General features: G+C 46.6%; 1 protein-coding gene across 2 annotated transcripts; it reads left to right on the top strand.

Annotated features, from left to right (window-relative positions):
* Positions 1-30449: 30449 nt before the first annotated feature.
* On the top strand, positions 30450-104771 carry LOC135908920 (polycystin-1-like). Of its 2 annotated transcripts, XM_065440771.2 has the most exons (13): positions 30450-30555; positions 49285-49453; positions 54607-54629; positions 68561-68867; positions 78341-78509; positions 82082-82276; positions 86924-87183; positions 92552-92730; positions 94619-94743; positions 96169-96300; positions 96793-97034; positions 98778-99735; positions 102204-104771. In XM_065440771.2, exons 2-13 carry the CDS (start codon positions 49446-49448, stop codon positions 104385-104387), a joined length of 4782 nt encoding a protein of 1593 aa, XP_065296843.1. In that variant the 5' UTR covers positions 30450-30555; positions 49285-49445; the 3' UTR covers positions 104388-104771. The 2 variants fall into 2 exon arrangements, with proteins under 2 accessions (XP_065296843.1, XP_065296844.1); XM_065440772.2 differs by lacking the exons at positions 30450-30555; positions 49285-49453; positions 54607-54629; positions 68561-68867 and adding an exon at positions 72378-72959.
* Positions 104772-144179: the final 39408 nt, after the last annotated feature.

Here is a 144179-nt window from a genome sequence, read left to right as displayed (position 1 = left end):
TCACGAAAGCGCGAGAAAAAAGGAGTAGTGCCGATCAAGACGGGCTCGGCAGCGACGACCGCTACGAGGTCGCTCTAAAATAGCGCGCTATCGCCTGTTTACCGATCGCGTGCGGAGACCGCGTACACCGATACCATATATGGAAACAATGCGCTGCTTCAGCGGAGGTCCGCATGCGGCGGCTGCTGTGAATCGCGCCTGGGCGACACCCACGCGCTGCCTCTCGCAATCTCCCGATTAGCGAGGCTGTCCCGCAACACTTCGCTCCGTTTGTAATTTCTCGTGCGAGATAGATTGTCTGCGCTAGCGAAGATACTGCGAAGTGAAAACACGCATATAGTTCGCACTAGAGAATACCGTAATCGTCGGTGTATTTTCTGCCCCAGAGAAATGGTACAACCTGGACCGAACCAGAAGGCGGTTAACTGTCTCGCTGCAGCTTCGTCGCATTCTGCTACGAGCAAATGACTGAGCAATGATCGCTGGCTGCAACTGCAACCCTAAATGCGGCGTTGCAGTTTAACACAGCGCCCTATACCATTAGCTGCCACGAGTTGAGAGTGGGACAAACTTATAGCTCCCACTCGTCACGCAAGGAAGAAAATAATTCATTCTAGAGGCTGAAAGGAAGCTACAGCGCACACAACTGCACCAGCTCGCGCTATGTGGGACGTCACGTATACCTGCCAGTCGTGTCAGAGAACTGTAATGCAGTTGCACGCATTCAAATTGGAGTGCTTGGATCTTCCGGAATCCTTCGTTATGCTGGTCACTAAATTGTAAAGTTTACAGTAAATACAGGGACAAAATTATCCCTTCGTTATACAAGTCAACCGGTTCTAGAGACGTTCGTTATAGAGGTGCTAGAGTGCAGTTGGCGTAGGCAAGAGAGATGCATGCCTACGGTTTGAACATCGCGTTCGCATGCCTGCGGCAACAGCGGTTCAATCCAACCATCTTTGCGAAGGTACGAGATATGAATTCTACTGATATTGGAGCCGAATATTAGACGCAAAATCCTACGTGTTATCGCTCATACCCAATGGATCCACCTTGGTAACATTTGTAGTCTTCTGACAAATACTTTGTTATCGCCTCATTACCGATGAAATCGGAACAGTCTTTTTGAACAGCCTCGGTAGCAGCGAAAGGTTCTTTATATCTCTTACGCAAAGTCTGTGAAGATCACAAATGTGATGTTGAATGTCACAGTTATCGAAAACGCGCTTTATCAGAGCTGAAAAAAAAAATAACCGTAGACGGCGACATTCATCTGCAAGAAAAATCGCTTTACATGAATGTCACCGGGTAGGTGTGATGTGATACTTGCAGTGACCCAAGTTGATGTCAAATAAAGTTTCCTGAAGAGCGGAAGATTCCCTGTTTGTGCCTGGGGCACATAACCATTGGCCTCATGGCTACATAACCAGTGAAATGTAAGTTATACATTTTCGATACATCGTGGGCGAATTCTATTGTGCCCTTTTCCTATTTGCGTGATTGGGTACGTGACAATGTTATTGTGCACAACAAAATAAGACGTGCAATAGAAATTTTGGTGCTCCATACCTGAGCTTGCCGCGTTTAGCTCTGTCGGCGGGGTGCATTTGCATCGCTATTTGCAATAATGTGTTATATATCACGTGATACCAGGAATCTGTCCTCCCCTCATACAAGTGGGGACTTTCTCAGAAGTGGACACACGAAAATGCGTTTTCCGTAACGTAAGGCCGTAAACCCCGCAGTGCGAAATCACTGAAAGCACCGTGAGCGCAAGGGACTGCTGGCGACCAGTCCTTCACAGTGGAGTTCTTTTAAATCAAGTGCAGGCCGCCCAGAGGGCCCAAGATATGGTGCTAACGTTAAACCTAACTCTCCCGACATGGCCGCCGCCTGCGTCAACCTTAGGGTTGATCTTCAGGACGTGAATAGATTTCATCATAACATAGCATACATTGAGCGCTGTCGTCACGTCGTCTGCTTCACATACCTGTGCTCCGACTTCTGCCGTTCGCCAGCGCGTCGCTGGCGTGTTTCAAAGGCCGCCCGGTGCCCATAAGCTCCCACTGAAAGTCATACGGGCGAAAGCACTCATTCGAGAGTACATTTCCTATTCGGTAAACTTTAAAACATGGTGCCACACGAGACAAACCTAGCTTTCAACCAAGTGCACTACAGCTAGCAGTAAATGGACCGACCTATTGTCGATGGAGCCAGCCCTTTATGATATTCGCGCTCTTGCTACGTTACACAAACTCCCTTCATGGCCTGGAATCTTTTCATAACTTTATCTTTATTTCTGAGAAAGTGCTGTACATGTGCAAACGTTCATAAAATAAAATGCATGTAAAATATCTGCAGCGTAAATTTTTATATGGACAGTCTCTTCTTGCGAATGAAAAATGCTAGTTTCCTCCTTTTTTTACTTGAAAAGTATGCTTCGCTATCGACTACGTTGCTTGAATACGCAACAAAGTTCAACCACACGTTATTCCTACAACAGTAGGAACATCCCCCCTATCTATTATACTGATATTAACATATTTGCTTGGAACATATTGTAATGCTACAGATCTGGGGTTCCCAAGCTTTCTGGTCTTTAGCAACCTCTCCTGCCTTCTCAAAGTGCCGCGGAACCCTCCTCTTGGCATGGGTTTAGGCTATTTGTTGACTTGTACGTGCTTGCCTAAATGCTAGCTTTAGCATAATGTTTTTGCGTACTTTCAGTATGACAAAAATTGGAGGCAGCGGATCGGCGGACCCTTTGCGGTTGCAACTTTTTCATTCGCGACGATTTACTGTGATAAGTTTAGCAGTAATATCATGGTGATGCCGCACCTTAGTGTGCCATGAAGATACGCAGCGGATAGCGAAACATTACTTTAAACAAAAAACGTAACAGTAGTATTTTTCATTTGCGAAAAACAAAACGTCAACGTAAAGACATACGTTGCGGATATTTTATGCAAAAATCATTTAATTAGCATTTGCACTTGTACAGTACCCTTTGGGAAATAAACAGAAAGTTAGGCAAAGAAGCGAGGCCCAGAATGGTTGTCGCGTAACGTAGCATGATCAGGTTTTTCATTAGGCTGATAGCTCCATTGGCAGTACTCTTTCGCATCCTAGAGGCATACTGTTGAAAACCATGTTTCTCTGACTTCACGACATGTATTAAAGCTTAACGAACCTGAAGTGTAGTCTCAGACGATCGATGTCGGCCGTATAACTTTCCCTGCGAGCTCGTCGTAAACCGCGGTAAGAGCGCCGCGAGCGGCAGAAGTCACGGCACTGACATGTGAAGCCGACGACGGGACGAAGGCACTCACGTTGCTTTCAGTGATTTCGCACTGATGGTTTTGAGGGCTTACGTACCGGAAAACGCAGTCTCGTGTCTGCGCTTCTGAGGAAGGCCGTCACGTGTACGAGGGAGGCCGCATTCACGGCACCAGGTAAAATATAAAGTCCAAAATTAGTGCAAATTGCGATGCAGATGGACCCCACCATCAGAGCTCACCGTGGTAAGCTAAGACATGGAGCCCCAGCATTTATATTCCACATGGTATGTTGCTGCGCATGATAACGTTGTCGCGTACTTAATCATGTAAATAGGGGAAGGGCACAAAAAATTCGCCGACGACGTATGAAAAATGTATAACATACATTCCCCTGATTATGCAGCCATGAGGCTCCTGTGTATGTGCTCCACGGACCAACGGGCGTCTGCCGCTATTCCGCAAACCTTTTTTAAGTCAACTTGGGTCACAAAGCATCACAACATCACAACTACGCGGTGGCATTCACGTAACGCGATTTTCCTTCCAAATGAGGGTCGAAATTAACAGTAATTTTTTTCTTTCGGCTCTGAAGACGTGCGCTCTTACCAAATAGCACCTTTACCATCCCGTTTCCGATATTTAAGGGCTTTGCGTAAGATATATTGAGCGAAGAAGCTTTCGCTGCTACCAAAGTGGTTCAAGAAGACAGTTCTAATTTTCTCGTTATTCATACCATAACGAAGAATTGGTCACAAGCCTGCAAACGTTACCAGAGTGGTTGCATGAGCATGAGCGATAACATGTAGGATTGTGCGTCTAATATTTTGCTTCAATAGCATTGGAATGCACATCTCGTACCTTCGCATAGATGGTCGTATCGAACTGCGTATAACGCAGGCATAGCAGCTCTTTGCTCTTTACTTCTCTCCTTGCGGCGCCATCTACAGCCTATCACCTCTATAACAACTGTCTCTAGAATTGAATGATTTGTATAATGAACTTGTACAACTTGTATAACTTGTATTTGTATAACTCCGTCCCTGCTCTCGTGTGAGCTGTGCACTGCTCGACCTTTACAATGAAGCGACAGGTATAACTAATTATTCCGGAGGCCCCAAGCACTCCGTTATAAAGGCGTTAGACTGCATTACACTTCTTTGACATGAGTGGCACGTCTACGTCACGTGTCACATAGCACGAGCTGGAGCACTTGTGTGTGCTCTAGCTTCTGTTCGGCCGCTACAATTAATGACGTTATTCCTTGCGTGGCGAGCGTCCAGCGTCTAAGTTTGTCCCATACTCACCTCTTGACAGCTAACGCATCGGGTCGCGGTGTTAAACTGCAATCCCGCCCTTCGGACTCGGCGCTCATTACCCAGTCATTACCTCGTAGGAGAACGCTACGAAGGCGCTGCGAGACATCGCACCGCCTTCTGGTTCGGTACCGGTTGTACCGTTTCCTTGTGCAGTAAATAATTCACCGACGGTTACGGTACTCCTCAATGTGAAATCTATGCTTATTTGCACTTTTCAGTGTATGGGCTGATGCGGACAATGTCTCGTGCGGCAAATTAGAAACGGAGGGAGCCGTAGGGCGACTATCTCGCTAATCAGAAGATAGCAAAAGGTAGCGCGTGGGTGACGCTTAGGCGCGATTCACAGCATCCGCAGATGTAGACTTCCTCTCATGCAGCGCGTTGTTTTCAAGTATTGTATCGGTGGACGCGGTCTCCGCATGCCATGGGTGATCAGACGACAGTGGGCTATATCGTATTCATGTCGCAGCGGTCGTCGCTGCCGAGCCCGTCTTGCGCGGCACTACGATTTTCTTCTCACACTTTCGCCATACTCTCCTCCTCCGTTTTCAGGCTCATGGTTGCCATTGCATTCTTGGCCTCATCCCTGTCTTCGCTATCGCCGTCTTTCATGCCATGCTGCGCTTAGCGTTAAGTCTTTTATCCTTCGCTGTGCTCGTTCCCTCAGTTACGCCGACGCCGCCACTGACGCTGAACGCAGGAACGGGCACCAAAGAGCTGCGCACTACAGTTAGGGACAAAGAAACGAAAGGTACGTCCTCCTTTTTTGTTTCATGAGCTGCTTCGCCGGTCGCACATTTGTCGGAAAGTCCCATTCACCGTTCGTTGTAATTATGTTTATCTTTGTAGTGTTTTACAATTCTTAATATCCTAGAAACTAGCCCCAATTTTCAGTCATGATCCATTTCACAAATCTTAGCACGACGATAGCCGTCGTAGGCGGCAAGTGCTAACAGGCATCTGCATTTGCATTTGCTGTGGATGCAAAGCAAACCGTTTGTGCCGGACGCAACTTGCATCGTAACCATTACAGACGCATAGGCGAAAACAGCTAATTCCGATAGGACACGAAGCTCTTCCGCATGAACGGCTCCTTTAGTAATGTCAGAAGTTCTATACTGACACGTGTACTTATCTTCATCGGGCGACCACGTTTCGCCGCTTAACTGTAATCGCACAGAGAGGGACGCGCCTGCATGTATCCGATGTTTCTGGAAAGTTGTCGATGCTTCTACCGCTGTGTGTTGTCGCCGAACCTTATGTTATCTAATTTCCTCGCCTGACGCGAATGGTGTAGAAATTTGTGGAAGGCACGCGGGTCCGAACGATTAGTCTCGAGCATTCGACGACTCCCCTATAAAAGCCGACGCGCTTGACCCGCAGATCAGATTTTCGACGATCGCCGACTGTGTTCGCCGCTATCGTTGTCCTTTTAGTGTAGCCTGTTTTGTGGACACAGGTTCACCCAATAAAAGCTAGTTTTTTTCTTTCACAGTACTGCTACTGTGTTCTTTCTTCACCGTCACTACCACGTGACAATAGCATAGCAAATCAGCATCAGAGAGATTGAAACGCAAACTCGGAGCGCATGAATGCCGCCGTCTATTCCTTTCTTAGCTTTTTTTTTCCGCCACAGGAGATCTCTACGTGATGCGTGGGACCAAATGCAGTCACAATCCGCCACAAAGGTTCTCGCTTTCAGTGTATATCACGATGCGTCCGCTCGGTGACCACAGCACTTACAATCGGTGCAAAACGTGCCGGCGAGCATGCCCTTCGAGAATCGCGTTTCAGTTGCTGAGAACTGTGCGTACTGTTACCTACAGAAGTCGTATAAGCAGTCTTTTCTTCGTTAGATCTGGCAAGGTTGCAATGAAAAACGACGATTAAACGAATGGCTAAGCAGGTACAGTCGTGCTTCAGAAACAGTTCGTGTACCAAAAAATGCAACATGTTCGATCAGATTGTGTTTCACGCGGCAAATAGCAAAGCAAACAGAAAGAAACGACGTATCAGATTAAATCAACATAGCTGGTGTCAGAGCCTGCGGACCCTGGCCCAGCCGTGACATTCCATTGCAGTCGTGACACATGAACGTCGGCCGCATGAACACGCCACCGGTTCAAATTAATCCCGCTCCCAGTGCCTATTACATGGTTGATAACTGCGCCCACGAAGACCATAATAACGCTGAAAGTGATTGTCTGACAATACGTCCCGTGTACAGGAGACCAGATGCTTCTGTTTATGCTATTTGACTAGCACTATCTACAAAAGCAAATAATTCGGTTACGAAGTGACTGCTGCAAACATATATATAGCTGAGAAGGACCATGAACAATCTATGCTAGAGTTCTTACCAAGAGCCGAACGCTGCCTTTTTTGTAGTTTTTGCCTTTAGAAGGAAAAAGTATTAGGGCACACAGCGGAATATTCATGCGAAAGCATTATATGCCCCATAAGGCGAAATTCCGTCGTAGTCGGCGCGTGACGTAATCATCGTAAAAAAATGGCAGATGGCCCAAAGAGTAAAACACGCAGAAAATGCTTAGGTTGACTTCCTTCCTCAGGGCGGTTCCTGTAAACTAAGTACATTACTGCCTTTGAAAAGAAAATTCTGTAAATGTTGGTCTAGATGAGAATCGAACTAGGGCCTCCATCATGGGACACGAGCATGCTTCTCCGACCCCACGGCGGCATCACGGTTCTGGTTTACAAAGGGTGTTCCTAGTGCGTCCGTCATTACGCACGTCACTACGCAGCCATCTTGCTGACCAAACGTGACGCCTAGTGGGCTCGTCATTTGGCACGCGACGGCGCAGCCATTGAGCAGGTGGTGGCGCCAAGTCATGAGTGCATAAAATGCAAAGTATCTTTCCAACTGAGCGCCGCTGAACGGTCCTTCGAGTGATGAACTCCTCGCGGGCAAGCGAGAGAGTTGAGACACTCGGCGCGTTTGATGTAGCCTTACGGAGACGCAGAACGCAGGCGAAAGCTTGCGCGGACAAGAAACGCCCCAGACACAGACATCTCGCCAATTAAGCTACAGTGCTTTTGCATTCCCACCCGTAAGGCCACTGTCCGCGATACACCCCAGAGAGACAAGAACTTGCCATAGCTTTCCAAAAACTGGACAATCGGCCGCTTTCTGTGCAGGTGCTGCTGGAACACCGCCCCCATCGCCCCTCCACCCAGAAAGCGGTGAAGGCGCTTTTGTGCTTCTTAAGGACGACGGGCTTGTGCGACCATCTGTGATTATTCATGCAATTTCTGTAAGACAACAAGCATCAGCGAACTCACCGCAATTTCCTTCTTTCCTTCCCTCCTCTCTCTCCCTGTTGTCTTTGTTCTCCCCTTTCCCATTCCCCTGGTTTAGGGTAGCCAACCGGACGTTATTCTGGTTAACCTCCCTGCCTTCCACTTATCTCTCTCCCTCCCACCACCCGTAAGAAATATTTAATGTCTCTGCCGATTTTTTTTCGCTTGAGCGTAGATGCCCCGCCTGTCAAATATGCGAAATTATTTTTGTCGCCGCGAAGGAAGCGAGCGCCGGAGGATGAAGGCACCTGGAGGTTGAGAAGATAATGCCCGCGTTCATGCCCTTTCAGTTTGCGCTTTCCCGCCACAGTGCTCCCTGTGCATGTGCGCGGTGCTTGGTTTCTTCTTGACTATCTATATGCGCTTGCTTTGTAGCACAGCGCGCTTTGCACCATCGAGATCAATGTAGCGTCCGCGACTGCGTTGGAGCTCTTTCCCTTTATGCTTCAACGCCGCGGTGCTTGCTCCGCATATTTGCTGGGTATTCATACGCTTGCGCCTCAGTCGCGTTCTGAAAGTTAAACATCTGTGTAACTTCTTCGCTTCGGTGGCCTTTCGCCCAATTCAGTCTAGTCTAGTGTTGCAGTATATCCACCGTAGGCCCGCTCAATAAACTGCTAAGGAAATGTTCATTCATTCGTCGCTCGTGACAGCTAGAGAGTTGAGATCCTGTCGATGACAATCTGCGCTTCTGGTCGGCGCCATTGCCAGAGCATAGTTGTCCAATCCCACTTCCTTGATCATGTACATGCGGTTCCCTGCCGTCACTTGCCTTCTGCTGGCCGTGTTGCTCGACACCGTCTTAACCCTAGGCACTCCATGGCCTCCAGTCAAGTTTTCTTGCAACGCCACCGACTTGTATCCACCTTTCTACAGTGCCACCAGCCTCTGCATACCCAGTGCACTCGACCCGCTGGACCCTGGACCCGGATACGGAAGTTCCATCGACAACATCATTCACCCAGCTACCTAGAAACAACCAGCAATCACCTACTGCAATCTTTTGGCTCGGGGGCTGTGCCACGGCACACTTATAAAATCCGGCTTTCTTCATCACCCCACTTTGTCAGCCGCACAAACTTTTTACTAAGAAATCCTGCAACAACTTCCTGATATAACTGACAAGCCCTTCATGTTTGATTCCTGCTGCTACCGAATGCTGTCACAGTGTACAGTCATCGTTACTACTTGCTCGGGACATCGAAATAAACCCTGAACCTGACAAGTTGGATAATGCTCTTGATGAATAGAAAAAGCTGTCTGCTGGCCAAAGAACACCAATCAAGGAATTGCAAGAAATCAAGGAACGCGCGGTTTCCGTACAGAGAGCAATATCAGACTTCAACACTCGCCTCACCAATCTGTAAGAACATTGCCAAGCTCTGCCCATAATTCAGACCGAGATCAAGACATTTCAGTCTATCGCTAAGCACACAGAGTGTTTGGCTCAATACCTAGAGCTTCGACTTGACGACGCTGAAAATGGCTCAGACAGAAATGACCTAATTTTCATGGTCCCCTTGATTAATACCCTTTCGAGCATTTGCCAAATCTGAAAAGGTTATCCTCGATAACTGTCTTCAGCACATCCAACTAACTTTGTATCCTAAGGGTATCGAACACCCTCACAAACTCGGTCGTCATACCCCTGACCACCAACATCCTGTCATTGCCAAATACACATTATTCAATACCAAGGACGCTGTTCTTTCCAACGAGAAAACATTTAAAAAAAGCAACCCACTTTGCCATTGGCAAAGATTATTCTCGCAGCGTTCAAGACATTCATGAGCAATTCCTTGCCTTTGCGATAGAAAACTCCAAGATTTTTGCTCTGGTATACGACGCTGCGTATTGCTCCCAAGCGCTTTTTCTATGACGAGGCGTCTGAATCAGTTAAGCAAATCACATAGCATACATCAGTTCGTCGTCAGTCTCCAGAGTACCCACGTCCCTATTGCCGTCCAAGAACCACCCCCCAAACTGGTCTTGGTTTTTGCTAATTTTTGCAAACACACGGAGCTGCCTTCGAAAACGAAAGCTTACACCCTATCTCGTATCATCATCTAACAGTAACATACTGTCCCAGTACGACAAAACAGGCGTCAAAGGCAGAAACATTCCGTTTTTTGGAACCTTTGCAGATATGATATTTATTGAAAATGCTAGGCAGTTAAAAACATGAATGGCACGGCATTAAAAATGGGTATTTGGAGTTGACAAAGTATTCGCCAATTTATTCGTGTCCCAGGCATTGTGCAGTTATGTGCAATGTGCACCGAATAAAAATCGCCAATACGCAAAGGTTGCACAAGTCGGACCAAATAATGAAAAACCTCACATAGCGTAGTCTGTTTTAAACACATTACTTCACATGGTTCCTGAAAGTGTATCAATGTGTTAAGAGAGAAGAGGAGCAACAAATTTTAAAAAAATATGTATGGTCAAAGTAATTCTAATGGTTGGTCCCCAGATTGTCGCACAAGCAGAGCAGCCACGCACTGGGCTGCTCCATTCCTGAAAAGAATTTCGGATTCGTCATCAAGGACACGACTCTGCAAGTTGCGCGCGAGTATGTTGGGACAAGAGATACGGCATAGAAGGCAATCGACGGGAACGAAATATGTATCGTAAGAAAAGGAGCTAGCGTGGGCAGAGCCCCACTCACCATGGAATGGCGGGCTGTGCCGCAATTTTGGCCATCATTCAATAACAGGGGCCGTCTTCCCTCGTCTGGGAATTTAAAAAAAAACTGGCTGTGGCTTAGCTAAGGTTAAGCCCAGGATGCGAAGCACACTAGCCTTTATTTTAATGCGACAGCGTTAAGGAGCTCGTGTCGCAGAAAAGCCGGTGTCGTCGGCGTCGGCTCAGGCGTGCGGCGCTTGCTCAGGCGCACATTTCGTCGTCGCGCCGAACGCTGCGTTGCTCGGCGCTCACAGCGTCCGATTCGGGGCGCGTAGTCGCTGCGCCGTAGCAAAGCCACCTAGAAACAGTCTCTGTAGCAGGCCGAAACCTTCGCTTCTCATCCCAACGAGCAGCTCTGTCTCCAGGAGGCATCTCACCTCGTGAGTGTCTAGCAGAGGCAAGCGCAGCTGCTTATATACCGCCGCGACGCCGCGAGCGACGGCGCGAGTTGGAGCCCCGTTTCTCCTCTGTCGTGACGTCACGGTGTCACGTGGTATTGAAGGCGGCACCACCGCGCCTGAGGAGCTGGGTTGAGCTCTAGTAATATGCTTCGCATAAAATGTCAGTGTAGCAACAGCCAAGCCTTCTCGCCGTGGCATCCGAACACACCGCATCAAAGGAGGCCTAATGAACGCCGCACTTCGTGGTTGGGCATATCACAACGCCAAAGTGAAGAGACGCAGGGTAGAACGCCTGGTGCGCCATTAAGTGTGCACCAGCCACCTGAAAAGATCTTTCAGACCCCGCCAGCACACGACGCGAGGAGGCGCGCTTGACATTTCGTGGGTCGGGCGCTGCAAGAACTACGTCGTTCCATTACGTGCTCATCACTGGGCGTTGCTTGCAAGCAGTGCCGGCGGAACGGCTGGACCTTCAAGCGCCGGAGACAGGCCGGTGTTTCCAACGTGTAAGACAGCGACCGGTGTGGTCGTATACATCATGCGAACTACACCAGGATCACTGAAAAATTGGTTCCTTGTACAGTTCAGCGCGTTTCACGTGGCTCGCATCGGCGTGGCAATGAGCTGCTGCCTCAGCGCATGCGCACACGGACGCGGCTACCCAGCGCTTTTATTATTATTATTTTTTTTGCAAGAGCGCTAACTCAGTGCAACCTCTTCATTGTATCCGTACTTTAGGCCGGCCAGTAAAGCTAGCGCGCGATGAACACTGGTCAAGCTACTCGAGCGCGAGATGGAACATGCGTTCCGGCGCTGGCCATGCCAGAGCAAGCGAAATGTCTCCACTCATGCAGACTGCATGGTGGCGCTACCCAACAAACAGCGTCCGCTTTGCGCAATCGTAGCGCAACTACACCGCGCGTGGCGCACGCTCGCGTTACGCGGGACTGTATCTGCGCCCGAGTGCTTGCAGCGCACACACATTACCTTATCTGAAAGCTCCTCATTCGTTAGTGCTGTGCCGGGGGGACCAGCGAAATGCTCGCATTTGAAATATACGGTAGAAACGATGGCAGCAGAAAGAAGAGGCCTCGTGACGAGGTTGTGTGCCCTGTGTTCTCCGTCTTGTGGTCGTTTTAGCGCTGACCCCAAACAGGCGTGCTTCACTAGCGAAACCTTGCCGCCTTAGTAATATGATAGAGACCAGGATGTAGAGTAGCTATCGCCCAAGGAAGACGACGAGTGGGCAAGCGTGGCGTAAATGCTTGTATTGCTGAATTCATCTGCTGTTCGCGACCTGTCATTTCAATGGTGAATTCAGTCTAGCGCAATAAAGACGGACGGACAGAGACTACATACTGCAGGTGCCTAAAACCGGCCACAAGTCGTGCAATGAGATGAAATTTCTAGAAGCATGGGAAGTCCTGATGGAGCGAGGTGGCCTTCTATTGTTAAATGTTGCCACCTTCGCTGCTTACAATAAATATCTTCTTGTGGTGTTTCTTTCGTTCTATTCACCTAAATATTACCGTTGCTGCAGTTCGAATGATGACAACGCTGGGGCAGCTCTTACAGTACTACTGTTAACTTGACATCCCTTACAAAACTATTGGCGTCAAATCTGTAATTGCGCTGCGTGCTCATCATTGGAGATGATGATATCCGCTGTGAAGCCAAATGCAGTCGCGCCATTTCAACAAATTCGACGTTCTTGCTACTTCCTCTCCCACCGCAATAACATTAAAATATTATTATTTAGCGACATGCATTTTGAATTTAACGTTTTCTTTTCATTACCTGCAGTGTGAAACGAAGAAACAACTCAGAATGTCAGGCCACTCATTTTCAAAGGAGGAAACAAGAGAGCAGACTTCCATGATTCCTTCGGCTGTGTACGCATTTTGTGCGGAAGCAGCATTATCCTGCAGTAAAGGCCACCATTTTATTTTCCGTTGCCTCCTTCTTCATCAAGTAATTTGGTTCAGACCCTACGGGACAAGAACACAGCGACTATAAGGCATTTTGTAGGGGTAGGGGTGTAGTCGCATAAATACCTATTGTTTTAATGTCGCAAGTTGAAGAAACAAAGAAATGTATATTATAATATTGAAACCAATGCATAAAGATACCGGTAGCTCCTAATAGGCCCTTATGGATAGCATTTGGAAATATGTAGGAACCTTAAGAAAACGTAGACTGCGAATTGCTATTGGATAGCCTAAAGCACGATGCCAAAGAAGACAAGTTGGCAGATATGTTGAGGGAGGTGTATTGAAAAACATTGTACAAATTGTATGGCGTAGCCGGAAATGCAATGAACTAGTATACATTTACCTAGGGCTGAATGAAGGATGACATCGGTTTCCATTGTTATTGACGCTTTAAGCTAAGGGCATAGAAAGCCTACTGGAAAGCATTGATATAGGTGTCGATTTCTCTTGCATCCGTAATGAGCCAAAAGTACAACAGAAGGTCTCTGGGCTGATGTTTGCTGACGACATGACGCTACTCGCGAACAATGCAAGAAATTTACAGATTCACGAATATAGGCTACAATGCAACGGCTCATCTAGGCATTAACGTTATCACAGACAAATCGAAAATTTTTATCCTTGTTGATGTTGTAAGTAATTGCGTGGTATCAATTCAAGAGGAAGTCGTACCCTAAGTCAAAGAATATTAAAAAAAATCTGAGGACACATAAGCACTTGTCCAAGCAAACACCAATGATTCAATTCAACACCGCTGAGCAGTTCTTAAAATTCTGAACTCCTCGCGGGGATGCCAGCTCGTTAAGACGCTGCGATTGTTTTGATTCAGCCTTAGAGGGGCGCAGTCAGAACACAGGCGACATTTTATCGGAATCATGCGGAGAGCAAACAATATTTAGGCTACAACAGTCATCACCCGTGACACTGGAAGGAAGAAAATTTTGACGGACAAAGAAAACAAATGATAAGAATCTGAAGCGAAGAGAAACATTATATCCCCACCAAATGAGGTTAAAGCAACGCTAGCAGAAATTAACATTCCACAAGTTCTACTCGACAGAGCTTATGACGTCATAACAAGATTGTTGAGGCAATCGGAATAAGATAACAGCCTGCACCAGAATCTGGCAGGCCACCAGCCTTTATAACAAAATGCTGTAATGTCCTCTCAGAAAAACGACGAAGATATCCTACAAAGATACCAACCAATATTATGAAGTAAAGAACGTCTGAAAAAATTGTTCCCGGTTGTACCAAGGGTGACCTATTGCCCCAACAGAAATTTTAAGGACATGTCAGTGCACGCAAAAGTCATTCAACATCATTCCCCTGTAATAAAAACAGGTGGCCCATGGTGAAAAACCTGCAGGCACCTTCAAAGTGACATTAAAATTTAAAGCACTGCAAATATAGTTATACACACGAAGTGAAAACTGGCTTTACTTGTACTAGTTCCGATGTCATTGATATGCTTGAATGTTGCTTCCGTAAGAAACAATATATCGGTGAAACGATACACTCAGTGAACGTCAGAATAAACGGTTATCGCGCGGACACAGCTAAAAAGCTCAGTAACCCAACTCCCTAGCCAGAAATCTACTGCGTTGGTTATCACACTAGGAAGTCTGAAACCTTTAGCCACAGAGTTAATATAATCAACTCCAGAAAAAAAAAAGCTCCGCATGCCGCCCATGAATTTGCATCGACAACTATAAGGGCGCCGCCATGTTGCTACCTTGCAAACGCGAACAGGCGCAGATGATGGAATGCGATTCAAAGGAGACTCGCAATCGACGCCCCACCAAGCCTCGCTCAGTATGGTGGCAGCAAAGTTTTGTGGTGTCAGCTAACGAATCATTTAACGCATAGTTAATGAATAAAGGCAGAGGAGGACGTGGAATGGAACACAAGCAAGTCTTGAACGTTTAGCCATAGAGTTAATATAATCAACTCCTGAGGAAATGCTCCTTATGGCGCCCATATATTGAAATGGACAGCTACAAGGGCGCCACCATGATGCTACTCTGCAAAGACGCACATGTGCAGATGATAAAACCTCATTCAAAGGAGACGCGAAAACAACGCGTTACCGAGCCTCCCTCAGTATCGTGGTGCTAGATTGTTCAGGCATCTGAAAACGTATTATTACGCGAAGCATATTAGCCGCGCAACTACGCTCTTCCTTGCTGCGTCGCGCGCGGCCGCGTAGCTACCACATGACGTCATAACAGCTGCAAAAGCGGAGGCTCAATTCGTGGGCTCGCTTGCGGCTGCGTAGCTACATAGCCGGGTCTCAGCTCGTGCGCTCGCCTGCATGAGTTGTTTCTTCGTCTAGCCGAACCAAATATATACAAGCAACAGCAGTTCACCAGGCTAAACAGCGGTACAACAACTAAAATAAAGGCTAGTATGCTTCGCATCATGGGCTTAACCTAAGCTAAGCCTCAGCCATTTTTTTTACCACACCGCAAATGAATCGAGCCCGAAGAGCACGTGGAATGGCACTAGCAAGACTTAAACATTAAACCATTGAGTTAATATAATGAATTCCAGAGGAAAAACTCCTCATCGTGCCGATGAGTTGAAATGGACAACTACAAGGGCGCCGCCATGTTGCTACTCTGCGTAGACGCACAAGCGCAACGCGCAGACGATGCGATGATTCAAACTAGACGCGCAATCAACGCCCTACCCAGCCTCCCTAAGTATGCTGGCGCAAAATTGTTCAGGCGTCTGCAAACGCATCCTTCAACGCACCTTAAACGAATCGAGGCAGAAGAGGACGTGGAATGGCACACTAGCAAATCTGAAACGTTTAGCCATAGAGATAATATCAACTCCCGAACAAATGCTCCTCATGGTGCCCATGCATTGAAATGGACAACTAGAAGGGCGCCGCCATGTTGCTTCTCTGCACAGACGCACACAAGCCGACGATCAGATGTGATTCAGAGGAGACGCGAAATCTACGCCCCACCGAGTTTCCCTCAGTATGGTGGCGGTAAATTGTGCAGGCGTCTTAAAACGTATCATTTAACCCACAGTAAACGAATCGAGGCTGAAGAGCACGTGGAATAGCCAGCGACTGTTATCTAGATTGCCTGGCGCGAACCTGCATCTGCCAGAGCTGAACAACCTCCTTCGGCCTTCAGATGTAAACAAGGTTATGAAACTCAGACCAATCTTCACAAAAAACAAAGGCGCAAGCAGGACACAATCACCAACAGAAAGACTTAGAATTACAGACGCACGAGGACATCTTCAAGGAACCAAATCGCGCACTGACGCTGTCTAACAATACGACTCAGGTTCCCGTCAAATGTATGCCGCTACCGCTTATTGCACAGAAAACGGACAAGCACACGTCATGAGCCACAGCGTCCCTGTTCACTGGACCGCCACTATGCTTGAACTACAAGCCATTGAAGAAGGAATTCAAATCTTTTATGAGCGCGAAGATGCCATCGTTCACATCTCTATTGACAGTCAAGAGGCCCTAAAGCAAGTGAACACCCGATCCCACGTGACTTCCATCGCGCATCGCTTAAAACAAGCTTGCTGCCACACGCCGGATAACAAATGCCTATGCTTTATCGTACATTGCACGCCAGGCATCAGCCTGAACAAAGCGAGGAACTTGGCGGCGCATGAGGCTTCCAGCGAGAAAATTAGAGGGGATTGCCATCGCAGCATTGACGTGAGCCCATCACTGCTGGAACGCACCCACACCTCCCCGTCGTCTATCACTGTGCCATACCACCGATTGCATCACTGAACCACGAGAGTAAGCTCTACTACGGGCGTCCACTCCTAGAATCCTTCCTCCCATTCGCACTCGTCATGGCAGAGGAGCCCGGGTTGTCTTACTCAAGGCGAGAGCTACAACCCCTATTCGACCGCATATTCTGAACAAGTCGGCAGGAACACAAGTTGAATGGCCCAACAGCCTTGTAACCAACATCGACACGAAACAACTGATCTTGTGCTGTCCTGCCACAGCCCGCCTCAGGGAGAAGCACACCCAACCTGAAAAGGTGGCGTCGTACGACGACTGGCTCGCAACGCAAGGAGACGCCACCAGAAGAATTCACGCTGTGCTGTACAAGGCTAAGGAGGCGGACGTCCTTCCTTTTATCTGATCCTTCCCTAGATGCTACGCCACTGGCCATCCTTTCTAATATAAGTTTCAATCAATCAACGAGTCAATAAATAAATTGTAAATATTACATCACTTATTCATAAATGGCCTTCCGATAATTGCGACACCATAACTACATTTTCCACGATTTCTTCACACGTAATTGCTGCCTGTAAATCTTTGTTATTGAATAATATTTTTTTTCTAATTCTCGGCGTTAGAAAATTGAGTCAGTGAAACATAGTGGTGTTTTCACTGTGGTCACGTTTTTTATGCGAAGCATATTACGAGGGCTCAACCCAGCTCCTCAGGCGCGGCGGTGACCATGAAATCACGTGACACCGTGACGTCACGACAGAGGAGAAGTGGCTTTGGCTCAACTCTTGCAAGACGGGCTGGGTGGGAATCGAACCAGGGTGTCCGGAGTGTGGGACGGAGACGCTACCACTGAGCCACGAGTACAACGCTTCAAAGCGGTACAAAAGCGCCTCTAGTGAATGCGGTGTTGCCTTAGAAACGCGCTGTTTCTAAGGCGTGCGTCTCTTGCTCAGGCGCACATTTCGTTGCCGCGCCGAACGCTGCTTTGCTCGACGCTCACCGCGTCCAATGCGGGACGCGTAGTCGCTGCCCTGTAGCCCATTGTCTTACACCCCTTGGCGGGTCGACGGGAACGCTGTCGCGTTCCACTCTTGAAGGCGAAGAAGTAATGCATGAGTTGTTTCTTCGTCTAGCCGAACCAAATATAGCCAAGCAACAGCAGTTCACCAGGCTAAACAGTGGTTCAACAACTAAAATAAAGGCTAGTATGCTTCGCATCCTGGGCTTAACCTTACCTAAGCCACAGCCATTTTTAGGAAGACTTTTCCTTTAATGCGCTTAGCGGTAACGCTATTACAACGTAATACATTCGTGCTCTATTTAGAGACGTAGCGGACGAGGAAATACACTTCGCAAAAAAGAAAATGACTGGAATTTTGATTGACAAAAAAAGAACATTTCGGAATAAAGACATTAGCTGCGGATATTTTCCGTTTGTTTTATCACAACGCCCTTAGCATATGCAAATTACCCTTTTAAGATTAAAGAGAAAGTTACGTAAGGATGCCAGCGTCCCATCAGAAGTCTTTTGACATAGCATGAGTGCAGTTTTCATTAGAACCTTAGCTCCATTCGCAGTCCTGAAACCAGTGCCTTTAAAAACCCTGGTTGCTTCACGTGTAGACATGTATATGAATTTACGAAACAACGGACTTCAATGCACAAAAGCAAAGCATTCCATTACAGATATGAACCTGGGCCGCAGTCCTGAAACCAGTGCCACTGTACAAACCGTGCTTGTTGACGTGTAGAAATGTACATGAATTTATGAACAATGCAGTGCAATGCACAAAGGCAAAGCATTTCATTACAGATATGAACCTGGGTCGTCCACAGTAGATGCCTTCTTTGCTTCACATGAAGACATGTATATAAATTTACGAAAACATGCACTGCTTCCAAACGGAAACCATTCCAGTACAGATGGGCACCGCAAAGCTGAAGGGCGCCAACTATCCGTGCTATGACTGTATCCTAGAACTTTTCCCAGCCTTATTCTTTGTTTGTTTCGCATGAAGAAAACCGTTAGGGCCCACATGACAATACTTTCTTTCGACACATCGTGTGTGAAAGGAACATTTCCGTAAGCATATGTATGTTGTGCACCCCATATAATTTTCCTATACCCGTGTTGACAAATCGACCATATGTTAACGCTAAAAGGCGCCATTTTATAACGGTAAGGAAAGTATAAGGTTCAGAAAGAGCAAGGCGTGATACAGAAACGTGCCTATTTGCATGAAAAGGCAGCTTTACGAAAAGCGGCCTTATCGTCGTAAGAAATGAGCATGGGAGCGAGGCTAGGAACTTTTCATAGCCTTAAATCGCTCACTATTAAACAAATCACGTCTTGTTCCTTAAAACAATAGATATATAAAAAGAATACGCATTTTTCCACGCCGTAAGCAATGCAGTCTGAGTATTTCGAGTGGTAGCTCTCGTGCATCTCTCATCTTATAACACGTGGCTGCTTTTTTTTTCATTTTCTTCTTTGGCTGATGCAACGCGGTTTGTCTACTTTTTCTCTTGCGGGATTCTTGGAATTTAGCATCTCATGATTTTGTGTGTTGTAAGCATTGCGCGTGCTTGTTCACGTAAGTGTTCACTTAGTTATTCGATGATTTGTTGTGGATATGTTTCAGGAAACAATAGTCAACAATACGGAGGAAGAGCGGCGAATACCGATTCCCCTCATGACGAGACACAGCAACGTGGTAGAAAATAAGCATACCGATGAGGTTTGCCTAAATGAGATGAAAAATAAATGGAGGGAGATAGAACGAGAATAGCAGCCACGAGCAGTAGCTATGCAAGTGTTGGGGACTTGGAAATAGAAGTGTGATAAAGCCACAGGCACAAAAGAGCTTATGTTAACCAGCGAGTTGTATTCGTTTTCATATCTCGCTTCTAAAAAAAAACGGTAAAGAGCAAACCGCCGGGCGTCATCGCATAATCCGTGAGCACCGCGTGCATTCAGAGTAAATGACTCACGTGGCTCACAAAACAAACGTACGGATCGTTCCGCCGCGGCTGCGGTATCGCCCGTCTCCGGCTGGCAGGACCGTGCTGGAAAGTTGACACTGTTGTCTCGATCCAGAACGAACAAGGCTGGGGAGCGCTTATCGGGATGAGAAAGAAAAGTGAGAGTGCCGCCTGCTTTTCTCACTCCCTTTACACAGGAGCGATATATTTTTAATTTTATTTCACTTACTCTCAGAGACGTAGAGGCACTGCCGAGAGGAGTGGCAGTAAGGAAAAAACGGGGGCTGATGAGGCAGCATGTGCTCACAGAGAGCTGACACGAACACGTAGCGATCAATGATGGCGACTGTAGGTGTTGGAAGGCGATTCTTGGCTTGTTTTTTTTGAAGCAATGCTTCCAAGTGAGCGTTGGTCTTGCAGTCAAGTATACCCAAACTTTCATACGATGAACAAGCAACGATGTCATATGCCTGGAGGAGAAAAAGTATCATTTTTCAGGTTATTATTATGTTAATGCATTTAATGAAACAGGCATACGTGGGAAACACGATGTCAGGTGGAAAGGAGCGCTAGGGAGACCACAACACAACAACGCATCACGTGACTCGGGGCGCGCCTGGCTAAGAGCAGTGGCGCTGTTGCGCTGTCAGCTCTATTGTTCCTCTATATGTTCCCGCAGGAAGCAGAGTTGTGCATAACTCTACCGGCACCACTCGCAACGCTATTCGCCGAGCGCTATCACGTGGTACAAAAATGACGTCAAATGTTCATCTGCACCGTAGCGAAGGCAACTTCACGGACGCGACGCCGACTCCACTTCTTTCTGTCAGTGCCATCGAAATTCCAACCAGCGGAACGTCGATCGTGCGTTGCACTGATCGGCTCCGGGTTGCAGCTGCGGTATTCGACGGTATTAAGTTAATAACTTTGTAGAACTGGTACGAAACACATAATTTGACACAATTCCAACCAGCGGAACGTCGATCGTGCGTTGCACTGATCGGCTCCGGGTTGCAGCTGCGGTATTCGACGGTATTAAGTTAATAACTTTGTAAAACTGGTACGAAACACATAATTTTACACAATTCCAACCAGCGGAACGTCGATCGTGCGTTGCACTGATCGGGTCCGGGTTGCAGCTGCGGTATTCGACGGTGTTAAGTTAATAACTTTGTAGAACAGGTACGAAACACATAATTTGACACTTGTATTCCGATATGATGGGATGCGGTGCAGCAAACTGCACAAATCGCACGAAAGGTGGGAAAGCTTTTTACGCGGTGCCGTGCGGACGGACGAGACCGGCTGGCTCCGGAAGGGACCAGGATATGCGAGGTGCGTTCGCCTTGTCTACACTAAAGCAGCATTTACATCGAGTATCATTCCTGTACACGCTGAAATGCGTACGCCTGGCATGAGACGTTGTTCACTTGTGCAATTTTTTGTGCATGTGTGCAGAGCGACGCAGATGCTGGACAAAAAATGCACGACACGTCTGTGTTGCGCTGTGCATATACGCAAGCGTGTTAACTCACCAACTCGCCGAATTCGCTGTGAAGCTTCTATGATTGCTCTTTCTATGCAGCTCTATAACAGTGTGTTCAAAACAGAGTAAATACTAGCAGATACAATTTTCCCGCTGCATCCCGGCATTTCTCTACTGTGTTTTTTTTTTCGGCGTTCTGACCTTTCATGTGAGGTCGATTAATGCACACGTGTTCATTGTTTTGTAGTATGCGAAAACATCGTGCGCTCTCGTTGATGAGACAGCTGTGATAGCTTGAGCAGTTACTGCCCGCAGCATGTTGCTTGGTCGATCAGCCTTAATGGACGTGAGGAATGGGAAATTATTTTTGTTCGTTTAGTAAGCGATGTGTCAAAGTAAATTAACCTGAGCAGTATGAAGAGATAAACAGGAATGCGTTGTCATATTGCCGTCAGCAATGTGTGAATAATTACTTTGCATGTTAGTCATCTTATGTGATTAGTGCAATAAAAATAACCTGTTCTTATTCTTAATAACTTGTTGCCTTTCTACTGGCTTTCAATTCTGCCCGCAAGCCTTCGAGAACCAGCACTCATCCCTGCTTCCACCACGCATTGCTCATCCACTCCCTTGTACGAAATAAGTTTGATCGTGAAGCTAGTGTACCTCGGATTTTTTTCCACATGCAGATTTGCTGCTACGAAGCAGCTGTTAAGTTTGCGGCATAAATCGTAAAAATAAGCTTTGTACAAAATGGGTGTATGTGAACATTTGAAATGCGTTTATATCTACGTATCTGCACCACGTATATCTAAAACGTGCAGCGGGTGTGAATGACGGTTAGTGATGAATTATGGTTACGGTTCACGGTCGCTGACACAGCTGCCGGAACGATAGTTTTCTCGACCACGATTATTCGTCCGATTTCGGCATCCAAAAAGTGCTCACCTAATTTCCACCACGCGTGTGCGAAGTTTTCTTTAAACACCCTTTAAAACATTTTTAGCCTTGCGGCCTGCTCGAGCGAACTTCATATGCAAGCTGAAAAACAATGCACCGCTTTTTGTTGCAAGGTAATGCGGGTCTATACGCGAATTTTCGAGCTGTTCGAGCCACGTGTGCAGCCAGGATCTTATTTAGAGCAATCGATGGCGATACTACTCCACATGTACGTTCGTGCGTATGTTTGTATATGTGCGTGTATATATGTGCATACAAACAAGAAATTCGAGGTGTTCGCACCCCTCCAGCTGCACCAATCCTTCGAGGGAAGCCTACATTAAAAAGTGCCATCTTGCTCCATGGTTGTTAAGTGTGGCTAGATTGCTTCAGCTATTTGATGTCAGTGGTGGTAAACATTCGGCATACACAATTGTTTTTTATAATTCTTTATTTCACTGGGATGACTGCGCGCTGCATGTTGTTTGAGTGTTGGGATAGTACATTTTACAACCTATATATCATAAACATAAACAGGGACTGAAGCATACCCACAGGCCTACAAAACAACAGGGAATGAAACCTACATTGAACTTCATTCGTAAGTTCAGTGACATGGAAACCCAAGCAAATATAAAATAAGAATGCATCTTGTCTGCTGAAAGCATCTTGAGTTATGAGGTCACATGACCTTTAAAGAAAACACTTTGCATTCTCAGACCGCCAGCAGTTAACACGCAACAGCCCTCTGACTGAGATCACCTGCTGCCAACACAAAGCGCCTTGAGTTCTGAAATCGCCAGCACTTGAAAGAAAACACTGCATTGTCAGATCACCAGCAGTTAACACGAAAACTCCTTTACAACATAGATAGCTTGCTCCTTTATAACTTTATAAAAAAACGATACTCCATTATAACTGTATAACTTGCTCTCAACACAAAGCGCCTTGAGTTCTGATATCTGCACGAAGCACAAAACACCGCAAGAGCTCCAACCAGCTGCAATGAAGTGTCATTGACATAGTTTTATTCAGGACACTGCATCTTTCGCAGGGAATGCTGCCTCAACTTAGAGGCTATGAATTTGCAGCTTAACCTCCTCCTTCTTTCGATCATAGTGTTTACCGAGAAGATCCTTTAAACTCATTAGGAAGTGTCTATTGACTACTACAGACACCGCAGCGGCCGTTAATTCATTCAGCCGCTGCTGATTTGTACTAAGTGTAGACATCGTCAAGTCATCAAGGTCATTATTTTTCCTATTTGTGAGCTTACTTACAATTTCTTGATTTCGAAGAAACTTCTGCAGAGCAAGTTGAGCGATGTGGTGAACCTGCGACATACAAAGAAATTTGTTCCAAGCTCGTTGCCGTCTTTGGTGTTTTTGCGACACACAGTGTATCTGCCACAATACTAGGTGCAGAGGAAGCTGCTACACTTGGACAAACTTTGCGACAGGGGAGTTCTTGCAGTAAGTCGTAAGACAGTGACGTCCGCTGGATATTGTTTACATAAAATGTCCGACACAAATTTTGTATTGATGACGCTGCGTCAGTGACAGACTGAGGTGACTAAGCATGGGACACCTCGAATTCTCTCTCATCTTTTGCCATCAGCGTGCAGAGGGTACTGTGGAGAAAAAGAAAACACATTTTATTCTCATATTCAGCCACATTCCATGTGGCTTTACTTGGCACAAGACATGAACTTTACTAAGAAAACAGCTGATTGTAGTTGTGCCACATGGGACTGTTTAGGAACTTCCAGTTTGTACTGAAAATACAATGACGGCTCACTGTACACGCTGTAGGCTACGAAATGTTTTCCTATGTTCCTTAATTTTGGTTGTCCTCTGTCACAGTAAAAATTTACCGCAATATCAAACTTGTGCTTTGTAATGTTAGGTCGACAGGGAAAAGAGTGAGAAAAATTGTCATAGACTCATAAGACGGCTTGTGCGTAGAAATGCAAAACCTTATTGGTCACTTTGGTGAAACGTTTTCGATTTATGGTTTCGGTATGCGTTGACGTTCTTTCTTCATTGGCCTCATACCCATTGTGGCGCGACAGACATTGTAGGTGCAATCAGTAGCAAACAAGCTAGCAATGAGCTTTTACCTTCGGCGTTGTATTGCATCGGCCACAAACATGGGGCGCGGCATGAGAACCCCCGACTTCTCAACGGCCGCTGCACCGGTGTCAGACTTGAGGCAGACATTTCCCAGCCGAAGAAACTTCTACCGAAGGCAACTCCAAATATGCTGCAGTTCGGCCACTGCATTGCACATAGTAAAGAAAACGTTTACATATAATAAAGCAGGTTGAACACGTTCGTCTACATATACTCCACTTGTGCCATTTACGCTCCTTTCATTTTTAGTTCCCCAGCATTAGCTTTACGATATACATCGGCGCTGAGTCTACTTGAAGCAACTACTTAAGAAGAAGCTTCAGCTCGGGCCCAACTCCGACGCGGCCTATTCAAACACACGTAAAACGCAGAAACGCTTCTGTGATATAACCCCTGCACCGATTTCAATGAAATTTGTTGCATTTCAAAGATAAAGGTAAATTTTAGTGACTGCTGGTCACGGATTTTTGATTTAGGGCATGAATATTGTTAAAGCAATTTTCAAAAATTCGAAAGTAAGGCATAAATAGCAGGACGTTTGCAAATTAATAGCTCTGCATCAAGAACAAATATCGCGGTTCTGCCAACGGCATCTATTATAGCATTCAAAGCGGACAAATGCTCTGTCAATTGATGTCTTACAAGGATTCGTTACGTTGTGTACAAGGGTTCTATAAAGGCTGTATTTACATATTACTAAATTTCTTGAGATTCATGTATAACATACCAATTTTGTCTGCTTTAGATGCACTATTAGACGCAATTCACATAATTGTGATATCTTTTTCTTTGCTCAGTTACGGAGTTGTAAACTTGATAGTTTCGTTTTCTGAAAATGTTTGATTTTTGTGAATAATTAATAAAACGTTGTGACCAAGATCGAAAATTTCAAACCAACTGTCACTGGATTTTAAGTGTTTCTTTTAAATGCAACAAACCTAGTCAAATTTGGTGCATTGCTGGATGAGAAAAACAAATGATCCTTTTACATGTGTCCTATCTGAACGCATGTAAAATAGGAGCACCAGATAGGAGCACCCGAGCTCACGTACGCGGCAGAAAACTGGAGGTTTGCGACAAGGTTGCTACTTAAATTGAGGACGACGCAACGAACTATAGAAAGAATGATGGGTGTAAAGTTAAGGTATAATAAAAGAGCAGATTGGGTGAGGGAACAAACGCGAGTCAATGATATCTTAGTTGAAATCAAGAAAAACAAACGGGCATGGGCAAGACATGTAATGAGCTGGGAAGAAAACCGATGGTCATTAGGGGTGAAGGACTGGATTCCAAGGGAAGGGTAGCGTAGCAGGGGGTGGCAGAAATTGAGGTGGGCGGATCAGATTAAGAAGTTTGCAGGGACAACATGGCCACAACCAGTAGTTGACCGGGGTAGTGGAGAAGTATGGCAGAGGCCTTTGCCCTGCACTGGGCGTAACCAGGCTAATGATGATGATGATGATGATGACCCGAGCTAAAGCTTCCTCTTAACACGGGAACACACACATAGCAACTGTACATCTACAGGTCTCACTGAAGCAGCAAACACCTAGTCGAAAAATTATGCCAGTATACCACGGAAGTAAAAGCACCGACAGTGAACTGCCCAACTAGAAGGAAATTCAACTACCAAACGTGAATTTTTCCAACAGTATGAATGGCTTAGAACCGCCAAAATATCATATAAAACACAATACATGTTGCACCAAACGTTGCACCACTAGCAGTATTGGAAGCGAAGCCACGAAGCTGAACCGTCGTAAAAGAAGTTGCCTGGACTTTTCTATGACTACGTGTAAATGAACTACTAATGACATTATATTATATATAAGCTAATAGATGGCCCTTAATGTGCATTTTCTGTTTTAGCATTGAAAAGGAAACGTTAAATCATGCAATTAGCCGTGCAACAATATGTCAAGTTGCTTGCAGGCACGCCAAACTCTGCGGTTTAATTTCGAATTATAACTGCTGGTCACTGTAGAAGTGACGAGCCCTTAACCTTTTTTAGGGTTTCCCGGCTCCGAGTTTGACAGCGGAAAGACAACGGAGGCGCCATTAAAGGCACTATACTAGAGGGTACGCCGACGTAATGGCGGGGCTGCGAGAACCAGCCGTGGAACACCGAAAACATTTTCAAAGGTTGCTCGGAGCGGAAATTGCACTTCGCTAGACAAACGCAGCCTTTGACTGATGCACCTATCGACGCATACGTCCAAAAAAAGAAAGCAAATAACACTTACCACATTGTTTCAATTTATTCGCTACATCAAGCCAGGTATCGTTCTGGAGGCTGTTGTCAGGATACGTTTTGAGGTGCTGGTGGTAAAGTAGTGGCCTTTGTCGCACTTCTTCGATCAGCAGCTCATCGCTGCAGAGCGAAGACTCTTCCACACTGCACATCATTTCACAAGGCACACGTAGCAAGAGACACACGTGCACATGCACAAAATCCCAGGCCACCACGCAGCAGCGTCCGATGGCATCGCCAGCTCGCCGGTTTTCTAATAGAGGAATCTGTGGAGGCCGAAAGCCCCGTGACCGGAAGGTGTTAACCGAAACTGCTTCGCGCATTGGCGGCGTCGGAACAATCGTATCTGTGCTTGTTGTCAAAGTAGCGGGTATTCCAACATTAACGCCCAGTCCTGGTTACAAATTTTGCCTACTTTCAGCTCAAGAGGACCGTAGTGTAAACAAACTACTTGCGCTTTGTGTGTTTACGCTTACAATCCCTGTGTACAATCCGCACATTGCGCCCGTAGTCTGAACGCGGCTTTTTTTGCCCTATCAAGCTGCATAATAGATAAGCAGATATATTGCAGTGAAAAAAAAGTAATGCAAGCATTCTCCAATAGCAAATTGCAACATGTAAAAATGAAAACGTGTGTTGCCAATATTTTTCTCAGTAATAGTCCATCGGCTTCTGCATATGCCCGTTATTCTTTGGGAAATCAAGAGAAAGTTTTACAAAGATGCTTGAGCTGCAACGGTGGTTTTTTTACATAGCAAGAGTGCAGTTTTTGTTAGGCGGTGGCTCCATTGGCAGTATCTCACGGTAGACCACGGTCAAACATTTTCTAAACAGTGTGACCTTTGTTTAACGCGAGAACATGTATACGCATTTATTTAGGAGTACGGCAGGTTAGACAGTTTTACAAAGATCCCTGAGCCGCAACGATGGTTTTTTTTTTTTTTACAAAGCAAGAGTGCAATTTTTGATAGGCGGTGGCTCCCCATTGGCAGTTGCCTGCTTAAGAGCGCCATCAAACTTGTTCTAAACAGTGTGACCTTTGTTCAACGCGTGAACATGTATACGCACTTATTCAGGAGTACGGCAGGTTAGATACGGCAGCTTATAGCACTTGATTGGCACTACAGTCAGAAGTAAACGATTATATTACAGAATGGTGTCGCAAAGTTATCCACTAATGAACGGGATGTCAACTAGCAATGCTACGGCTGCCTCTTAAAACCAAACCCTGCCTACTTTTTAGTGTTTTTCTTATTAAGAAAAGGTCTTGGGATGCAAAGGGCAGTATTTTTTCGACGCTTAGTGGACGAAAGGAAAGCTTGCGCAAACCTATGATATTTAGCAAATAATTTCCTAACAGAAAGTAATCAGGTTTATTCTTTCGCGCTCGCCAAAGAACACGGTAGATGAAATTGGCGAAGTATTCAATATACTGTTACTACTGCAATTCAAAAAGGTAGGTGTATAAAATTGGTGTTATTTGGCGCCGTTATATCAGAGCTACGTCCGCCAATATTCCACATGTTTCAAGCGGAAAGAACGAATTTTTCCTGAGACAACGCAGTGGAGATTATAACATATTTTCTTGCGGAAACGTGCAATCAGTAACTTGAAATTATCTGGAGAAATAGAATATCTGTAGCAATTGCTCCTTATCTATGCTTTTGTGGGCTCAACCCTCTATTGCGAAAATTCGAAAGGTCAGTGTCAGTGCTGGTGTGCTTAGTAGAAATTGCGAGACTAGAGCACTACTTTCTGTGTATTCGTCCTCGTAATATGTCACTAAGAACAAAGGTGTTCCGCTTGACTTTGTCTTGCATTACTCGATGCAGCCTTCTCAGAGCACAATTAGGTGAAACTCAGAATAATTGAATGGAATGTTTCATGTGGGGCACCACGTAAGTAGGGCTGGTTACCGCTTCAATTTCGCTGCCAAGACAAGGGCTCTGATTGTTTGATGAAGTTATCTGATATGTATAGCTAATAAATACTTCAGTATTTAACAGGCAGTTATTCATAATTAACTGTGCAAGGCACCAGCGTTTTCTTAAGTACATTTGTTAGAAAATAATATGCTACTTTATAGGCTGTTTTCCTTTACAAAAAGCGAACTGTGTGCCTTCTGTATATTGAGACAATTTGTATAGCTGATGCAAGGAGTTAACGACGAAAAAGAAAAAAACTAATTTTAAATATACAATACCTATTATGTCCTATAGATACCAGCACTGCTGAATAGTGAACTTCATTCATCCTACTAGACTTAATCCTTTACCTTTCTCGAGTTCAGCAGATGTCAGTGAAATTCGCTAGAGACGTTCCTCTTCATATGCACGTCGGTCAAATGCTAAGAAACCGCGTAGCTTAGACATGCACCGTTTTTTTTTTCAACTAAATTCATCAATTGCCTGAAACCACATACATTGTTGTCTCATTGTTTATTGGCCACATTATGTTATGACCTAAATAACGGTATAAGCAGGGCATGCTGGAAATTGTGGTCCCAGTGCACGGCACCCGGCAGCCATTGATACTTCTACTTGTAACGGATGGGTGCATATGTTCACGTTCCGTGAAGAGGGGGCCTATTGCGTGATCTAGTTTATCATGAACCTGCATAATATTAAACCCTACAAAATTCCCTGTACGTTGCAATCGCAAAAATAGGCGTATGTGCGTCTGGTGTACATAAGACATATATAAAGACACGTTCAAAGGCAGGACATCTCTCAGCATCAAGTTGTCACAAAATGCATTAAGTGGTGAATAAATAAGGAGTAGTAGCTCTTACCATCAATAAAGGCCACTTGGGAACGCTTCCGAGAAAGACAGTGAGATATTTACTGTGTGCGGAAAGCCGGTGTCGGGCTTCCAAGAGGGCTTAGCAAATTTGCAACGCTACCAAACTCCGCTCATCTCATCGTATCCGAGAGACAGAGAGATAAAATGAATGGAAAGCTGCAGGATGCTCGTTCTGGAAATGGGGTAACTTATGCACGTGTTTTCACCAACGAACTTTCCTTTACCTTCCTTTATTTGCACAATTTCGTGAACTAATTCCCGCTAAATTTAAGCACTCAAAGCTACGTCGGACATTAAGTTTGTTTTGTCAGAAAATTTACCTTGGTACATGTAATTGATGGTTGAAGAAAAGCAACTTAATTACCGTGAGCGTTACCTAGTAAACAAAACAATTATTAAAATTACGAAAAAACCAAGAAAAACGTAATTCACTACAAGTAATTCATTTCAACTGATTCACGAAGTAAAAGTCTAGTTGATACGGCCCGATATCGGGGAACGGGCTACGAAAGAGGTTAGAAACACACATAGCCCACACGGAAATGGGGGGGGGGGGGGGGCAAGTCACAGGAAAGCCTTCGTCTTTAAAAAGAAAAAAGAATAGCCAAAACGTCAAATAATAACTGTATTATTATCCGAAATCTAATCGAGTTTGCATTTTGGCATGCCTTGTATGTGTTGCGGTGCGTAACGATAAACATTTCATTGCGTTCTGACATGAACTTTGATAATCAAGTAAAAAACGAATTGGACATTTGGGATTTAGTTACAGTGCATTTACCTAAGTATATCACAAATATTCTACGTCGTGCGTCGGAACTTTAAAATTTTCGCGGTTTCGTATGCCTTTTATTTCTGCAAGAATGCGTTATTTATTCCCAATTCATGAGTGCTTCGCGCAGTGAAACTCCGATAGAAACGAACTCAACTGCGCAGTCTGCTGTTGAATGCGAGGGCTGACGGATCCGCCATCTATCGGAAGTGCCTTGCTTGCGTGGTATGACTGATAACGCCGGGCGCTCTTCATAGGCTTGGCTGGCAGCGAAAACACCACGTGGGAGCCCTTCTGGAGCCCCTCTGCAATGTTTTCTAAACGAGCGAAATATTTTACTGTCAAAATATTAGTGTAGGGCAAACACAAAGCACGAAACGGTTTGCGGTCGCTGTCTCTTTGCAGAATGCGTACAGAGCAAGCATCGTCGCCATGGAATCCCCCGAACCAGCTTCTTGCGTGAAAGGTAGGCTCTCGCTGAGACCGAACTACGCGAAGTAAGATTTTATAGCTGCCTGCCTGTATATCCAAGTGGAGCATAACATTATGAAGCCTCAATGCAGCGAGCGCACGGGTCCGCTGCGACCAACTGCGCGTCTGCGTCCATTTAGGCGCCTAAGATTTCGCTTACGCTGCGAGCGCGTTTTCGCGCAGTGCCATGAGCTGCAGGCCACTGCATGTGAGCATTTAACAGTACGCAACCAACCATTGTTGCGGGGATGCTATCAGAGCTATTCTAAAAATAATTTGATATAACTAGGGACTTCTACGCCTACCGTGACTTGTGATGTGCGGTCACGACGATGCGATCTTTTTTTGTTTTCTTTTCTTCTATATTCTTGGATATTGCAACATCATAATTTCTCAGGTTGCGTCGTAGTTTATGTTTATCCGTCTTCTCAGCGAGCAATTTCCTGCTGCGTCTTTTTCTTAATAGAGCACATTCATTGTGTGGTGTTAACACAAACATGACCAACTGCCATGACTTTTTGGGTGCTGCAGTGAATGTAGCAGTGCACTTGAGTGCAGCAGTGAATGAAAGAAGGCGACAGCGAAGAGAGCGTGAGGATGAAAGCGGGAGAGGAGGCTACAGTAGAAGCATGTGGCGGAAAGCGGAGTAGCAGAGTATAGCGAAAGGGTGAGGAGAAAAGCAGAAGGCAGCGATAGACTTGTGATTTTGTAGCCAGCGATTTTGTAGCCAAATAACACTAGTCGAATCCTTAACGTGGCGTGGCCCTCTGCACTGGTAGTCGGACTCTTGTTCGTAGCCTTGCTTTGAAATCGCGATCGCCTTACAATTACGTCGGGCCCACCACGTTATAGGGACTGAGATTAGTTACACGAAAACATTGTGCGAGTCAAAGAGCGAGAGACGTCAGAAATGTTCAGTTGACAGGAGCCGTAAATCTTGTCTTGTCTTGTCTTGTGTCCCAGACAGTGACGCATACCCACTATGGGGGATTGGCCAAGAAGCAGGCGGGTTTTCGTATGCTTAGAAGTAAAGCCAAACTAGATTTACATGTGTGAGCGTGAGACTAGAACTGTAATTTAGACGTGTGATGAAAATATTGCGAAGAATTTTGATAAAATAAGTTAACGTAAATAAATGAAATAATAGAAAATATTGATAATTTTAGAATGTCAGCAAGGTACTCTTTTTGTATCTCTAATAAAATTATAAATTGCAAGAAAAGCATCGCTGTGACTTGATCCCAGTGAGGTCGCACCAAAAGAAAGAATACCTTTTTTCATTCTGCTTCGTCTTCTAATCGAGCAGGGCCAGGCACGAGGCTGCTTCTTGGCAAATCCCCCATAGTGAGTATGCGTCACGGTCTGGGACACAAGACAAGACAAGACACATGCGCCCGCCCCGTACATGAAAGCCGGCAGAGGAAGAACACGGCGGCTGCCAGGCGAAAGCTGTATTATTAATAGTTTTCTCACGACCGATCCACCAGAGTGTTTATTTCACTTGGGAAAAAGAACAAGAATGAAAACTAGTAGGTACCAGAAAGGAGCACGATATCCCATGCTAAAAAATGCACACAGCAGAACTATCACAGAATGACTGCAAATGTTTGTTTAAATAAAGCACCAGCCATTTACACTTTGCCAAAAAAGGGTGAGGCATTGAGCATCAAGATGAACCGACTCGCTTACGTGCAGTTGCAGTAACTCTAGCATGCTCTATTTAACATTCACGGTGTTTGACGTATGGCTCCCTTTCTTCCGGCATGGCACCTAGTGCCTGTATACCACAATCAAAGAAACTATTAACTTGTGGATAAAGTTCCGGGTCACGGGACCAAGGTAAATTCATTCACAGTGAGAGACTTCTTTTTTTTTCAAATTATCTGTTAGCGCAAACACCCATGGCCACCAGGCACATGGGTTTCTCCATCCTTAAACGAAGCATAGTAGCCATATCTTTGTTGATTTATGCTTGCATAGTCAAACTATAGCTACCTATAGGTTCTACAAACGTTTATATTGATTTCGGGAATGTACTTGACGTTAATATTATACTTCAGAGACACTTAGGAGCAAAAAAACACACTGCAATGGGTTCAATAGAAGACGGTTTTGGGCAACCAGAGATCACTTGTAATCCTCTGCATGGTGCCCCCGCTCTTTCTTCAATGCCTTGCAAGGCTACAGGGGAGGGACAGACAGACAGACAAAGAACTTTATTAATGGTCCTGAGGAACCGGCGTTAGGGTACCTCCCTTTTCAGGGAGTCCCCGTAGCCGTCGCGGGCCGCACCCACGTCGGGGTCGGAAGATCGTGGTCCTCCGCCCTGTCGCAGGCCCTCTGGACAGCCCGTAGTTGCTCTGAGAGGTCGCCGCTTTTAAGGGCTGCCTCCCAGTCGGTTAGAGCGGTTAGCGATGAGCTGCGTAACGCAGGGCATTGCCAGAGCATATGGGACAAGGAGCAGTACGCCTCCCCACAGTCTGGACAGTGGGGTTCTACATTAGGCGCGAAGTGACTGAATCTGCCCCTGGAGGGAAATGACGCCGTTTGAAGCATGCGAAACGCCGATGATTGTGGTCCATTAAGGTTAGGGTGTGGTAGCGGAAAGGCCCGCCGAGCAAGTTGATAATGTGTCAAGATTTCATGGAAGGTGAGAAGCGAATCTCTGTACAGCCCTAAGTCGCCGCCCGTGAGTCCACCTGAACCGCCGCGGTGTGTAAGACCTCGCGCACAGTCATGGGCCAACTCATTGGCGTTAACAAGCTCAGAGTGTACATTGATTCCCATATGGGCCGGGAACCATTTGATGCTATGAAAACCAGCAGCCCCCTCGCTGCCGAGGATGGCCGCCGCCTCCTTTGAGATTGACCCGGAGGCGAAAGCTCGGGCTGCCGATCTGGAGTCTGTAAATATATTGGAACGTAGAGGGTCCTTCAGTGCTATAGCTATAGCAACCTGCTCGGCTACTGTTGAAGAAACCTTCCGCACGGATGCTGAATTAATAAGAGTGCCATTAGAGTCAACCGAAACTACGGCATAGTGATCAGAGCACTCGTACTGGGCGGCATCAACGAAACATGCTAGATTCGGAGTGGCAGCAGCGGCTTTTAACAGGGAACGAGCCCTGGCTATCCGGCGCCCTACATTGTATTGAGGGTGGACGTTACGTGGCATGGGATCTACCTTGAACGTATCTCGGACCATGGGTGATAGGGTCACGTTGCGCTCCGTGATTTCCTGGTGACCGCATCCAACGGATTCGAGGATGCGTCTCCCCGCTCGCGATGATGATAGTCGAAATATTTGAACCACTCGTTGGGCCTCGATCACCTCTGATAGGGTGTTGTGCATGCCTAGTTGCATGAGACGCGCGGTGCTGGTAGTGAGTGGTAAACCCAGCACGAGCTTGATGTTTTTGCGCATGAGGGTTTCGATTTTGGCCTCATCCCCTTTAGACCAGCGCAACGCGGAGGCTACATAGTTAACGTGGCTCATCAGAAACGCGTGGTAGAGTCTGAGTAGATTGCTCTCGCTTAAACCTCCTCTGCGGTTCGAGACCCTGGGGAGGGAGGGAGGGAGGGAGGGAGGGAGGGAGGGAGGGAGGGAGGGAGGGAGGGAGGGAGGGAGGGAGGGAGGGAGGGAGGAAGGGAGGGAGATACTGCCCACGACGTCCCATCGTGTGAACGTGAATCGTGGCGCGCAGATTAAGCTTGATTTTTGATGTTCACGCAGATGCCGCTACTTTTGATTTTGACACCTGTGACGGGCAAAATTCCGAAGCTGTCCCTAATTCCATGATTGTGGTCACGGTATCTCATTTGTTTCCTGTGCTTCAGTGTGCCCGACAGCTACACGAGCCTGCTTTATCGCAGAAATTGGCACGAGTAACCCATTTCCTTCATCACTAATCACTACGGCCAGTGTGCAACTGCCGAGGGTCGAACGTAGTGTAGTCGTTATGCTCGCCTGTGTGAGTACGTTGGCAGCACGCGCAACGGCTTAGCCATAGATGCCGCACTACGGACTCGCCTTGAAAGGGCTCCTAAGGTAACGAGATTCGAACATGATGGCATCGCACATGGAAGGTGTGCAACTCGGCAACCATACAACCGGTTCTATTGAGATGTTGGCGCTCGGTCAAGTTTCCAGCACGCTTTTCATATATATCCTAGTCTAGACGCTAGTCTGGCCGTGCTACACGGTGCGAACAGGCTTTGACATGCACCAGCTTGACGGACAGATAGTAGCCACGTCTAAAGTGCGCAGTTTCAGGGCCAAACAATGAAATCTTTGCTTACCTCAGTAAAGAAGCCTTCATTGCGGTGAGGCTACCTTATGTCACTCTGAAAGCTTTCTTACTGAGGGGCCCTCGGTGAAAGCTTCCTTAGTGCTTCCTCAGCATAACGTAGCTCCAAAGCTACTTTCATTCGTCCTTACGCCGCTCCTGGCCCTGAATGAGCACTTCATCTAACTGCTTAACCACGTGACGTTTGCTTGCGCATTCGCTCTGTCGTCCACCTGCGGAGAAGCGCGAGCACGGTACGTCTTGCCAGGCATGTTCGTTTCCGTCACGCGTGAGGCATGAAAACGTTGCTAGGCGTTGCACGACGCCGGCGTGCCAGCGTTGATGGAGCACATCAAGTTTTGCACTGTAATGCGCAGCTTTTTTTAAAGTTTAGTAAACAAAACTAGAAGGAAGCGTCCACGCTTCTCTATATTATCTCTTGAATTTAACGATTGTGTTACGATACAACATTTTTTATTGAATAATGGTGTTCGCGTAAAGCTTTTAAGAGATCATCTCGAACCGAGGCATGCGGCAACCGCTCCTTACGTGAGGACGGGTGAAGGGAGCTTTCAGAGTACGATTCCTTTCTCCATCGGTCCTTCGCTGTAAGGAGGCCTCACGTAAGGTTAGGAAGCGCTCGAAGGAAATGAACGTTTCACTGTTTGGGCCTCAGGCGCTAGCAATACGAAGCGGTTTCTGCCAAGGCTTTGAGTAAGGAGCACCCAGGAGAGAGCACGTGCTGGCAAGCGCACGAGAAGTCTTAGCTTAAGTTTCGCGTTGTTCGAGACTAGCTGAGTGTTCAGAATTATCTGAAATTAGCGAGACGTGAAGTCTATGACTCTAATAAGCAATGTGCCCAAAGTGTCATTCTTACGGTGGTCGGGTGCCGCCGAGCGTGATCAGATGGCTTCTTTCGTAAATACGTTAGTGCTATCGAAATTCGGAACGCATACTTTCGCTTACTTCGTCCTGATTAGTAAACTGCGTGAACAAATATACTCAATATTTTATTGTGAAAAAAGCTGTCTCTTTCGCTCTAGTGTTAGATGCGCTGCGGTGTGATGTGTAGCGATGTAGAAATCGCGAACGTATGTTTAAATAAATTATTTTTAAAAAAAGTAGTTATTGGTCGGCATGGAATGAAGGTGCAGTTACCGCCCCGTAGTAGAAAGGGCCGCCTTAGCATTTATGAAAATTAGGTAGACACTCAAGCTTCGCCTTTAAGAGTGGCACGGGATAGCATAAAAACATCGCTGAATGCTTCTTACGCTTCCTGTTAACCGCAGCTTATGTGACCGCAATGTTGAGCAGGAAACGCTGGCGGCGTGCTATACGCTAAGGCAAGTGCAGTGTAGGTGTTTTTTATTATTTTTTGATGGTGTGCGAGGAACCAAAGGGACCGCGCCAGTCCTAGTATACTTGCGGGCAACTTTCTGTTCCTATGAACGTAGAGCTATGGAGGGAAAGCGTGAGCAAGTGAGAGGGCTTCCGAGTAGAGTCCCGCGTTGTAATACACGTACGTTTCGGCTAAGGAAGAGAAAACATAGAGACCTTAGTAGCGACAGTTAAATAATACGGAACACACCACTGAGCGTAAAGGCTTACTTATACTGCGGATTTTTCCTTCCGCATCAGGGAAAACGTGAAACCGTACTACGTGGAAGCTCCGTCGATTTTAGCATCTCCTCCCAGCAAACTAAAACACTGTCGAACACTGCCGCGTTGCTTAGTGCCAACACGCATGTGCAGCAGCCGCGCGCCCATAGCTTTCCCTTCATTGCCACAAAAAGTTGCCCGCGAGTAGAAGACCAACATCGAACGGCAGCTGGAAAACGCTATCAGGTGAAAGGGGGTTAGTGTTTGAGTTTGCGGGTAACAGTGTTATGTTTTCTCTAGTATTCAAGAAAAGAATCCGACGCCATCATGTCTGTAGATTGAGTGTAAGTGGCCCTTTAAGATTTTGGGGGCATTTTACCTTGACTATTAAATTAGATTATAAACTTGTTAGCTCTACACGGAGGGCCTGCGTTGTTGGGTTTGGGTAGTTAAGTATGAGAGATTCGGAATGGTTGTTCCAGAAACGGCCGTCGACACTGGACGCGGGCCGCGAAGCGTCAAACGCCGACGCTAGATTTTCTGCGACACGGGGTCCTTAACGCTATGACAATAAAAAATTAACCTAGTTTCCTCGAGCGTAATGTAATGGTGTAGATCAGTAGTTTGCAAGCGTTCTGGTCTTTGGAAACCCCACCTGCTTTCTCGCAGTGCAACGGAACCCTCCCGTTGGCTTGGGTTTAGGCACATTGCCCATTCGGACGTGCTTGTGTAAATGCTAGTTTTCGCGTATTGTTTTCGTCTTTTTTAGCTTGACAAAATACCGGAGGTAGAAATTTGACGGCGCCTTTGTGGTTGCCCCTTTTCTTTCGCCCAGGTTTACTATAATGTGTTTAACTGTAAAATGGTTATGATGTCCCATCTTAGTGTGCGATAAAACTCCGTGGTGGATTCCGATATATACTTTGCAAATTAAAAAAGACAAGACTCTCAATATTCAACAGGGAAAATGAAGATATCCATACAAAGGCATACGCTGCGAACGTTTTACGTAAATATTATTTGATCACCTTTTGTATTTTCTCAGTGACCATTGGGATGAAAGGAGAAATTTACGTAGGGATCCCAGGGCATCATTGGAGGTTATGTAACGTAGCATGAGTGCGGTTGCCGTAAAGCTGCGGCTCCACTGACAGTGCGTGCCGTCGGACCTCGCTTACATCTGTTCCATACATAGCCGTGAATGCTGTGCTTTCGTTCACACTCGTATATACCTCGATGCCGTTCAGTTGGACTTCCTTCTTTGCCATCCGTGCCATACACAACGCAGCTCGGTATTTTTCGACCGCAATTATGCGCAACACTTTTATTATATCGGCTTAGTCTTCAATAAAACAAGTTTTAACCCTTAGAAACAAACACACTGTGTTATATGGCTGCTAATGCGTAGTTTATGAAAATTTTTACTTTTTCTGTTATTTTCGGTTTTTCTTATGTGCAAGCCCTTACCAGGAGCCTCTCGTACGTGCTTCGCTGCGCGCAAATCACGTTCGCTCGAGCGAGCATGTAGTACGTGAGGCTCCTGCCAACAAATTGCAAAGAGATTCGCACCTCAGTGGCCGAATGAGTCTCACCCGTGCGTTCCTTGTACGCACTCTTGGTAGTCGTATTTCCTTTGTTTTTCTGAACAACTTTCTGCCAGCTTGATGTAATATATTCAAGCAAAATGTTCCCGGCAGACTTTTAGTGCTTCAAGATGATAATTCCACGGGCCATACTAAGCGTTGAAGGTAGTCATTGGTCAGTTTAGGTACCACCAACTATTTATCCTTGCATATAGCTATATTTTATCATGAGTTCCTGTTTTACGTTTATCTGCCTTATTGCTTATGTACGTCACAAGGGACAGTATGAGCTAGAGGATTAGCGCCTGACTATACCGGGTTTGCAGCGAATGCTTCAGCCTATTTTTAAAGATCACCTGTTGGAGCTAGCACATTTCTAGTCTTTGAGCAGGATTTCACAAACAGGCGGGCATTATCTGCACGAGAAAACTACATGTATATTAGACTAATTAACGTTGTAGTTGCAGACTAACTACAAATACTTACGTGTTACTTTGACTTACATTTTCTCGTGGAACATGCACATTAATTATATTTGTTCTGCTTTCCGCAGACTGTATCTTGAAACACAAACTGAAAAATGCCCCTTTTAGTGTAAAATTACTATGTTACTTTTCATTTACTACAGCAAAGGTAGAGTATGCATGTGTATAATTGGATCCTTATACTAAGTGAAATATCACACATCTTGAAGAAATATAAAGGCAGTTAGGTTTATATTTCATAAATTCGCAAGGCCGGACTCTCCCTCTGAAATTAGGTTAAAAAGTTCTATACCTACTCCAAATAATTCCTTTCCTTCCTTCTGAGCAAGAAGCCTGAAATAAAATCACTCATTTACATAAGGCCTGCACTAACACGGCGCACAAGACAGTATCATCCTGACTCACAACTCCCTATTATGCTCGAAGTGATACGTCGAAATTTTGTTTTTTCCCGAAAGATATCGGACTGGAACGATGGTTTACAAACACACTGACACAAATATATATGTTACCCTGCTTTTTCTTCATTTGTTCGCAATTTTTTGTATGCATTCTATTGCCCCTCTACTTCGACCAAAGGGTATCCAGTATGTACTAATCAATAGCTAAGAAAAAAAGAAATTACTAATGGAACTTGTCCTTAATTACTTTATGGCACATATCATCATCATCATCATCATCATCATTTATTGACCCTTAAAGGCCCCTGTTGGGGTATTACATAAGGGGGGAGCATACATAGAAAAAGAAAGATGCAAACAGTCATGACTGACATATTGCTATTTAGTAACTGCAGCTGGTGATTTTGCAAGCTGTAACAGTTTAACAAAGAACGACGGTCTTGAATCCCAGCAGTCTCATAATATACCTTGGCGACAAAAGCCATGGAGGCCCCAATCACCTTTGCGTTTCTATGCATAATATGACGGTTTCATAAAAAAATAACTGTGGCAAGAGTGCATTTTTACCTCAAGTTCAACTGCACATATCTGGACAACGGCGCCATCCTTGGTATTTGCTCCAAGCGCATATGCCTTTCAAGCTCACTGGATGCAATTCGCAATTGGAAAATATACCACCAATATAAATGTATATATATTTAGTGATATTTGGTTATTTACTAGATTAGGCATTTCGATTTCTTGGGCGAGTAATTTTCACCACTTCTAGTAGACAAGCTAACGGATTCTAATCGCTCCATCAGCCAAGGTGATTTTTTAAGTATTGTTTAACGTCTTCGCACGAAAACCTGGTATATATACGCTGTAAGATATTAGCCTTAATGACTACAAACTACACGTAGTCGTTTCACTAGCAATCGCTCTAGGGTGGTGCCGCACTTTTGTCCAGACTCGAGACAAACTTAATTAGGCTGTTCGCTACGGGTTCTGTCGTGCGGCTCTAAGAGTGGTCACCCTTCAATTCCTTTTTGCTTGCATTTGTGTCCCTACATAGATCACTGAACAACGCAGTCCAGGCTTTTCTAAAAGAAGATACCAACATTATCTGGATGGTTCATTGCTCTTGTTTCACAGATGCTGTTTGATTAGCGAAAATCACAATAAAAAACGAAGAAACTCGGACAGCCAAATCCACAGAATGTAACGTTAACTCATGATGCGTAGTTTTTTTTTTTCAATTCTCTGCTTTGTTTTTGTGTGTTTCCTTGGTCCCTGGTACTAAACCCATCATTAAATTTGACACAATTTGGTTTTTGTTTTATTTTTTTTACTTCAGTGTTACACCTCTGAGTGAATAAAAGTGTTCGGTGGTCGTTCTGGAAACGCATTAGGCAACGCGTGCGCCAAATTTACAAATAAACGTAAGGAATAAAACAGTAGAAATAGCCAGAGTTTTCAGTCTGAACCATGTACTTTCTGGTGCTTTCAATGGCTTCAGACGGCATCAATCACTTCATGCAGTAGGCAAAGACAGAACGTTTGAAATTTATGGCAATATCCACAAAAAAAGAGGCTATAATCCGGCTTCTCCTGTGAAAGCAATTGGCTGTTAGACGGCAGTCCTTCCCTGGAAATCTGAATTTATTTTTACATAGTCACTCTTGCTAGAGTTGCTTATAGCACAGCCATCGCTTGTACTGAAATTTCGCAAAGGAAACAAAATTCCCCGAAATGTGGTCTTTATCGCTAAACACACTTCACCGCGAAGAGCTTGAGAAGCAAACCTTTGATGGCTTCAAAGGGGAAGTACCAGATAATTTTTTCGCTTATTCGTTAAGCTTGGAAGAAGAAGAAGAAGCCGACTAGTGCGGTCGTGCAAACATCGGCTCCCGCTTCGATCAATGTTCTTGCGCCGAATTTTTGTGCCACCCCTGAGAACCTGGTGGCGATCGACGCGTCGTATCGCAAGGATTACGTGGATGCCCATTTTTTGCCGGTGGGTCCATTTTTCGCTTCGTTGGAAACTGTTTTCTGCGTGCCACGTAGAAAAGGTGCCAGCCCCTGGCTCGCGCTGTAGGCCTAGGCCTCACGCGCACGACGGAGTGTAGGCATGGCCTCCGGCTCAGCTGTTGAAGGCATGGAGATCACCCCGGAGGAAGATATCGGATGGACGACAGCCATCACTCGCCGAAGGAGACGCGCATTAGCCGCTGGCGGGAAATCCGTGGCTATAAAGGATACCAACCATGGCGGGAAAGGTAGTCGCCGCACGGCCACCTCGCAGAACGTGCTTAAGCGCGTCGCTACCGCCTCTAGGATCCCGATGCTACCGAGGGATCACATCAAGATAATTGTCCGCCCCCGTGGCGGCCTCGACGTTAAAAAGTTCAGCCTGGTGCATCTCTCCAGAGCGCTGGCCATGGCAGCAGCCTTAGCGCCGGAAGACACGACGGAGGACACGTACTGTCCGAACGGCTGTCAGAACATCTTGGTGGTATCGACTCCGCGGGAAGAAAACGCAAGAGCTTACGCCAAGGTACGCAAGATCCATACGAGGGATGGACCCTTCGAAGTGGCGGCCTACACCGCAGCAGGAGAAGATACATGTAAGGGTGTTGTTCGCGGTATCGACCTGGACATTAGCGACGCGGAACTGAAAACCCTTTTCGTCAATCACCGAAATCCGGGCCTCGTCGAGGTACGTCGGATCAAGCAGACTACAACGGTGGTGGTACTTTTTGAAGGACAAAGAGTGCCAAACCACGTCATTTGTGGTAACGTACTCATGCCCTGTTATCTCTACCGACGACAGATAGATGTGTGCTACGGCTGTGGTGAAATCGGACATAGATCCGACGTGTGTCCCAATCCGGCAAGTGTTAGAAAGTGTAGGGGCTGTGGAATCACTTCCCCACCTGAAGATCATCATTGCGATCCCAAGTGCGCTATTTGCGGTGGCGCACACCCAACTGGGGACCGAAAATGCAGTCGAAGATTACAGATGCCTTACATTGTGAGGCAAAGGCGTCGTAGGCGCCAACGACAGCAAGCACGCTGTACACAGGTGGCCGAAGACATTGAAGACAGCAACAATTCCCAGCGCAAAGGGGACATGCTAGAAAATGACGCCAACTTGCGCTCTCGCACGAGAGGACGCTCCAGCTCACGAGGGCGCTCCCGCTCCAGGGGGCGTTCTCGATCCAGAGGACAACCCAGCTCTGGAGAATCTTCTGGTATTGACCCGCAACCCCGAGGACCTGGGTCAAGATCGAGGTCCCGTTCACAGTCGACCCCAAGAGCAACCTGGGCCGATCGAGTCAAGAACGGAGGCCTTGGGAAAGCAGGACAACCGACAAGGGCAAGGTCCAGGAGTACTAATGGTAGGGCACAGCCGGAACGTGAGTCAAATCCCCGAATATTGGCATTAGAATCAGAAAATCAGAAATTAAGGCAAGAACTGTCTGAGCTCAGGGAGGCTTTCAAATCCTTTAAAGAAAGGTCCGAAACACCCCGTAGTCAGATGGACACAACGGCTCCAAAACCCTTGGCCGGCAAACCTAAACGTAAAGCCCCCCACCCCGTTCCAATTAGCGAAACAGAGGAAGAAGATTTAGAAACCTCTGAGGCAGAGGAGATGGGAGAGAGTGAGGCACCCCCCAAGAACAAAAAAGTCAGAATAGCCGCAAGGTTAGCCACAATAGACAGGACTCTGGCGAAAATCATGGAGCTCATCACTAATCTAGATGCTCGAGTGGGTCAACTAGAAAGGCCCAAAGTTAAGGCAAAGGCAAGCGCAGCGGCTGCATCGGCAGTCCACGGAGGCACAAACGGCAGCCCGAGCGCGGACTCTAGGGGTTCGGGCAATCAACCAGTGGTATCATAATGGCTTCAAACGACAACAATAACATTAAAATATGGCAGTGGAATTGTGCGAGTTTCCGAAGGCGCAAGGCTCCCCTGCAGCAGCTTATTAGATCAGCCAAAGTTAAGCCGCACGTTATTCTCTTACAGGAAACACTAGCTAAGGAGGATATCTCTCTACCGGGTTACAACTCCGAAACCTTGACCATTCCAGGGGGTCGGGGAATAGCGACTTTGGTTCGAAAGGGTACCTCCTATGAAACTCACGAGCTTCCCAAGTACAAGGTTGGTCTAGAAGCACAAATGATTGAACTCATTCTGAAGAACAAAAAAGCAGCTAACGTGTATATAGCTAACGTTTATAGCTCTCCGCAAGATAGGAAAAGGGATTTTAAGACCCTCTTGGGCCGCATTTCCAGTAAGGCAGATACAGCCCCACTCGTAGTGGCTGGGGACTTCAACGCTCCTAACAAAGAATGGGGCTATGGTCATCAGAGCGTCAAGGGTACTAATTTAGCAACCACGGCAAGTGAATTAAAATTTGCTCTTATTACAGATGCTAACTTCCCCACGAGAACTGGTACCTCTACTACCAGAGATACAACCCCCGATCTTACATTCCTTCGGGGAATTGAAGGCTCATGGGACAATCTGCAGGAGAATTTAGGAAGTGATCATTACATAATTGAAGTCATCTTACAGACGCAACCACCACCACTAAGGAAATATGAGTATGTGGACTGGGATCTCTTCCGTAAGTTGCGTAAGGAAACCAGCATAGATGACGAATCTTATGAGGAGCTCTTAGATCAACTAAAGGCAACGATTAAGAAAGCTACTAAAGCAGTCTCAACAGAAATCGAAGTCCCGAAAATGGACTCCAAGCTAGCTCACATGCTGGAAGCGAAAAATTCTCTCCTAACCAGATGGAAGAGTCACAGACTCAATAGAAGACTTAGAGCCAAGGTTGCCCAAGTTAATCGTGATATCGAGACATACGCGGCTCAGCTTTCACGTCAACAATGGGACGAAACTTGCTCAGAAACAGACGGCAGATTGCGCAGAGGAGGCAAATGGAATATATTGAAGAGCCTACTTAATGACAAGCTCTCCAGAGGTACTACAAACCTCGCCATAAACAGACTCGTCAATAAACAGATAGCTATAGGGCGGACAGCAAGAGAGGTCGCAAACGACCTCGCACACATGTACCTGCCACTTAAAAATGAATATGAAAACGAAGAAGAAGTAAGCGAGCCTTACTCCGGAATATCGCAACCGGACTTGGACAGTGACTTCACTGCAGCTGAGATAAGGCATGTACTTTTTAATTTAAATGGGAGATCTGCCCCGGGTCTGGATGGCATCACAAATAAACTTTTGCGAAACCTGGATGATGATGCCATAGACATAATCACGGTCAAAATTAATAGTCACTGGAGATCCGGCACTGTCCCACCGGAATGGAGGGAGGCCAAGGTGACGTTTATACCGAAACCCGGGAAACCACTAACAAAGGAGAACCTCAGGCCCATATCACTTACATCCTGTATTGGCAAAGTAGCCGAACATGCTATTCATAACAGGATAATAGAACACATAGAAAACCAGGAGCTTTTCAGGCACAATCTCATAGGCTTTCGGAAGGCATTATCCACACAGGACGCCATGCTCATGATCAAACGGGCTATTATTGACGACCCTAGCAGGGACGTAAAGGGCATCCTGGGTCTGGATCTTAACAAAGCATTTGATACGGTTGCACATAAACATATCCTACATGAAATCTCAACCTTGAACCTGGGAAGCAATTTTTACAATTATGTGAGGTCCTTTCTAGCTAATCGGACAGCTCGGGTCAAACTCGGTATAGTCACAGGCGGTCCATACAATTTAGGCAACAACGGCACACCACAAGGTTCAGTATTGTCCCCACTCCTCTTTAACATTGCCATGCACAGGCTCTCGGAGGAATTGTCCAAAATTCCGAGCTTGGGGCACGTCATATACGCTGACGATATCACAGTGTGGGTCCCAAGGGGGTCACTCGCAGCACTAGAGCAGACACTACAGGCAGCGGTAGACACCACAGAATCCTTCCTTAAGGGCACCGGACTCAGGCTATCACCTAGTAAATCTGAGCTGCTGCTTTTTAGACAGGGGAGACAAGGTGTTAGAAACCTTGTGCCTTTAGAAACTCTGCCAATAAAAATCACAGACAACACAGGACGGGTCATACCCAGAGTAGAGCAAATAAAAATTCTGGGTCTTCTCATTGACGCAAGGAGCTGTAACGCTACAGCCCTGAACCGTCTCACAGGTCAGGCCAACAGTACTTTAAAGCTCCTGGGCAGGGTTTCAAACCGAAATGCAGGCCTCAAGGAGGACAATCTCATCAGAGCATATCATGCATTTTTCATCAGTCATGTGACGTACATTGCATCATACCTGAACTGGGGGAAAGGAGAGAAGGCTAAGCTAAACGCACTTATACGCTCCGGACTCAAAAGGGCTCTGTGACTCCCGCACGGAACGAGTACCGAACTCCTCAACAAGTTAGGACTACATAACACTATAGATGAGCTCATTGAGGCACATTCGATGTCACAAATTGCAAGACTCTCCAACACTAAGTCAGGGTGTAAAATTCTAGATGAAGTCGGAATACTGCCTCGAGGAGGAGACGTCTCTAAGCTCAAAATACCCAAGGAGGTGGAGACACAATTAGTTGTGGACCCCATACCTAGAAATATTCATCCTGTGTACAACAAAGGCAGAAGGGACGCCAGGGCCAAATGCATTCTGAGTAAACTGCACCAACAACACAGCTCAGCTCTTTTTGTCGATGCTACTCGTTATGGATCGGGCAACCGCTACGCTATTGCCGTGGTCGATGAGAGCGGTAAATTAATAAGTGCGGCGTCAATGAGAACGAGCTCCATTCATGCCGCCGAAGAAGCAAGCATAGCACTTGCAATTACAATGAGGAGAGGCTCCACAATTTTCTCCGATTCCCGTACAGCTATTAGGAATTACTCAGCCGGCTTCATCTCAGCGGAAGCACACAAGCTACTTAAACACAGTATTAATACTCATAATTACGACCAACTGGATAGCTCACACCTAGTCTGGTTTCCGGCTCATCAGGGCCACTCGGTCAGCCCCAGTGGCTGCAATCCTAACGAGCAAGCTCACTCTGCTGTGCGAGGTCTCACATGCCGCGCATCAGATCAGGAACTGCTCCAGGATGACTGCGGCTCCTACAAAGACCCACTTACTACTTTTCACGAGATCACCTCACACTATAGGGACGGCAGAAGATTTTTTCCTCCCCCCCATCAGAAGCTCAACCGAGCTCAGGCAGTCACATTAAGAATGATTCAAACTAAATCTTATCCCACACCTTTTGTGCTTAACAAAATTGACCGGGACTTTCCCGCGGAATGTAAAAGTTGTGGACACACTCCCTGTCTATTAGATCATATGTTCTGGCTGTGCCCCAACCAAAGGGCTTCGGATCTCATAAGTGAGGAGGACTGGAGTCGGCGCATATCCAGCGATGTCCTCCAAGATCAACTCCTGGCCGTCCGGAGAGCTCACGACATCGGGAAAGCCTTTGGCCTACCGGTGCCTACGTGGGCGGAGCCACCAACATAGCCCGGGGGCTTGTGCCCTCGGACCCTAGTTTCTCTGGACTAAAATAAAGTTCTTGCCATGCCATGCCATTCGTTAAGCTTCTGCGTGGACAAAACAAACTACGGTAATTCGCTGGTTCCCAATGGATAATGACTGAGTTGAAACGGGCACAGATGTCGCAGCGAGCTGTAAGCCAATAGGCCTAATGACTTCCGTGTACGTTTGTGTGTCGGTTCTTGGTGCTTTTAAACTCGAATCAGCCTTCTTCTTTGCTTTTTCCAGTGAGTGACCGCTGTCATGACTAGCCTGCTGTGCTCATCGGCATTGCTCCTAGCGCTAGCAGAGTGGGATCGTGATTAGCTTGCTGATATACAAAATCCTCAGCCATGTGATCATATCTATATACCTTCAACATACGTTGTATTGACATCACCCACGTGTCCACCCGGCTCGTCTGTCCATCCTTCGTTTCAGCCTCGTTCTATTGCTGACGGCGCTTGACGGCGAACCTTGTGGGAGAGAGAGCCATCGCAGCTCGCTAAGTTGGCGAGGCTAACCGCACCAGCTCTCCGGCTCCATTGTGCCTTCGAGGAAGCGGCAGGAAGCTTCCGAGTCGACTTCCGCGGCGACGACCGCGTGGCGCACTCCCTGAAGCAACGCCCTCTGCTCCAGGCAGTCGTCGGGACGTACGCAGCTACACGAAACTTCGGCACAGAGGCTGGTCGTGGGTGGACGTGCCCATTGGCAAGGGCAACGGGAGCTGTGCAGACCGGGCCTGACCGTCGTCAACTTCGTGCAAACGTTTCGTATCGGCTACCTTAATGCGCCCTTGCGTATGGCATGGATACAGGGGCGCCGCTGGTCGTCGCATCTGTTGGATATGTTCAAGAAGTCGGCTGTCAACGGCGTCGCTACGAAGTCCACGAATATTTCGAATACCGCTTTCCACGCGATATGAGCAAGGCCGGTGATGAGCTTCGCACCGGCGGAAACTTGGTATTATGGTGAGTTACTTTCCTCACCTATTTGAGGATTCCATCGCCTGTCCCAACGCAAGAGCAGCGTTACGTTTTCAGAGTTCTTGAGATGTCTTGCCAAACAGGTTGGAGAGGAGCCGTCACACGGCGCGAAATTGTAACACGAGATGAGGTCTTCGTGCCGGCTGGTAGCCTCCCCCTGCACTACACACGCATGTCGAGAGGGACAGATCTTCAATGTTGAACGGCATTTGTTACAGTCAGTACTGACTTCACGCTTAAGAAAGGCGATTAGGTGGGAAAAGTGTAGACCCGTGTATTGACTTGGAAATGAGCGAAATAATCTACCAAGAAATGAGTGGGGTAGCAGTGTGTTGTTTGGCATGCACCTTGTTAAGACTCCTTTCGTCCCACTTAAATAAATGTGTACGCTCACTCGTTTTCATAACTTTTCGTTGGTTAAAGAGGTTCGAAAAGGAGAACGTTGAACAAAACCTTCCCCGAAAATGAGCGCTATGAACTTAATATGCTGTTTCGCAGTCAACGTCACTGTCACTCGCCTGGTTCCTCAGCTGTCTCTCGTAGGCGCTGATCTCTCATTAACGGGTCTTCGTACGAGATATTTCGGTGGGTGTTCAACTTTACCAAAAAAAAAGCAAACTTACAAAAGTGTGGAAAAAAAACTATTTTTCGAGAGAGGAAACTACTGAGGCCCGCTTTTTCTTCTCCTTTTCTTTTTTTGTTAGTATTAAATACAAATGAAGACGCTGACCCTTATCTATCTTAAAATCTCATATTTCTGAGAAGTACTTAATCAATCATAAACACGTGAATACGTCATAAATTATTTACGATACCCGACAGCCAAAAGCGAGTGCGGCTGAAAAGACTATGCGCGAACCGATTTGCTCCCAGTTCACCTGCCACCATAAACCGATTTTATCTACCGCAGGGAAAAGACTGGTCATGACGCCTGGTCTGGCACATCTTTGTAGACACTTAAGCAGAAGAATGGCTGAAAGTACCGGGCGCATATGCAGGAATTAACACACGTACTAGCGGCTAAGCAAATATTCTTCAACGCCACATTTCAGGAGGACTCTACGTGGGGTGAACACGAGAGGTTTGCGAAACCCATCAGACATTGAAAGATGTTATTCGCCCTAATCCGGTCCTTTACTAAAATCTACGGCGCAAATTATCGAGCTTTTGCATCCGGGCTCCCTATCCATGCAAAATTCCCAAACATTTGGAAATAGTGTGTTGGCAGAAAATGGGTGGCTACGCGCTTCTCCCACGTAGCGCAGTCGAGGTGCGGTGTTTCTATTCTTGGCCACGGCAGCCGGATTTTTTCGGGCTCGGAATGAAAAACGCTGGTGTGCCATGCTATGTATGCGCGTTAAAGAACGCTTTTCGGATGCACACAGACACACGTTTAATAATTCCCAGAACATTCTATAGCTCGCTGTCAAAAGGTTGCTCGCACAAGCCCAAAGCATATTTAGAATTCTTAGTACAGCAATGAGGCTATGACAAACCCTGTAGCTAATGAATGTTCCCCAATAACCTTTCCCGGCTGGCACAGTACTCTTTAGCAGCCCATTTCATTTTCCATTCATCGCGTACTTTGTCTTCGGGTCTTCGGACATGGCTTGAAGGGCCCCTTTATCGCTGAGATAGGACGTTTTGGACGCATCAGAATAATGGGAAATGGAAACGAAATGGAACGTCACAAAATATGTGTCACGGAGGCTGCACCCAAGGGTCAGTACATGAGTGTATTTGCCGTCTGCCCCCTTCACCCTCCCTTTCAATGCGACTTCTACGGCTGAATTCTGATGTCAATTGTCCGTTCCCAAACCAGCGTCTCCGTCTTTACGGTATGTTTTTTTTTCAGAAACAGTGGTGACATATTTGCACCCAAGCCTTTCTCATTCGCAAGATCCATCGACACCTGGGCAACAGAGGATGAGCCTAACTCCTTCGTCCCAAACCTACCGTGTAGACACTGCACCCTGAGAGCCCACTCCCCAATTCCTTCAGGCGAAGGACGGACACATGACAGCGTAAGCATCCATTACAGAACCTAACAAAAACGTTCTTAGACCAAGCCTCCTCTCTCACACCTACAGCGTGAAAAACTGCGTAATTTTTTTTAAAAAACACTGACTGGCTGAAGTAACGTGAAAGACTAGTCGAGAACAAACAACATATGTTATTGGCGAAGTGAAGGCAACCTTTGCCAGAATAAACTCGGTGTTCTGCAGGGGAAGTCAGGCCTAAAACAAGAGAAGAAGATGATGATGATGCCCTTCATGGGTTTGGCGTTTACCCACTCAAGGGGATCGGCCAAGAGTCGGGCAGACTTTGCTTATGTGTTCAGAAAATGCCGGTAAAAATTTATAATTTTGTTACATGAACTTCAGCGAGGAAAAATTAAAACGGTTCAGTAGACTATCATGCTATCAAAAGGAAAAAAAATTATCTATATTATATAAATGAGGCATTACAGGAGGAATGAAAAGAATAATATGGTCATCAATGAAATCGGTTTGATTCAATAATAATTTTTTCTAACGCCAAGGAAGGAAGCGCCCCAGGGCCGTTCGCGTGCTTGCTCGCACGCTCCTCGTGTTATGGTGCGCACCGACTACGCAGGATTCGACGAGAAACCGGCCGTTAAACGGGTGAGGGGTGACACAAATTTAAAAAAAGAAAGTATATCTCGGGGAAAAGCTGAATTTGTACAATAAATGAAACAATTAATTACAGATAGAAAATCTTACGCTATGTGAAAAGATAGCAAATGTGCAAGTAATAAATTCAGATCGATTTAAAATTATAATTTTGTCAAATATCAAATGATAAACATGTAAGTTAACCAGGTATTTTCCTTGTGCCCCAAAAGAACTCACTGACAGCCATGCATGCATATCTATGGCTAAAACACAATGCAGATGCCCGAAGTCGAGAATGTTTAAGTGTTTACAACAATGCCTAATTTTCGGAATCGTATTTCTAATTACTTTTACACTTTATTGTGAAATAACGTCAGGTTGACAAAAGTTTGTTTAAATTGTTTGAAATTCTTCGTACAGAGGCATCTAGGAGCACCAGACCGGATCTGTTGGAATAACAGTTTTTTGGTGTAATACGGCAAAAGTATTATTTGAGGCGATTTCCAATTCGCATGTGGCACAGCATTTTATTTATTTAAATATTTATTTATTTATTCATTTAAAAGAAATAAATTGGTAATATTGATTGTACCATGGCCAAAACAAATGGTTAAAGTCTTGCATTTGGAATCAGTATTTTTCGATGTATTTTAAAATAGAAAGATTTTTCAATCTGGTCGCGGTGATAGAAGGCAGAAGTCCACCGAACAGACACGAACACGTGCATCAGTAAGGACGTACGCACAAGTGTGTCACCCATTTCATTTAAAAGCGAGAAATGATGACCTGGTACCGATATCTAGGCCACTGCAGTTACCGTGGAAGGTTTAATGGTTCTAACACTTTCAAAACTGTTGTTTAAGTTTCAGTTTATTGGAAATTTGGAGTTTATTCAAGTTTATCATAGTTTATTGGTTTATTGTCTGAGGACGCGAGCTGAGTGCTGTGCTCACGAACAATGAATGGGTCACTAATGCAGCTGCCGAAGAATTTACAAGAAGTTATCGAAACACTCAAGAAATTGTCAATAATACCGCCTAAAATATGAGTGTGAAATCAGGAAGTCCCAAGGAATAAGCGCAGGATAGCATCTCTGAAAAAAATCTACCACCGGCTTCTCTCAAGACATTATGCACCCGTCTATATAACATTATGTTTTCAATTGGGATTAACGATCTTATAATAGGGCAAGTAAATATTTAACGTAGAATAGTTTGGCATTGGAAGGAAATATATAATCATATTCAAGCTTAGTAGCATTTACGCGCACCTTGGGAAAAATTATCGTGCGTATGTGCACTTTTAATGGTTCTAGATGCGCTTCCACAAGAAGAACTTGCGTATTGTATAAACGGGACCAAGTTTGGTCAAAGAACGCAGATTTTTTCTTAATAATTACAAGCTGCGATTGTCTCAATGTTTAGGTAGGTTTATTTTTTTACTGTTACAATGCGGAATATGCAACACAAGTGCGTACGATCGGGCATCTTCATATGATACATTTTTTGCAACAAATTTGGTAAACAAAGACAAAAGGGGTTTAATCTGCTATACTCCCGCACCAGGAGAGTAACACGCACCCAAATTCCCATATGGGTCTAACACACTTACGGTAAATCGCTATTAAAATTTTGCTGCGTATTCCAGAGCGGCGGTGACTGAGTCCGCCAATCATGCAAATAGAGCGCGCTGCATTAGGAGTAACATGTTTAGTTGCGGTAGCTGAGGTTTGAGTCATATATTATGCCTAGATATTTATTAAATTCACATTCAGGAATTATCACTTGGCTGTATTTGACAACGACACTAAGAAAAAATTTAAGAGAAATTCAATGAAGGCACTCTTGCTAACATTTATTGAGATACGAAGGTCCTCAAGCCGATTACCAAGTATTTATAAATATGATTGCAGCATTCTATCCAAGAATGCAGCGTCGTACAATTGTATTACGCTTGTACGTCATGACACAATGGACTTGAACTCGTTATAACTTTAAGCGAAATAGGAGAGAGAACGGAACCCACTGACACTACTCTGTACTGATCATACTTTGTCGTCGAAGCGCCTCCTTGGTAGCAATAAAATTTTCTATATTTTAAGAATCCATCGGTACACTTTGTGCTATATGAAGGAAAATCCATGCTCTTTACGATATTCAGGAGACTGACGTGCTCCACACTGTCTCATGTCTTATCTATCAAGAGTCACCAACGTTGCAACGCCTGAGCCGAGGAAGCTTAATGCGGACCTCCAAATCAACCTGCGCGCGCCATAGCGATCATCCGGGTCTAAACGCACTCTAAAATGGGCTCGATAACGGGTTATCAGTTGAAAACCACCTTGTAAGAATATATAAACTCTTTGTATTATGTTCCTAATATGAGAAGTTAATACAATGGCACTTTTGTTGTTCATATGCAATCCCGCTACTTGTTTCTTCAGCAAGGGTAGAAATTTAGCAAGCCTCGATTCTGGACGAACCCAGCCCCGCTTAAAAGGGCAGTTGGGGACAATAAGAAGGTCTTGTGAAGACACGTGAAATAGTAAGTTTAACATGCTCGTCGTCATATCATCTCGACCTGGGGCTGAGGCAAGTAGCAGTCGCACAACGTGCGCAAGCTCTTCAATCGTTACATTTGCAAAAATTGTCCACGATGCAGTCCCGGCAATGTTCAGTTGTAACTGAGTTGTGAAACGTTTTTTTATGTCTCTGGAGACATCCATTGATTCTAATAGTTATTTATGCCATAAAACTACTCGATCAATACTCAATATATTGGTTGGTGTTACAATACTCGACATATCATCAATATAGCCGTTGGTTATAGCCTCGTGAAAGCGAATGAACAAAAATGATTTTTTTTTCGTTGGCCCTTTTCGACAGGAAATTATAACGTTTTTCATCACAGTTATTCTTTGGTAATGATGTTGTTTCAACGTAGTTGCACCATACGTAAAGCGACTCCAATCAGTAGGGCATTGGTTAAGAATAAGTTTCTTCCACGCAGCCTTTCGTTATCTGTAATCTCGTGCACAGTCAGAGTTCCACCGGGTATTGCCAAAACTTTTGTTGTCGATAATATGAATTGATATTTATTTAGGGCACTTTTCAAAACTGACCATTCGCTCATAGCTTTACGGTCTCTCTCCATACCTATAAAAGATACAACGTGGACTGTAATGTTTTCTCAAAAATGGAATAGCCGACGTAAATACATATTTCGATATCTCAATAAATTAATGAACCCGCAAAATCTCTTAATAGAGGTGCGGTGATCACTACTTTTGGTGTCATCATCCGCAGCCCAAGACGAGATTGATGTTCATGAGTTTTCAAATGTTAAATCTAAGACAGAGAGCCGCAACTGATATCGAGGAAAATTTGCAACTTAACAATTTAAAGAAAGTGAAAGTATTTGAAGCAGCCCGATCGCAGAAAGCCTGTCCAGATTCATCTTTGCGAATGCACCACGCCACACGATGTGAATTGAAATCACCCGCATATAAAATTTTATTTTCACAGCAATCCAGGGTGACTTCTTTCGTACAGACATCTTGTATCAATCAATCAATCAATCAATCAATCAATCAATCAGTTAATCAATCAACTTTATTTTCCCTTTGAATAGGAATAGTATCCTTGGAGTAGCATTCTTGCAGGGAAGTAGGTATTTAAAACAGACAGTGGTGTCGAGCTCTGAAGTTCTTTGTTTTCGTAATACTATTACTTCGCCTTCCATGGATATATGCTATTAAATTTTTTGTCTATGACAAATTTAGGACGAAATGAACGAAGCCACTTTCTACCTTGAAAAGGCCTATCCAATTGAAAACAACCATAGTTCTCTAAATTGAAAATCGTTACAAGCTATCAACCAAGTTTCTTGCAATAGTGTAGTATCTGTAGTATTCCGGGATATTCGATACAAAAGTACTGACAGCCAGGTCCACTGGTGTTCTCTGGGCACCTCATATCGACGAGAGCCGAGGTACAGCACAGGCTTGGTCCAGAATACTTTATTCCAAATCTGGGTCTTTGTAAAGGATTTTTTCGAGCACTTTTTCGTTTTGGAGCTAGGAGGATAACTAGGCAATTTTTTATTAGGACATCTGGGAATGCATTCTTGGATGTTCGCCTTCGTCGATATCACTTTTATGGCTCGCTTATTGGCTAGTGGAGCCCTACGTCACGTGAAGGCGATAGTGTCGCTGAAAGTAACCGCCCGACAATACGTCTCCTGGTGCGTTTATGAGTGCCGCTGTCGATGTACACCTCATGATTGCCTAGTGAATCTTGCTAATTAACTTCTTGATCAAGTTGTTGTGAAGTTCAAACTCGCGCCAAATCTGCACTAGCAGATGGGAGAGATTTTGGCAGTTTTGATTTAGGAGACTTAGCAAGGGAGGTCTCATTTTGGACACTACACTTTGTTATAACCTGAGACATCTCAGAGAATTTCGTATGCAGCCCCTCAGGCAAAGAATATAGAAAATTTGTTAGAAGCTTTCTGATTGCTTTAACAACAGCTTTCTCTTTCAGGGTTGTGGCCGTCTGGGACAGAGGTGAGTCCATATTGATCCATTGGGGGGCTGTCCCTCCAGCATATCCCTGCGTTATGCTCTGAATTTCGGCAAGGGTTTCATGACGAGAGTAACGTCTCCTTTCAATTATTTCGATTACTTGAAGTACATTTTATTTGGCAGTGCGGCTAGAATCGTCAGTGGTGTGCTTTTCATTACACAAGTAACATTACAATTATTATTTATTCAGTACTGCAAACATTCTCCAGGTTCAAGCAGGATGAGCGAAAAGATAAACAAAGCAAATGTAAGCATGGTTAAGTTTACAAGTATCAAGGTGTTACGAAAGGCAATAAAGAATCATTCCAATCAGTTACAGTACGAGGAAAAAATGATAACTTGAATAAATCTGTTCGTACAAAATACGGTGTCAGCGCATTGGGATGATGGTGGCGAGTACGCCTTGATGTTGAAGATGATAGATAGGGTGATGGGTTAATTGCTAGGTCCCCATTCGAAAGCAAGCAAAGAAATTGACTCATATTGCTAAAGCAATTAAAAAAAAGCTGAACACGAAACCCGTAAGTCTAACTAGGAACTATCTTGCACTAGAACCTAATTATTCGAAGTGTAAACTAAAAAGATGCGTAAGATACTTACTGTGCAGATCCTTCCCAACTTTAAGGAAAATGCTCCAAATAAATTTTAGAAATATCTGAATAAAAGAAAAATGACGAGCACACACATTTCTCTGAAGAAAAAAAAGCATTTGCAAACTCCTTTAACGATTACTTCCAATCAGTTTTTACCCTTGGTGATGGAAACATACCCTCCATGGAACCTGCCGAACGCACACAAATAAAGCTACTAATAGTTACTGAGCAAGGAGTGCTTAAACTTTTAAGAACATTGACACAAGGAAGAACACGGGTCCTCAGAGCTTGCCAGACATCTTTCTTAAGGCTTAAGGCTATCTGAAGAGGTATGCGGAATAGGTGGCTAAATACTTACGCATAATATTTAATAAACCACTATGAAATGTGAATTACTATGAAACCATCGAAGATTTTTCCACTGTTCTCACAAAGTGGTAAACCGCGAAAATAATACCCATACATAAACCAGGCAACAAGAACGTGGTCTTAAATTACAGGTCAATATCACTAACTAGCCTTACGCGAAAAAAACTAGAGCACGTAATAATAAAACACATAGATATACGTCTGGAAGAACAACATATATTGTCTCCGGCATAGCATGGTTTCCGTAAGGGCCGCTCATCAGTTACGCAAGTGATGGCCACAAACAAGTTGATCTTATTTTTTAGACTTTCTGAACGGTTCGACCGCGTTTAACATAAATAAAGTAAAAAGGAGTTAGAGAAAACAGTTGGAGATGAAGTCGAGGCGCGTCACACTGTAAGCACCACTGCCATTGTGGTGTCTTGGTACCTAAGGCATAAGCAGAAGTCCGGTATCGGCGTCCAATAAGTCATAGCGTCCATCTAAGCTGTACTCTAAAAAATACAGCTCTGACTTTTCCACAACACTACCACGGATGGTACACGCACATTATACTATAACAGCTCTACGCGGACGGCAGAGTGGTTCGCCTATGTACTTGAGAAAAAATATTGTTCGCAAGTTTTGAAGGACTATGTAGCCGCATGCCTTTTGTAAAATCAGTTAATGGTGCGCAGTTAATTATGGTACCATGCATGTCCTATTACTAAGTTGTAACGGCTCCGAATCGCTGAAGTAAGGAGGAGTTCTGCACGATTTGAAATATGTTCGTGGGTACCCTACGCAGCGTTCTTACCAGACATACATAACATGGCACTAACCATTTTAATGCGAAGCCCATATTGTATTGCGATAATCTCCCGGCGGAGTCGGCGTGACTGAAATATGGTACAAGAAATCGCCGAGAGCGCAAATAGTGATAACACGTCAGAACATGCCCGCATTGGCGTCAGATTTTTTGGGAAGGTTCCTATAAAAAAGATAATAGTGCCCTTGAAAAGAAAATTTAGTAACTTTATGTTTTGGTGGGAACCGAACCTGGGCCTCTGGGGTGCGAGACGGCAACCCTTCCTCAAGTCAGGGCGCCTCCACAGTTGTCCTTGTCTAACGGCTTGTCTAGACCACACGTTATTGCACACGTGATAGCAAGTCACTCCTTAGTAGGAGACGCCACGTCATGAGCGTAAAAATGAGTGTATAAAATAAAGAAAGTCAGTGCCATTCCCCTGTGTGAAAGTGCATGACCAATGAAGCTGTATATGTGATGACCCTTAATGCCGAACTCTCCATTGCCGTGCTAAAAATAATGATTCATATCGTTGTATATATGTATCGCCATAAAAAATACTAGTCAATGTCGGACCAGTGTGTTGTGATAAGAATGATGTAGGCTAGTCACTTTGTCCAAAGCACTTAGCCAATCAGTAGGATAACTCTGTGCACAGATAAATTCGCGTAGGATAATACAGTCCTTCGCGATCAACAAGATCATATACGCAACACGGTACCTTAAACTAAAAAGGACCGAGAAAAACAAAATAGAAATCCTCATTAGGAAAGCCATTAAACAATCCCTAAACCTGCCACCATGCACATCTACGCACAGGATACTAAACATGGGCATTTCAAACACCCTAGAAGAGCTGATCGAAGCCGCACTAGGCTCCCAGCAACAGAGACAACTGAGAAGCAGAGGTGGTCTGAGAATTCTAGAGGAACTAGTATACAAAACTAACAACAAAGTAAGAAACACGGGAGGCATTCCGTCACAAATCAGAGACAGGATACGCATACCACCACTCCCGAAGAATATACATCCCCCTCGCCCCCAGGATAGGAGGAAAAAATGGTTAAATCATTAGAAAAATCACTATATAAAAAGCAAGGGGATGCAGCAGAATATGAACGCGGATGCAGCACGGATGCAGCACGGATGCTATACAGATGCAGGAGAATGTGAAAGCAGACCAGGTTTTGTCTCAGTGACGACACAGGCTAACGGTGAGGACTCAATTAGCTGCAGTACCCCGCAAAACAGAGTGGAGGTAGCAGAGGAGGTGGCGATAGCCCTATCTTTGACTCAAAAAGGGGTCAAAATCATACTCTGAGACTCCAAAACAGCTATTAGGAATTATAGTGCAGGGAGAATCTCCAAAGAGGCGCTCAACATATTGGAGAAAGAACCAATTCCAGAAGAATTAGTAAACTTTATATGGACTCCTACCCACGAAAGCTTGCCCGGTAACGAGAAAGCGCCCGCATTGGCCCGTGAGCTTATTTATCGGTACACCAATGCAGCCTCTCCAGCCAGCCAGCCCCTACAAAAAGAAGAAGGCATAAGCACTTACAGCTAAATTCTTGCTGAATGTAGAATGGGAAGGAAAAGATGGTCAGAGGCGCATAAGAAACTAAGTAAGCAAGAAGAGATAACATGAAGGCAACTCCAAGCACGGGTGATCTGCAACCCCTACGTTGTGAAGAGATGGCACGATAACATTGAGAACATGAATTGAAAAAACTGAGGGGCAAAGACAGACATGCTCTAGATAACATATACAAGATAGGGATAGACCATCCTGGGAGACTTTAATGACCAGCTCTAAGGAAGATGATCAAAGAGAAGTCATCCGCACGGCCCTGGACACCGCTGAGCTCGAAGGAGCATCAGCCAGCTGAAAAGGGAGCAGCAAGATGAAGAGACAGGACGACTCTTGGCTCCTCAGGGCTCTTTTTGCGGGTGCAAATAAACATTATTTTTCTCTCTCTTCTCTCTCGCGCATCTATAGCACACTTTCAATGAAGTATTCATGTGCTGAGGCCTGAACAATGCGCTCATGTCTAATATCCCTACGCGTTCGCCACACGCTGTGCATGCACAGAAGCATTAGCAGATCGACAGGCTGGTTCCGCGCATGGCAGGAAGCGTATCCCGAAAGCACTTAACGTCAATTCCTTTTTAAAGCTGCGTTTCAGAATATCCCACAAAAACAGTGCATCATGACAGTCCAAAAATATATATGCTCGATTGTCTCCGTTATTTTTTCTTGCATATAAAGCAATTCACAAACCAAGGTAACAAAATGCCTTTGCTTTGCTACCATGGTTTCACTGGGAGAGTGTCTGTACGTAGTTGAAAAAAGAAAGGTTTTACAGAAGCTCTTAGCGGCATTCGTTTAACTCTCTGAAGAACATCTCGTTCGGAACCTAAAACAAATATTGTATGTTACAACGGTACAAGCAAGAAAACATTAAGATCTTTATACAGCTTCTTCCTAGTAACAGCGGCCAGATATTCACTAGAAAGTCTTGCTTTTAGTATTTGGAAAGACGCGACCACTTCACGCAAAAAAGCACCTAAATGCATTGGCCCCGTATAGATGGACGACAGCACATAATCAGGCAACGAGTCGCGTAATCGAGCTTGAATCATTGTTCTCAGAAACGCATCCTTTTGCTCACGCAAAAAATAAACCTGCTTACAATCTGTTTGAGGAACAAATGTGACAATCCAAGCCCACCATTCAACACTCTACGGAACGGATTACTACAACTTGTACGTTCCCATGTTGAAGCCCAAATAAACGTCGCAAATACTCTATGCAGCGTTTGCACAGACATCCTCGTCAGACATAACGCTTGCATCACGTAAAATATTTTAGCGACTAAAAACAAATTACACATGGTGGCTCTTGCAAACATTGAAAATTTATGCCCTCCCCATTTGCCTGTCTGGGTTTTCACTCACACTACTTCATTGTCCCATCATTCTTTTCTATCACGATAATGATCAAGGCACACACCTAGGTAGGTGCCTGGTATTACCGCCCATTGCATGTTACAAAACGTTTCAGGCTTGTATCGTCAATTCCCATGCCCAAAACCAAGTCACTTGTTCCAGTTAATAGCACTTCCACTTGCAGTACAAAATTTTACAGCATCTTGTACAACTGCTTTAACACTGTCATGGTCCGTACAAAACACTGCTACATCATCAGTATATGCTAAGATTCGAACTTCAGTTTTATGAAAAGTGTAACGCCGGATGTTTGGGCTCTTCAGCAGCCGCAAACAAAATGGCTCGAGGTAGAGAGCAAAAAACAGGGGAGAGAAATGTCAGGCTTGTCTCACAGACGACTGCAGAGGAATACCATCACTTAACTGCCTATTAATCATCAGCTTCGCTATGCAACCATTGTACATCATTTTAACACCTTCTGTAATAACTATTCCAACAATGACGTGGTCTAGCGTCGAGAACAAAACTTCTTGTACGACTTTATCCAACGCATTGTGCAGATCTAATTGTAACATAGCCACGCGCCCATACATTCCATCACAGCATTCAAAGACAGTTCTAGCTGTGTGAACATTGGTAAAGATTGCCCTCCCTTCAATGCCGCAGGTCTGATGTTGCCTTACTAGTGACTTAATAACGCTTTGAAGGCGTCTCAGCTCAAACCTTCACGGATATCTTATAGTCCACGTTTATTAGACTGATGGGATGGTGTGATTCAACAGACTGTAACTTAATCGGATAATTCGTTTTAGGAATTTGTACTACATGCGACGCTCGAAAGGATGGAGGAGTTGCTTTCATTTCATAGAATTCGCTAATCAGCCTTTCAAGTGCGACTGCCATTTCTCTTCTAAAGGCTTAATATAGAGATTCACCGAGCCCGTCTGGCCCAGGAAACTTGTTTGAACTAAGCTACACAATCGCTGATTCAATTTCCTCAGCCCTAATACTGGCTTCTAGAGCCTGCACAAGGTCGTCCTCTAACCTTTCTTTTTATTGTTGTGTTTCACGGATTCTCTCCGTGTAGGTGGCAGAGGTAAAGGCAAAATGCCTGAGAGAGCCTCTGCGCCCCTACAGTTCTGAATTCTGTTCTGAAGTAGCCAGTATTCGGTGTATAAAGGCTGAATATATCTGTGTAATATTCGACGAACGCCCGCTTGATTATTTCTTTTCGATTCGTGATTTCATTTTGATAGCATATTTCAGTTACCGCTTTCGACAGAGCGTGCCTTTTTTCAGCACTGAGCGCACGTTTGGTGGGCGTCTCTCCGGACCACAGTTTTTCGTTACGCGCCCTTATCACTGCGCCACGGTAAATATTTTCGTCTATTGCCTCGAGCATACTTTTAGTCCCTTTAATTTCTTTTGTCAACAATCCGGCTCGTAGCACCCCATACTTAGCATAAAATCTAGGGCACTGTGCAGCTCTTTAACTCGTTGTTTTTCTTTTCGCCGAAGCGCGCCTGATCTGTCAATAGCAGCTATTTTAATATCGCATTTAAACTGGTCCCATACTTGCATAAAACATCCGGAGTTCCTTCACAGCATGTTCGCTATATAATTGTTGACTTTAGTCACGTACTCTTTATCTTCCACTAATGTATCATTAAACTTCCACAAGTCTGAAATAAATTTCGCAGCTATTCTCTGCGTACCGATTGAAAACATTCGATGGTGCAAAGCGCGACAAAAGCACCTCTAATGAATGCGGTGTTGCCTTAGAAACGTGCCGTGTAAAGGTATACTGTGGTGTACAAAGTTAATTATGAGCATGTAAATTACAGAAGTCGCTGTTAAACAAGTAGCGAAGTACGTCTCCGCTACATTTCTTCTGCGCTTGGCGCACTCGCAAAGCCATCTTTCGGCAAACAAAGAAGACCGCCTCCTCGCAATGTGCAGCGCTGCCCCGAAAGTGGCGCGCCACTCACCCGCTTCTCCCTTTCGTCTTGTTTGAGCACATTGGCATCCCGAGGGGACCGGTGCGAGGATGCCCCAAAGTGATGCTGCGGACTTAGAAGTGTTGTATATGAAAACTATGTCTTTGTGTGACTCAAGAGCATGCGCAAAAGCAATGAGTGGGTGGTGCGAACGGGGTGCGATAACGCTATCGCGTTCCACTCTTGAAGACGAAGCTTAAGCGTCCTCCAATTTTTTTTAAATAACAGAATTAAACCATTTGATTTTCTTCTGGGGCCAACATCGGAGTCGCACACGTGAATTGTAAATGGTTATCTCTAAATTACGATGCCGTATTCCACCATTCAATCTTTATTCAGACAGGTCTGGTCTGGTGCTGTCCCGGCTATGTCATATCTGCAAAGAACATGGAACAATTTATCAATTTATATTAGGCGATTGGTGAGTTTGAGTCGAGAGAAAAATGTGCCTAAATTACACTTCAAAATTTAGGCATTGCTGTAAGCACTAAAATATTCAAGCCTTCTGACATAGAGTTTCTCACTATAACACCTAGAGTGAAATCTGGCGCCACCGTCTATGGGAGTGTCCTGAGGGGCGCTGTGGTATATGCAGTGACGGTATATGTGTCTGCGAGGCTTGTGTTGGCTGGCGTTATTAGAGGCTTCGTCTAATACGTGGATATGGCTACACAAATAACGCGTTCTTAAAGTAATATTTAATTAACTGTTTTCATTCATGCATATTACATCTTCCAGTGAAGTTTACTAACCTGCAATGCATAACCAAGCGAAAAAGAGCAAGAACAGACGACAAAGTGATCCAAAGCGAGCGCTAATCTTGTCGCCTGTCCTCCAACTTTAGCGGCTCGCTGATACTTTTTACGTTTTTTATAATAGTACATGCATAAGCAAGTTCTCATAGTTAACGAAAACATGGTTTTGTGTAATAATAAGGCTGAAGCAGCATTTTACGTGCCCTTTTCGTTGAAAATCAATCATTGTAAGAGACAGAACGGTGATTCCCAGGCGCGTCTTGAAGGAGTCCTGGCTCTCCGAGGACGATGCCACTCCGAAGTCGCAACATACCTGCATTTCCATGCATACCAAAGCGCAGCAGCGTCAGATTTCCCTCTAGGTAATATAGTGAGAAACTTTATGCCGTTTGGGGGTCTACATTAGGTTTCAGCCACAAGAACGCATGCATGGCTTTCTGTGTGTTACTTTGTAGCACGATGAGAAGAGCTGAATAACTTACTGGCTCATTAAATATTGCTACGGCACAATATGTGCGATCTCGAAAGGCCAGCAGTGTGAAGACGACGACGACGATTAGATGCTAGCGCGGGCTGTTGCCTCTTGGCCTAGCACAGCGTATTTTCCTTGTAAATATATTTGTACATAGCTTTTCGTCTGCGTCATCCTACGTAGCATATCTGGTGGAGGTGGACGTTCCCTGTACCTCGTCACGGAGCTTCGCAGTGGACGCTACGTCGAGTCTTCCTTCATGGCTCCCGGCGACGACAACCCGACTCCGCCGGCTCCGACACCTGCTGCCCCTTCGACGACCTACATCACTCTCCCCGCTACCCGTGATCCTGGCGTATTCTCGGGCCACGATGGGGAAGACGTCGATGACTGGATCAGCCTCTATGAACACGTCAGCCGCAATAACCGGTGGGACCCTACTATTATGCTCGCCAACGTAGTCTTTTACCTCGGTGGCACACCTCGAGTTTGGTATCGCACGCACGAAGATGAGCTCACCAGTTGAGATTCACTTAAGACACAGCTTCGAGACTTGTTCGGCAACCCCTACGGTCAAAAACTTGCCGCGCAGAAGGCGCTTTCCGGCCGTGTGCAGACGTCAACAGAGCCCTATGTCACGTACATTCAGGACGTCTTGGCTCTGTGCCGCAAAGTTGACACCCACATGCCTGAGTCAGACAAGGTTTCCCACATCCTCAAAGGCATTGCCGATGACGCCTTCAACTTGCTCGTTTGCAACAACGTAGCCACGGTGGATGCTGTTATAAAAGAGTGCCGCCGCCTGGAACTCGCCAAAAGCCGACGTATTGACCAGCAGTTTGCCCGTCTGCCCAACACCCCCGCGACATCTTCCTGTGCCGACGCTCCTCGTCCCAACAACACTGCGGATGTTACCAGGATCGTCCGGCGTGAGATCGAGGCCGCCTATCCGGCTGCCTTCGACTCCAGTCCCACCAACACATCTGCCGTCACGGTCTCACTGATCCAGGCAGTTGTCCGCCAGGAGTTTGAAAACATGGGTCTTCACACCATCTGCTCGGCCCATCGCCCTGATACCCGCCCGGCCCATCGCCCTGATACCCGCCCGGCTTCTTCGATTTCGCCCCGTCCCGCATCTTCTTACCCCCCACGTTTCCTCAACCCATCTGAGTGGCGCACTGCTGACGACAGGCCTATTTGTTTCCACTGCCATCGAATCGGGCACATTTCTCGGCACTGTCGTAGTCGCTCGAGTTCCCCGCTCCGGTCTACTTATACTGCCTACGCTCACCCCTCAGGTGGCCCTTCTCGTCCCTATGCCGCACGCTCCGATAATGCCGCCACTGATTCTCCTGCAACGAACCGCCCCTATTCTCGTTCGCCTTCGCCCCAACGACGACAATCTCGCTCTCCCCAGCCCCGTCGCTCCTATTCGCCGACTCCCTTCGGGCGCCGCTCCCAGCCGGAAAACTAGACGATGCAGCGCCTCGAGGTGACGCTGCATTGCTCCCTACGCCGCCAAATCCTCTACTGACTTTGCCCACTCATCTGAACCTTCTTGACGTGCACGTCGACGGTGTTTCCGTGTCTGCTCTCATAGACACTGGGGCGCATTTGTCCGTAATGAGCGCTAACCTTCGTAACCGGCTCAAGAAAATCATCGCGCCCGCCACGACGCCTGTTGTCCGTGTCGCCGATGGCGGAACAGCCCCCGTAATTGGTATGTGTACCGCCCGCGTCTCCTTCGCCGATCGCTCAACAATCGTGCTATTCACAGTCATCGCCCACTGTCCCCACGACATCATCCTCGGCTTAGACTTCCTCTCCGCACATTCTGCTCTCATCGATTGTTCCGCCAGTACTCTCCGCCTTGACCTGCCTGTTCTGGATCCTACTGAACCACACCCCAGTCGCCTCAGTTCCGCCGACTTCGTCCGCTTGCCACCTTCGGCACTGGCCTACGTTGACCTAGTGTCATCCCCACCAGTCCCCGATGGTCACTACATCGCGGCTCCTATGCAAGACGTCCTCCTTACACACGGGATCACAGTACCCCATACAGTTTTATCTATTACGGCGAATTGCGTCTGCCTGCCAGTGGTCAACTTTGGCTTGACGACACAAGTGCTGCCACGTGGGATGTCTTTGGCCCAGCTTTGTTCGTTCGAGGATCACTCAGTAGCATCCATTGCAGTAGACGACACTTCATCCGATACTTCTCTACCATCGCAGTCGACAAATTGTTCCATCGCTGACTTACGGAAAATGATTGCCCCCGACTTGCCCTCCGAGCACGCTCGTGAACTCTACCGCGTTCTGTTTTCCTACCACGATATTTTTGACTTTAACGATCGTCCTTTAGCCCAAACTACAGCTGTCAAACATCGCATTAATACCGGCGATGCCCCTCCTATTCATCGCCGCCCGTATCGAGTGTCACCAGCTGAGCGTCAGGTTATTCACGCAGAAGTTCGCAAAATGCTTGCCAAGAACATTATTGAACCGTCATGTAGTCCTTGGGCGTCACCGGTTGTGCTGGTAAAAAAAGAAGGATGGCTCATGGCGCTTTTGCGTGGATTATCGGCACCTTAACAGGGTTACCAAAAAGGACGTGTACCCCCTACCTCGGATTGATGACGCCCTTGACTGCCTCTACGGTGCTCGCTATTTCTCCTCTATTGACCTTCGCTTCGGCTATTGGCAGATTGCCGTGGACGATCTCGACCGCGAGAAGACTGCCTTTGTAACACCCGACGGTCTTTATCAATTCAAGGTGATGCGGTTCGGCCTATGTAACGCTCCTGCCACTTTTGAACGCATGATGGACTCCCTTCTTCACGGTTTCAAATGGTCCACGTGCTTGTGCTACTTGGACGACGTTATCGTATCCTCCCCAACGTTCGCTACGCACCTCGAGCGCCTCTCAGCAGTCCTGGACGTTTTTCGGCGAGCCGGTCTGCAACTCAACGCATCGAAGTGCCAATTCGGCCGTCGCCAGATTACCGTCCTTGGACATCTCGTTGACGCGAACGGAGTGCAACCGGACCCAGGCAAGATCCATGCTGTTACGCACTTCCCTGTTCCGACGTGTGTCAAGGATGTGCGCAGCTTCATTGGCCTTTGTTCGTACTTCCGCCGTTTCGTGAGGAATTTCGCCGCCATAGCACGACCACTAACCGACCTTTTGAAAAAAGACTCTCCTTTCCAGTGGGGCGATAACGAGGCCTCTGCATTCTCTCATCTAATCGACATTCTCACAACGCCTCCCGTTCTGGCCCATTTCGATCCTTCTGCGCCTATCGAAGTCCGTACTGATGCCAGCGGTCACGGAATTGGAGCAGTACTAGCACAACGCCAGCGTGGCCACGACCGTGTTCTCGCTTACGCCAGCAGGCTCCTCTCACCCGCGGAGCGCAACTATTCCATCACTGAGCGTGAGTGTCTGGCCCTAGTTTGGGCGGTTGCGAAATTCCGCCCATACTTATATGGCCGATCCTTTTCCGTTGTCACAGACCATCACGCGCTTTGTTGGTTATGCTCATTGAAAGACCCTTCAGGAAGACTTGGTCGCTGGGCCTTACGCCTCCAAGAATATTCGTTCTCTGTCACCTACAAATCTGGCCGACTACACAAGGACGCTGACTGCCTGTCTCGCTACCCGGTAGACGAGCCTGACGACGCCGACAGTAGTACCGCCGACGGCATTTTCTCTGTGTCTGCCTTCGCTAACATCGCCGATGAGCAGTACCGAGACCTATCGCTGCGAGTACTCATCGAGCGTCTGCGCTCTACACCTACCGACGCATCCGTTCGCCGATATGTCCTCCAGGGCGGCATTCTGTACCGAAGGAGCTTCCTCCCTGATGGCCCTGATCTTCTTCTTGTCGTGCCAAAACATCTACGACAGGCTGTGCTCTTTGAGATGCATGACGCACCCACTGCAGGACATCTTGGGGTAACCCGCACGTACGACCGCGTCCGCCGCCGCTTCTATTGGCCTGGTCTCGCTCGCTCCGTTCGACGCTATGTTGCTGCCTGTGATCCCTGCCAGCGTCGGAAGACACCTCAGGTGCTACCTGCCGGTCATCTCCAGCCGATCACCGTCCCTGTGGAGCCGTTCTTTCGTGTTGGATTAGACCTGCTCGGTCCCTTTCCCACGTCATCCTCTGGGAACCAATGGGTAGCCGTCGCGACTGATTACGCCACCCGATACGCTATCACTCGGGCTCTCCCTACCAGCTGCGCCACTGACGTCGCGGACTTTCTCTTGCGTGACATTATCTTGCTTCATGGCGCCCCGCGACAGCTGCTTACTGACCGTGGTCGAAACTTCCTCTCGAAAGTTATCGCTGACATTGTGCGTTCCTGCTCCATTCAACACAAACTGACTACTTCATACCATCCTCAAACCAATGGCCTGACAGAGCGGTTAAACCGTACTCTTACCGATATGCTGGCCAAGTACGTTTCCAAGGACCACCACGACTGGGACATTGCCCTTCCTTACGTAACATTTGCGTACAATTCTTCCCGGCACGACACCACCGGATTTTCTCCCTTTTATCTCCTGTACGGTCGCGAACCTACCTTGCCCCTAGGCACGGCACTTCCTCCTGCTGCGGTCTCAACAAGCGAGTATGCGCGCGACGCCATCGCCCTCGCCGACCATGCACGCCAGCTTGCCCGTGCTCGACTTACGGCCTCACAGACCACTCAGCAGTGTCAGTACAACGCCCGCCATCGTGACGTACAGTTTTCACCTGGTGCGCTCGTGCTCCTGTGGTCGCCCTCTCGTCACGTCGGACTTTCAGAGAAACTTCTTTCGCGATACACAGGGCCCTACCGCGTGCTGCGCCAGGTGACGCCTGTGACTTACGAAATTGGTCCTGTGGGCTCAACCTCGTCCTCTCCTGTGGCATCTAGTGATGTCGTACACGTCAGTAGGCTCAAGGCCTACTACACTGCTTCCGAGTCCGATCTTTAGTCGCTCCGGGACGGCGCTTTTGCAGCCGGGGGTAGTGCTACGGCACAATATGTGCGATCACGAAAGGCCAGCAGTGTGAAGACGACGACGACGATTAGATGCTAGCGCGGGCTGTTGCCTCTTGGCCTAGCACAGCGTATTTTCCTTGTAAATATATTTGTACATAGCTTTTCGTCTGCGTCATCCTACGTAACAATATTATAGGACAAAATTCTATTTTGAACCTTAATAAACTCTATTATCTTCATTACCTTCATAAAGCACAAGATTTTCTTGAAGGAAAGAAAATGTCTCTAACATTGGTTTGTCTGCTTTAATTTCTTGTGCAATGTCAGCATTACCCTGACAGGTAGACGTATATCGCATTTGCTAAAGCTACACGCGCTACATTAAAAAATATTTTGTGTTTCACGTGCCAAAACCACTTTCTGATTATGACGCACACTGTAGATCGGAACTCTGGAAATTTAAACCACGTGGGGTTCTTTAACATGAACCTAAATCTATGTACACGGGTGTTTTTGCATTTTGCCCCAATCGCAATGCGGCCGTCATGGCCCGTATTCGATCCCGCGACCTCGTGCTTAGCAGCACCACACCAGAGCCAGTAAGCAACCACGGACGGTGACGCTCTACATCTGACGTTATACCCAAATTCGCATCCGTGGTTGCGTAGGTAGGCCCATAATCTACCACATTTCGTGGGGGTGCTAGAGCATACCCAGAAATACAGATATTTACCTAGGTAAACAATTGACCCTACTACGGACCAATGGGAGGTACAGCTCGCCAGCTTGGACCCAGAGGTGCCAATGGCACTTCTGAACAAAGACTAGCGGGACGCCGAGACCAGTGGAGCCCAGCAGGACCTGGAGCGACACCCGTAGGTTCTCAATGACCATCTTACTCCCTCAATAAACGTTTTCATCATCATCATCATCCGAAGCTCCCTCTTCCCCCACTCCCCCCGGAGTGTAGTCACCAGCTTCTTTGCCGATTTCCCGCAGTGGGTACACGCCATCGCATAGGAAGCACGCGAGAAATCGAACGAGCAAGCAAAGAGATGCGCTGGAGCCCAACGGTTCTTTGGCTCGCCGTGGTGTGCTGGCCGGCCGCGGTCGTGCGGACGCTGGAGACGCGCAACGTGTCACACCCGATTCGCGGCAGTCACGCGAGGGCGTCGCGGTTCCGGCCTGCACCGGTGCTACGACGCGGGTGCGACGGGACGCAGTTCGAGTTCGCCTACACCTGCGACTACGACGGCAGTCGATGGAGCAGCAACGACGACGCCTTCCGAATTGTGCCCGCCGAGAGGTTAGTTTATTTCAGGTCGTAGTTCACTCGCACTGACAGCGGCAGGCTGCATGTTGGCACGTAAGGAGCTCTTTACTTAGAAGCTAAAAGCACGGCAGAATGGATATCTAAGTTGGACATCGCAAAGACGTTCTTATAGGCCATATGTTTACGGCGTCGTTTGCCATGGAACCCTCTTAGCTTTGTCCAAACGGTCGAGGTAACCTGCAAAAGTGGCATTGCCACGAAATCTCGACCGAGGTTTTTATGGTCTGATCTATTGTGTTCATGAATATCTTCATTATTGCCATACAATACACCAGTCAGCTCAGCAAACAAACCAAGATTGCTTATTTGTAGATTTACGTCTAAATTACCTTTGAAACGAGAAGGATGTTTACAGCGTGGGCAAAGCTTGAACTGATCAAAAGTGATCGAGCGAATGTCGCTGAGGATACAAATTGCAGCGTGATTCCTTTTTTAACCACACTAGATCACTCACGTTTATAGAGCTTCTCGAAATTAACTGTCCACGTGATTAAACGTAAGCGCAAACTAGGTTTATATGCAAATTAATATTGTGAGAGGTTACTGGTTGCCAGTTGTAGTCATCGCTATATTTTGGTCAACAAAGGGGCCCCTTTTAATTAATCACCTCAAAATTAAAATGAAACTCAGGCAGTTGTCTAGCTCCTTTGGCGCCTGAAATTGTGGGGAATTTGCATCCCAATGCTTCACAAACGAAGATTAGAGACATCGTAGCCTAGGACTCCAAATTATATTATCATATAACAACGTGGAGTTTTCAACGGACATAGCACCGAACACGAACTCTCGCGGGTCCTACCCCCACCAGAATGCATTCGCGCCGCTCATGATCGAATTCCTCACATCGCGCAATTCGGTATTGTCGAGCGGTGCTGACAGTTTGGATGCAGGGGGCGAACTGTGTCGTGAGTGCGGAAGAAGCCGAATAAGACGAAGTACGCGGCCCAAACGGGCATTGATAGAAATCGTACGCTCCGAAAGCACTTCTATATGAAGTGAAAGACGCAAAAGGCATCGGAAATGTATGTTCATGAATAAGAAAAAAGATGAAGAGAAAGAGAGAGAGAGAAAGGGAGGGCAAAAGATCGGCAGTACGTGACGGGGGATTTGTTCTAGAGCGGGTTAGACTCCAGCTGCGCTCAGGAGACAGAGACGAATGGCTTACAAGAGTTATCCCGGATATGGGACCCACAGACAGTACACCGGCCATGGTGCCCTCCTGATGCCGGTGTATCGTGACATTCTGCGGGGTTCTCGCTGCCAGTCATTGTCCACGAAAGCCAGTCAAGGGTCTAAACACGTTCGCACTCACCTCCCAACGGCATGTGCTACGGAGGCTATCTGCTTGTCTTTTACTGCTGCAGTAATATAAGTAGAAGACCCCTGGGCTACTCTAAGGCCGTACTGGCGTATGAGTGGTCAATAATGTCGACCCTAGTAGGACTGCATATATTGTTTAGGAGCTCGTCCCCGGCTGGCAGTACAGTCCTCCGGAGGCTGAGTCTGGAGGCAATCCCCGAGGTTGCAGAGTACACGACGATTCCGCGAAACCTCAGGGGGTATTTATGCCCCGCCTCTAAACCGCAACATTGGCGCATGTTCCATTAGGGCCATCGGCAGGCCGGTAGTGAAGCCATTTGGCGACGATACGGCTCGCAAGGTGGAGTGGTCTGCACGGACGCAGTGAGACACCCTCGCGGCAACCCCATGACTGCGGTGGTAGCGGATCTCAACGGAGGATTGATAGAACACACAACAATCATGGCTGGCCGAATGCTCATAGCGGAGGAGATGGCGATTGCCATGGTCATGCATGCGGAAGCGAATACCCTCATAAGCGATTGCAAGCAGGCCATCGGCAATTTCGTCCGCGGTAGAATTTCCAAACAGGCATACCATGTCCTCACGCGGCGCCCTCTAAGCGGCTTGAAAACCCTCGTGTGGACCCCCGCTCACACGGTTGTGCCCGGCAACGCGTCGGCTCGCAGTTTGGCTCGAGATCTCGCGCGCCGAGCCTCGTCCGCGGATGCGGACGACGTGAAGGAGGAGGAGAGACAGGAGGAACTCGGCGAGACCCAACATGAAATAGCCCATAGGTATCGCTTGAGGCGTCGGGCGCTGCCACCACTGGCGAAGCAACTCGATAAAACGCAAGCGGTCGCGTTTAGGCGACTCCAGAGAAACACATACTCTCACGCAAAGTACATTACCAAAGTCACAGGGGGCAAGGAAAGCGACCAATGTAGGCTCTGTTCACAAACAGGGACACTCACACACATAATGTGGGAATGCACCTCACTCCCTGTTTCTCATCCCCCCGTCAGCAGCGGGACTGACTGGACAGTCTGGCTCAGTTCCGGGGACGTCGACCGACAGCTTGAACTGGTGGACTGGGCGGAGAAGGCCAAGCAGGCCCAGGGCCTTACTTGAGCCCGATCTTTCAGCCACATCCCCCTTTTCATTTCCCCTTTCAATAAAGTTCAACACAAACAGGACAGACAGACAGACAGACAGACAGACAGACAGACAGACAGACAGACAGACAGACAGACAGACAGACAGACAGACAGACAGACAGACAGACAGACAGACAGACAGACAGACAGACAGACAGACAGACAGACAGACAGACAGACAGACAGACAGACAGACAGACAGACAGACAGACAGACAGACAGACAGACAGACAGACAGACAGACAGACAGACAGACAGACAGACAGACAGACAGACAGACAGACAGACAGACAGACAGACAGACAGACAGACAGACAGACAGACAGACAGACAGACAGACAGACAGACAGACAGACAGACAGACAGACAGACAGACAGACAGACAGACAGACAGACAGACAGACAGACAGACAGACAGACAGACAGACAGACAGACAGACAGACAGACAGACAGACAGACAGACAGACAGACAGACAGACAGACAGACAGACAGACAGACAGACAGACAGACAGACAGACAGACAGACAGACAGACAGACAGACAGACAGACAGACAGACAGACAGACAGACAGACAGACAGACAGACAGACAGACAGACAGACAGACAGACAGACAGACAGACAGACAGACAGACAGACAGACAGACAGACAGACAGACAGACAGACAGACAGACAGACAGACAGACAGACAGACAGACAGACAGACAGACAGACAGACAGACAGACAGACAGACAGACAGACAGACAGACAGACAGACAGACAGACAGACAGACAGACAGACAGACAGACAGACAGACAGACAGACAGACAGACAGACAGACAGACAGACAGACAGACAGACAGACAGACAGACAGACAGACAGACAGACAGACAGACAGACAGACAGACAGACAGACAGACAGACAGACAGACAGACAGACAGACAGACAGACAGACAGACAGACAGACAGACAGACAGACAGACAGACAGACAGACAGACAGTGAACTTTATTTGATCCTGAGGGGATTTGCGGCGTTTGTGAAAAGCGCTAAACATCGTTCTTCTGCCTTTTATAGTGTTACCGTCGACGTCGCTGCTTGACCTGTTGGGATCTCGGGCCACGAGCTTCGTACTGCGGCTGTGATCAGCGCATCGTAAACCACGGTGCATCGACGCAGCTGTTTACTGTCACCGCTACGGACGGCGCTTGCGTCGACTTCTGGCTCACGTGATACCTGATTCGGTACCTGCTGGCGGCGATCAGCTATAAAAGGACCCTGTGGATTGTGCATCGTTGGGATTTGCGGCGTTTGTGAAAAGCGCTAAACATCGTTCTTCTGCCTTTTATAGTGTTACCGTCGACGTCGCTGCTTGACCTGTTGGGATCTCGGGCCACGAGCTTCGTACTGCGGCTGTGATCAGCGCATCGTAAACCACGGTGCATCGACGCAGCTGTTTACTGTCACCGCTACGGACAGCGCTTGCGTCGACTTCTGGCTCACGTGATACCTGATTCGGTACCTGCTGGCGGCGATCAGCTATAAAAGGACCCTGTGGATTGTGCATCGTTGGGATTTGCGGCGTTTGTGAAAAGCGCTAAACATCGTTCTTCTGCCTTTTATAGGTGAGTGCAGGTTCATAGCGTTGTAAACTGTACCTCAGGGCACGCCGCAAATCCCAAGCCCAGTGCCTATGATTATATGTGTACAGTATGGGTGTTGACATTGTCACATATCGAGCGCGGATAGGTAGCCATAGCCAACGACTACAGTGTAGCCGCAGTGAAGGGCCTCGTTTTCATGCCGCTGCCGGTTTGTTTGCTACATGGTGCCCGAGAGGGCGACTGATCGTTCTTATGTTTTCTGCGGCTCACCTCCTAATCTGCTGCGGTGACATTGAAGTCAATCCCGGCCCTGACAAGATAGACAAGGTTCTTGATGCGCTAAAGGATGCCGAGTCTGCGCGTGAAAAATTTCAAAAGGAAATTATCAGTAAGATGAAGGACATTCTATCAAGTATAACTGACCTTAAGAAACGCCTTTCGAAAGTGGAAGCTTCGCTAGACGATTCTTTGGGAAATGCCACAGCGTTATCCGAAGTAAAAAAAGGTGTCGATGACATCAAAAGCGATCTTTCATCCTTTTCTGATAGGCGGAATTCTGAACCTAACATAGTTGAAATCGTTGATGACATCAACAATCGGATGCGCAGAAAAAACTTGATATTCAAAGGCTTGCCCGAGGCAGATAAAGAAGGCTACGAGGCTTCTCAAGTTGTCATTGAAAGCTTCTGCAGAGAACACCTTGGCCTCGAGATAACGGATATTGAACGTGCACATCGCATTGGATCTCGTAGGCAAGGGCAGCACCGGTCAATAATAGTGAAGTTTCTGCACTACAAGACAAAATGCAGCATTCTGGCTAATTCGTTCAAGCTAAAAAATTTGAAATTAAACGTTTGGATCGATGAGGACTTTTCACCTCGAATACAGTTCGTGCGCAAACAGCTTCGCGACTTTGCTCGAGCGAATTGTCAACCCGATGAAAGGTTCAAACTATCTTTCGATAAGCTAAAGATAGGCAGGAGATTATATCGGTACCAGCATTCCGAGGGCAGGGTCGTGGAATGTGTCCAGCGAAATGCAAACCCATGACGCAGTCGCTACGTGCAGAAAGACAGTGGGACACCTACATTCTCTATAATTTCCGCCAACTTTCGTAGCATCCTTAACAAACAAGATCAGCTTACTTCCCTGATTCACGCTTGTAATGCAGATGTTATAATCGGAACCGAAACGTGGTTAACTCCTGAAGTTAGCAATTCTGAGTTACAAATTTCAAATTCATTCACTGTTTTTCGTAAAGACCGTGTGGATAGAAAAGGAGGCGGTGTCGTAATAGCCATCAGAAAGCATATAAAGGTAAAACACATACCTACTGACAGCATTCTTGAAACTATTTGGGTTGCATGCTATTTACCAGCTGTAACTTTGGTTATTGGAGCATGCTATAGGCCACCTGACTTTTTACAACATTTTTCTGAGGAACTGCAATCTGTATTAGGCTCCATCCAATCCGAATACAATAACTCTCCCATAATTTTGGCCGGCGATTTTAACTTTCCAAGCATAGAGTGGTCTGCTTTAAAATTCCCTAGCACGCGCCAGACACGCGATTGTGCAGATTTTGTTGACCTTTTAGAATATTTTCAGTTGTCTCAACTTGTCGAAATCCCTACGCGGAACAATGCTATTCTTGATCTGCTTCTAACAACACACCCTGAACGTGCTACCGTGGATGTACTAGAGTATATCAGTGACCATCGTGTCATACATTGTACCTTTAAAACGCAGACCGTGAAGACACCGCGACAAAAAAAGAAGATTTATGACTATTCTAAAGCAGATCCGGAAAGCTTCAACTCTGAGCTTTTTCAATTTTACCTGTCATTCATGCAAACGTATGAAAACTGTTCGCTGCAAGATAACTGGATTCGCTTTCGTGACGAGTTGTTAAGACTCCGGGAGAAATACATTCCAAAAAAATGGATCTATGAAGCAGCAGACAAGCCATGGTTTACTCGCGACATTAAGCGATATCTGAATAAAAAGAAACGTTTGTTTCGAAAGGCAAGAAGCGCAAAATCTGCTGAAGCTAGGTCAGAATATTTATCGTTTTCTAAAGAATGTGCATTCCATATTGAGGCTGCCAAATATAAGTTTTTCAACCAGGATATTTCGCAATTTCTAAAAACAGATCCCAAAAAATTTTGGAAAGTCATTTCTCCCGCACCTACAAAGGAGTTACCTGTTTTTGACACTGAGTCTGGTGCTGCGATTGATGTCATGGATGTTGCTGAACGGTTTAATTTATTCTTTTGTAGTGTATTTAGTGACGAAAAGCCCCTAGATACGTCAAGACATTTATCTGATAGTTCTCCATTTATGGAATGTATAACTGTGACAAGTGACGGTATTGTGAAAGCTATTGAGCGTTTACCTTCGTTTTCTAGTCCAGGTCCTGATGGTATTTGTACTAAGCTACTAAAAATGACAAAACACTATTCTGCTCTAATACTTACACTATTGTTTCAACAGTCTCTCGACACCGCCGAAATTCCAGACGACTGGAAATTGGCACATGTCATACCAATATATAAAACTGGCGACAAAAACAAGCTAACAAACTATAGGCCTATATCCCTTACGTCTGTTGTATGCAAACTATTTGAACACGTATTATCTTCTCAAATCATGCAGTACATGGCTAGCAACCACATTCTTTTTGCAAACCAGCATGGTTTTCAACGAGGCCGATCATGTGAATCCCAGCTTCTTGAACTAACTACAGACATTCACCTTAACCTTCACGAACTTACACAAACTGACGCCATATTTATAGATTTTGCTAAAGCATTTGACCGTGTGGCTCATAACCGCCTCATATATAAAATGAAACTGATTAATGTTGACGAAAAAGTAACAAACTGGGTTCAAGAATATTTAAGTAACAGACGACAAGCTGTCGTAATCAATAACGTCCGTTCTTCATTTCAACCTGTTCAGTCCGGGGTGCCTCAAGGTTCCGTTTTGGGACCCACTCTATTTTTAATTTATATAAATGATATTCATCAGGGTATAGACTCAGAAATCCGGTTATATGCCGACGATTGCGTTCTGTATCGGCCATTAAAATGTAAGGGTGATTGTGATAAGTTACAAAATGACTTGAACAAGATTGAAAGATGGTGCTCAGACTGGCAAATGAGCGTAAATACCTCTAAAACTAAACTTATGAGATTTACTACTTGCAGTGAAATTACGAAACACACATACTTTCTTAATGGTGAGGCTCTAGAAACTACAGAATCATTTAAATATCTAGGTGTTCATCTTTCTCCGACTTTGTCTTGGCATAATCACGTGGGTTGTATTGTTTCCGCTGCATGCAAGTCTCTTGGCTTCATTCGTCGAACGCTTCGTCAGGCTAATAGTGATACTAAACTTCTTGCATATACCACCGTACTTCGTTCAAAGATTGAGTATGCCTCATTTATATGGAACCCGCACCAAACGCATCTTATTAACAAATTAGAATCTTTTCAGAACAAGGCAGCGCGATTTATTACGGGTAACTATTCACAACATTCAAGTATCACCAAAATAAAACATGACCTAGGACTCATCCCATTGCAGACTAGAAGAAAGATATCTCGGCTAACATTCTTCCACCAGCTTTTTCATAACCCAAATATATTCTCTCAGGCACACATCTTACCAGCCAAAAGAAAATTCTCACGAATTGATCACGAATTTAAGGTCGAACAACCATTTGCACGTACTAACCTATTGCAGTTTTCGTGTCTGCACTTAGCCATTTCGGAATGGAATCATCTCCCAAGTAATATAGCTGAAATAACTGACCATATTATATTCAAACAAGCACTTAATAAAACATTCGTGAATTAATAACATTAACATTTCTTCCTGCCTTTCTTCAGATGTCATATTATTGTTTGTATAATTTAATAATTATTGGCGTATGATGTTGTCAAATTAGTAGTGACGTAAAGATTGTATAGCATGTACTACTTCATATAAGGAAGGTCGACTTACAATGTATATTGTATATCATTTATATTTTATATCAATTGTTCTCCCCCCCCTATGTATTGCCCAAGCTGGGCCTTTAGGGTAAATAAATGAAAAAAAAGGAGCTTCAGCGGAGGCCCCTATCGGGGACCCGCGGAAGCCATAGGCCGCGTCCAAGTCGGGGCAGGAATACCGTGATGTTCCGCCCATTCTCGGGCCCCCTGGATTGCCTGTAGTTGTGTCTGGAGCGATGGGCTCCGGAGTGCCTCTTCCCGGTCGGCTTCGCTGGAAAGAGGGCCGTTAGGTAACGCGGGGCATTGCCACAGCATGTGTGCTAAGGAAAAATAGGTCTCATTACAATCCGGACAGCTTGAATCGACGTCTGTGTAGATACGGCTGAGAAAGCCCAGCGAAGGGAATAAGCCCGTCTGGAGCATTCTAAGCAAAACTGACTGAGACCTATCTAACTTCGGGTGAGGAAGAGGATAGGCCCTTCTGCTAAGCCGATAGTGAGATGTGATCTCGTGAAAAGTAAGGAGCGGATCGTTGTGCTGGAGTTCATCCTGTCCCCATAAGGTCTCCATGCCACCGCGGCGCGTTAGATCTCGCGCACGGTCATGGGCAAGCTCGTTGAGGTTAGGTATGTTCTGATGAACGTCCGCACCCATATGGGCGGGAAACCAAGAGATGAAGTGAGTGCCAGGGTTTGTTCTCTTTTCCAGAATGCAGGCAGCCTCGTGGGCTAGGTTACCCGATTCGAAAGCTTTGACGGCCGCTCGTGAGTCGGTGAAAACGTTGGTGCGCGAGGGGTCGGTCATGGCCAGGGCTATGGCGACCTGTTCCGCGACTCCACTTGAAGCAAACCTAACCGACGCCGAGGAGCGTAATTCCCCTTTGCCGTCAATGGTTGCCAACGCGAACGTGCTAGAGTTGCCGTACTGAGCCGCGTCGACAAAGACAGTCGAATCTTGATTCTCGCTGGCATTCTGTAAAATCGCCCGTGCTCGAGCTTTTCGCCTCCCTACATTGTATTGCGGGTGCATATTCCGAGGGAATGGGCTGACCACAAAGGTTGCCCGTGCCTCCCTGGATAAGGTGATTTGCCGTTCATTGAGTATTCTTGGAGCCATGCAGGCCTCATCTAGGATGCGTCTCCCCGCCCTGGTTGACGAGAGCCTGACTACCTGAGCAGACAGGAGCTTCTACTTTTTCAGTCTTTGTAACATGTGAGCAGTGTTCGTCTTGTAATGTTGTTCTGTATTTCTTTGTTACTGAATTATAAGTATCTATTGTGTACAGATGGCCCTGTCTCCTGTCCGTCGGTCGGTATTCGTACCAGTTAGCTATGTGTCATTGTTGTAACCAAGAACAATTTTCTGGTGATGTACGTTTATATCAAGCCGGCTCCACTGCAGGTTCCAGCACGCGTCTATCAGAGCCCGCATCGACAGGTTCGAGGCAATCATGTTGGCGCAGCCCCAGCACGTCGATATATCTTTCTACGATGTGTACTACACCTGGGGCGATGTCCTCTCTGTTCCTGGGCCATCTGCTTATGAAAAAGTTCCGGGCAAAGACTTCAACGTAAGCTCCCACTCCAGTCTCTTTGGTGTTAGAACTGAATTTAAGGTATTGAATACTTATAGCATAAATTGCGGGGTTCAACGCCCCAACACTGCACAATGGTTTATGAGAGCCGTCATAGTGGAGGGATCCGCATTAACATTAAACGCATAGAATTCTTTAACGTGCAAGAAAAGAGCGGTGCTAGATTATTGCTGCATTCCGCCCCGATTGAATGGTCGCCGTGTGTACCGTAAGGCGACTGCATGCATCTCGGAAGCAGTCCTATCTCGCTGTAAGAACCGATCGTCAAATATGCCGGTGAAACGCGTTGCGTGACCGGCATATATACGTGAGCCTCCCTCCCTCCCCCCCCCCCCGCCCCAGATACGAAGGTAGAGTTTACTGTTCTATCCCATAATCTGTTTCGTTCTAAGCACAATAACGCGGTTTCCGCTGTTTTCGATTGTCGCGTCAAAGCGCCCATGCCGAAACGCAAGCAGCGAGCATGATATGTGTGCGAGGAACCTAATATGGGACAGCATTCTGGCAAACATAAAGAAAAGGAAGCAAAGGAAAGAATTACGTTCAAGTCTCATTTAGCGCAAAAACGCATAATTGAGCCAATCCCCTAAGGCTAGAGATGCCAGAAATAGACACGTGGCAGAGGCTCTTGGCATTGCTCTTGCACGCAAAGCTAAAAAATCAAGCAGTTACATGACTCTTTCTTAGTTGAGAATTCTGCGCATGTGTTGGATGTCGTAGACCTCAATCCGGCAAGAGTCTTTGTGTCATTTCTGTAGTTATGAAAAACCTTTATTACTCTTTGATCCTTGATCCATTAATGATCATGCATCCTAGATCCGCCAAACCGTGTGTTAATGTCATTGTCATCATTCACAGGCATCACTTTAAGCCGTTTAAGCTTTCAAAACACAAAGTCATTGAATAAATGCTTATTGGTCAAGATAGCCCATGGCCTATTGGGGAATGAAGAAAGGAGGATTAAGTTCTGAGTTGAGACTAGTACATTCGACATGAAGTACGCGACTTGGAACTCACAAAACGAGGTTGAGTTTGGAGACACTACTTGAACTCTGAGATGCGGTCGAGATGAGTTCACTCGCAGCTGTTGAAAGTTGATGGGATGACTACTGAAAGCACTTCAACCTCGTGGTACAAGGTTTAGTCAGGTCATCAAATCGGAATGGAGGTCGAGGTGACGTCGCGTCTTGTCCGGTCGTTTGCGCACTTTCGCTCATCACAGCCCTTCTCTCGCGCTGTAGCAGAGATGGCGGGAAAGGAGGAAGGCAGTCGCACGTCGAAGCGGCGTTTCGCCATCGCTTGTGCCACCACTCAGTGCTCTAGAAGCTTCGCCGTTACCTTGCCGTTCACTTCACCAGCCCTTTATCGCTTTGACACATTACATAAACAGGTCGTGCAAAGCTTCGGAATTTCTTTTCAGAGCTATAACAAGGGCCCCCTTCCATCCCCAAATACGTGCACACCCGAGAAGATTGTGGAAAAAGCGACGCATGTTTTGCGCGAAAAGAAAGAACTGTTCCGGCGTTCAGCGAAACGCGGCCCTGGACGCAAATATTGGCATTCGGTGATTCGTTGACTTCGACAATAAGCTTGATGGTTTGTGCACATATTCTGAGGGTTTTGTCTTGACGACATACTATTGACTTCTCCTGGCACAGGCCGACATTCTTATAATATTGGTGCGCTCTTATACATTAGTATGTTCCACCGATAATAGTGACCCAGAAATATCAATAGAGGGGGACTGCCTCTTATTGCTGCGTAATTCGACCTGTAAAGCTACTGAAACTCTAGCTCAACAGTAGTTACAGACAAGTCAAGATTGCAGCGGCATGTCAAAGGGAACGTGTATGGACATTCACCAGTGAATCTCCTCATCCGATTTTTTCTCATCCAAGCACATTTGCATTGCTTAGGTACCGTTATGTGTCGGGAAGCCAGGGTGATGATGGAACTCTTGAGATTCCAAAGACGCAACCGTATATGAGAGGATTTGTTACTTCTTTCGTAAGGTGCGTTTTTTTTCTGTCGAGAGAACTCAGATTATGCTATAGGAAATACATGGCCGCGAACCGTAGCACGGACACCTACGACAGGACGACTGCCAATTCTATAACTGACTTTATCAATTTTCGTGCACAGCAAAGTCTCGTGATCTTAGCTTATGTGCGAATCAAAACCACCAACTAGCTTAACACCAACTGCCTAAACAAAAATTATGCTTGTTAGTTTGCTGAGCGATATGCGTGAAGTTGACAGCCCCCTAATCCATTTTTCACTATTCCCTGCAAAATGTAAATGCATACTTATGCAAGGGTTATTAATCCCTATAATCTATGCGCTGTTCCTGAGTGACCGTGGGGGGGGGGGGGGGGGGGGCACATTGTTTCTGGGTCTCTCAGAGCGTGTATCCTAGTGCCCATGCTGCGACCTGTGGGGGATACGTTTTCCGTGGGTTCGAAGGCACGCACAGAAGGCACAGCACACATCCAGGGGCCGTACTGCAAACCTCTGAAGCCAGTTTCTCCCCAGATCGGATTGAGAAATACTTTATATTTCCCTAATCAAGACAATGGGCTGACAGATTGAATAGCACACTGTGGTATAAAGGTTGTAAACAAGGATAAGGTGCCTCAGAAAGGCTGGCCAACATTTCGATAGGACTAATCTCCGTCAAAGGCAACCTAGAGGAGGTCGCCTCTGATTTGTTCATTATGCAGATAGACTGCGAAAGCGTGGTTCAAATTTATTGCCAAGCTCGTTTTTATTGAACTTAACTAATCAAGTCGCTATGCTCAAGCTTAAATAGCCTGTTTTTCTTTTCGTAATAAATTTTCACTATATCTATAGACATAAAAACGTTTTTCCTGTAGACTTAACATCCCTACGTTTAGACAACTCTCCCGTATAGGACTGGCAGCGCACTTCCGTGGGACAGGCTTCTTGTGCGTTCTCGGGCTGTCACTGGCTGCTGCCAGAGTCCGAAAATTGGCTGCATCGCATCCGTTGTTGTCTCACAAGGTGACAGGTATGGCCTGATCTTCTTGAAGCCAGGAGAAGTGCTGCTTGCGAGGCTTGAGCTTTTATCCTTGTGCCAATTGTGCGTCAACTTTAAGGTTCTCAAATGACTTTCTGTTCTCTAATAACATGGTGCATTCCCTTGCCTACATCATATCAGCTCATGCTCCTGCACATATATTGCTCGTTTATTTATTTATTTTGTTCTTATTGATAATTTTTTTAAAAATGGGAGGGTGCTTTATAAGATCGGAGCATACTATGAAGACTGATTATTAGTTGTCGAGAAATATTCACCTCAATCGGTGCCTACTATTACGGGGTGCTTAAATTTGCAGCAACCTTCATTCTTTGCACTAATGATATTTCGTCTCGGTGAAGACTTACATCCTTAACCGACCTGTGTTCAAATAGAGAAGCCAGCTACTTTGTCGGTTAGCTTATGAGTAATTCTAGTCGAATAAGCCTGCGCGAGATAGAAAAGACGCAGGCACATCGAGGCCTCTACTTTCAATCGCATGCTGGTGCAGGTACGACTATCGAAGGTCATCAACGACACGGAAAGGAACTACCTCAGCCGGACACTGAACCACACGTACGCGTTTTCGGGCGACTACTACCTCACGGCGGCCCTGCAGAATCGGACAAGCCGCGGCATCGAACGAGTCAGCGTTACCAAGATCACCGTTGTCGACGAGGCGCACCGGTGCAGGCCTCGGCTTCAAGTGAGCAATTAGGGGCGCTATGACGTAAGCGTATTACGATTTGCTTGTATTCCGTTTTTTTCATTACCCCTCCACGAGTGGGGAAGAAATTGAGTGCAGACCCACTTCGCCTTGTCTGTGACGTGACGTCGCGAAAACTGCCAAGAACGCTACTTCGTCTTTCTCACCGCTACTTCTTGGAACCAACAGCAGATACCCCTGCCACTTCACTCGCTAGCACAAATGAACTGGCTGCTATCTTAAGGCTCCTATCAGATATATTATGATCGCTTTCTATTGCTATGCATAAAGGAATTTTGGTGGCATCATGGTATTATATACGGTAATACCATCTCATTTCAGTAAGCATTGCCACGAGCAAACTGCGGAAAGCGAGCACAGATACGTCCTCGCTTGACTTGAAATTTTCCTATTCTATTGACATTCTCTATACTTGTACAAATGTTTCTACAAGCGACGTAGTGGATGTGCAATTTCCGTCAAGTGGTGTTTTGCCCCCCGAGAGGGTAGTCGCCCAGCTATCGTGCAAACGACTTTTCGGCCTCGCCTTCGCGACATATGTGAGCGGACCTTTGCCTTACGCCGGAGGTCACGTGATAAAGCACGCAATAAAGGAGGCGAGTGCGCGTCTGCTCCTGCAGGCCGGGCGTGGCTGCGCGTTGGCTGTTCGCACGACGGAGCACATAGGTGCCCCTCCACCCCCCACCCCCCGCCGCGTCCTGTAGATTATCTACGGCAGGAGGAAAGCGTGGGGGCAAGCCGAGATGGCGGCTGGCTTTATACGCACTGCCTTCACGCGCGTCTAGTATTCGAGGCTGCATTGCCGCATGTTCCGGAAACACCGCGAAGCAAGCGGCAAGCAGAAACCAGCACTTCTCTCTGCAACCGGTCTCCATCATCCCAGCGTTGTGACAACCACTGCTCGCGCAGTCAACGATTTAGATTTCATGAAGTTTGACTTTACGCCAGGCACGTACCCAGGGGGGGGGGGCACGGCCCCCCCCCTCGAATTTAAGACGCATAACACGCCCCCCCCCCCCCCGCCCACGCCACCTCTTCTCGCACACATTCCTAAAGCGCCGCCAAATCAATGCTGACATTTGAGAACTATTCGGCGGTCAATATTTTGCTGTCTTTTTCACTCCTTTCGGATGGCGGTAGTTATCGGCGTCTCATGGGATGTGAACGCCAGTTTCCCCATCAATTCGGTGCCCGCGCGATTAACTCGAGATGCATTCAGTTGTCACCGTCTATTTAACGGTCACGCGCATCGTTGTTGCTTCGTTAGTTCAACCTCCTTCGTCTAGACTGATCCAGGGACCAGGAAAGAGATTCAGTTCGGGGTCAGCTGGTCTGTATACACGTGGAACGAGTTGCGGCGAGAGAAAATGCCGATTGCGTTTAACTATTCTGTTTGTTTCATTATTTCCTCGAGTGAGGGCTCACCGCTACGCTGACAGATCCCCGGAATCATACACCTGAAATATGGGTTCCTTAAGGTGGAAAATAAAATAATGCGAGACAGTGTCCATCATCAAACCCTGCAGTAACCCTTAATCTCATAGGCAATATGACTGTCACCCCTTAACTCGTCTGGTTTTTCCCTAATTGTACAGCTCTTTTCGTGCAATATTGTCTACTGGAAGCAAGATTCGCGAGGATTTGAGAAATGAGCGATCAACTAAGGGAGAGAGTCAAGGCAACAGCCAAACAGGAAGGAAAAGCAAAAATTAACAAATTTAACCGTTGTTTATGAACATATTTATGCATCAATATCTTTTTATTTAAAAGGTAAGCCGAGGAAACGCCGCCGGAAGGGGAGGACAATTCCGTGTGTTCTGAATGACGCTTCTACAGTTATCATTCTAGCCCCCTAACGCAGCCACTTCTCTGCTGTGCGTATGTAGGTGTTTTTCTAACCTTTCACGGTGGGAGCAGTACGTGTAGACATCCTGGGTACGTGCCTGCTGTACGTGCATGACAAAATGCTTGGTAATTTCATTAGTTAACGAATGCTTACTGCACATTACGGGACCGATAAATTTGGTAACATTATTTTAATATAGTTGTCTAAGGATTTCACTATCGATAACAAAGCTTCGCCTTTCGGGCGAGATTGTGAAATTTTTTTTAACACTTCAACTTGCTTTACCACAGACTACGCAACAGCTTATGCTCCTACTGCGACTTCTAGAGGGTGGAGGAGAGTGAGCTACACGTACACAAAGCTGCTAAGGAAATCAAATAGAAAAAAATAAACTGCGGTAAACACGAAAAGAAAAAGACCCAGGACTGGCTTAGACCCTCAACTAAAGCTTATACTGATGTCGTACTGGACATATTACGGCACTTATAAATAACAAATTCCTAACGTTGTTGGTACAAAAAGATACTAGATAACACCAAGAACGCACTAAAATTATATCATCACACACTTTGATCGCAATATCGGATTTTACAAAGCCGTTTGAGCTAAGCACAAACACTTTCCAACATTGTACTGGCGCAGCACTATATGATAAACACAAAAGTGGGCATCTGAAAAGAAGACTCAACGTGACAATCTATGATTAGTACTACACATTCACCGAGGCAGAAGTCAACCACTCAACGATTCCAAATAAAGGAAATAGGCAGTTTTATTGACCCTTTGGTATTTCAAACAAATCCTTGAACTAAGCACATGAGTCTTCGGACCGATAACCAAGCTATGATTTTCAATGTTGCTCAAAGGTCAAGTTAGAAATACTAGAGGCAGACGTGCTGCCAATGCTGCGAATTAGGAACAAGATCAGGGACAGGTATGTGACCCGTTTGTCGTGACACGGCATGGATGACGTACTTTTGAAGCAAGTGTGACAGTTTCGTCGAGTTGGTACATCTTGGCTTTAGATATGTGGCGCAGACAGACAAGTAAAAATACGAGGGCGAAGAGAGCGATTGATACTCGCGCATACTTACCTCCGTCTTTATTCAGAATGCAGCTCTTGGGCGCCCGTTCCTGCGGCGAGCGCCGGCGATACCGAGTGAACGAGCACGGCAAAAGATGACAAAATCGAACGCGGAGCGTAGCGGGGGATGAAAGACGCGAGGAGGAAAGCGGAGGAGGAGGGCGCAGCGAAACGGTGAGGAGGGAGGGAAGTAGAGGAGGAGGTTAAGGCGAAAGGGTGAGAAGAAAAACGTAGTGGGACGACGATACCAACGAGATGGCGCCAGGATAGCGCGTCTTGCCTCGGAGGTCTGTCGGCAGCGGCTGCTGTGAATCGCGCCCACGCGTAATCTCCGCGCTGCCTCTCGCGATCTGCCGATTAGCGAGGCAGTCGCCCGACACTCTGCTCCGTTTGCAACGTGTCGCATGAGACAGATTTTTCGCGCCAGTCAATGTATCGCGAAATGAAAACACGTATGGAGTTGCGCTCAAATTTCGTATTAGGGAGTATCTTAATCGTCGGTGAATTTTCGTCGTCGTTTTTCACGTGCGCTACGTGTATGAAGTCAAGATACACCATCTACAAGACGGATGCAGCAGAATGTTTTAAAGCTGTGTCTCGATTCTCCGGAATCCGGTGATCGTGGCGGATTCTGGATGACCTGCTGGAAGATAAAGCAGAAATTTGATTGGAGTACGATGAAGGCAAGATATTTCAGAACATACTAAAATGTTTTGCCAGTGCGAAATCTGCAATGAGAAGCTCAGAGATTGTGGCAGCGTAATGGTTATCGCAAAACACCCTAAAAGAGCCTTGAGACTGTACAAGTTGATTTCGCGGAGCCCAGAATAATTGGACAAGAGGTGTTACTACGCCACTTTCCAATTGACCATTGATGAGCGCGCATGTAGGACGACATACAGGTCTCAGTAAAAAAGATTTCAATAGTGTCATGACAATGCTTAGCCGATAAAACAATCAAAGGATGTCAAAGGAATTGTTGCCGACAACAGTTTTTAGAGGCGGTCGCATGAAGCGTTGGGCAAGTCAGAGGAATGTAGAGCTTTGCCTTGCGGCACCATACCACGAGTTGTCAAGCGGTGCACTGCATGTACTCAACCCACAATTTATGGAAGGCTGAATATGGGCCGTCAAAGCCGCTGCTGACACCGCCATCGCTCATGCACAGCTGGCTTGGAGAGCCCACCTTAATTTTCTTAGCATGGAGGGTCAGAATGGCTTCCCGCCGGTCACCCGTAGGGAATTGCAGCGGTATTGCAAAATGTGTTATTAGTGTGTTGGAAGGCCAAAAGAAGCCAAGAAATCAAAGCTTAAGACATGCAAGACCTCCACAAATAGAAATCACGACCACCGCCATTCAGTGAAACTTTCAGCGAATGCAAACGTGCCGTAATATGCGCTTGTTCAGATAAGTAGCGAATGATCAAACACTTGCTCCTCTTAAAGGACTCTACAGGGTAGTGAAGAAATGCCCACCAGCGAGGTATTTTGAAGACGCACTGATGTAAAGGACAGTGATGTAAGGTATTAATAATGCTACGTCTGTGAACAACGTGGTGCTGCTGTATCATGCCAGGTGGATTTACGAGAGAGGAAAACGCCCGTGTAACGCACGCGTAAGAAACCTAAGAAAGGCTAACGTCAAACATTACTTGATAGTTGATGAAATTGGGTCCGCGTCCGCGCGCGGTGGCAGGTGGACCGCCTGGGCCCGTGTGGACGTCCGCTCCCGGTGAGCGCACAGCGGCCCGCGGTCGTCTGGGTGCGCTCGGGAGTGTCCGGGCACTGCAGCCGACCACTGGTGGCGCGCACCGACGTGCAGTTCGTGGTGCTCTACAAGGGCGGGCCGGGTCAAGCGCCGATGGTCCAATGCAGCGGCAGCACGGGTCTACCCGGATCGTGCGCGCAGGGGAATTCGCCGCCCGACTGCACCTACAAGGTCACTGTAAACAAGAGGTAAGCCTGAATAGATGCACTTTGCAAAGACTGTGCCTCCCGTGCAAGCCCGGCCTTGCCAGTGCCAAGGCGATTCGACCGCTATGGTTTGAAGTCGACAAAGACAACGTCTTCTTAAGCTATCTGGGATGAAAATGAGGCGTATTCTCATTGCGCCCGTCACTCTATTCGCATCATCCCTCGCGCGAGGGAAGTCTGAGGAGTGTCGGAGCGCTTAAATATTTCGACTGCACTTTTTGGGGGATCAGCCAACGCCTTCTGAATAGCGGGTCTGTGCCCTCTACTTTGTGCCGGTATGCTACTTGGACCGAAATGTCCATTGCGAAGCACCGAGCGTGACGAAAGCGGTGACGTGGAAGTCATGGCGGCTTTCTTGGGAGCGTCCCCATTATATTGTAAGGCAGTCAGGCAAAGTAGCATGACGTCATGTATCGAAGGGCACAGAAATCGTGCTATCTATGAGACGTTGGATCAGACCGCTTTATAACACTATAATATGTTTACAATCGGCTCACGAAACAGGATACAAAAAGCGTAAAGCACATTTGAAAAAGTGGGGTTAACTCGGTAAGAAAGACATTGTGTATAGAAAAAGCTCGCCGCCCAAGCACTCCGTGCATATGGTTGAAGCTCAAATGTGCGACGTCGGTGTTTATCTCTAGGTTAATCCCGACGGTTCATTAAAAGACGGCTTGGTAGGTTGCCGGATCCTTGGTACGCAGTTGCTGCGTGCGTTTGGCTGCACGAGCCTGTTCTTGTGCACGGGCTGCAGCATCGGCACGGTGTAGACGAGCTAGTTCCCAGTTTTGCTCGCGGACTTGCTGATGGAAAGCTGCCTGCTCCTCAGGAGTACGTATGGCACGTGGTCTACCCATTTCGGAGCCGGCAGCGCGCGCGCTCGGCTGCGACGGAGAGCAACGATGTCACTATGGGCGCAGCCAATCGCGCGCCTTGCGCGCTCTTTTTTTCTGCGCATGCGCATGAGGATGCGCCGGAAGAGTTTTCGGCGTACAGGTGAGAGATGGATGGCCCAATTGCCTATGCATAACAGCTTTGTCGTAAAAACGTAGCCTACGCGTTCGTGCACATCACCATAACCTCGTTTCGCTTGATTGAATCTGCAGCCTGTTTTAGAGAGTCCCAGTGGTGGTTCAACTCTTTGAACGACTTCTGTACACGGGAGTTTTCGGACAGACGGCACCGGAGTAGCGCGGAATTACACCACATCGCTAGTTCCCTTAGAAGACAGCCGCTGTACACTGGGCCGTGCGTAGCCTGCGTGGTTTATCGGCTATATTTTTGGAGTCAACATGCAGTGCTAACTGGAATGGGACTCGATGGGGTAACTAAGGTTGAACACTTCGTACGTGCAATTAGTCCAGAGTCATATGCCCTGTCGCTAAAAATATGGTCCTTAAGGTGACGCGGACTCCGATCCAAGTAAACGAGCCAAAATTGCGCCATCTCGCACGAACTGCAAACGGTGCAAAATCAAATTATGCGTATTGGTTAGTCTTGAATTGAGGCGTTTCACTCTGCGCGTACTGCACGTCCATATGAGCACGGAACACGTGCTCGAGTCGGAAAGCGCCCCGCGAAAGCAGGAGAGCAGCAACATTTTCGTGCCATGGAGCGAGTGAGTCTCGGATCTGATTTTTTTCTTTTTTGGAATACCGCTCGCCGCCGATTGGGGAGACAAATTAGGAGCCGTCGATTCAGTCGATTGATTCGATCATGCTGATCCCAGCTGTAGTGATAACTGATGAAGGGCGAGCATGTCACGTGCTTGTCAAAGACGGCCGGCCATGCAAATACTGGCGTGGTTTGGAGCGAGCGTGTTTTTTTTTTTTGCTGCGTTTTCAGCTAAGGTAGCCGCGCCTTAGAAGAGTGTTGAGCGCAGTTTGGGGAAGACTGAGGTGCTTGGGGATAGGTATAGGGAAACGCTTCACCCAAAATTTGCGATAATGTCACATTTTACGCGGCACACAAATGTAGAGCATCCTAGCGAGCGCGAACAGGGTCGAACGGCTCAGTCCTGTTGCGCTTGTATTGCCTCCATTTTCCGCACAGCTGCATGCACACGCCTCTGGGCCTTAAGGCGGCATTTTTCTTGGCGCGTGCGGGCATTGTTTTTTTTTTCTTTTCAGCAGCAGCAAACGTTGCGCATCTGCTGTTCAGACAGCACCCGTATACGATACGCACGTGGGGACATCTCCTACGTACATTAGCTGCTTAGTGCACATGACGCCGCTGTGAATGCAATGACACTTGATCTCCACAAAACGAAATACAGTATTACGGAGGGAAGATGGGGAAAGAGTGCTGGTCGTGGCAACTTGACTTGCCCCAAACTGCCTTAAAATAAAAGCAGCAGAAGAGCGCAAGGACAGCTTTCCTAATTGCTTACAATTCAAAAACTATAGGATACCATGCACAAGCATCGCAGATGAAGAAACGAAGCAAGATGCATAAAGACGAAAGATAAGAAAAAAAGCACATCTCAATGCACTTCCCAGTCTTGGATGATAGCATGCAACTCACGTACTAGAGAAACAAAATCAGAAAAGTCAGGAGGAGAACAAAACAGAATATCAATTTTATTAGCAATAAGATCATTTCGTAATCGAGGTAGCCTGGATCACAATATTTGGGATCCATAATTAGTGCGCAATTCAGGTACAGGCCGATACTCTGGATTTCCTGTATTATAGGGAGCTTTGTGTTGCTTCAAGTTAGCAACACGAGTGGTGTAGTTTATTCTTCTTTTCCGCACATTTTTTGTACGCAAGTACTAAACGATACTTTCAATGGGCCTTTACTTTCGGTGTCTTCAGTTATGAAATAAAGCGTCTGAAGGAAAATCCCACGGTTTGTTGCAAATGGCGCGAAGAGCCTTTTTTTGCAGAATGTGCAATTTGTTTATATTTGTTTCAGAAGTCGTACCCCAGACGAAGGAACAATAACTGAAATGGCTCAGAAAAACGTGAATTCAATATTAAGTATTTATTAAAACGAAGAAGTCAGTTTATAAGATAAGGGATTCCAGCGGTTTGTGAAAACTTACTAGCAAGAAAATTTGGCTATGCGGGGTCATGGTTAGATCAAAAAATGAACCTAAATATTTTAGCATATTTTCAAGTTCAATTTTATCGTGGTTCGTTACTAAAGCTTCCAAGAAAGTAATTTGCTTGTTCTTAGTGTGAAACAAAACCACTAAAGCCTTTTCCGAATTGATTGTAAAACGGTTATCACGTGACTATGTGTGAACTTCATTCGAAACTGCATTAGCTCTTGTAATCAATTAGGCAGATCCGCTAGATGAAAACAATAAGGTAGTGTCATCGGTATGGAATATAAATAGCGCGTACCACCATCAATGTTGACTATATCGTTACCAAAAAAATCTAAAAGAACGGGCCCTAGAATATTACCCTAGAGTACACCTACATTGGCTGACCGAACTTGGGACTTAACATTATTTGTTCGTGCGAACTATCTATGACAATCGCAATGCTGTGTATACCGTAGTGCTTTAGCTCACTAATCAAGAGATCGTCATTTATAAAATCAAACCAATCAGTAGATGAACCAGTCAATCAATCTGTTTATTTCCGTCTTTCGTGTACACGATGCAACGAAAATAGGTGTCGAGATAAAAAGTTTATTCGTCTCTGCTTGACTAAGCTCTGGCCACCTGTACATGGAATCAAGTTTTATTTATTTATTGATATGTAGACAAATACTAGCAGCATTAGCAAACGTCGCTCAAAATTGTTTAGAATAATTTCTTTTTCTTCATGCAAAGCAAGCTGTGTTGTCAACTTGGTTCTGTCAAATGTGTCTGTCCACCCTGGCCAATCGCGGCGTGTCGTACAGCTGTAGTGAAAACTGCCACAGTCGCAGAAACGTTGTGATGACGTAGCTCTGCTTCGGTTGTCTATGTCTGAAACCTACGCTGCGGAACGAAACCTTCTCATCGGGACCAGCCCACTTTCTATGGACAACCTCAGGTTACCCACGTGCGTTATTTTGAAAGGGAGCAGTGCAATTATTGACTTCCGGGCGCTTGTCCTCGATGTCGTCTGTTCTCATCGAGGGTAAATTTTCAGGCGCAAGAAAAGCAAACTTGCCAAGCAGCTGCGACATGTAGTTTTGCCAACACTGGGGTTAGATGACGAGTTGCATGACTTGACGAAGTCTATGACTTTTCACACAAGTACGATATGAACCGGTGCATATATGTTATTGATGTCAGTGTCCTCATTTGTTCAGATTGCGAGGCCTACTCCATTTTACAGGCAGCACCACTGCATGAGATACCTATGTAATTGCTGGTCTCGACCATTAGGCAACAGCAAAACTGTCACATGCGCGAAAAGTGGTGGCTGAGAACTCGCACGAAGCGTGCTGCCTTATTTCTCGCGTCTCTTTTTTCTCCTCGCACTATTACCCAATGACCGCGAATCCAGTACAACGCGCCAACATTTTCTGTTCACAAACAACTCCGCTCTTTACTGCCCTGCCCTTTCGTTCGCTTCAGAAGGAGCTGTCATGCGTGGCATGCTAAAAAACTGGCCGTGGCTTAGCTAAGGTTAAGCCCAGGATGCGAAGCATACTAGCCTTTATTTTAACGCGACAGCGTTAAGGAGCTCGTGTCGCAGAAAAGCCGGTGTCGTCGGCGTCGGCTCAGGCGTGCGGCGCTTGCTCAGGCGCACATTTCGTTGTCGCGCCGAACGCTGCGTTGCTCGACGCTCACCGCGTCCGATGCGGGGCGCGTAGTCGCTGCGCCGTAGCAAAGCCACCTGAAACAGTCTCTGTAGCACGCCGCAACCTTCGCTTCTCATTCCAACGAGCAGCTCTGTCTCCAGGAGGCATCTCACCTCGTGAGTGTCTAGCAGAGGCAAGCGCAGCTGCTTATATACCGCCGCGACACCGCGAGCGACGGCGCGAGTTGGAGCCCCGTTTCTCCTCTGTCGTGACGTCACGGTGTCACGTGGTCAGCCTTGAAGGCGGAGCCGCGAGCGACGGCGCGAGTTGGAGCCCCGTTTCTCCTCTGTCGTGAAGTCACGGTGTCACGTGGTATTGAAGGCGCTACCGCCGCGCCTGAGGAGCTGGGTTGAGCTCTAGTAATATGCTTCGCATAAAACACTGAGAAATTTGTACCGATAACTGATACTCGTCGTGTCCTCCTCGGCCTTGTAGGACGCTTACAACGAAACGTCTGAAGCTCGGTTCAATGCGCGAAACACGTTGTTCAGCGCGACAACCGTACGAAGGTTGTCTCGATGTCGTACACCATGGACACGCGCGTTCGGCGACCCCGCAGCACCGCCTCATTGGTTGAAGATGTTTCTCTTCTGCGTCGCAGCTGCCTGCGCCAGGGCGAGACGGCCAAGCTGGTGCTGCGCCAGATGTGGCGCGGCAAGACAGACGTGCTGATTGAGGCCCTGGCGGTCGGCTACCTGACAGCGAGCAGCAGCGCCCTGCACGCCTCCATCGACGGCGCGCCGCTGGTCGCCCTGTCCGACGTCGAGACGCTGGTCCTCAGTGAGTGACTCGCAACGAGGCGGATGTAATCAGTGCACGCGATGAAATATACGCGATACACGATGCGGCGCCATGCGGAACACGTCTGCTTGTGGCTCCTCTTATAAACGCGTCATCGCTGTACATTCCAAAAAGTGAAGCGATTGAAAGTCGAGCCGCAAGCGAATGGGGCCAGCAATCGGTTTGAATGCAGCAACGGCTTCTTATTGGCTGCTTCCGGCGTGCGAATCGAACGTCACGGTAAACGAAGTGCTCGCCGTAGTTTTATGTAATCCCAAGCCGCAATGTTGCGATATCGGCAATGTAAATATTGGGGCGAATTCAAATTTTTCAGGAAACTCCAAAAATTTCAGGATGACATGGACAGTGATTTGTTGTGCAAATACCATGGCCACATGTCGTTTACTACCAACAAATTTCTGCTTCATTTTTTTTTTAATCCAGAGATTACTACGCTGGCGCTCGCCTCCACAACGGCCAGCGTAGTTACCAGTGACTCCAAAACAACGCTTCATAACTTCGCTAAGGCAGGGGTCTCGAAAGAGGCGTTAAGCATCCTAACTTTCGCGGGGAGCGTGACGTTCATGTCATATGGACCCCCGCCATCTCCCTCCCGGGCAACGAAACTGCACACACCGAACGCGGGTCCCGAGTGCGGAGAGAGACCGCATGGCCAAATATAATCGAATCACCAAACACTACAGTTCAGGAAGTCAGTATTACCCGCCCTCCCACCACGCTCCTCATTGACTAAGCAGCAGGCGACAACATGGCGCCTATCTACAAACAGCTTCCCAAATCCGATCGGTTATCATCAGTGTTACCCAGAACTCTATTCAGATAAATGTAAAGAGTGTAATCAGCGGACGGACCACAGACACATAATCTTGGCTTTCGCCAACATACTGCTGGGGCCAAAGGACGCATATACGAACGCGGAGCAGTGCGATACAGCGGTGCTAAGCTCAGACAGCGAGGTGCACCTGCAAGTCATCAGACAAGCTGAAGATGCCTCTATACATAGGACCCAAGGGCTCCTAGCCGGAATTTAAAGGAGGGGAGATAAACTACTCTTACGCTTGCCGTGTTGAACTAAAAGTTGTTTCTACATAATCCAGGGGTGCTCTTACTACAGCTAGGATAACTTTGTTTTCGCAATTTACTCTTGGAAAGCTTCGGAGGGTGTCTTTTAGAATATGTTTTCTCGAACAAATTCGCAGTTTTTTGATGCGCTTGTATTTAACGTACGGTTATGTGCCCGCAAATGGGGAATTTCTCAGATATTATTTATTTCTGAGAATATTTAGGCAAGCTTAGGAAAATTGCAGGCGCAAGTTGGAATCAGCTAGCTCAAAACATTGGTAATTGGAGATTAGCAGATTCACACTCACACATGCGCACGCACGCATGCATGCACAAACCCACGCGCACACACAAACAGAGAGATGCCCTATATGCGTTATGATGCGGTACGGTAAATATATATGATGCGGTAAGTTCAACTATTTTTTATTCTGCTTTCATAATGTAATTTAAAAGAAACAAAAAGAAAATGACTATTAAGAAGCCTTCATTCAAGTTTTGTAAGAAGTGCGAAGGAAGCGTAACTTAGAACTTGATTTATTTTGTTTTGTGTTTAGTCGACATGAGGGTGTGCGAAAAAAAAAGAATCCCGCCATATGGGCAGCTCGACGTGCTCTCACACTCGCACGCAAGCAAGTGAGCATACGTATGTAAAAGCCGCGCGGGAACGAGAGTACGACGACTCATGCCTGGACAACAGCGGTCAGTGCGTGTGCTAATTGTTTGCCAACCCTTCTGTGCTGCATAGCAATTTGCTGCTTGGTTGTAAACCATTATTTCATCGGTTCCGCATTGTTCCTTCCAGACGGCAGTGGTTCTCGACACCTAGAGAAGCCCGGTCAAGCACTGGCATTTAGTTGGAGCTGCGACCAATGTGACAAGAACGAATCCCTATACCAAGCATTTATCAAGAAGAAACTGGACCAGGAGGTAGCTGCTGTCATAAAGTGGGCGGTCATGCTGTTGAAGTGGCCACATAAGGATAATGTTAAGTCGAGCTAGATTTAAAGATCGGATTTAGTTCTGTTATAACTCATTCGTGTTTCGTAATGAAAAGAGCACGCGAAAATTAAGAAAACGAAACATCGGGGTGGCGCAACTTCTTCTGGACTCTATTCCCTCTCATACGTGACGTCATCACTGACTGATTCAAATATGGTGGTATACTAGCTGGTCACGTGGAGGTTGCGCCAACTCGTCAATTTTGGCGCGGGTGGTTGAAATTGAAGAACAGCAATGGAACGATCGGCGGCAACTTTATATTGAATTATATAGGAAACGATGACGGCTCCCAAGACAAAACTAGCAAACTATCCATCTGGTCCGAATTCATTTTTTTAGCGTCCCTTTAACTGAGACGATGCTCATAGTGCCCAAAGATGCTCACCTCGAGTGTGCTGGATGCGCACCATGCAGTTACTAGTAATAGTAACTGTCTAACAAAGGGAATGACCACAAGTTTACAGTAAATATGCACAGTCCATTGCTAAGCACATGGACAAGAAAGCGATCTTTTCCGGGTGTTTGTATCGCATGTTCTATTTCTATGGCGACAAAAATTGATATCGTTCTCTAGAAATTTGTGGCCGGCATGAGGAGCGAGAGGGACGAAATTGGTCCAGTCCAGCACCGTACAGCATTCTCTCATATTTCGTGCTTTAACGCTATTGGTGAGAACGCCGGAACGTAGAATATGAACAAAGTAAATTCTTGCTTCTTTCGAGACTTGTAGTACTGGGTAACAGATTGGGGGAATGCTCTTGCAATCTGAGAGCAGTAGCATGTGAACAGCAACTTAATGGCAGCACGCATACGTCATTCTCGAACCTGCACTTTTGACCATCATTAACTATATCGAATGATACAAGAAGACAGAAGTTAACTGTTCTTTGCACTGCTAGTATAGCAGTTCATGCTTATTCTGCATTTAGACCATTGGCTAACGATTGGGGGATCTGGCTACAGCAATGGCATGTTTTCTTTTTTTTGAGAGAGAGGGAAAGAAACTGTGGGCGATTATATGATAGTCACGATGTGCTATGTAGTTAAAAAAACATACGAAAATGTGTTTTTAAGTGGCAAGAATGTTCACATTAAGAACGAATGCTTAAAATACGTACTATAGACGCACCTTTTTTGCTCGAGATAGTGAACTCTGTTGTTTTGAACGTGCTTTCTTTGTTCGATGCTTGGACCTGCCCATTATTGTGACTTTAGCAAGAAAGTAGGCAATGTTGAAAGCACTCACTCTGTGACTCCAAGCGAGTACAACTGTTACAGTGCACATGCCATAAATTCGCAGGAACATGTTTTGTGGAATAGGCAAGTATAAGCAAGCTCTCTGTATCTCCGCAGGTTATCGAGATCACGGACGAGCTGCAGTATGGCTCGACTCAAATACTCAACTTCACGCTTCGTGTGAGCAGTGATAGCGACAGCGACAGCGCCACAATCCGCGTGCGCGTTCCCGGAGATCAGGACGACATGGTGCGAACACATCCTCAGCGTTTTGCGCTGGCGGCCGGTGCTTAGTCCTCATACCGCCTGGCACTGGCGACGCTGTTAAGTGGCAGCCAGTTTTTTTACGGGACTATAAGTAGTTGTGAGCTGACAACTGGGCTATTGCTGGAACATGAAGCTCGAATAAAATACGAAAAAAAAACAGAAATGTCACCATTAGTTGCATTTCAACGCCATGGACAAACGACACGACGGCTCAACCGCTACTCTGCAAAAGCACTGAATTATTCGCAAGAAATGACAGCACTGTAAGCTCACGCTCCTAGTTATGCAAACTAGTTTTCATGCGTCACATAGAAGGCGAGCGCGTTAGGGTGCGAATGCCTATTTGGCTAGAGAACAGCCACGGTGCAACATCCACGGTCACGGAATCCCGACGAGGTTTACAAAAACAGCTTCAATTTTTTTTTAATTACTGCGAACGGGAATTTATTTACCTGTTTACGACGTGCTTCATAGATGGCGCTGTCCTGCCCTTGCTGCGAGTTCGGCGTTCTGAGCAGCGAGGACCTGGTGGTGGAGGCCCGGCCACAGCGCACCAAGTTGTGGAACACCAGCTACCCTCTGGTCACGTGGCAAATACGCGGACCCGCGGCTCAGGACGCAGGCGTGCACCGCGTGCCACCCGGCTGCCTCGCCGAGCAGCGCGGGGCCGTGCTGCTGATGCCAGCCGGGTACATCACCAGGTCCGGACCGCACAAGTGAGCCCCCTTAACAAGGCATTATTGTTGCTGATGAGATTTGTATTGAAATTCACCTTCCTTTGAGCGCTGCGCTAAACTCAATCATGGGCTGTACTTTCTGCGGCAACGAATAAAAGAACTCGTGCGCGCGGAGGCAAAGCAAGCGCAAGTAAGAGTGCTCCCCAAAAATTAAGTCCCGCGTTCTCATCCGGGTGAGCTTACGGCGGAGAAGAGGAAGAGAAGACAAAAAACTTGTTTGCAATGACAAAATAAGGTGAAAAGGTCACTGAATGTTCGATTTGACTTATCCTTCTGCCTGTCTGTTTCGTTGCTGGGCAAAGTCGAAACCACCACACGTTCAAGATAGGCGGATTACGCGGAAGATGCGCTGTTCCGATGAAGCTAAAGCACTGTCAAACGTTGCCAGAATGCTTGTCGCAGATATGCAGTTTCGGTAGCTCATCTGCACTGGTAGTTCTAAGGTAAATAAATAGATGACACAAAGTTGTCGGCGACTGTAGCACACGTCTATCTACACGTCAAGCATTTAACGTTGCTAGCGCCTTTGGTACGCCTTAGCAGTTTCGTCCAGTTTTGTCACCTTCGATTCATTGACGCCTGCCTGTTGGCTGTATACCTACACTGAGAACGGTCATACAACGCCACAAAACAGCTTATTACACCATGCACAGCACACAATCACGGTTCCACCTTAATTGTAAACTTGATGGTGTTTCCAAAAGAAAAAAAATGTATTGAATCGTAGAACTTTAGATTCCAGCGCCTAGTGGCAGCGTAGCACCATCAAACTGTACTGTACAAAATATTTTACTCAAGCTGCTTCTCCCTCTCACGCTCGCTGCCACGCTCTCAGTTATTTTACATTTAGGGAAACATCGCTCTTATCGAATAATGGAAATACACCTGCTGTTGCTTGAGGTGTAAATGTGTACGGTGCTTGCAGCATAATAGCGCGAGTGATATGGATTGCTATGAATAGATTGTGCATGTATCGTGAGGAAGTAGCTTAGGAATGGTGGGACTGGCTGGAATAACCTCCAGCCATATAACCTCGGTGACGGATCCGGTACGTGACAGTATTAGAACATGTGAGCGTTTCAATTGTCTTACAGGTTGTCATATGCAAGACAACCTACATCAAAAAAGACAAAATGGTGACATCCACAGAGTTCTTTTCAAGTAAACATGCCTTGCAGTCTTACCGACAACAATTTGTAAATTTCAATGTGTTCCGTAATATAATAAGATAAAAATATTATTGGACAGTTTTGTTAATTATTTGATTACATATTTTGATTTATCGCGCAAGTAATGTCCACCTCTTCGAATGTACCAGCTCAAGCACGTCAATTGTGCTATCTACCACAGGCGATTATTAAAATTCTTTAACTTCCTCACAGAAACATCTGGCACTGTAACAAGTGATTGAAGAGTCAGTATCAATAGGTCATGCACACGGATGCACAGACAATTGGAAAATGCTCAAGCTGAGTACAAAAACACGTACAACAGCTGCTCAGGTCCTTTCCGAGCAAACAAACTCAACAAGAACGACCTGGCACCCTGTCAACTGTGCGCGCATGCATAGGATGCACATGCCGTGCGGGAGCTAAGGGCCTCAGTTACACGGGGTGAGCATGTGAAACAAGAGCGAGAGATTGAGATTAATTGCAGAATTTATCCGATACTTTGCAAGCTATACGAGCCATTATTCGATTTAGTTTTAACGTGTCACTGCAGCATCACGGCGAGCGCTTGGAACCAGAGGCCCCAGGCGGAGGTCCATTTCGTTCTCACGCACGAGCTTTTCGAGGGCCAGGGTTTGAGGGAGCAGAGTGACCTCCCACCGACGAAAGGTCACTGCCAGGTGAATCCGAAGAAAGGCGTAGCCGTGAAGACCACCTTCCACGTCGGTTGCACAGGCTTCACAGATCCCGAGGGAGCCTCCCTCAGCTACGGCTTCTACTTCTGCAGTCACGCACCCAACAGGCTCAAGGACTTAGAGGGCGGACGCCCAAAGCCGTGGCATTCTTGCACGCACATAAAGTCTAGCCTCGATGAAGGCACCTATGCGGGTGTCCTGCCGGCTGGGAACTCGACGGTGGCCACCACCGACTGCTCTGTCGTCGTGGTCGTCAACGACAACGTCGGGCAGTACGTCTACGAACTGCTAGCAGTGACCATGGAAATCGGCTCTTGCAGCGACATCACGCTGGAGACCGTCGACGACTACGCCAGGCAAAGCCAGCAGAACAGCCCCGACGTCATACTCTCGTACATCAAGAGTTCCGTCATGTTGTTCAACTCGGAGTTTTACAAACGATGCAACCGTACCGGCAGCACCGCTGGAACCACAAATTTGAGCCGCGACGCTGACGTCTTCGATGACTACATCGACTATCTGAAGAACAGCCCCGTGACCACTGAGAACGAGCTTCACAATGCGATCAGCGTCCTCCAGGTGCTCATCCCAGACAACAACTCCTCCACGACAAAAAACTTCACAGATGCGGTGATTGAGCTCATGGATGACTATGCCAGCGCCTTCTCCAAGCTGACTTCAATTGAGAGCAACTGGAGGATCGCGGACCTAACTGCCACCATTGGGGGAGAACTTATTGATGGACTGACCGCACTGCTTGACCTCAAGGCCCCTACCCCTCAGGAACTACCAGTAGAAGTACCAGGCGATTTCCATGTAAGTGGTGTGGTTTGCCTAAGACGGCAGATATTAAATAGCAATGGTCAATTTGAAGGCAGGCACAAGCAATTGAGGAATCGCTTTAGCGCACTCTTTCAACAAAGCACATATATATGGGTCGCGTAATGTCCTGTTGCATGGGCGCTTGCCGTCTTTGAACACGTGACCTCGCAACCATTGAGTGTGTTCTGGCTTCCCTTTCACATACGGCAAACTATGTTTCCTTATGATTTAGTACTCAGAACAAAGTCTGCAGTGAACCAATACATTTTTCTTATTTCCTGACCTCGAGCCAGCATGGGAAAATGTGTCTACAAAAAAGACGCATTGTCGGGTCATTATCACAAATACAAGCGCAGTCCACTGCGACGATGCGTACGTACAAGCTTCGTTCGGTTGTCTCTTCCTTTTTCTTTCTTGATTTTGGATTTGCCGCACAGATACTCATTTATTTTACAAGGGGCACTGCCTGCAGAAATCACGAACTCTAGCTCTCGCTTATTCGTTCTGCATGGTAATTGAACATCGCATAGTTTCCGGAAGATACTTCTTTCACGTGAAGCATGCCACAATTTGCGTCATATGTGCAACATGTTATTCTATACAGTGAATAAAGGTGGCACAGGCCAGTCACGATTTCGCTGCAATTAAGTCATTCAACTTCACTGGCACCTCCTGAGTGAACTAAGTTGCCCTCAGGGTGCGTCGTGTGGCGTCAGAGCCGGCAGGGCCATCTCTTGGCTCTCCGAAATGTAACCGCCGCAAACAGTCCGCCGCCGGACGGTAGACAACTCGTGCAACAGTAGCGCCATGCCATAGCCAATTAGCTAGCGCGCAGCAGGTAAGGAAAACCCATTTTAAGTTGCGCTAGTAAACGTCATGCATTATATATGTCACAGTGACCTCACACCTATACGAAATTATCTCTCTCCAGCACAACTGCACTGAAGGAAGGCGGCAAGTGTATAGATATTATCAGTAGCGACAGCGCCTCAGTTTCGGCATGGAAGCTTTGCTTGCAGTGAAGTTGACAATGAAAAAAAAACAAAAAAGAAAAAAAAATGCTTCTTAACGACGCAGGACGTAGTACGTGATGAGTGTACTCCTTCTCGGCTCGGAGCGCCGACCCAGTATGCCACCGCGTAAGCCACTGCTCATGGATAGGTTAATTTCACTGTCATTCCAACTATTGGTACGATAGCTGCGCCTAACAAGCATCATCAAGCATGAGGACGCTTAACGATCCACCTTACAGCCCTGAAGTGGTTGTTGCCCCTTCTTGTAGGCAAAGTCTTCTTTGGAGCTTTTAGAATAATTTGGCGTGCGTCGCATTTGGGTACCTCGCCAATCCTGGCTATTTGGCTCTCGTCAAATCAGACATTTTGAGGCCTTCTAAGTGCACGTAGGACCAGACGCACATACATACAAACAAAGGCGTCAAATTGAAGCTTAGAACAAAAAAAAACCGCACCAAGTTATTGTTGAGCTTTGTACAGAAAAGTATTGTTCCGTAACTGGCGGAAGTACGGAATGACGCACAGATGCGCTCGTTAATTCAAACTACGTGCATAATGCCGTAACCGCATATGTGGCTTTACTCAACTAAAAAAAATGGCCCGAACCCAGAGGCTGTGCAGTCTCAAAATATGCCCGGAAAGTATATAGTGCAGCTTAACCACCAAACCACATGGTACGCTAGTGGACCGGAAATTACCTTTTCTTTCTTGGATGTCAACCGCTGTTGACTCGCCTTTTTATTTTCAACCTAAAGGGCGTCGTCCTCTTTGACAACGTCATGGGCCCCTCAATAAGCAAGGTCGCAGAAGCGCTGACAAGCACTTGGCAAACAGCATCATAGGCGCACAAGACACACATAGTTCTGCCATCACTACGCTTTTCATATGCCTACCGACGAAATGGTCATTGAAGGGTGCGCGTTCATACGTGCGACGTGTCAGCATCGTGTAGCAAGATACCGTGCATTGTGAATGAATGTGCCGCGAAAGTCAATTTATACTCATTTCAACTGATTCCTTGCCCATTGCCCAAGGATTAAGCAGGTCGCTTCTGCTCCTCCGTTTGAAATGGCTGTGATAAACTCGAAACTTGCTGTTTATTCAAACGTCAAAGCGACAAGTTTTCTAAGGAGCGATACCAATCATTAAGAACGGGCAAGAACGGTTAGTACGGCGTTGTGTATCTCACAACATGTAGGCTTATGCTTGTGTGTGGGTTTTAAAATGAAATTGGAAAATTCCTGTAAAGAGAAAACCGACAAAACATTGAAAATTCGGCACCCGCATAAGTATGCCACGTGTACGTAAACTTTTCTACCTGCTGCCCAAAAAATTCTATTAGCAATGCTAATGAGGTAAAAGGTAACCGTTAAATAGAAACGGTTTTCTCAAGAACGGGTAACAGCATTGTGGGCAACTTATAGCTGATGTTTGTTATTTCTTTTTCAGCCCGCTTCCGAGTGCGGAACTGTGGCGAAACTGGTTCACAATGTGGCCCGAGTAGCCGCGGGTGTGTCACGCGTGGTGGACACCGAGCAGAACGACGCGAAAATCAACGCCAGGGACTACGAAGTGTGGATTCGAGAGTCGCAAAGGCGAGGCTTCCTCGGCACATCCGGCGGCAGCAGGGTTCGCGTCGAAGGCAGCGTCGACGCACAAACGGCCATAGTGTTTCCGTCTAATCCATTTCGATGTCACGAGACGGCAAAGCTGATAAACACCCAGGTTGTAGGCGTCGAGGCGGCACGAGGCCCCGCCGAAACTCCCTTCAGCGTCCGTGTGCCTACGGAGAGCTACTTGAAAAGGCCAACACCACTCGACTGGGACGGACACGCGGGCACCTACGAAACATCGTTCTCAAACGTTTCCATGCACCTGATTAACGTGACCGAAGCAGGCGTGTTCTTGAAGATCGACGTGTTCACCTTCGACGCCCAAACAAGATTTATAACCGCCGTCGTCTCTGGTCGACCTCCTTCCAGGTTGGACTTCCTCGAGCAGAACAGGTTTCATCTTGCAAGCAACGTGCCGCACGAGAACCGAATCGAATTTGTCCAGAAGCCTGCCCTGGTCACGGTGGCTGTTATACCGCTTACTAACAGTGCGAAAGCCAGGTTACTTGACCCGTATCGCAGGAGGGGTGACGAGAACGGCAGCGCGACTTACACGATGAAGTCGCACTTCTACAGCTGCCTTTTCTGGAACAACACGGAACAAGCGTACTCGAGTTCAGGATGCCGCGTTCTCGCGGATTCTGACGAACAGTTTGTTCACTGCACTTGCGAGCACAACTCCATTTTCGCGGGCGGATTGTTCATCGCTCCGCACCCGATCGACTTCACCGATTTGGGTTCCCTTCTGTTGACCATGTCGAGAAACGTCGTGATGACCGTAATAATATCAGCGGTGTGGCTCGTCTATTTGCTGGTCATGGTGTGGGCCGCGAAGCAAGACGCGTTAGACGAAGGCGCAGCGGGCATAGAGTACCTCACAGAGAACGAGCAGGACGATGCGTTTGGCTATCTGGTATCTGTCTACACGTGGTTCCTCAAGGGCTCTGGGACCACGAGCCGAGTGCTTCTCGTTGTCCACGGGTCTGACGACGAATCCCGTGAAGTGGTCCTTCGCGACGGCGCGCGAAACCCATTGGCGCTTCAGGCCGGTGGCCGAGACTGGTACTTTCTAAGCCATCCGTCAAGCCTTGGAGATGTTGAGGCCATTTCTTTGACCCTGGAGCTGAAGGGCTACGAGAGCTCCTGGCACTTGAGCACAGTTGTCGTGAGGGACCTTCAAACGGCCTCACAGGTGGTTTTCATCGTCGACGACGTGCTGACCCCGGACGCGTACAAAGGAGCTTCGACCTTTACCTTCCACGTTGCCGACGAGAGGAGTCTTCGCAACCCGTGGCGAATCTTCACCGCCAGAATCATCCGCTACTTTCGCGAGGAGCACCTCATCTTCAGCATTTTCAGCCGCTTGCCGACCAGCAACTTCACTCGCAAGCAGCGTGCCTCGCTGGCCCTGCTTCTCGTCACCACGGGCATGATGGTGAGCCTCATGTTCTACGGCCTGGACGCCGATGAAGAGGAATACTTCAATTGGCGTATCCTCTACAAACTACTCGAGTTACCAACGCGGCAGGAGCTCGTCATTGCCCTGCAGTCAACGATCCTCGTCGCGCCATTCGCATTCCTGGTCGTCTTTCTCTTAGAGAAGTCCCGGCCACTGGCATTTCGACGAAAGCCTACAGTGCCCAAGGTGTACGTCGAAGAAGTAGTAGAAGACTGGGTTCACGACACGGACACGTCTACCAATTCAGCCGAAACGGGAAAGGTGCCCAGGGAGCTTCTGACGAGCAACCTGCAGCTGCCGCTGTTCCCAACCTGGGTCTCCGTATTCGCCTGGCTCCTCTGTTTATCCGCATCCCTGGTAGCCTCGGTGCTCGTCATACTCTACGGCCTGACGTACGGTTACCATCGAAGTCTGTCGTGGGTGCGCTGCAACTTCATCAACATGCTCCTGGGCGAATTTGTGGTGAGCCCGCTCAAGATTCTGTGCCTTTCGGCAGTCATGGCCTGCGTGCTGAAGGCGCCGGTGGAGATGGAGAATATACCGGTGCGCTTTATCGAGTAGTCGCTACAATAGATTTTTAGGAGTGACTCGGACACAAGATTTGATTATAGCCGCCTGTTGCGAATCATGTGACCATGCTGGAATCACGGATCGTTCTTTCCCTCGATTCGCCTTTTACAGTGCGCTAGGCAAACCCTCAAAGGAGCAGCATGCATTGTCTTCGCTTGAAAATACACCCTACGAACGTTTCAATATTTGAATGTGCTGCACTATTGCCGATCTGTGGACACGCAACATATTCGCTTGGACTCGGGACAGTCGCACAACTCGTACGCTACACCGCATTACAGACAGCTATATTGGTGACAATATTATGGTTGTCTTTCTATTGGCCGGCAATAATAAAGCACATTGATTTAAATGTTCCTAGCGGCTGCGCTGGAAGGAGATTGCGAGACCTTTGTATTCAACTGAATCACCATTTATTGCGAGTGACATCGCGTTAGGACAAAGTAAATTGATAAATGAAAGGCAGGGAGGTTAACCAGGACTGAGCCCGGCTGGCTACCTTTCGCTTGGGAAGGAAAGAGGGGAGGAAACGATTAGGAGAAGAAGCGAAAGTCCACTGCGAATATCGTTGTCGTGGTAGCAGTTTTCTGCTATATATCACTGACGGTCACTCATACGCGACCACAGGCGGCCACTTAATCCCGTAGCTTTTCAAATTCGCAGCAGCGCGTTTGTGGCCTTTTGTTGCTGCGACATGCGAGGAGATGGTCCCAAGATCTTGTTCCAGGTGAACGGTTTGCTATCTAACTGATTTAGAGCTGTGCAGAGGTAGCCTTTCACTCTTAAAAGATGGGCAGTAGCACAGTCGGTGTTCTACAGTGTCACCGACCCCACCACAGGCATTGCACTCAACACTATCAGCCACATCAATCATACACGTGTATGCATTGGTGAATGCAACGCCCAAGGGTAAGCGGTACAACATTGTTCCCTCACTTCGCGGGAGTCAGCTAATGTGCGACTTGCTATAGTGCAGAAGAAAGAAAACGCACAATCATCACGTTCGACTGAACGAACAGACGACAGCGAACCACACACGCCGTGGTTGCTCAGTGGCTATGGTGTTGGGCTGCTGAGCACGAGGTCGCGGGATCGAATCCCGGCCACGGCGGCCGCATTTCGATGGGGGCGAAATGCGAAAACACCCGTGTGCTTAGATTTAGGTGCACGTTAAAGAACCCCAGGTGGTCAAAATTTCCGGAGTCCTCCACTACGGCGTGCCTCATAATCAGAAAGTGGTTTTGGCACGTAAAACCCCAAATATTATTATTATTACAGCGAACCATAACCGTCTGGGGTGTTGTAAATGCTGCGCTTTTGTAGATATGCTTACGTAAAGAAATTGTGCAATTGCACAACTATGTAAAGTGTGTGCTAAATTAATTTATCTTTCTAGGTTTTCAGTTGAGCGCGCAGGAACGCAAACTCCTTAACGTGGGGTGCTATGCAGGATGCGCCGAGTTTCTCGTTCACCCTAGTTTTACCCGAGTTTGCTCGACGGCAGTCAGTGAACGGAGATAGCGTGGAACGCGCGAAAGCTACAGACATAAAAAATGTAGACAAAAAGCCGCCTATGACAACATGAGTGCACCCTGCGCGGCTCGCTGCTTCCACCTTTCAAGCGCCGAAGGCGGCACAACAAAACGCGCCAGAGTCGCGTATTCTTGTCAACGGATTATCGCAATTTGCAATACCATGATTGTCTCACTGTCTATCTGCACACTTGCCGTGAGCCGCTTGCCACGCCTTTCTCGGGCGCGTCAACGGGGTGCCTCCTCTTTCGGGCACTATCTTTCTATCTTCCATCGAATGCGAACAGGGTACATGCGCACATTCTTACACCTACACCTTCGCTCAATGGAATACGTTAAAATACAACAAATAAAATACCAAACATTTTTATTTCATTAAGTATCTGTTTCTCGTTTGGTATGCTAGAAATTTATGATGACAAACGGAGATCGAACAAATTATTAAATAGTCCATTTCTTGCCGCGAGTGGCGATAGCGAAGCGAAAGCTTAGAAGCGGATACATTGGAGAGGGTCGCACGCACGAGGGAGTTCATACGGTGAGAGGTCACTTAGGGGCGCTGCAGTGCTATTATCAATAAAGTCAGTCATGACTATTGGGGGAACTCAAACGCAGCGCCGTGGTACGGCTATTCACTGCAGGCGCTTAGCTAGGCTATGAAGGCCCCTGCTTTACCCACTGAAAACGACTCACGGGATACGGACGACGATACGGGAGCAACATGAGACGTTCATTTGAGGGATCGCCAGTCGTTTGTGCGCAAGCGCAAGTAAGACCGGGCGCGAGAGAGAAAATCTGGGGGCTTTTGCTCCTTGAATATGTGACTCCGCCTAGGCACTACGGAGGATGTTTCTTAGCGCGTGTTGTATGCGTTCGTCCCCTAGAAATGCCGGCGTTGCGGAATGCAGCTTAGCGCTCCGCCGCTGACTGCCCGCGCGGTCAGGCAGTGGGCACGAACGCCCCATTTGGTGATCGCTGTGTCTGAAGGGGCATGGTTCTGACTGGTGTTGTATAACTCGCCGGTCGCTTTTTTCGTCGCGACGAAAGATTGGATTTTTTACAAGCACTGCTCCAGGAGGGCACATGTAACCGTCAAACGGAAGCCTCAGGAAAGCACCTGAGGTTATAATGAAGCAGGCGGCGCAGTATGTCCAGGTCACCAATAGAGTTTAATATTAGTATAATATAGTATCTATTTAGACACTCTATGAGGTTACCGAAGGGGTAGTGGGGGGATCAAAGCTGGAAGCGAGGCGGCCCATGGGTTGTGGCTGCGAAGGCCCAAGCATGCCAGAGGATGGTCGCATTAAAAATTGGCTGTCCGCGATAGCGGGCAGTCGATCTTATACACCCCTTGAATGCGCAGGCCTCGATGAGCGCCCACCCACGGACCAGTCCGGGTTCTAGCTTTGAATGCACGTCGGATAGACTTTCTAGCACCTGCGGCGCTGGTGCTCAGTCAGTTATCGTTACCGGTGGTCTTTCAGCCACTTGCGTTTAACAGCGATTGCTAAGGCGCTCTGCCTTGTTGATTTTCAATCTATATGCGGCCCGGGCTGAGTATTTCCAGTTGCTAGTAGGTACAGCGGTACGTGGCAGTTGCGGAAAAAACGGACGTTGGCGCTCTTGCGCGAGTAAGAGCGGGTGCGACAGAGGAAATGAGAGAGCAACCGGACTGGTCCGTGGGTTGGGGCTCGCAGAGGCCTGCGCATGCCAAAGGCTGTTCGAATTAAAATTGGCTGTCCGCGATAGCGGCCAGCCGATAGCGGGCAGCCGCACCCCAACCCACGGTCCGCTATGCTTCCAGCGTTGATCCCCCCGCTACGCCTTTGGTGCCCCGGAGATCCTGCACCCCCTCCTTTGATATAGCCTCAGGTGCTCTCCTGAGACCTACGTTTGCCGGTTGCATGTGCCCTCCTGGACCAGTGCTTGTAAAGAATGCAATCTATCTGCGCGAGTTAAAAAAGCGACCCGCGACTTATACAACACCAGTGAGAACCTTGCGCCTTCAGACACAGCGATCACCAAATGGGGCGTCCGTGCTCCATGGCTCACCGCGCGGGCAGCCAGCGGCGGAGCGTAAACAAACTCCATCGCACTCCGCAACGCTGGCATCTGTAGGGGACAAACGCATGCAACACGAGCTAAGAAACCTCCTTCATAGGGCCTAGGCAGATTCAAACATTCAAGGAGCAAAAGTGCCACACACCACTGTACCTTCTAGCAATTGTAGAAATGCGCCCGGGCTCTATTACGGTCGCTACTGCTCCTACAGAAACATCTGTGATGTTATTTACAAGGTACATCGCCGTAAGGTCCAAGAAAGCTATGATCCGCCACGACTGACATAGCACGACCGCTGCAGGTGCGAGACAGTCTGTCCGACACAGCAGTCGCCAAAGCGGGCATCAGTGCCTACTGCTTCACCTAGTTTACCGAGCCGGAAGGCAGCGTCGGCGCGTAAACAAATTCGAACCCACTCCGGAATACCGCACCGCCTAGGGACAAACGCCTACAACACGCGCTAAGAAACGAACTCTATGGTACCTAGGCAGCGTCATACATTCAAGAAGCAGAAGCTCCCAGATTTTCTCTCTCGAGCCCGCTCTTACTCGCGCCTGAGCACAAACGACCTGCGATCCCTGAAATGAATGTCTCGTGGGAGCACCGGCTGTGGCTGCAAAATGGTGCTACGGTATTTTAGGGTCCGTAGTGACAGTGTACAGTGAAAATGTACCAGTTTATCATCGTGCGCGAAGCCTCTGCGATCCATTGCGAAGAGGTGCCTGCTTCCCAGCCACACAATTCATCGCTTGTCATCGCTTGCCCAGTGAAGGTGCTTCTGAGCGAACGTACGCAGTATTTCAGTGTGTTGTGCACTCCAAGGTGCTCGCGAATAACCTCTGCTGGAGCCAGCAACGATCGCAGATGGATATCGTAACGACACCGCCGCAATCACATTTTGGCAGGTAAAGGCTGTTGTGTGCAGTTATGAAAGGAGACTACGAACGGAGGAAGATGTTGGAAATGTTGAGTGCGGAGTGCTCGTGATGAAGAAACGTCATTGCACTGGGTCTAGAAAAGCGAGCGATTGTCGAACGCTGATCGTGTTTGCGACGCTGTGGCTCCCATACATTGCAGATGACAGAGGAGACATCTCAAATGATTGCTGCGATGCACACTCCTCAGTATCGTCGGCCACCCCGAAGCATCGACAACTTGCAAGCAGCAACAGTGACATGCCGATAGTTATTTACTGCGCACTACGTCGCCACAATGTGGGCAATGAAACCGTGTTGTGGTGCCATCTCAGCCCGAAAGATATATGCATAAGTCAGCGACCATCAACGCTTTCTTTTTGATAGTTTTGCTCAGTATATCACCGATGACAGTGCATTGTGCGTGTTTTATTTCGGCGGTCAAGGCTGTTTATGCCTCTCAGCTCGGCACCGCGTCGCTGTTGCCAAAAAATAAGTTGGGCGTGGCCCAACTATGGTGGGTGCGCGCACAAGAGTTGCATGCCTCGCGCGGCGCGTGACCTCTGGTTTTGATTGACAGACGAACTCGTTCTAAACTCGTACATCGCGAACCCTACCCCCCCCCCCCGCCCCGCGTTCAACTCGGGAACATGGCAGCGGCAGCAGCAGCCTATGTCATTGCACCCTGCGGAAGCAAGCGCCAGTATGACCATCTGGGCCCGTTCACGTACATGACCGACGTGTAGTTTCAGCGTCATTTTTGCCTTTCGAACACATCAGTGCGCTAGCTGTGTCACGAGCTAGGCGAAGACTCTCGTCTGTGGAGACAGCTTGGCGGGCTTCATTCGCTCGCCGTCGAAAAGCAAGTCATCTGCGCCCCCCGTTTCTACGGGACTGGGAGTTTTCAGGGGATCGTCGGCGCCGAGCGTTACATTGGACGCCATCAAACTACTGTTAGCAACTGTGTCGGAGATGTGTCTGACGCGCTTATCGATGCGGCAGTGCGTAAGCTGTGGCTAGCTTTCCCGAAGGCTGCGGCAGAGCGGGCATATATAAACGAACGCTTCCTACTTCGCGAGAACATTACGAACGTAGTAAGAACGTACGTAGGAAATAAGGCGCCTTCAATGTCAGCGTTACTGTGATTAGCATTGAAGCAATGTCTAGACACGCCATCTTGCCAAATATGTCACTTCTGTGTAGCCAACTTAAATTTTGTGTTACCGACATCTCCCATGCGGCTGCCTATGATACTGACTTTCTCGCTGCTTGCTGACATTTCGCCGATTGTTCTACTTGTCTGTCAGGGTGCCTTCCAACTGGCTCGCTATTTTAAAAAAATTATGGGGTTTTACGTGCCAAAAGCACTTTATGATTATGAGGCACGCCGTAGTGGAAGACTCCGGATATTTCGACCACCTGGACTTATTTAACCTGTGCCTAAATCTACACGGGTGTTTTCGCGTTTCGCCCCCATCGACATTCGGCCGCCGTGACCGGGATTCAATCCCGCGCCTTCATGCTCAGCAGCCTAACACCACAGCCACTGAGCAACCACGGCGGGTGGCTAACTATGTTGGGAAAGAGGTTAATTACGTATGTACAATTAAATGCATATCACAAATTGTGTGAAATACCCTATGAACGCTAATCTCATAAAAAACTTGGGGTTCTTCATTGGTAAAGTTACTCGGTATGCGTATTGCTGAATTTTGGTCATGCGTCATCTACCGGCCGCACTATAAAACAGCGAGGCATTGCACAATTCGTTGCAACGTGAGATGCGGATGTTGCGCCAAGCTGGTTGTGCCTATGCATTTGTGGCGAAATGAAAATGCATTGAGAATCTTAGTGTGCTTGCTTGCGTGAAGATAGTACTTCAGGTTGTTTGCTCTGTTCACTGTTGATGCATGTGCCCGAGGTTTAGTGTACTTTTTTTTTTTTTGGGGGGGGGGGGGGGTAGCGTTCTTTTGGTTGGACAAATCATATATTTTGGTCTCATAATGGGGCTCTAATTCTTAAGCAGTAGAACACTGCAGATCCAATGCTCTGCAGAACTTGGTGTGCGTGAAGATTTATTCTATTTCTTTCTTTATTTCTTTATTCATACTATCGATCCCATCAGGGATCATAGCAGGAAGGGCACACATAGGTATCTTGCAATGTAACAATAATAATTACCGCGATAATAAGATTACACATAATAGACATGCATTATCAGAAGCAGACATTGTAGTAGGCAGAAAAGTAACGTAATACACTGTAATAATGTTACGAAAAAAACAAGAGATAATGAAAAAGGCAGAAAACTTACAAAGGTGAACAAAATGGTAGGCATAAATTGCACAATAACACATAGCAATATATTTAAGAGTAATAAGGGGTAATGAGGTTGTCTGTCAAGTATCAATGGTGGTAAGCAATAATGACAGCAGGAAAAGAAATAAACAATTTGCCTAAATAAACAATGGCACTCAGAAATGGCAAGTAACACAAGTTATAAAAGTGAGGTATGCGCAAGAGGTAGTAATTCATAAGACACGTTTAAGGTGTCTTTAAAGAAATTATTATTTACACAATATAATGAAATAAAATGGCACAAAAATAAATGTTGACACAGGTACGTCATAATTGTGAAGCACGCAATTAATTTTCGGCTAATGTCAAAAAAGTTGTTAACGATGGGCTGTTTTTAATACTAGGGTCCAGTTTATTTCATTCACGTGTCATTAAAGGGAAAAACGAATGCTCATGCCAAGGCATTTAGTTGAGGTGGCTCCAAACGCATCCTTTAAGGATGCGCTTAGACATTAGCTAAAAATTAACTAAAGCATTTGTAAATGGCCATCCAATCATTCTTTAAAAGATATGGAACGCCCTTTACACATTTTTCATACGTGCCTCCTACTTGTGAATGCTAGTTTTCCATCGTTTTCTTTTAATATTTTTAGCCTGACAGAAATTAGAAGTTGCCACTTGGCGGCGCCTTAGCGGTTGCCACTTTGTTTCCTACAGATTTACTGTGATTCGTTTAGCGGTTAAATCATTACGATCTCGTTATATCAAGCTACATAGTGGATAGCGAAGCATACTTTTCAAAAAAAAGGAAAAGATTATAATTTATTTATTAGCAGAAAACAAAATGTCTATATAAAGGCAAACGTTCTGGATATATTACGTAAATATTATTTAATCTCCGTTTCCATTTGCTGAGTACCTTTAGGGAACTACAGTGAAACTGATGTAAACATCGCAGAGTGCCAATGGAGTTTCTGTACTATAGCAAGAGTTCGCTTTTCCTTAGCATTGTGGCTCCATTGACGTTAACGTCCGTCTTCAGGATTGGCAACTACGTAGTACGAAAATTTGTGGGAACAGGGTCGTTATCACTTCATGCAATATGACTTTGGGGGCACGCATTGACTGAGCAAATTTGAATTAACTGTCTGGCTGGGTTAATACTGTTTCACGCAAACGTGATTGTAACGTGTAAAGCGATTGTCTGTTAATGCATGCCTGGGACGGTAAGCATCCAGATGAGCTCATTGGCTGGTTTAGCACTGCTTGACACAAACGTGATATCCGTTTGTGTCAGTGAGTGATCGTTCCAGAATACGTACCCAGTACGAGAAGCCAGATGGTTATGCTTAAACTGTTCGACTTGCACTACTTACAAAAACACATCATTAAATTGCAGAGTGGGTGGCCCCAAAGCTATAGCTTCATGAACGGAACGTGAGCTACTATGCTACGCTGTCTCCTAGCAACGAACCCAGTCTGATTTCAAATTTGTTTAAGACGGAAAATGCGGTAGGGCACACAAAGCATTGTGACGAAGCGAGGAGCCAAGTTGCCACGACACAAATTGATGTTGGAAAATCTTTCGATAGAGTTGTCCATGATGTCATATTGTTGCTACAACATGTTGACGCCGGCGGAGTGATAAAATATGGAGTACGAATGCTGTACAAAGATTACACTGCGGACTTTATAATTAATAGGAGATTAAGCGCGAGTATAGAAGTGGAGTCAGCAGCAAAACTAAGATGGTCCCTGCCATCTCTTTTGTACGCACTGTATTTTCAGCCAGTTTGTTCGAATGCAGTCAAAAGTCAATCATTTCGTGGATTTACAGTAAACTCTCAGTTCTACGAAAGTCGGTTTAACGAATATTCCAGAATAACGAACTTTATAAAAATCTCCGGCAGCTTTCCTATAGATTCTGTGCAAAAATGTTTCACTTAAATGAATTTTGGAACAGTCAATATTTCAGTTTAATGAACTCGCTCAGACGACCAAGCGTTGCAATGCACTGCACTGCAGGCGCAACCGACGCCCGTCCTCATCAAACCGCCGCTCCAGCATGAATGTACTTGACTTTCGTCTTCAGCTAACATACGTGAATGTACGTGACTTTCGTCTTCAGCTAACGCCCTCTTTGCTTGACGTGAAGAAAGGTATATTAATTTACCGAAAGATGCCCTGTTTACAAAAGCAAACCATTCCATTAGAGATGGGTGCCACAAAGATGAAGGACTTCAACTATCTATGCCATAACTGTCTCCTAGCGCCGAACCCGTCCTTATTTGTTGGTTTTTCGAATGAAGGAAAAGCCTTAATGCCCACACCACAATACTTTTTCCAATACTACGTGGATGAAATGAATATTTGTGCAGCCGCTAAAATTCATTTGGAGGAGGAAATAGAAAAGCAGAAAGCAGGGAGGTTAAGAAGAATAACATCCGGTTCGCTACCCTACACCGGAGGAATGGGAACGGGTAAAACAAAGATGACAGAAAGACAGAGGAGAGAAGGAAAGAAGGAAATTAGCGGTAAGTTCGCTGACGCGTGTGCTTTAATAGAAATTGCATTAGTAGTCACAGGCATTCACACAAGTCTGTCATCCTCAAGAAGCACAAAAGCGCCTTCACCACTTGATGACTTTATTAATTATTTATTTTTATTTATTTCTTATTTATTTATTTAGGCACGCATTACCAACCCGAGCTCACCTTAAAGCTAAAAGCGCAGTTTTGTAATGGTAAGGAGAGCATAAGGTTCAGGAAAAGGCAAGGCGTGATACAGAAACGTGCCTTCTTGCTTGAAAAGGCACCCTAAGGAAACGAGGCCTTATCACAAGAAATGGGCATGGGAGCGAGGGTACGAACGTTTTATAGCTTTGAATCGGTGATGTTTTAGAAGAATAACATTTTGTTGCAGGAAACTCTCAATGTAAAAAAAGCAATGCAATCACTACGCGCCGTGTAGAATGCAGTTTACAAAATGCGAGTTGTGGCTGTCGTGCGTCTCTCATTTGGCAACACGTGCCGCCCGGTTTCCTTTAAAGCGAAAGCTTTCCTCACCGCGACGAGTCAAGTTTCACCGTCGCCAGCAATGTGACCTTCATTTGACCGCAGCTGCGCCGAAGCCTTGGCAACGGCTGTGACTTCGGGGCGTAGGACCAGAGACGGACTCTTTTCGGAGACGAAGAAGAAACGAAAGACGTTGCACAACATTTTCAGGTAGTTGACGATAGCGTTCACGTAGCTGCAAGAGCGCAACAGACCGACTGGGTGGCTGGAGGCGACTCTCCCTCTCTCCCTCAAGTCCCCTTCGGCGATTCCTCATCGATCACGTCACACGCGTCGATTCTTCATTCGTCGCGGAAAAGTGGGAGCTCCCGTCGCTTCTGATATGCACGTGGTGCACGTAGTGTGACAGCTTCCGTCACCTCCATGACAGGCACGTGTTACGGCACAACACAACGCATCACGTGACTCGGCGCGCGCCTGGCTAAGAGAAGTGGCGCGCTCGCCAATTCAGCTGTAGTGTTCCTGTATATGCTCGTGCAGGGAGCAGAGTTGTGCATAACGTTTCCGGAACCATTTGCACCGCTATTCGCCGAGAGCTACCACGTGATGCAAAAATGATATCAAATGTTCATCTGCTCCGCTACGAAGCCAACTTTACGGGCGCGGCGCCGACTCGTTTCTGTGAGTGCCATCGAAATTGCAATCAGCGGACCGTCAAGCGTGCGTTGCACTTATTGGCTCCAGGTTGTAGGTACGCTTTTCGACGATAGCAGGTTAATAACTTTGGGGAAGTGGTACGAAACACATAATTTGACAGTTGTAGTCCAATATGATGGAGTGCAGCGCACCAAACTGTAGAAATCGCACGGATGGTCGGAAAGCTTTTTACGCGGTTGCGTGCGGGCGGACGATACCAGCCAGCTCCGAAAGGGACCCGGATATGCGAGAGCGTTCGCCTTGTTTACATACGTTGGTTCACCTTGTTTACACTAAAACAGCAGTTATATCGAGTAACACTCCTGTACACGCTGAAATGCGTACGCCTGGTATGAGAGGTTCTTCACTTGTGCAATTTTTAGAATATATGTGGAGCGCGGCACAGACGCGGGACAAAATATGGACGATACATCTGTGTTGTGTTGCGCATATACGCAAGAATGTTAACTTACCAACTCCCCCAATTCAATGTGTAGCTTGTACGATTGTTCTGTCTATGCGGCTCTATAACAGTGTGTTCGAAACAGAGTATATACTAGCAGATACAATTTTCACGCTGCGTCTCGGCTTTTCTCGACTGTGTTTTTTTTTTGTTGTTGGCGTTCTGACTTTTCATGTGAGGTCGATTAATGTACTCATGCTCATTGTTTTGTAGCATGCGAAAACATAGTGCGCTCCCGTTGTTGAGACAGGTATAATAGCTTCAGCAGTTACCGCCCACAGTAGGTTATTTTTTTGCAAAATATATTCTTTACGTTTTGTAATCGCTGCGTCATAGTAAATAATCTGGGCAGTGCGAGGAGATAAACAAGAATGCGTTGTCATATTACAGTATGCAACGTGTGAAATATTACTTTGCAAGTTTGCTATCTTATGTGATTAGTGCAATAAAAATAACCTCTTGTTATTCTTAATAACTTCAGTGACTTTGAATTCTGACCCAAGGCTCCACGAACCAGCACTCATCCCCTGCTGCCACCAGCCATTCCTCATCCACTCCCTCGTACGAAATAAATTTGATCTTGAAGCTTGTGCATCTTGAATTTTTTTCCACTTGTAGATTTGCTGCTACGAAGCAGCTGTTAAGTTTGCGGTATAAATAGTATAAATAAGCTTTTCATAAAATGGGCGAGTGTGAACATTTGAAATGCGTTTAAATCAACGTGCCTGTGCCGCATATATCGAAAACGAGCAGCAACTGTGAATGACGGGTAATGATGAATTATGGTCACGGGTTACGGTCACTGACATAGCTGGAGGAACGGTAGTTTTTTTGGCCACGATAATTATTCGTCTGGTTTTGACATCAAAAATGCCCTCACATAGTTGTCCACCACACGTGCCCGAAGTTTTCCTTAAAGATCCTTTAAAACATTTTTCGCATTCCGGCCTCCGCTAGGAAACTTCATATGCACGCTGAAAAACATTGCACCGCTTTTTGTTGCAAGGTAATGCGCGTTTGCAGGCGAATTTTTGAGCTGTTTGAGCCACGGGCGTAGGCATGATTTTATTTCGAGCGATCGAGGGAGGTACTACTCTATATCTACGTTCGTGCGTGTCTTTGTATATGGGCGTGTATTTACGCACATGCAAACTAAACATTTCGGGGGGTTCGCACCCCTCCGGCTGCGCCAATCCTTCGAGCGAAGCCTGCATAAAAAGTCTCATCTTGCTCGCCGCTTGCGAACAATTGCCGCATGTAGATCACGACCAGCAGAAATGAAAGCAAATGGAACACCACTCGGCACTTGTCTTCTGCGCGCTCGAGGAATAGCTTCACTGCACACCTGGAACACAACGGCGGACCTACGCGCAATTCTGCTCCCTGCGGGAGCATATACAGGGATTCTAGTCAGCTCCAGGAGAGCCACGGGCGAGAGCGAGGCCGAGACTTACCCTAGCGTTGAGTGGAAGCGGGAGGCTTTGAGCCGTCGTCGCCAAGCGGCGTCTGACCACCTCGGGGGTATCGTCGGGCGAACTGCTTCACTGGAGAGGGTCCGGAATGCAGCAGGCGTCGCACCGTCGAGATCAACGTAGCGACCGCGTTCGCGCCCTCTACGTTTGCGTATCGACGCTGCGCATGTTGGCGTCGTCTCTTTGCTTGTCTAGCACTCACTCTTCCCTGTGGCCCAACATGCGTCGCACCGTCGAACTATGCGTGTCTACCCGAGCCTAATGACAGTCACGTCTAGCCACTGACCTTGGCACAGCCGTCATACCTGGCTGAACGATGGATTGTATACATAAGCCTAATAATTACAGCTAAACCAAAGGTTGACCAAGTGGAACCAAGCATTAACCAGGCTAAAACAAGCTTTCTCTTAGCATGTCTAGAATTATCTACACTAGAGTGCAGCCAATTTTTTTCGTTTTCTTCTTTCGGTGATGCGGCGAGATTTGTTTGCGTTTTCTCTTGCATGATTCCCCGAATTTTGTATCTTGTGGAGGTGCAAACTTCGCGTGTATTTTTTACTTGTGTATTTGTTTATTTGCGCATCATTATTATTTTAATTTTTTTAAGCGTTCGCTTGCTTATTCGAGGATTTCTCGTGTGCATGTTTTAGAGAACAATAATCAACTTCACCGAGGACGAGTGCTCGATTCGGGTGTCTTCGTGACCAGACACTGCAACATGCTAGAAAAGAAGCGTGCTGATGCAGGGCCTCTAATCGAGGAGGAAAAGAAAGGGAAGCAGACAGAGGGAAAGTTCAAATGTAAAACGGTCTCCACCCGAGCGCCGACCAGCAGCTATGCAAGTGTTGGGACAACTTGAAAACCGAAATGGCGCAGGGCGATAGCCGCGGACACAAAGGAGATGGTCCAAACCCGTGAGTTATATTGCTTCACATCTCTCGATTCTCGGAAAACTAGTCAAAAAAAAAGAAACGTTAGAGAGCAACGACACCGCCAGGCGTTGTCGAAAAATTCGTTAGCGCCACAGCGTGCATTCAACCCGAATGGTTGAATGCGCACCGTTGCGGTGTCCCCCGTCTTAGGCTGCCACGGCCCAGCACGAACAAGTTTGCGGAGCACTTATCAGGAAAGAGAAACATAAGTCAATGCGTCACCGGCTTTTGTCACTCCTTTTATTCGGGAAGCGATATATTCTATGAAACTGCTTCATTCGAGCTTAGCCCAAGCTGCTACCACGACGATTTTGCTGCGCAGCAGGTGATGATATATACAGTCAAAAAAGATCTACAATAAATGATGATATCGAGAGACGACATCGAGAGATGACATATCGAGAGATGAGAGATGAGAGAGATGAAGTTAAATGTCAGGCATGGGTTCCGCTAACAATAATTCCCTCTCGGTGGAGCAGTGACCGCCTGGCCGCGCGGAAGTATTATGCAATGCGTCGAGTATATATATTTAAACGAGAGACAAGCACTATCTTTCTTCCGCTGCAGCGGTGGACGGACGGCGTTCTAAGTGGCGAGATGCGGTAATTGAAAGGCGATGTCCGCGCAATGACCGCGTAAAGTCCAATAATACGCGTGAGCAATTTTTCGCATAAGCGAGGAACGCGCGCAAGAGTGCATAGAAGAACTTCGTCGCCAGGAGAAAAAGTCACAGCACTGTGAGTCAAGTCGTAACGAGACTTGCGAGCGTCCTGGGAGATGCCGGGTGTTGAGGCGGGCGACGTGACGACCGTCCGCGACACGTGACCGAACTGTTCCGAGAAAGTAGCTACTGGGGATACAGGAGTTGAAAGGAACGGTACATCGAGAACGAAACTTGATGAGCTGCCTTAGGTGAGGGAAAAAGGGTGAAAAGCCGGTGGTGTGTTCCGTAGCCGTTTTATAGGCGAATGTCACAAACGGCAGGACTGCATCTCGGTTCGTGTGGTCGGGGCGGATATAGATCGCAATCACGTCGGAGTAGATACGATGATAACGCTTCGTCAAGCCGTTGGTATGCGGGTGGTAGCTGGAAGTCGTCTTGTGAATTGTGTTTGAAGCGCGCAGAACTTCGCTAAGGACAGAAGAGAGGAAGAGTTTGCCGCGGTTGCTGAGGTGAATGTGGGGAGCGCCATTGCGTAAGAATATGTTGCCCAGAAAGAAATCGGCGGCTTCAGCAGCACTCCCCAATAGTAGATAACTTGTCCCCACGGAGCGCGTTAGATAGTCAACAGTCGTCACCATCCAACGATTACCATGTGAGGTCGTGGGAAGAGGACCGTGCAAATCTCTTCCGACTACTTCTAAAGGCGAAGCGGGACGAGGCAGATGTTGTAAAGAGCTAGAAGGAGCTACTCTCGGTCATTTACGGCTTTGGCGATTAACGCAGGATGCAACATACTTCGCAACGGCTGAAGACAGGCCACGTCCGGAGCAGCGACTTGGTATTCTGTCCTAAGTCGTCTGGTAGCCTAGATGACCAGCCGTTGGATGAACGTGAAAGGCTTCGAGTATCTCACGTTGCAGAGAACGTGGTATGAGCGGGACCCATTTATTGCCGACGACGCGATAAACGTACCGATGTAAAGCCTCATTATGCCGTTCGAATTAATTAGGTTGTCAAAAAAGTCGGGCGTTCGGAGGTGACGAACCTTCCATACGTTCGGGAATAGTCAGCAGTACGGGTCGACATGTTCGTGAGACACAAGGACGGATGGGCTGTCGGGTCTTAGCCAATCGAGCGTTACTATTGGTAAAGCCGATAAAGAGGACTCGGGGTGTGCGCCAATACGCAACGGTCATTCCAGCACCTGAAATCAAGGTGCTGCCCTTGGTTCACTTCCAAGGCATTTCCGCAGGGTTGATGGTGAGTCCATTTAGCTTGGTGGTGTTAACAGTCACCCGCCGTGGTGGCGTTGTGGCTATGGCCTTGCGCTGGTGAGGCTGAGGGCGTGGGAGCAAATCCAGCCACGGCGACCGCATTTCATCATCATCATCATCATCATCATCATCATCAGCCTGGTTACGCCCACTGCAGGGCAAAGGCCTCTTCCATACTTCTCCAACAACCCCGGTCATGTATTTATTGTGGCCATGCCGTCGCTGCAAACTTCTTAATCTCATCCGCCCACCTAACTTTCTGCCGCCCCCTGCTACGCTTCCCTTCCCTTGGAATCCAGTCCGTAACCCTTAATGAACATCGGTTATCCTCCCTCATCATTACATGTCGTGCCCATGCCCATTTCTTTTTCTTGATTTCAACTAAGATGTCATTAACTCGCGTTTGTTCCCTCACCCAATCTACTCTTTTCTTATCCCTTAACGTTACACCTATCATTCTTCTTTCCATAGCTCGTTGCGTCGTCCTCAATTTGAGTAGAACCCTTTTCGTAAGCCTCCAGGTTTCTGCCCCGTAGGTGAGTACTGGTAAGACGCAGCTATTATACACTTTCCTCTTGAGGGATAATGGCAACCTGCTGTTCATGATCTGAGAATGCCTGCCAAACGCACCCCAGCCCATTCTTATTCTTCTGATTATTTCTGTCTCATGATCCGGATCCGCCGTCACCACCTGCCCTAAGTAGATGTATTCCCTTACTACTTCCAGTGCCTCGCTGCCTATCGTAAACTGCTGTTCTCTTCCGAGACTGTTAAACATTACTTTAGTTTTCTGCAGATTAATTTTTAAACCCACTCTTCTGCTTTGCCTCTCCAGGTCAGTGAGCATGCATTGCAATTGGTCCCCTGAGTTACCAAGCAAGGCAATATCATCAGCGAATCGCAAGTTACTAAGGTATTCTCCATTAACTTTTATCCCCAATTCTTCCCAATCCAGGTCTCTGAATACCTCCTGTAAACATGCTGCGAATAGCATTGGAGAGATCGTATCTCCCTGTCTGACGCCTTTCTTTATTGGGATTTTGTTGCTTTCTTTATGGAGGACTACGGTGGCTGTGGAGCCGCTACAGATATCGTTCAGTATTTTTACATACAGCTCGTCTACACCCTGATTCCGTAATGCCTCCATGACTGCTGAGGTTTCGACCGAATCAAACGCTTTCTCGTAATCAATGAAAGCTATATATAAGGGTTGGTTATATTCCGCACATTTCTCTATCACCTGATTGATAGTGTGAATATGATCTATTGTTGAGTAGCCTTTACGGAATCCTGCCTGGTCCTTTGCTTGACAGAAGTCTAAGGTGTCTCTGATTCTATTTGCGATTACCTTAGTGAATAGTCTGTAGGCAACGGACAGTAAGCTGATCGGTCTATAATTTTTCAAGTCTTTGGCGTCCCCTTTCTTATGGATTAGGATTATGTTAGCGTTCTTCCAAGATTCCGGTACGCTCGAGGTCATGAGGCATTGCGTATACAGGGTGGCCAGTTTCCCTAGAACAATCTGTCCACCATCCTTCAACAAATCTACTGTTACCTGATCCTCCCCAGCTGCCTTCCCCCTTTGCATATCTCCCAAGGCTTTCTTTACTTCTTCTGGCGTTACCTTTGGGATTTCGAATTCGTCTAGGCTATGTTCTCTTCCATTATCGTCGTGGGTGCCACTGGTACTGTATAAGTCTCTATAGAACTCCTCAGCCACTTGAACTATCTCATCCATATTAGTTATGATATTGCTGGCTTTGTCTCTTAACGCATACATCTGATTCTTGCCAATTCCTAGTTTCTTCTTCACTGTTTTTAGGCTTCCTCCGTTCCTGAGAGCATGTTAAATTCTATCCATATTATACTTCCTGATGTCAGCTGTCTTACGCGTGTTGATTAACTTCGAAAGTTCTGCCAGTTCTATTCTAGCTGTAGGGTTAGAGGCTTTCATACATTGGCGTTTCTTGATCAGATCTTTCGTCTCCTGTGATAGTTTACTGGTATCCTGCCTAACGGGGTTGCCACCGACTTCCATTGCACACTCCTTAATGATGCCCACAAGATTGTCGTTCATTGCTTCAACACTAAGGTCCTCTTCCTGAGTTAAAGCTGAGTACCTGTTCTGTAGCTTGATCTGGAATTCCTCTTTTTTCCCTCTTACCGCTAACTCATTGATCGGCTTATTATGTACCAGTTTCTTCCGTTCCCTTCTCAGGTCTAGGCTAATTCGAGTTCTTACCATCCTGTAGTCACTGCAGCGCACCTTGCCCAGCACGTCCACATCTTGTATGATGCCAGCGTTAGCGCAGAGTATGAAGTCTATTTCATTTCTAGTCTCGCCGTTCGGGCTCCTCCACGTCCACTTTCGGCTATCGCGCTTGCGGAAGAAGGTATTCATTATCCTCATATTATTCTGTTCCGCAAACTCTATTAATAACTCTCCCCTGCTATTCCTAGTGCCTATGCCATATTCCCCCACTGCTTTGTCTCCAGCCTGCTTCTTGCCTACCTTGGCATTAAAGTCGCCCATTAGTATAGTGTACTTGGTTTTCACTCTACCCATCGCCGATTCCACGTCTTCATAGAAGCTTTCGACTTCCTGGTCATCATGACTGGATGTAGGGGCGTAGACTTGTACAATCTTCATTTTGTACCTCTTATTAAGTTTCACAACAAGACCTGCCACCCTCTCGTTAATGCTATAGAATTCCTGTATGTTACCAGCTATATTCTTATTAATCAGGAATCCGACTCCTAGTTCTCTTCTCTCCGCTAAGCCCCGGTAGCACAGGACGTGCCCGCTTTTTAGCACTGTATATGCTTCTTTTGGCCTCCTAACTTCACTGAGCACTATTATATCCCATTTGCTGCCCTCTAATTCCTCCAATAGCACTGCTAGACTCGCTTCACTAGATAACGTTCTAGCGTTAAACGTTGCCAGGTTCATATTCCAGAGGCGGCCTGTCCGGAGCCTCGGCCTGTCCGGAGGTTGCAGCGGTGGCGTAGAGGTCCGTGGTAGAGGTCCGTGGTTCGAATCCCAGTGCCGGCAATTTTCCACCGGATTAAAAAAAAGGAAAAAAAATCCGCGTGTTGATAAAATTGCACAAACAGGCCTGGAGTGTGGCCTGATCCCGGTGACCAGAAACGGTAACGCACTCCCTCACCAGAGCAGGATTGGCCACCCTGGTGCAGTACTTGGCCACAACCTCCTATATGAACACAGCAATCAAACCGCATTTCAATGGGGACGAAATTCAGAAGCGGCCATGCCCAATGCATTGAGGGCAGGATCAACAACACCAGGTGGTCAATGTTTATTAGGAGTTCTCCACTACGGCGTGCCTCATAATGATGTGGTTTTGCCAGGCAACACAAAAGTGGGAAATCCAATTCGCCTTAGTACAATATGTATGGTAAGAATCTGAACGCAACAGCTGCATCATCAGCGAACTCAGAGGTAGGAACACGCATATACAGGAGACCCGGAAGCACGTTCAGGCGAATCTCAACGCACTGCTAGCGATTCTTCTAGTTTTCGGAAAACCTAACACACGGTGAGGTTCCCACATAAACCAAGGGTCCAACACCTAGTAATTGGCCTGCATAAAAATGACGGAAATGTCACCGCCGTGTTAGAAACAAGCAACCAATCACTTGTGCAAGAAATATCTTTATTCACAAGCGTCTACAAGAAAGTCTATTTGAAAGGATAATCTGATCCAGGTGCCGACATTTTTGGGGTAATAAATCCTGCTACCCTTTGTTTAAATCGTTCTAAATTTTTGAGCTTACAATTTGAAGATAAACTTGAAATTTCAGCTTGCATCACTCATTGATACGTAGATATAAAAGCAAATGAAAATCTTAATACACATTAGAATTTCATATACCGCTTATTGCTTACCTGGCCATACCCCAAGCAAACACCGACCGCACCGTTAATGAATCGAGGCTGAGAGCACGTGGAATGGCACACTACAAAGTCTGAAACGTTTAGCCACAGAGTTAGTATATTCAAAACCAGAAGAAAAGCTCCTCGTGGTGCTTATTCTTTGACATCGATATCTGCAAGGGCGCCGCCATGTTGCTACTCTGCACAGACGCACTCACGCAGACGCTGAGATGTCATTCAAAGGAGATACCGAGCATCCCTCAGTATGGTGGCACCAAATTGTACAGGCGTGTGTAAACGCATGACTTCATGCATCGTTAAAGAATCGAGGCTGAGGAGCACGTGGAATGGGCAGTGACTGTTATTTGCATTGCATGGCAAGAACCTGCATCTGTCAGAGCTGAACAACCTCCTTCGGCCCTCACACGTAAAAAGGTTAATGGAACCCAGACAAATCCCCACGAACACCAAACGTGAAGGCAGTTTACACAGAGAACAGAAAGCATTATAGAGGCGAGGAGATCTACAATAACAGAAACTGTACACTGACGCTGCCTTACAGTACGATACAGGTTCTGGAAAAATGTATGCCGCTACCGGTTATTGCACAGAAAACTGGCAAGCACACGCTGTGAACCACAGCAGCTCTTTTTCATTGGTTGGCAAAAAATAACATTTGGGTATAAAGAAATGAGCCGCGGATATTTTACACCTGCTCTTTTGATCTCCTTTAGCGCATTCTTAGTAGACTTTTAAAAATAAAGTAGAAGTTACGTAAGAATGCCAGCGTACCATCGGAGGTCTTCTGGCGTAGCAAGAGTGCAGTTTTCATTATTACTCCGGCTCCATTGGCAATCGATATCAGTATTTGTCGTTAGATAACCCCTTTCTTTATGTACATAAATTTAAGAAACACTGCACTGCTTACAAAAAAAACAAAGCGTTCCATTACAGGTGGGTGCCGCAAATGTAAAGGGGGTCAACAAATGTGCTTTGGTTGCCACCTAGCACCTTTCCCGGGCTTAATTCCGGCTTGTTTCCTATAAAGCAATACCGTTAGGGCCCACAGCACAATAGTTTTTCCGACGCTTAGTGTGCGAAAGGACAGTTTGCGGAAGCACATGTATGTTTGGGTAGCCGCTGAAATTTACTTATGCCCGTATTGACAAACGGACCTTATCTCAACGCTGAAAGGCGCCCTTTTATTACGGTAAGGAAAGTATAAGGTTGAGAAAAAGGCAAGGCATGATGCAGAAACGTGCCTTCTTGAATGAAAAGAAACCCTTACGTGAAGGCGGTTTTATCATGATAAGAAAAGAGCATGGGAGTGAGGCCAGAAACATTTCATATCCCTAAATCTCGCATTTATAAGAAAAAGAATCACATTTTGTTGCTCCAACAATAAACATATAAAACGAATGTGCATTCTTACACGCCGTAAGAAATGCAGTCTGAAAACTGCGAGTTGTAGCTGTCGTGCACCTCTCATCTGACATGTGTCGCCGGGTCTCCTTTTTTTGGTTTTCTTTTTTGGCTGATGTGACGTGGATTGTTTGCTTTCTTCTATTGCATGATTCATGCAATTTTACATATTTTACCGTTGTGCCTGGCAAATATTGCACCTATGTATTTATTTATTTATTTGTTTATTTATTCAACTGCGCGCGTGGGATCGCCGGACCAGTTTCAGAGACATCACGCAACACTACAGATTGAACAGATGTAAACACCCACCACCGCACGTTTAACTAAACAAGAAATATGCGGTTGCCTGGTGGCAATTGCAGACACAGACATATACGAACTCGGCGACCCTTCACCTCTGCTACCCCGACACTTATTCGTCCGACGATTGTAAAGCGTGCGGAGCCAGAGCTACGCTGCAGCACATGCTGTGGGCATGCACCGGTATGGCGAACAGCAGGAGTCCCCGACGAACGGTGTAGACATGGCAGTCTCGAACCGAGGCGCGCTTTGGGAGGCGGCCCTGCAAAGCCACGACCTGGCTGATCAACTGTGGGCCGTCCTGCACGCCGAGGACGCCTCCCGAGTCCAAGGACTCGGGGCCGTCACCGACACTGGGGTGCTTATGGCCCCACCCAGCCCAAATCGCCGGGCATTTACAATAATGTTTTCACTCACTCAACCGTTCGCTTACTTATTCGAACGTTTGTTATGGGTATGTTTCAGGAAACAATAATCAACGTTACCGAGGAGCAGCAGTGAATTCCCATTCACTTCATGACAAGGCATATCAACGTGCTAGAAAACAAGCGTATCGATGCGGTGTCCCTAAGCGAGATGGAAGGGAAATAGAAGCAGACAGGAGAGCAGCAGCTAAGAGCAGCAGCTACGAAAGTGTTCAGACAACTTCACGAGAGAAGTCGGGGAGAGCCACGGACACAATGGAGCTGATCCGAACCACTGAGTTGTAGCTGTCCACATCTTTCTCTTCTCAAAAAAAAAAAGAGAGAAGGTTAAAGAGGAAAGGCACTGCCGGGCATGGTCACAAAATCTGTGAGTGTCGCTTGCATTGAGCCCAAATGGCTCGAAAAACCAACGCACCGAGCGTTCTAACGCGTTTGCGGTATCGCCCGTCTCTGGCTGGCACGGCCGCGCTGGAATGCTGGCACTGTGGTCTCGACTCAGCACAAACAAGAAAAGTCAGAGTGTCGCTTGCTTTCTTCACTCCTTTTATAAAAGAAGCTATATATTTTCATTTCTTTTCTTTTCACTTATTCTTGGGGCCGTACAGGCATTGCAGAGAAGAGTGGCAGTAATAAATAAGAGGGCTAATGACGAAGCACATGGTCACAGAGTGCTGACTTGAACACGTGGTGATCAGTGATGGTGACAGAGGAAGTTGGAAGGCGATTGTTCGCTTGTTTTTCCAAGTATGCGTTGCCATTGCAGTCTGGTATACCGAAACTTCTTTACGATGAAGAAGCAAGGATGAAAAATGGCTTGGAGGAGAAGTATCTATATTCTGGTCATTATTCGTGTAATATATTTACTGAAACAGGCATACGTGGGAAACGCGGCGTCAGGCAGAAAAAAAGTGCTAGGAGAAGCATTAGAGTGGATAGTAGTTCAATAAGCTAAATCTATAGGAGAGGTTTTGAACTCTTTCTTGAAAGATTGCCTTACGCTTTCATCGGCGTTGTTGGATTACAACGCCGATGAAAGCGTAATGCAATCTTTTACTTATATGCCTTCAAAGAAGGGGGGGGGGGTGGCAAAGCACTCGATTCGGGGCTCACGGAAGAGCTGCAGTGAGTCGGCACCGTGCCATCGCATATGTCAATACGAATTGACAACCCTTTTGACAGTGAACGTGCGCGACATAACGTCTCTACCAGCACGGCAACGGCAGGTGTTCCTACGCTGTTGTCATCCATGCAACCAGTGGCGATCTTTGAAGGCGGCGCTAAATATTAAGCGTTTTGTCTTGACACATGAACTACATGTTTTTTCCGGTTGTACACTACCTATAGCTTCAATTTCTTTTTCATGATTTCAACTAATATATCATCAGCGAATCGCAAGGTACTAAGGTATCTTGCATTAAATCCTATCATCAATTCTTCCCAATCCAGGTCTCTGAATATGTCAGTAAACAGGCTGTGAATAATATTGGCGAGATCGTATCTCCCTGCCTGACGCCTTTCGTTATTGGGATTTTGTTGCTTTGTTTATGGAGGACTACGGTGGCTGTAGAGGCGCTATAGATACCTTTCAGTATTTTTACATACGGCTCGTCTACACCCTGATTCCGTAATGCCTGCATGACTGCTGAGGTTTCAACTGAAACAAACGCTTTCTCGTAATCAATGACAGCTATATATAAGGGTTGGTTATATTCCGTACATTTCTCTATCCCCTGATTGATAGTGTAAATATGGTCTATTGTTGAGTACCCTTTACGGAACCCTGCCTGCTTCTTTGGTTGACAGAAGTCTAAGGTATTCCAGATTCTATTTGCAATTACCTTAGTAAACACTTTGTAGGCAACGGACAGTAAGCTGATCGGTCTATAATTTTTCAAGCCTTTGGCGTCCCCTTTCGTATGGATTAGGATTATGTTAGCGTTCTTCGACGATTCCAGTACGCTCGAAGCCTTGAGACATTGTGTACACAGGGTGGCCAGTTTTTCTAGAACAATCTGCCCACCATCCTTCAACTAATGTGCTGTTACCTGATTCTCACCAGCTGAGTTCCCCCTATGCATGACTCAAATGACTTTCTTTACTTCTTACGGTGTTACTTGTGGGATTTCCAATTCCTCTAGACTATTCTCTCTTCCATTATTTTAGTGGGTGCCACTGGTACTGTACAAATCTCTCAGCACCGGCTGCTTTCCCGTCTGGTTCTCGCTCATTCTCTTACTTTCCTCACAAACCACCTCGCCATGGCCCTGAAATCATTCGGCTGTTATTTTTCAAATTAAATTTAACTTGGCAACCCCTTCCAGTTTGTTGCCATGCTCGTCTAGGTGATGTACTGCACCCCAATTTCTTGCTAGTAAGTTAGTTTGATTTCGACATAACCAAGGTGCGGCATTCAATTTCTCGCGCATTTCTCAAAACCAACTTTCACTTTCACCTTTATTTTTGCTTGAAACAGTGTTCAAAATCGCATCTCTTCCACTCCCGGTATATTTCTAATTTACTGTCTGTTTCAACCTGCGGCAACTGTGCGTTACTTGCCTCTCTATGTACTCGTGAGCCTTTCTGTCGTTCGTTGATCACTTCCCGTATACCCCTGTTCCGCCAACTTTTCGGTTTCCTGTTTCCTTTCCAGCAAGCACGTTGCGTCTGTCCTCATTTCTGTCGTCATTAGACTTCAATTCTAACTATATTCCGACTCATTGCTTGGCCATGTGGCAAGTTTTTCTCGACTATACCAACTGTATTTGTTAGTTCAGCATTCACACTTGGACTGGAAATTCTTTGCTCTTTACTCTCTTTCCGAACAACATATATAATTTTCAAAATTATGCGTCTTTGTCTACCCTCTATGCTGCTACATCCTTCCTCATAAAAGATCGTTTCTCCCAACGTATCACAAACTCTATCATCAGAGAGTAATCGATGGCGAAATGCCTAAATCCACCTTCTCGCGGGATCTGGCCATCCGCTTTTTGGCGAAGTATTCATGATAATGAGGGGCCCTATAACGTAAAACTATTTCAATGTGTTATTATCCCAATCTCCTGACGTCAAATTTGCGTAACCACCAACGCAAGCACCGGGCAGTCACCCGCAGGGTTGTCTGTACAGACCAATCAAACGCTCTCCTCGTTCGTAGGATCTCACATTTGTTTGCTTGAAAAACGAATAACATTGCCTACACTGAGCGGCTTATCATATCTAATCGGCTGACAAGAGCTGAGCAGAACGCCCAAGTGGAGAGGGATTCGATGAGGCAGAGCCAGTTCACTGAAAATCGATAACCGGATGAAGCGGGTGGTGCCGGTGACTGCGATTGGTCTGCTTTCCCTTACTTAGCTTGCGGTGGCTGGTCCACAATCGCGGCGGCATGCAACGGAAGCTTAAGAATGACGCTAAAACGGATCATCAGCAAAGAAAAGTTGGCAGAATGAGGTCTTAAATGTGGCGAAAGTACTCGAATACGTTACACGGCCACGCAAGAAGGTTTATTGTACGCAAATAAAGGGATGCTCTGCGGCAGGTGCGAGTAGGTGCCCGAGGTTACGTTGTTCACATAAACGTACCATAAAATTCTCGGTTTTGTCGGTGCTGTCATCTAGATCCTGCATGTGAGCATTAATGTCAACCAACAGGATAACTCCGCTATCACTTCCGCAACGCTTGATATCACCGCTTAAGCGTTGCACTAACAGCTGATTTTGTTCTTGGCAGTTTTTAGGCGTCAAATAAGTCACGGCTAGACAAGCTATTTTTGCTGGCTGCGCCTGATAACCGAGGATGATCTTGAAACTTTGAGTTTCGTCTTTTTCATTTGACTCCAGGATGTATGAACATTCGGACTCCCCCTCCCTTTCTTTCCCAATTTGTTCTTTTACAACGTGGCCAAACACGATTATCAATCATTGGTTGCTCTTGCAGGTCTCTAAGCTGTGCTTCCGTAATCACATACACGCCCATTTAGTCTCTATTTAACTGCTCCTCGATCCTTAACCACTTTTGTTCAGGCGCCTTGCATGGCTGAATATCCTGTTGCAAGCCGAGCTCTTTTCTTTCTTTATTTTCCTCGATAATATGTTGTTGCCGCTGATGCTAGACTGAAGTGCCGTTAGAGCGCCTTCTTTATTACTACTTACACTGGCGTCCTGGGCACCCGTTGCCTGCGCACTTCTCGTCAAAGCCGGTGAGTGAAGTGCATTCCGTCTCTTTGAAAGCCGTCATACATTTTCACTTGCCTGTTGACCACTACAACACAGAAACCTTTCACTTACTTCCCTTTCCAAATGACCTGATTAGTTGCCCAACTGCTCTTCGTACGTTAATGTCAAGTACACGGAGCTCCGGCACTTAGCCCACTACAATCGCTGACCGAGGGCACATCACGCTCAGATCGTCTACACCTTTCGCCAAACGCTGTTCTAGCCCCGTCGCTTTCCTGTTTCGCACGTCTTGAGGCCGCCCGCTACTACTACAAGGTTATGTCCCTATGCGTTCCCGCAACGTTTCTTCTATCTAGTTCTATCACATACCCCAATGTACGCCCTAGAAAGGTGCCTACCGGCAACCCTTTCTCGCCTTTTACACACTCCAGAACAACCTCTGATCGCGTAGGCAGAATTGAGCCACCGGCGATAACGATATTTTCAGTCTTTCCTATTGACGAGGTAGTTCTTGATTCCCCGTGTGAACCATTTCCGCGTGATTCAAATTTGACCTCGGGCATTGACCCTTGCGTTCCCGCCTTGCTTTTGTGGTACCTTCAAAATTGGTAACCCTCCTTCCAGTTACCCACGGCTCATGTTCCTCGCATTTCACTTACATTGTCGGCACAACCGGTGTACCACCATCACTTCCATTTTCGTTCGTGATTACGGCCCTGTTCACTTTTTCGCCGGCTGCGTGGAGTTTTTCTTCTGCCGTCCTCCGTGCATTACACTACATAGTGAGCTCGTTTTTGAATCCTTCGATCCGCTTCACAAGCTCATCCTGGTCATCCTACATTTTCTATAGCCTAGCATACAGATCACAGTGTCTGCCTATTGACACAATTTGCTCGCCATTCTCATCTTAACCCTCGTCTACATTGAGGGACTCCCCGCAATTTTCAAGCATGACCGCCATGCTCGCTATATATTGAATTTGTTTTTTTCTGGTGCAAACACCAAAACTTTCAAACCACCTACCTACAAGCGAAGGCCGATGACTTTTCTAGAACGTTTTTTCAACGGGCACACGTGTTATAATCTACTTTCTAGGCTTCGAAACGCTTCTTCAAACTCCACGCAATCACTAGAGGAACCTCAGGCTATCGATCTGATTCGAAGCAATCCAGACATCATCATTCTTCCGGCTGATAAAGGAAGCGCAACTGTTGTTGCAGCATCGCAACTGGAAGCACTTGTTTGTGGTATTTGTTTCCTTCTGTCCTTGTCTTATTCGCGCTGTTTAACCTCGGTTCCAAATTTGAAAAACTAGCCCTCATCAAGATCTTACTAACCGTTTTGCTTGATTATGGCAACTGCACCAAGATGACGCCACAACTGGTTAGTGACGCCACCACCTATACTGACCTAACGCTTAATACCACAGGAAAACTGCAACTTTGAGCTCACGTCTTCCGTAACGTCCCGCCCCAGCCTAAACACTTTATTACTGACGGCTTTGCCGCAACGAATCAGCTCCCGCACTTTATGGCCTACAAAAGATACACAAGCAAGGTGTTACTATGCGACCCATTGTTGTCTCCGCTCGCTCACTTCTGTAAAAGATTTCCGGTTTCGGCAGTCGTTAGAAAAAGTGGCGTCCATGTGCGCAACTCTGGTAACATTATTGGAAATGTTCGACGCATTGTTCCTATTCATGATGACGTCATGGTCTTTTGTGATGTTAATTCGCTATTCACAATTTTCCCGGTAGAACTGGGAGTAAAGGTTTCCACCACTGACCCCGAATCAAACGGTTCCCTGCCCGACAGATCGCACGCTTCTTCGAGAAAAAGTGTGAATTAACGCTCCGTTAGGGACCCACGGGCGTGCGGCACGGGTACAAAATCCGGCTGAGATATTCACCACAGCTTATGCTATCCCCGGCGTGTTTCTTTTTACCAATGCCGGCGGCTGGTTCAGGTATTCTGTAAGTCTTGGAATCGTGAGCAAGGCTTAGTAGTTCTTACGGGCACCTATATATAGAGCCTTCTAGAGTACCATGATTTCTTCTTTGCTAGTTACCACAGCAAGCGAACTTATTAAACATGTTTGAATTTTCCAAGGGCTGTCTCGCTGTGCTGCTAGATACCATGTTGTGTGATGCGCAGCGATGTGGAAATCGGGGAAGTATGTTTAAGTAAAGTGTCAAAAATGAAAAGTAGTTATTGTTAGACTCGGAATTAAGGCGCAGCTGCCGCCGCCTAGTAGGAACATCCACCCTATCTGATTATACTGAAACTTCATTGCTTAGAGCGTATCGTAATCCTATAAATCAGGATACGCAAGCTTTCTGGTATATAGAAACTCCACGTGCCTTTTCAATGTGCCGAGGATCCCTCCCCTTGGCTTTGGTATAGGCACCTTGTGTAGTCGTACCTGCTCGTGTAAATGCTAGCTCTCGCACATCATTTTCGCCAACTTTAAGCATCACAAATTTTGGAGGTAGCACCTTGGCAGCCCCTTTGGAATTGACGGTTTTTATACGCCCAGGTTTGTTATAATAGTTTAGCAATAAGATCATGACGATGTCGCACCTTTTTGAGCGATCAAGCTACGTAGTGGATAGCGAAGAATACTTTCCAAATAAAAAAAGAGGAGACTATCATTTTTCAATGGCAAAGAACACTTTCCATATAAAGATCGACGCCGCGGATATTTTACATAAATATTGTTTGATAAACGGCTGCACATGTACATCACTTTCTGAGAAATAAAGTTGTGTAAAGATCCCAGGCCATGAATGGAGTTTGTCTAACGTAGCATGAGCGCGAATATCATGATGGGATGGCTTCATCGACAATATAACAACGGTTTTCCTGCTTCTCGCCATCGGCATTGCTACACTGTCTCTGTAGCGCACTTCTTACAAAACAAGGTTTTCCTCATGTGACAGCATCTATTAAAACTTACCGAATAGGAAATACACTGATGGATGATAGATTTCGGCCATATGACTTTCAGGGGTGCATATAGGTACCGGGTGGCCGTTGAAATGAGCCAGGACGCGTTGGCGAACTGCAGAAGTCGGAGCACAGGTATGTGAAGCAGACGACGGGACGACAGCGCTCACGGTATGGTATGATGAAATTTATTCACGTCCTCAAGATCAACCCTAAGGTTGACGCCGGCGCCTGCCATGTCGGGACAGTAAGGTTTGACTTTATCGCCATATCGTGGGCCTTCTGGACGGCCTGTACTTGATTTGAAAGAACTCCGCTGTGAAGCACTGGTCGCGAGCAGTTTCTTGCGCTCACGGTGCTTTCAGTGATTTCGCACAGCGAGTTTTAAGGCCTGACTTTACGGAAAACGCACTTTCTTGTGTCCGCTTTTGAGAAAGGTCCCCACTTGTACAAAGCAGGCCAGATTCCTGGTATCTCGTATTATATAACAGATTTATGCAAATAGCGATGCAAATGCACCCCGCCCGCAGAGCTCAACGCGACAAGCTCCAGCAGGCAGCACCAACTTTTATATTCCATGTGTTATTTTGTTGTGCACGATAACATTGTCACGTACCTAATCACGTCAATGGGAAAAGGGCACAACAGAATTCGCCCACGATGTATCAAAAATGTATAACTTACATTTCACTGGCTATAGAGCCACGAGGACAATTGTTATGTGCCTCAGGGACACACAGGTTATCTGCCGCTCGTCAGGAAACCTTTGTTGACGTCAACGTGGGTCACTGCAAGTATCGCCTCACACCTACACGGCGACATTTACGTAAAGCGATTTTTCTTGCAAATGAAGGTCGGCACCTACGGTGATCTTTTTCGGCTCTGAAAAAGGGCGATATTCCTAAAGATGACTTTGAACATCATATTTGTGATATTTACAGGCTTTGCGTAGGACATATAAAGAACCTTTCGCTGCTACCGCAGCTGTTAATGAAGACTGTTCCGATGTTCTCGATAATCACACCATAACAAAGTATCTTTCAGAAGACTACAAAGTTAGTTAGATAGTTAATTCGGGTTTAATGGCGCAAAAGCGACTAAGGCCATGCTGCGCCAGCCACAAGATATTAAGAATTCAGATGTTAAAGCAGTGGAAGCTGTGTTACCTTAGAGTCTGTGTAAAAAACCGGTTTCTTCTAGAAAGCTGAACAAGTCAGCGAAGGGCACTAGCGGTTCGTCTCCGAGTATTGATGCGGGGTGTAAAGGTATGTGTAAGTTGTAAAGATTCTGTAAAAGCCTTTGTCTCTGTGTTTCAATATTTCGACATGTCATAATAATGTGCATTATGGTGAGTGGTTCATGGCACTTCTCGTAAGTTGGCGGGTTTTCGTTTTTAAGTAGAAAATTGTGTGTCAGGTGTGTGTGTCCGATTCGGAGTCTACACAGGATCACCTCATAGAAGCGTTGCTGGTGACAGCACGACTTCCATTCTCTAAGCTGGGGTTTTATTGTGTGTAACTTGTTATTTGTGCAAGAGTCCCATTCCAGTTGCCAGTTTAATGTCAGGGCCTTATGAATAGCTCGGATACTGTCTTTGTATGGAAGTGTTGTTTGCGTTATACTTTTGTGTGCTGCCATGAACGCGCATCTATCTGCTGCTTCATTCCCTGGTATCCCGACATGGCTTGGGACCCAGCAGAATCGTATGGTTCTCCCGTATTCGTTATAGGCCAACATGTTTAGGATATCACCAAGTAGGGGTTCGGACGCGGAGTTAACGTTCAGAGCTCTCAGTGCGCTTAACGAATCGGTATATATGATAGCATTCGTCTGCTTGTCACTGGTAATTTTTTTTACTGCCGTCCATATTGCGAAAACTTCGGCGGTAAACACTGAAGAAAAATTATTTATCCGAATGCTATTTTGCCAATTTTTCGTAATTATTCCGACACCTACGTATTCTTGTGTTTTGGAGCCGTCGGTGTAAAATTCCGTGTAATGTTTATATTTTTCTTGTATAGCTCGGAACTCTTGTATTATGTGTTCTTGGGGAATGTCTTTTTTCTTCATATGTGTTAGTGTCCAGTCACATAGCTGTGAAAAGTTGTACCATGGTGGCAATCTTGGTGGCCTTTCAGCAACCTGCTGGGCCTCGTGAGGAACATCATAAGCCGGACAGTATTCTTCGTGTCGTAAGATTAGTGGCCGAATCATGTTTGGTTTGCTTGTGTAGTGTGTCCTTGATTTGCACTGTGTAACGATCTTGTAGCATATATGTTGTGGTGATGATCGAATTCTTAGTACATAGGAAAGTGTAAGTAGTGCTCTGCGTTGCTGTAAGGACGGCTCATTGCAGTCAACATATAAACTTCGGACAGGCGATGTTCTGTAGGCGCCGCTTGCCAGTCGTAGGCCGAGATTATGAACTGGATCCAGTCGCTTGATGTATGACGGCCTAGCTGCACCATAAACTGCACTACCGTAGTCGAGGATGCTACGTACGAGGGACCGGTATATACGTAGTAGGCAAGTTCGGTCAGATCCCCAGTGCTTGTGGGATAGCACCTTGAGGATATTTAATGCTTTATTTGCTTTAATTTTAGTTGTGTTAATGTGGGCCAGGAAGTTCAGCTTTGTGTCAAATGTTACGCCTAAAAATTTGTAGTCTTCTTTGACCGGCAAAGTTGTACCATGCAATGTGAGGACTGGATTGACGTGTAACCCTCGTTTCTGGGAGAAGAGAACTGCTACAGTTTTGTCTGTTGAAAACCGGAATCCATTATTATCAGCCCATTGTGTAAGGTTATTTATGGTTATTTGTAGTTGTCTTTCGCAAGTGGGTAGATTTGAGGCACGGCAAGCCACTTGCAAATCGTCGACATATATCGAGTGCATCACAGAGGATGGCATGATCTTATTAACAGAGTTCATTTTGATTATGAAGAGTGTCGTGCTCAGAATACAACCTTGTGGAACGCCATTTTCCTGTGTAAATGTGCGTGAAAGTATTGTGCCGAGACGCACCTGAAATGTTCTATTTGCCATAAAATCAGATAGACAGTTTAGCATTCTACCACGTACTCCCAAGTCAGCCAGGTCTCTTAAAATTCCATACCGCCACGTGGTATCATACGCTTTCTCTAGATCGAAAAATACTGTGAGACAGTGTTGTTTGTGTAGAAACGCGTTACGTATTTCATGTTCTAGTCGTACGAGGTGGTCAGTTGTCGAGCAGCCCTTTCTGTATCCGCACTGGTGCGTGTCTATCAGGTTCCGTGATTCAAGGATGAATGTGAGCCTTATGTTTATGATACTCTCGTAGGATTTGGCTAGACAGCTTGTTAAGGCAATGGGCCTGTAGCTGCTTGCTGACGTTGCGGGTTTACCTGGTTTCAAAAAAGGCACTATTACTGCATTTTTCCAGTCTGTAGGCATTACTCCAGATTCCCAGATCTTGTTGAAAAATTTAAGAAGTGTTTCTGCTGATGCTTGATATAGGTGTGCCAACATTGTGTAATGCACACGGTCAAGACCTGTTGCTGTTTTTTTACCGGCAGAGAGAACCCTGTTCAGTTCTTGTATTGTCAGGAATTTATTGTAAGGTTCCTTTGAAGCCCCAGTGGTGGGCAGTCTCTGTTCCTCCGTTGATTCTTTATATTTTAAGAATGAATTTGAATAGTGTGCTGAGCTGGAGATGTTGTAAACGTGTTCCCCTAATGAGTTGGCCTGGTCCTGTAGTGTTGTTTGTGTGCCTGGACATGTCAGTAGTGGTATTGTGTATGACGTGTACTCTCCTTTAAATTTCCTTACCTGGTCCCACATTTGTTTTGACGTGACCGTATTATTAATGGAAGATACATATTTTTGCCATGACGATTTCTCTGCCTGCCTTCGAATAAATCGTGCTTTGGCTTTGGCCTGTTTGAAATTTAAAAGATTGTTATAAGTGGGGTACCGACGTAGGAATCCCCAGGCCTTATTTTGTTTCTTTTTGGCTTCGGTACACTCGTTCGTCCACCAGGGATTTAACATTTTGTGTACAATACCGGATGACTGGGGTATTGCCTTTTCTGCTGCACAGATTATCACCTCAGTGATTTTTTTGTTAAGTTCATCAATGCTTAGTTCTTGGGAAAAGACGACTTCCAGTTTCGCGTTTTCCGTAAAAGTCGGCCAGTCAGCGAGCTGTAATTTCCACTGACGTGGCCTAGTGACTATGGTTGGTGGTGATGATAGAAATTTGATGATTGCGGGCAAGTGATCACTGCCGTATAAGACTTGTCGATGGTTTCCCATTTAAGATCGTTAAAAAGAGACGGTGAGCAAAACGCTAAATCTAAACAACTAAAAGTGCGGGAAGTCGGTGAAAAGTATGTCGGTGCACCTGAATTTAAAAGGCAGATACCATTTGATAGAATAAAACCCTCAACCATTTGCCCTCTTTGGTGAGTTTTGGTGCTGCCCCAAAGAGTACCGTGAGCATTAAAATCCCCCACTAAAACAAATGGCTCCGGTAATTGACCCGTTATATTTTCCAAGTGTTTAGTGGTAAAATGGGTGTGGGGTGGGATATACAGGGAGCAAATGGTGATGGTTTTGTGAGTTATGACAGTGACAGCAACGGCTTCTATGTGACTGGTAATCGGAACTTCTCTGACTGCAATACCGCCCTGCACAACAAAGGCTACACCACCCGAAAGCCGGTTCATCTGAGTACGGTCGCGCCGTACAACAGTGAAGCCTTTTATTATATGTTTGTGTTTTTCACCTAGGTTTGTTTCCTGTAGACATAAGGCCACAGGAGAGAAGTTAAATAACAGGTCTTTAATGGCACCTAAGTTATGTAAAAGACCTCTACAATTCCAGTGAATAATAAAAGCCATTGTGGAATTGAAGGGTAAAAAATGGCTTTAAAAGTTGAATAGGAGATAAAAAAGATATTAGGTGATTTAGATCTGAAGAAAGGTGATACAAAGGAGCGATAACCTTCAGGTTATCGCCTTCTTATTGAGAGTAGTTATTGGGAGTTTGTCCCTCTTTAAGCGCTCCAGAGAGCGCTTGTCCTTGGGTGTCGATGACACCGAGGTTTTTACGTCGACCTCCATCGCTCTCTCTGAGGCGCTGGAGGACCGAGAGTTAGGCGCCGAGACACGTGCCTCGGGCCTTGGGGTTCGTTTGATTTTGGGGCCCTGCGGGGCTGGTGTCTGAAGGGCTGTCGAAGAGGGTGGAGCAGTACTGACTGCTTCCACCACGGGGGCGGGAGGAGTCACTGCGGCACCACTGCGCGTGGGCTCGGAGGACTCTGCAGGCCTCTGTGACGCTGCCCCCGCCTGCGTCACTTCGGCATAACTTCGTCGGGGAAGGTACGAAAGTCTTTTTCTGGCTTCGAAGAACGAGATTTTTTCTTTAACAGTTAGTGCAATGACTTTTTCTTTTTTCCAGCAAGGGCAGGACCGCGAATAAGCTGGGTGATCTCCCTTGCAGTTAACACAATGTGGCGAAGAAGTGCAATTCTCTGATTGGTGGTCGTTGGAGCTGCATTTAGCACAAGTTGTTTGTCCTCGGCATGCATGTGAGGCATGTCCAAATCTTTGGGACTTAAAACACCGTCTGGGATTCGGGATATACGGTCTCACATTAACTTTGACATAACCTGCATCGAGTGAAGTAGGCATTACGCTTGTTCCGAAGATGAGTATAACATGTTTGGTGGGGATTTCTTGATCGTTTCTTCTGATTACTATTCTTTGTACTTTGGTGACATTTTGTTCCTGGAAACCTTCCAGCAGTTCCTCGTCGCTTAAACCAATGAAGTCTTCTTCAGATATTACTCCCCTGCTTGTATTAAGTGTTCTGTGGGCTGAAACAGTCACTGTCGCTTCGCCAATACTGGTAAGTTCAGAGAGCTTATCTGCTTGATCTTTGTTATTCAGTTCTAGGAGGAGGTCCCCAATAGACATTTTGGATGGCTTGTATGTTGGTCCGATTTTGTCTTTCAGACACTTCGCTACCAGGAATGGAGAGAGTTTCCTTACCGGTATGTTGCTTTCACTATCCACTACATAGTACTTTGGAAATGTTGGAGCGTTCCTTTGAAAGGAAAATTGAAATGGCACTTCGGTGCGGCATCTCTTCAGACGCCGATCATAAACAACAGAGGCTTGCGCTGCCATAGGAAAATGTGTATGTTCGGCAACAGCGCCGACCGCCCACCACGGAGCCCAACGAGGGGACGCGGCACAGCTTGTGTACAAGCCTGCACGACACCAGCCGTACGCCATTACTATAACCCAATATGGTCTACCCAAGGTAGGATATCCACACAAGGTTAACCCTTGCCGCCGTGGAGAAAGGAAGTAAATGGAAGAGAGAAGAAGACAGGAAAGATGTAAAGTGAGAGATAAAGACGAAGGTTTTAGAAGAGAGAGACAGGAAAAGGCGACTACCGATTTCTCCCGTGTGGGTCAGTCCGGGGGTGCCGTCTACGTGAAGCAGAGGCCAAAGAGGTGTGTTGCCTCCGCCGGGGGGCCTAAAGGTCCGATCACCCGGCATCGGCTCAACCCCCAGGATCCCGCTTTCCCCGGACACGGCTAAGCCGCGCACGGCTACGCGCGGGAGGGTCTAACCCTCGTGTGCTCGGGTACGTGGTGTCGCAACACACCAAACGCCTGCTGACGCAGACGCCCCTGCGGTGAGAAGACGACAAAGGTTACCAGAGTGGATGCATGGGTATTAGCGATAACACGTAGGAATGTGCTTCTATTATTCGGATCCAATATCAGTAGAATTCATATCTTGTACCTTAGCAAAGATGGTTAGATCGAACCGCTGATGCCACAGGCATAGCAACGCGAAGTTCAAACCGCAGGCATGCATCTCTCATACCTACACCGACTACGCTCTAGAACCTCTGTACTGAAAGTCTCAAGAACAGGATGACTTGTATAACTAAGGAATAACACTGTCCCTGTTCTTGTGTGCGTTGTGCGCAGCGGGAACATTACAGTGTAGTGTCCGGTATAACGAAGAATTGAAGAGGACCCAAGCACTCCAATTTAAAGGCGTTCAACTGCATTACAGTTCTCTGACACAACTGGCACGTATACGTGACATCCCACATAGCGCCAGCTGGTGCAGTTGTGTGCGCTGTAGCTTCCTTTCAGCGACTAGAATTAATGATTTTCTTCCTTGCGTGACGAGTGAGAGCTGTAAGTTTCTCCCATTCTCATCTCGTGGCAGCCAAAGCTTTTGGACGCTGTGTTAAACTACCACGCCGCAATTGGGGTTGCAGTTGCCGCCGGCGCTCATTGCCCAGTCATTTCCTCGTAGCAGATTGCGACGAAGCCGCTGCGAGACATTGAACCGCCTCCTGGTTCGGTCCAGGCTATACCATTCTTCTGGGGTAGAAAATTCACCGACGATTACGGTACTCCCTAATGCCAAATATATGCGTGCTTTCCCTTCCCAGTATATTCGCTGGCGCGCACAATCTGTCTCGTGCGACAAATCACAAACGGAGCGAAGTGTAGCGGGACTGCCTCGCTAATCGAGAGATTGCGAGAGGCAGCGCGTGGGTGACGCTTAGGCGCGATTCACAGCAGCCGCCGCATGCGGACCTCCGCTCAAGCAGCGCATTGTTTCCATATATGGTATAGGTGTACGCGGTCTCCACACGCGATCGGTAAACAGACGATAGCGCGCTATTTTAGAACCATATCGTAGCGGTCGTCACTGCCGAGTAGGTCTTGCGCGGCACTGCGCTTTCTTTTCCTCACGCTTTCGAGATACCATCCCCCTGCGCTTTCTGCAACATGGTTTCGTTGCACTTTCCTCCTCGCCCACTGTCCGCTATCACCGTCTTTCACACCCTGCTGCCCTTCGCGTTCGCTCTTTTATCCTTCGCTGTGGTCGTTCTCGTGCCAACGCCGATACTCAACGCAGGAACGGGCGCCGAATGGCACTGCACTAAAGTTATGGACAAACAAGCAAGAAGTACGTCTCTCTCTTTTGTTTCTTGAGCTGCTTCACCGATCGCTCATGAGTTGGTAAGTTCCAGCTCACTGCTCGCCATAATTATTATATTCACAATGCTTCGTAATTCTTAATGTCTTACAAACTAGCCCAATCTTCAGTCATGAGCCATGAGCCGCGAGGGTCGCTGTGCATGTTCGCGCGTCTTTTTGCCTGTGTAGAAATATGAGATCACTTCTTGTAGTTCTGTCTTTAATGTTAATTCATCTTTAACCGTGGACTTCAATGCTACTCATCGAGCCCGATTTCCAAGAAGTCGTTAATACAACTCTGACCGCCAGTCGCTTAACAATGATTTAAAATACGAATGAACTTCAAAAATTATGCAGAAAAGTTTATGTCTGAATGTAGTCACAAATCCCACGCTGCCGACACATTGGCCTGGTGGTTACTTAGACGTTCTCCGAGAATTATATATACATAGAAATGGAGATTAGAAATAGTAAATATGGCGAACTTACATAAGTTTTCCAAGGCTATATTACTTACCGCAACGCAACTCGACAATGTGAACGTAACAAAGAAAAAAAATAAACGATGCCGTAATAGTTTCGGAAGAAAGCATATTCCAATTCTAAGCTGTTCACCTACTACAACAACAAAAAAAACGTAACATAATCCCTGGGTCAGACAACTGCGAACAAAGTTGGAACAAAATCCAACTAAATCAAGGTAGCCTCCGTTGTGCGTGGGAAGTGTGAGAGTTCCAGCCTGTTCATGCTGGTATTTCTAACTTTACATGACCTAATATGTTATACAAAGAAAGTTCGCTACGCCATAAATGATAATCACTCATTTTTAACAATTCCATGTTTTGATTCATAGCAGTGGTTTACATACTAAGCATCGTTACATACATTTTCAAATTCTTAATTAATTTATGTCCTTATGTCACGCCACCCTAAAATCAACCACGCTATATAACCGCTGTCTCCAAGTTCAGTTCCTCGTAGGGGGCAGAGTACAATGGCAAAAAATAGCCGGCAAAGGAAAATGAAATGGCATTGCGAGAACGGTGTTGTCGCAAATAATAAGTTGAATGCCGAAGGAATCATGAAATCAATATTTTTTTTTCATCTGCAACGTGTGCCGACATCCCAGGTTTCCCTACTACCGCACATATGTTGAACTTAGTCTGCACATCCCCCACACCCTTATTTTCCCATATATCCCAAAAATATAAACAAGGCGATTCATTCACCGAGGACATCACGTGGACGCCTCGAATAACCCATAAATGTACAGAAGATTCTGGCGTGCTGTAATTATTTGCAATCATAATATTTAGCCGCAAACAAATATCTATCCCAACAGATTACTCAAAACAATGCAGCAATTTTTCCGTAATGTTAAGTTTGTATCGCACATAGTTATTTATTAGGAAGGAAAACAAAAGGGAAATTACTTGTACCCACCATGTGAATTAAAAAAAACATCGCTAAATGAATGGCAATGAAAGTGTATGAAAAAGAACTTGCCGCAGCTGGGTAACGATCCCCCTCTTCGCTTTACGCATGCGATGCTCTAACCAATTGATCTACCGGCTTTGCGGTTTCCCCATCCACTTTCTTGGTGCTTTACGCGTTGCTACCGGAACTAACCTCGGGAGTGTTAGCCAGCGCGACCACTCACAAAATGTGGCGGCGGACGTGGAACGTCCTCTCTGCCGTAGGCGTCAGGAGTACCTGATCTTTCTGGGTGAAGGCAACTGGCCAATAAGCCCGCACATGCTGCCTGAAAGCATCAATGTTGCCAGATTCGAGATTATATGAAGCCAACAAACAAAACTTCGTAACTACAAGTAATTTCCCTTATGTTTTCCTTGTGTTTGTTCGTTGGCTTCGCATGATGTGATATGTTTCCTTTATTCATTTCAATTAAGGGGGTCTTACGCGCGAAAACCACTTGAGGCGCGCCGTCGTGTTGGAATTCCGAAATTCGGACTACCTTGGGTTCTTTAGTGCGCACCTTAGTCTAAGTAAGCTGGTGTTTACGCACTTCCTCCCCATCGAAATGCAGCCGCCATGGCCGGTATTCAATCCCGCTAACTCTAAGTGTGGCGCCGTGGGACGGCTGGGTCGCACCAGGAGACGCCACCAAAACAATCGACGCTTTGCTGTCCTTCGCTAAGGAAGCGGACGTCCTTCCTTTTACCTGATCGTTTACGCATATCCTAGGCCACTGGCAATCTTTCATAATAAAGATTTCAAAGAATTAGTGAACCAATGGATCAATTGTAAATATTACTTGAGAATTTTATAAACGAGCCTCCGATCTTTCCGAGATTGAGACTCTGTTGTTTACACGTTTTTGCGCACTTAAATGGTGCTTACAAACGATTGCTGTTGAATAATATTTCTTTTGTAATTTTAGAACTACAAAATTTAGTCGTACCAACAGTGGTTGCTGTGGCGACGTTTTTTGGGAAAGCTATTGCTCTAATACGTTTAGCGGTAAAAACATAAGAACTTCATATATTGGCGCTCTATGTAGCTAGGTAGTGGATAACGAAATATATTTTGCAAAAGAAAAAGATAGTGAACTTTTCAATGCAAAAAAAGAAAATTTCAAAATAAACACATGAGCTTCGGCAATGATACCTCGTTATTGTATGGTCGCCATTCGCATATGCCCAGCAACCTTTGAAAAATAAGCGAAGGTTGTGTAGGAAACGCAGCGCATTTACTGTGGTGTTTTGACGTAGCAAGAGTGCAGTTTTCATTGTAACTCTGGCTCCATTAGCAGTGTGCGTTGTCTCCATTCCGCTAAGGATTTAGGGAAAAATGCACCGCTTGCAAAAGCCAACCACTGCAATAGATAAAGCGCAAGTTTTCATAGTGACTGTGGCTGTTGAGAGCAGTGTTCATTGTAACTCTGGCTCCATTGGCAATGAAGCCTACGCCTACGCAGGACAGGTCTACGCATTTACGAATAACTGCACCGCTTACAAAAGCAAACTATACCATTACACATGAATGTCGCAAAGATAAGGGACCAGTTTTCAATATAATTCTAGCTCCATGGGTACTAACGTACTTTTGTCTTGAGCTAACGCCCTCTTTGCTTCCCGTGAAGGAATGTGTAATAATTTACCGAAAAATGCCCTGTTTACAAAGGCAAACCATTCCCTTACATATGGGAGCCACAAAGATGAAAGACCTCAACTATCTATGCTATGACTGTCTCCTAGCACTGAACCCGTCCTCATTTGTTGGTTGTTTCGTATCCCATTAGCAATGCTGTTGATGTAAATGGTAACCA

The sequence above is a fragment of the Dermacentor albipictus genome, chromosome 9, assembly GCF_038994185.2.
Source record: "Dermacentor albipictus isolate Rhodes 1998 colony chromosome 9, USDA_Dalb.pri_finalv2, whole genome shotgun sequence".
In the NCBI taxonomy this organism is placed as follows: Eukaryota; Metazoa; Arthropoda; class Arachnida; order Ixodida; family Ixodidae; genus Dermacentor; species Dermacentor albipictus.
Note: the sequence above shows the minus strand (reverse complement) of the source record. Positions and strands in the feature narration are given on the sequence as shown.

What these genes read in the sequence shown, in the direction of transcription:
- LOC135908920 (XM_065440771.2), top strand. An exon ending in GGTGCAGGCCTCGGCTTCAA is followed by an intron (nt 82,277 to 86,923) that starts GTGAGCAATTAG and finishes GCGCGGTGGCAG; the next exon opens with GTGGACCGCCTGGGCCCGTG. An exon ending in AAGTACCAGGCGATTTCCAT is followed by an intron (nt 99,736 to 102,203) that starts GTAAGTGGTGTG and finishes TTTCTTTTTCAG; the next exon opens with CCCGCTTCCGAGTGCGGAAC.